Genomic DNA, 133,365 nt, shown 5'->3' on the forward strand with positions numbered 1-133,365 from the left:
GTCTATATAATACTTTACGCATTGACCACGTCTATAATACCTGCAATTGTGTAACCCCCCCATCCCCCCTCTTTCTAAAAACAGGTCATGAGATATGCTGGGCTCACCCTCCATGGATCCCAAGAATAGTTCAGTTTAAAAGGAGTTTGAAAGCTCCAATCCAGCTCGAACTCAACCTCACATGACTCCAGTTCCCATCACCAACTTGACTCCAGTCCCTTGTTGTTCAGTCCTGCTGTTTCCACCCAGGGGTTTAGTTGTGACAGTGGCTTTCAATAAGAATCCAGTTGGCCTTCCCTCTCTTGTACCCCTCATTAACGTTGTCCCCCATGTCAGAGCCCTGGGCTGCAGAGGGGAAGGCTCTCATGGTGTCTCTGCTGTACGGAGAGCCAGGTCTGATCCCAGCCATGAGGAGCCCACAGGCGGGGAGCCCTATTTAAAATTCCGCTCTGCAACGTGTCGGCTTTCCAATCCACCGGGATTGCATTATTAAACTTACACAAGCTCATTTCCATACAAAGCAGGATATCAGCGGCAGAGTCATGCATATTTATCGCTGTGTGCCTGGCTTACGCACGAATACACTCGCACAATAACCCACACGCAGGCATAACTTAGTCGTGGTACATAAGTGAGGGAGAAAACCGAGGTGCATTCCTAATGGTTTGAGCATGAGAGGTCCTGAGTGAGGATGGTCAGTGAAATCTACATGTCAATCACCTGACAAACCGACACATAAATAGGCAGTTTCTCACACACAAACAGGGGAGATGAGATGAGTTACACTTTGAGATCTGACGAGAAGTGTTTTACTGATAATCTACATGCACAGTCATGCACACACGGTCCAGCCAAGCCTCCACTTGTCCATTTTGACTGTTCCCTGCTAGTAGCTAGTTTCCTTAATGTCCCGACTCCCTACTTCCATTTCCCTGCTTGTGTCTCCCCCCATTCCTGCTGCCCCACTGTTCTTCTCCTCCACTAGATTCTGAGCACCGTTTTTTCCTCTCCTCCTCCTCCTCTCCCGCTTTTCTTCCTTGCCCTCCTTCAGGTGATGTCCGTCCCTCCTCCTCCTCCTCCTCCTCCTCCTCCTCCTCCTCCTCCTCCTCCTCCTCCTCCTCCTCCTCCTCCTCCTCCTCCTCCTCCTCCCCCTCTTTTCTTCCTTGCCCTCCTTCAGGTGATGTCCGTCCCTCCTCCTCCTCCTCCTCCTCCTCCTCCTCCTCCTCCTCCTCCTCCTCCTCCTCCTCCTCCTCCTCCTCCTCCCCCTCCCCCTCTTTTCTTCCTTGCCCTCCTTCAGGTGATGTCCGTCCCTCCTCCTCTTGTGAGATTGCTGCTGTGTCTTATGGCTTTTTATTCCTACGTGAGGGTAGATGTGTTCATGTAGGGATAGAAGCCACTAAACACACGGTGAGAGGTCAACGTGCAAACCAATAGAGCCAAAGCTTCCTTTTCCACACAGAGCAAATAGCCTGCGGTGACGTTACAGTGGAGTTTACTGTCTAACTCTAGGCCTACATGCAACCATTAACCTGTTGCGACGAGCAATCCCGTATCCGGGATCCTATTTATAGCCTCAAGCTCATTACCATAACGCAACATTAACTATTCATGAAAATCTCAAATGAAATGAAATAAATATATTAGCTCTCAAGCTTAGCCTTTTGTTAACAACACTGTCATCTCAGATTTTCAAAATATGCTTTTGAACCATAGCTAAACAAGCATTTGTGTAAGAGTATTGATAGCCTAGCATAGCATTCAGCCGAGCATTCAGCATGCAACATTTTCACAAAAACAAGAAAAGCATTCAAATAAAATCATTTAACTTTGAAGAACTTCAGATGTTTTCAATGAGGAGACTCTCAGTTAGATAGCAAATGTTCAGTTTTTCCAAAAATATTATTTGTGTAGGACAAATCGCTCCGTTTTGTTCATCACGTTTAGCTACAAAAAAACCTGAATCCAGGAGTGTAATTATCTCCGCAAGCTCATTAGCATAACGCAACGTTAACTATTCATGAAAATCGCAAATGAAATTAAATGAATATATTAGCTCTCAAGCTTAGCCTTTTGTTAACAACACTGTCATCTCAGATTTTCAAAATATGCTTTTGAACCATAGCTAAACAAGTATTTGTGTAAGAGTATTGATAGCCTAGCATAGCATTAAGCCTGGCATTCAGCATGCAACATTTTCACAAAAACAAGAAAAGCATTCAAATAAAATAATTTACATTTGAAGAACTTCAGATGTTTTCAATGAGGAGACTCTCAGTTAGATAGCAAATATTCTGTTTTTCCAAAAAGATTATTTGTGTAGGACAAATCGCTCTGTTTTGTTCATCACGTTTGGGTAAGAAAGAACCCGAAAATTAAGTCATTACAACGCAAACTTTTTTCCAAATTAACTCCATAATATCGACAGAAACATGGCAAACGTTGTTTAGAATCAATCCTCAAGGTGTTTTTCACATATCTATCGATGATAAATAATTAGTGGCAGTTTGTTTTCTCCTCTGAAAAAATGGAACGCGCATGGACCTGAAGATTACGCAATAATTTCGACGGAGAACACCTGGCGGACACCTGGTAAATGTAGTCTATTATGGTCAATCTTCCAATGATATTCCTACAAATACGTCACAATGCTGCAGACACCTTGGGGAAACGACAGAAAGTGCAGGCTCATTCCTGGCGCATTCACAGCCATATAAGGAGACATTGGAACACAGCGCCTTCAGAATCTGAGGCATTTCCTGTATGAAATTTAATCTTGGTTTCACCTGTAGCATTAGTTCTGGGGCACTCACAGATAATATCTTTGCAGTTTTGGAAACGTCAGAGTTTTTTCTTTCCAAAGCTGTCAATTACATGCATAGTCGAGCATCTTTTCGTGACAAAATATCTTGTTTAAAACGGGAACGTTTTTTATCCAAAAATTAAAAGAGCGCCCCCTATCTCGAAGAAGTTAAGTGACGTCAAAACAGAAATGCCAAAAACATAGGCCTAAACAAAGTAGCAAATCTCCAAGACCCACCAACGAAAGCCCAGTACTAAAGGCTGTAACAAAGCCAAAGAAAGTCCTAAGATATAGTCCAAAACCAGTCTGTAATTCACTGGTTATCAAACAATCTTGTTCAAGAAATCCTTAAGAAAATGGATCACATTTCTCTGCTGACAAATGGATGGAATACTTCAAGCTAAGGTAGGTCCACTACATCCATCTAAACTGAGGTGAGTTTCATCCAGGTTCCCAACCCCAAATAGGCTAAACATTAGAATCCTGAGATGAATCATTGTAAAGTGTGAAATGTTATTCTATGAGCTTTATAATGATGACAAATAAAACCTACTTCTAGCTGCCATCATGGCTGAAGTGTAATAATTCAACACCCTCACTAATGTCCATGAATGTTCACGCTATAAATCTACATCACAACACATGATAGGAGCATCAATTATTGACAGTGTTTTCTATAGACCTCCAAGCTTTCAGGGAGAATATGTTGGAATAGATTACTGCCAATGGATTTACTGCCTGAAGCTGCGTGTGCCTGTCTGTTTTCCTGAGTTGAGTTGATGCATTAATATGAAGTCTTTGTATGTATATACATGCATCTCTGTCTTTTAAGAACCTATCTTCTGGCAGACGTAGATGTTCCTGTAATAAATAATGCTCTTTTGTGTTTTGCCGTTCTTCATTTGTTTTCTTTCATATTTTCAATGGTGGGACTTGATGAATAAATTATGCATTCAGCCAACCTTCTGTACTGTTCTGTTTCTTTTGCTCATCTGCACTGTTATTTAAATGATACAAACACACACACCAAACACACAACACCTAGACAAACTTGGGATCTCAAATGAAATGCTGAAAGGCTGCTGCAGGGGTTGAAAAAGTCTAAATTCCTACTCATTTCGTATGTAAATATAAATTTAAAAAACACACCCAATCATGACCTTTGACCCCTAACACCTGTAAGAGCACTGTGTTGAATATTTTCATAAATTGTCAAAGGAAAATGTTGTACATTTGTGACAGTGTGTTGCCATAAAAAAGCAAGGCAATATTGATGGGTAAAAAGTTGACACTGGCTTGGCAAACAATGTTTCGGACATGATTGTCAGGGAAAGCCTGAGAGAGTTTGAGTGATTTCAGGGACAGGCGAACCGTGACAGCAGAGTGGAGCGGAGCAGTCTGGAGTGAGTGATTGAGTTAAAGTGGAAACTTGATAGAAGACCAGCATGTTTTTCTTCTTCACTGTGGTTGGGAGCAACCCACACACACACACACACACACACACACACACACACACACACACACACACACACACACACACACACACACACACACACACACACACACACACACACACACACACACACACACACACACACACCAGCCATTTGTCTGGGGGATCCAGTTTGTGGTTTCATGATGAAACTAGAGGAAATCGACAGCTGCCGGCACACCACACATTCTCTTTTCTATTTCTTTTCTCCTTTCCTCAACAATTCCTCCTTGTAGCCTTTTCCCCCGAGCGCCGCTTCCACTTTTTACCGCAATTAGCGGATTGCAATGTCCACTTGTTTGTCAGCACCGAAATAAAATGGTAATTGGAAATTCGGGAGTCTGTTTGGGGTGTTTGTAATTACACCTGAACTTCTGACAAATATTGATTCAGATGAGCCCAGTGAGTGAAACGCATGCTAAACTGCAGGGTGAGCCAAAGGTAGCCTAAACCATGACAGTCAAAGAAGGATTAAGCTGTATTTACACAGGCAGCCAAATTCTGATCTTTTTTTCACTAATTGGTCTTTGGACCAATCAGATCAGCTCTGAAAAAGATCTGAGGTGATTGGTCAAAAGACCAATTAGTGGTAAGAAATATCAGAATTGGGGTGCCTGAGTAAATGCAGCCAGAGTCATGTGTATATTTGTTTCCCCATTAATTCAGAAATTGATACTCAATGGTCATGTCTGAAATCTGTCTTGCCTACTTTTTACTGAAACGGCATACGGTATAGGCTGCTAATCGTAGTACACACTATTTTTGAATGTACTGTTTAGTAAAAATGATGCGGTAAGCAAAACATGTCAACATTCTAGGACTCACATATACTGAGAATGTGGCATCTAATGCACAGTTACATTTCCCGCCATTCGTTCATGCTGGTACAACCCGTCCTGCCAGCAGATTATCAGTTGTTGTCATACACACATGGGTCTGAAAAGACAATTCTCTTCCTCAATAGCATGCAGCCAATTCTACGAGATGAAAGGCCAAAATGAGTTTGGCATCGTTTAAACAATGACTGACAGGGGAATGCTGTTTGGATGACACCACACAGCCATTTTGGTACTCCTCCATTGTAAAAAAGATTTCTGAAGCTACAGAAATGCATTTATTAATGTCTACAGTCATTTTTGACAAGTATATTCTATTGCAGACACCTTAATGCATACTTTACAATTATATTTTGTGAATAAGACATACAAATGAGTAATATATCAAAACATATTCCTTAAAGTCGTTTTTAGAGTGTGCTAATGTTACTGTCCCAACAACAACAAGGTATTACATAAATACATGTAATTATGTCATTGAAACATTTCAGTTAAATACTATAGCGCCAAGTCTAGGACCAAAAGGCTCCTCAACAGCTTTTACCCCCAAGCCTTTAGACTGCTGAACAATTCATAAAAATCACCACCGGACAATTTACATTGACCCCCCCCCCTCTCTTTTACACTGCTGCTACTCGCTGTTTGTTTGTTACCTATGCATAGTCACTTCGCCCCCACCTACATGTACAGATTGCCTCAACTAGCCTGTACCCCACCACACTGACTCGGTACCGATGGCCCCTGTTATATAGCCTCGTTATTGTTATTCTTATTGTGTTACTTTTATTATTACTTTTTATTTTAGTCTACTTGGTAAATATTTTCTTCTTCTTGAACTGCACTGTTGGTTAAGGGCTTGTAGGTAAACATTTCACGGTAAAGTCTACACTTGTTGTATTCGGCGCATGTGACAAATGAAGTTTAATTTGATTTGATTTATAGCATTCCATTCCTATGGAGGACTGAGCCTTCTGAGGAGTACCACTATGGCAACCAGTGGCTTCAAAGCCTCTCATTGGTCAATACATAGAATCAGCAATCCAGGGCTTATACACACCATTTGATTTAAAGCATGCTCAAATGTTGAAATTGGCTACTACAGTATTTAGAACCCAAGTATACTGTAGGTATGGGTATTCGGACAAGGCCAGTATCTGTGTCCTCAATACCAGTAGTTTAATTAGTCATCTTTGACCTATAGTGAACCTTGCTGCTGAGTCTTATTGGCTAAATATGTCTTCGCAAGACATATCTCATAATAACGCTTCCTTATCCCAGGTCCTCAAACGAGTGTGTCAGCATTCTGGCAGTGATCACAGTGGTTATGACTTTTTAATGGTTTGTTAATGGTCTTTGCTGTGTTGCATCCCAGCTGCCCAAACAACATTAATTGCTTAAATTGCTGCTGCTGAGTCCAGTACCAAGCTAAACCTGTAATTACTGAGAATGTTAGAGTTTTGCTCAGTCAACAACTGGATAATGTTGGCTAGAAAATAATTCCATTCCTGATAGGAATGGCTATATTCTTTCCCCACAACCATCCAGACAGGGTTACATACTCATATATATGCTGCATTTCTATATGGTTATATTCCTATAGGGTTATATTCCTATAGGGTTATATTTCTATAGGGTTATATTCCTATAGGGTTATATTTCTATAGGGCTATATTTCTACAGGGTTATATTTCTACAGGGTTATATTCCTATAGGGTTATATTCCTATGGGCTTATATTTCTATAGGGTTATATTCCTATAGGGTTATATTTCTATAGGGTTATATTTCTACGGGGTTATATTTCTACAGGGTTATATTCCTATAGGGTTATATTCCTATAGGGTTATATTTCTATAGGGTTATATTCCTATGGGGTTATATTTCTACAGGGTTATATTTCTATAGGGTTATATTACTTTAGGTTTCAGTTACAACAAATAATCCCCCAATCTGCATTTTTCCCAGAACTTGAATTAATAGCATGTATGTATATCCTATTAATGGTCAGTGAAGTGAATGTTATTACTACAACTCAACATTGCCATAAGAGCTACACAGTTCCATTTGATGAACCCATTGTGTCTATGCACGATGAAATATGATTGTCTACCTGTCTGAATAACTTCAAATATCAATTCACAGCCAAGCCACAATTGATGCAATCCAGTTTGTTGTGGTCCATGTTTAAATAAAACAAGCCAATAGCCACTCCAAAAAAGTTTTCCTGCAAAGAAAATTGCATTCGCCACTGAACAGGTGCTTGAAGATAAATGGGACCTGATTGAATGTCCAGTTGAAGACAATTTGTCCCTCTGTGCCATACATATACAACCACCTACCTACAGCATGGACTAATGTCAACATAGATCCCCAACACTGTATATTAGGGTAGTGCATAAGCAAAGCAGCTCAGTGATCACACCTGAACCCAATACTAGGTAATGACTGGAATAGACACAGCGCCCCCTGCTGTTGGCTGATTCTGCAACACTTATTCACTTTACATGCCACTGTATACTCTTACACTCGCTATCTAGAACCTAAAATGGTTCTTTGGCTTTCCCCATAGGAAAACCCTTTGATTTACACTTTTCGGTTCCAGGTAGAACCTTTTTTGGTTGCATGATAAACCATTTCCACAGAGGGTACTGCATGGAACCCAAAGGGGTTTTACATCAAACCAAAAAGGTTTGGGAACAGCCGAAGAACCCCTTCAGAAAAACAAAATTCTAAGAGTGTAGAATAAACCTTTCTGAATCCATACATGATAAATACAATCAGATTGTTTTACCTAGAGTGTCAGCCATTCCAAAATGCCACAGGGCAAACTTAACCATTATGGAATTAAAGGAGCCATAATGAGACCCAAATTATGAGCTTATTCTTGTCCTATTTGGACTATTTATGATATACTCTCTGGTTTCTGCAATCGATCTGAAACAAAGTGTATTAATACAAAATGTACTCTCAAACTTTTCGTAATGCTCATGGCAGCGTATGAATGGGTTTGAGTTTCCTCTCACAGTGGGCAATTGATTGTGTCTGTGCCACAGCTGAAGTCTTCCCAATTAGAAGATGCAATTGCTACACTCGACAAGTGTTCCTCCCTACAGGTGTCATCTGATTTAGCATGGTAGAACAATGATCAACAGTGCTCACAACTGGGGTCTACTTCCATCCCCTCCTTGCACACGTTTGATTAAATTAATTAGTGTAACTGGTTCTCAAGCATTCAGCGTAACACAGAACCCCTATTTCTCCACCAAGAGATCCTGAAAAGTCAGAAGTGATTATATGTTGCAAATGGGTGGTTTGTAAATACAGAGAACCACTATCATACATAAAGAGTGGTATTAGTTAAATGGGAGTGGCTCACTGATTGGTATCATTATGGGAATGCCTGCAGGAGCACTGACTGGGTGTGCAGCCAAGGACACAGAGGAGGTCATTTGGAGAAAAAAAATCTACCACGGTAAATTTACCGCCTGTTCATGTAAAACAATAAAAAATAGTTGACAGAGACTATCTGGCGCTTCCTCGGAATACGAACAAGTTGAAGTTATATTCTCAAACATTTGTTCTATATTATCAGGCTGTTTTTTGTTACAAATGTTTTTTTGACAATGAGCCAGATGTTTCCTTGACACAAGAATGCAGTCATATGCCATGTTCACGTGTTGGTCGGAACTAGAAAACTCAGACATTTTTTACTTACTAAATGGTTGAACACGGACGTTTATATCTACAACCAGTTAGCAAGTCGGACATTTCTGAGTTTCCTATAGCTCCAACTAGCACGTGAACACGGCATTAGGCCTACTTATAAAATCATAATTTCCCCGTTACCTGGTTTCAAAGATGTTTTCTATATAATTGTATTGGTAATCAATAAGTACAGTATATTTCCTCCCTCATTCTCTTACTCTAAGCCTATACAAACTGCCTAACAAAAGTAGAGTGGAAGGCATCATCAAATGAAAGACACTAAAAATAAGCCTGTGTTATGTTCAGATCGCAACAGGCTTACAGAGCAACCAGCAAAACAGTACACACATACCAGTGTAAACACACACACACACCAGCCAGGCCACCCGTAAGTCAGTACTCAACGTCCATCCATGTCGGGAGATGCGGACACCGGCCACTAGGGGCAACAGTGAGCGCTGTTACCTTCAAGTAGGTTTTGGTTTTGCTAGGGCGTTGTGGACGGGGATGGTGGATGGGCGTAAGCATCTGCCTCTGATTCCAAAGGTTGCAAGTCCAAAGCATCTGCTTCTGATGCCAAAAGGTTGCATGTTCAAATCCAGCAATAGAAAGTTGTTTGAGATTTTTGTTTTAAGCCTTTCCCAAACTTTAACCCTAACCTTGATCATTTGAAGTTAATGACTAACCTTAAGATTTCGGAGTTAATGCCTAAACTTAATGTTAAACCATTTGAAATGTGACATTTGGAACAACTTCGAAATTGTATGTTTGAGGAACATGGATGAACGTCTAATTCTGACATGAGACTGTGAGAGCTAGTTGACACACACACACATTCACACACACACACACACACACACACACACACACACACACACACACACACACACACACACACACACACACACACACACACACACACACACACACACACACACACACACACACACACACACACACACACACACACACACACACTGTTGCCATCTCCATGATGCCAAGGATTAATTAACATAGCAGACTATCGGCCCATCTCTTGCCAGAGAAAGCTCCGTCCCTTGATGAAGTTGGCTGTGCCACCTGTCTCAAATATGCTCTTCACCACGTTCCTCCGCTTTTCATTCATTCCCCCATTCCTTACTCATTAACTTAGCAGCCACCCTTTATCCAGGTGGGTTCACCATCGCTTAGCGACAGGGTTAAACGTAAGATGTAAATCCACCTTGTTCATATGCTTTCATTCTTCCCAAGGACACTCGGTCACGTTAATGAGGGAAATGTCAAACGTTACCGTGTGCAATTACAGAAGAATGCCACGTTTGACTGTAACGGACAAATGTTCCATTGACTGATAATGATAAAGTCCTTTATTACAGTTTGACTTTTGGGCTCTCATTCTAAATGTCCTGACAAACATCTCAAGTGTGTCTTTAGAGGAAACTGTATTGTCATTAGCTTATAGCTTAGTTATTTTTACACCACTGTAAAGTGTCCATACAATCAGTGGCGATTTTAGCATGTACAGTCGTGGCCAAAAGTTTTGAGAATGACACAAATATTAATTTTCACAAAGTCTGCTGCCTCAGTTTGTATGATGGCAATTTGCATATACTCCAAAATGTTATGAAGACTGATCAGATGAATTGCAATTAATTGCAGAGTCCCTCTTTGCCATGCAAATGAACTGAATCCCCCAAAAAACATTTCCACTGCATTTCAGCCTTGCCACAAAAGGACCAGCTGAAAATGATGAAAATAAACCTAACGGAAAGCATTTGCATTTTTGCGCAGTCCAGGCAGTGCTGAGAGGGATAGTTTGGCCTGCTATTTGTTCTGGTTCTGGTTATTGCAGCAACATACAATACATGTTAATCCCATGTCAGTGATTATCTCATTAACACAGGTGTGAGTGTTGATGAGGACAAGGCTGGAGATCACTCTGTCATGCTGATTGAGTTTGAATAACAGACTGGAAGCTTCAAAAGGAGGGTGGTGCTTGGAATCATTGTTCTTCATCTGTTTACCATGGTTACCTGCAAGGAAACATGTGCCGTCATCATTGCTTTGCACAAAAAGGGCTTCACAGCCAAGGATATTGCTGCCAGTAAGATTCCACCTAAATCAACCATTTATCGGATCATCAAGAACTTCAAGGAGAGCGGTTCAATTGTTGTGAAGAAGGCTTCAGGGTGCCCAAGAAATTCCAGCAAGCTCCAGGACCGTCTCCTAAAGTTGATTCAGCTGCGGGATCGGGGCACCACCAGTACAGAGTTTGCTCAGGAATGGTAGCAGGCAGGTGCGAGTGCATCTCCACGCACAGTGAGATGAAGACTTTTGGAGGATGGCCTGGAGTCAAGAAGAGCAGCAAAGAAGCCACTTCTCTCCAGGAAAAACATCAGGGACAGACTGATATTCTGCAAAAGATACAGGGATTGGACTGTCAAGGACTGGGGTAAAGTTATTTTCTCTGATGAATCCCCATTCCGATTGTTTGGGGCATCCGGAAAAAAAGCTTGTCCGGAGAAGACAAGGTGAGCGCTACCATCAGTCCTGTGTCATTCCAACAGTAAAGCATCCTGAGACCATTCATGTGTGGGGTTGCTTCTCAGCCAAGGGAGTGGGCTCACTCACAATTTTGTCTAAGAACACAGCCATGAATAAAGAATGGTACCAACACATCCTCCGGTACCAACACATCCTCCCAACCATCCAGGAACAGTTTGGTGACGAACAATGCCTTTTCCAGCATGATGGAGCACCTTGCCATAAGACCAAAGTGATAACTAAGAACTTGTGGTCAATCCTCAAGAAGCGGGTGGACAAACAGAACCCACACATTCTGACAAACTCCAAGCATTGATTATGCAAGAATGGGCTGCCATCAGTCAGGATGTGGCCCAGAAGATAATTGACAGCATGCCAGTGCGGATTGCAGAGGTCTTGTAAAAGAAGGGTCAACACTGCAAATATTGACTCTTTGCATCAACTTCATGTAATTGTCAATAAAAGCCTTTGACACTTATGAAATGCTTGTAATTATTCTTCAGTATTCCATAGTAATATCTGACAAAAATATCTAAAGACACTGAAGCAGCAAACTTTGTAGAAATTAATATTTGTGTAATTCTCAAAACTTTTGGCCACGACTGTACATCTTGGTGGTGCAAACTCCCCCAAAGTTTTGCCAGCAAAGCCATTACACAATAAAACACTAAACAATACATTAATTGCACTTTAGCCGTGATAAACGGTGCCCACAAACTGTTAGGGCCTACATAAATCTGTCCCAACAGCAGAGTCCCAACACCTTACCACTGCTTCACCTGGCTATCGGCAGAGCCTTGTCTGGCAGTGAAACAGTTCATTCAGCCTCATTTACTGCCTTAAAAAAACAAAGCTGATATGGCTGACTTGCTCAAACAAATGTGGTTTCTACTGACAATTGAGATGTACAAACTATGGCATAAGAGGACGACAAGCGGAGAAGAGGCTGTTGCGTCAGAACAGTAGGCAAAATGATGAGAGGAAAAGGGACCAAATGATTAGGGTGAGGCACATGGGCTACTAACAGCTTAATACACAACATAGACTTAGTATTACTTTCTTAGCTACAATATACATATCTCCCTGGCAGATTAAATAATTTATTGCAGCAGCATACAATACATTTTTTGGACCTTGTTATGCTGTGCTCACTTGAACAAGAAGGTGTGGCAGTGGTTCTTTGTGGACAAATTTTGCCATCAAACTTTGTTATCAAAGTCTGGCATTCTCTGGATGTATGGTCAAGACAAAGATCAATCATGATGACGTCAGTGATCTTCAGGTCGGAGCTCTAGAGTTCCCGAGTTCCCGAGTTCCCGAGTTCCCGAGTTCCCGAGTTCCCGACTTGCAATTCTGATTTGGATGACCGTTCAAAACTTATTTTCCCAGTCGGAGCTTGTTTTTTTCAAGAGTTCCCAGTTGTCATGAACGCACTAGAGTCTGAGATGTCCCAGGTCTGAGTTTCTTGTTGTTTTGAGCGTGGCTGAAGTCATGCTGGATTGACCGCATGGCCAATGCTGAATGTTTATCCTTTTAAGCTTGGAAAAGAGACCCTTAAACCCAGACTTGGACCACAAACACTCCACTGAATAGCAGGCTAGTGATTGCTTTGCAATGCTTGTAGTTCCTTCCAAATTACTTATTGTTGAATTAGCGGTTTCGAACTTGTTGAGTAATGTTTATGTCCAATTGCCGATGAGCACGTTTTATCTATAATTTCTCTTCATTATTTCACTTCATAAGAAAAGGATTGAAAATGATTTGTCAGTTGATTGTCGACTTGATTCCTGATGATGACTACCAGCTTGCTAGCTGAGATTTTGAAACTATGATGTCAGTCCAATTAAAGATACTGTAGATATAACGTGATTTGACATCATTTTAGCTGTGGCCAATGACCTTGAGCCTTCTTTGATGGGCACTTCTAATGTAACTCTATGGCAGCACCCAAGGGGCTTGCATTTTCAAGCTCTACCCGTAGTTTTAGCGGTGAAGTCGCATCTCGATTAAGGGACAGAACACTGAGCCAATCACGGCGCAACTAGAGAACATTGCCAACCCCTATGTTCCGTATTTTCCGCTGGCTGCCCCACAACTACAGAAAGCACTGAGCAAGGCTGAAACACCTGGATTTTGGAGCTGCCTTGTTTGTATGCAGTTTTATTAACTCCATGAATGTTGTTGTTTTTTTACGTTGTTTGCAAACTGATACATGATATGTATTAATGCCAAAATAACATGCAAGACAGGTGCCCCATCTGCACTGAATGACGGGTCGCCACTGCATACAATATAATTCAAATTCAAATTGGCTTAGTAACAGAAGGCATCTCAGAGCTTCAGCCTGATCTGATCTGGCTGCAGAGTGTATTATCCTGCCCTGATCAGTCTGGAGCTGCTGCTAATCTAACCTCAGAGATATGGAGCGGAGCGGAGGCTCCCTATCAGTGCCTGAGTCGTTGAACCTGGTTAAATATAGAAGTGGACGAGATGGGCATCGATTTGACGGCCCAGACTGACAGCACTGAACGCAGCAGGCTTCACAGAGCCGTCGAGGGAATTTGCCAGACGAAGGTGATGAGATGAGATGGAAAGATCACGGCTACAAAGCTGCACAGCTACGCGCTCCAAGCTCCCTCCACCCCAGCACAGCGACGGTCTCCCCCAAAGTAATTACTGCACACACTCCCACTCTCCAACTCTGAGAATGCAATAGGATTTTGGATGGCTGAGCAGCAGCCTGCTTCATCGCACTACTCTCCCCCCCTGTGCACACACACACACACACACACACACACACACACACACACACACACACACACACACACACACACACACACACACACACACACACACACACACACACACACACACACACACACACACACACACACACACACACACACACACACACACTACACACACTACACACACTACACACAGTCTCAGTCATCCGTATGTCTCTTTCCCCCCTCCAGCTACACACCCCCTCCCGTTTACAGACAAATACCTGTGTAGTAACACTGTAATTAGGATCTCTATCCATCTTGTGTGATTAAAAAAACTCAACTCAATTGCTATACAATTACAAAAATATGTTAATATGTTAAAAGGCCTGAATTCATTGTTGTTACTAGTGTCACCAAAAATGATATATTCTGATATGAGGATATAATTTTCTGTCTCCTACTGTACGTTTTAGCTCTGGTTTCTTTCAGCGGGAAGTCAGAAATGTTTCTGAATCTGCCTGTAGCACAATAAATGCTTCCCTTGCATCCTAATATACCTCCTCCCCCTACAACCGCCATGGTCAGCCACAGAAGGTCTCACTCTTTGATTGGCTTGAAATGTCCTCAATGTTCAAGAGGGCACTAGGGCAGAGCGGCTGTTTGCAATCTACAGTGGCAGACAAGGGAATCAATTACCTATTTTCATCACGGTGACCTGGGTGAGATAAACTGCACCTTATCGTTTTACCTGAGATCGATTGAGGCCAAGTGCAAAGGCCCAACTTTGCTGGCTTCCTGACATGTAGAAAGACAGAAAGTGTTTTAATCTAGACAGCCCTGTCAGTAATTCAATAGCCATTTGTGCAACCAGGAGACTGGTCTCCTGTTTAAGTCTATGGTGACTCATTTGAAGTCATAAGGTCCTATTCAAACATACTTGGGGTTCTGGGTTCTAAAATATTACCGCAAGGCCCTCATTACAACATGACGTCATGCTGTCGTTCAGGGACCATATTGGTATTGCCCCTGGACTATGAACAAAAGTGTCCAAAAATAACTAATGCCCTGTTAAATAAAAGATCAAATTAATGAACAACTAGATTGGTGTATATTGAATGGTGGCCTTGCTTTGTCTGAATCATTTCTGACTCATTTCACTACTGGTATGTTGAATCAAATCAAATCCAATTTTATTTATCACATGCGTTGAATACAACAGGTGTAAACCTTACCATGAAATGCTTACTTACAAGCCCTTAATCAAATATTTACTAAATAAATGAGAGTAAAAAATAAAATACAAAAAAGTAACAATAAAGTATAACAAATGATAATACTTTAATTCAGACTTTGATCTTTTCTCTATTGAAAATTCACTCAATGTCAATGTGGCTGCAAATCCACTACCAGTTTCACAATTGTGAAATGTATTTCATCAGAATCCTGTACTTTTAATTCAAATATTTTTTAGGAGGGACTTTCTACCTTTTTCAGTCAAATGTCACACTTCTAACTATGGAGAACCACATGACCATTTCATAATACGAGGACAAAATAGAACAGGTTTTTAAACTAATTTAATGAGCCATTTGAGGCCTTGAGACATTTTGCCTAATGAGGCATTCAGTTCGTCTCTCGCTCTTCCTGCCCCGGTGGTCTGTCCACCCCTGGTTAAATTGTCTGAGTATCAAGACAGATCTCTTACTTTTGTCTCACAGCTCAATTATTACCCCAATCAATTGTGATGGGGGCATGAGTTAGACACACAGGTTGACGGTAGGTCAGCAAACTGACAACACCGCTTGAATACTGATCTATGAAACACATAGACCAATCTAACATAACTCATGAATCAGAAATAGCTGGTAATACCAAGACATTCATAGTAAACCACTGGACACACAATGTGTGACTACAGCTCCTTTCATGGACAAGCCAACGTGACGAGCCAACAGTGGTAGATGCTCTGTTCCATCTCTTAACAGGTTCTCTTTCAAAAGTGACTGTTCAAAGTGATTATCCTATTAACCTGTGTGAGTTCTGTACTGTAATATGTAACAATGTAATTACTCGTAGCAATGTTCTTGGAAGTAAGCATTTCACTCTAAGGTCTATAGCTGTTATATTCGGCGCATGTGACAAATAACATTTGATTTGATTTTAGCTATATGAATGTATGTGCTTCTGAGTGGCACAGCTGTCTAAGGCACTCCATCTCAGTGCTAGAGGTGTCAATACAGACCCTGGTTTGATTCCAAGCTGTAACACAACTGGCCGTGATTGGGAGTCCCATCGCACAAATTGGCCCAGTGTCGTCCGGGTTAAGGTTTGGCCGTGGTAGGCCATAATTTTAAATACAAATGTGATTTTATCTGACTTGCCGAGTTTTTTTTATGTATTAATAAAATAAAAAATGTCCATCCCTAGTCGTCTTGCCCCAGACCATATCATCCGCTCTATACCAAGGTATTTGTCTCTCTCTGGTGGTGATTACAGGTAAAAGTAAGCCTTGTTAGAGCACTAAAGGAACCTCAGAAATATACTATGTGTGCATCAAATAGACCAGTGCTTCTCAAACCTCTCCTTGGGGACCAACAGCCGTTCCATGTATTTGATCTATCCCAGAGCCAGCACACCTGATTCAACTTTTCAACGAATCATCAAGCCCTTGACTGGTTGAATCAGGTGTGCTAGTTCAGAACTACAAAATAAATTGTGAGGGGGTCCCCGAGGAGAGGTTTAAGAAGCACTGAAATAGACAACAGAAGTACAAATGGCCGAACATGATAACACAAATGAAAGTAACAACCTGAACGGACACACATTAATCACAACCCAACACACACAAAAAAAGCCTATACAACTTCTACTATGATTGTTGATCAAATCAAATCACTGCAAATAGTCTGGGTAGCTATCTGACTAGACGCTCAGGAGTCTTATGACTTGGGGTAGAAGCTGTTTAGAAGCCTCTTGGACCTAGACATGGCGCTCCAGTACCGTTTGCCATGCGGTAGCTGAGAGAACAGTCTATAGCTTGGGTGGCTGGAGTCTTTGACAATTTTTAGGGCATTCCTCTGACATCGCCTGGTATAGAGGTCCTGGAAGCAGGAAGCTTGGTCCAAGTGATGTACTGGGCCGTACGCACTACCCTCTGTAGTGCATTGGTTGCATTGCAACCAGTCAGGATTCTCTCGATGGTGCAGATGTAGACCTTTTTGAGGATCTGTGGACCCATGACAAATCTTTTCAGTCTCCTTGGGGGAAATTGGTTTTGTCGTGCTCTCTTCACGACTGTCTTTGTGTGCTTGGACCACGTTAGTTTGTTGGTGATGTGGACACCAAGGAACTTGAAGCTTTCAACCTGCTCCAAGGCAGCCCAGTCGATGAGAATGAGGTCGTGCTCGGTCCTCTTTTTCCTGTAGTCCACAATCATCTCCTTTGTCTTGATTGCGTTGAGGGAGAGGTTGTTGTCCTGGCACCACATGGCCAGGTCTCTGACCTCCTCCCTATAGGCAGTCTCGTCGTTATCGGTGATCAGGGCTACCACTGTTGTGTCATCAGCAAATTTAATGATGGTGTTGGAGTCATGCCTGGCTGTGCAGTCATGAGTGAACGGGGAGTACAGGAGGGGACTGAGCATGCACCCCTGAATTGCCCCTGTGTTGAGGATCAGCATGGCGGATGTGTTGTTATCTACCCTTACCACCTGGGGGCGGCCCGTCAGGAAATCCAGGATCCAGTTGCAGAGGGAGGTGTTTAGTCCCAGGGTCCTTAGCTTATTGATGAGCTTTGAGGGCACTATGGTGTTGAACGCTGAGCTGTAGTCAATGAATAGCATTCTCACATAGGTGTTCGTTTTACCTTAGTGGTCCTTTTCACCTTAGTGTTCTTGGGCACAGGGACTATGGTGGTCTGCCGTAAACACGTTGGTATTACAGACGCAGACAGAGAGAGGTTGAAAATGTCAGTGAAGACACTTGCCAATTGCTCAGCGCATGCTCGCAATACACATCCTGGTAATCTGTCTGGCCCTGCGGCCTTGTGAATATCGACCTGTTTAAAGGTCTTACTCACATTGGCTGCGGAGAGCGTGATCACACAGTCTTCCGCAATAGCTGGTGCTCTCGTGCATGTTTCAGTGTTATTTGCTTCGAAGCGAGCATAGAAGGCACTTTCTGAAGGCACTTTGTGGGCTATACTCGGCCTTGTCTCAGGATGGTAAGTTGGTGGTTGAAGATTTCCCTCTAGTGGTGTGGGGGCTGTGCTTTGGCAAAGTGGGTGGGGTTATATCCTTCCTGTTTGGCCCTGTCCGGGGGTGTCCTCGGATGGGGCCACAGTGTCTCCTGACCCCTCCTGTCTCAGCCTCCAGTATTTATGCTGCAGTAGTTTATGTGTCGGGGGGCTAGGGTCAGTTTGTTTATCTGGAGTACTTCTCCTGTCCTATTCAGGTGTCCTGTGTGAATCTAAGTGTGCGTTCTCTAATTCTCTCCTTCTCTCTTTCTTTCTCTCTCTCGGAGGACCTGAGCCCTAGGACCATGCCCCAGGACTACCTGACATGATGACTCCTTGCTGTCCCCAGTCCACCTGGCCATGCTGCTGCTCCAGTTTCAACTGGCCTGGGCCCTAGGACCATGTCCCAGGACTACCTGACATGAGGACTCCTTCCTGTCCCCAGTCCACCTGGCCATGCTCCTGCTCCAGTTTCAACTGTTCTGCCTTACTATTATTCAACCATGCTGGTCATTTATGAACATTTGAACATCTTGGCCACGTTCTGTTATAATCTCCACCCGGCACAGCCAGAAGAGGACTGGCCACCCCACATATGCTCTCTCTAATTCTCTCTTTCTTTCTCTCTCTCGGAGGACCTGAGCCCTAGGACCGTGCCCCAGGACTACCTGACATGATGGCTCCTTGCTGTCCCCAGTCCACCTGACTGTGCTGCTGCTCCAGTTTCAACTGTTCTGCCTTATTATTATTTGACCATGCTGGTCATTTATGAACATTTGAACATCTTGGTCATGTTCTGTTATAATCTCTACCCGGCACAGCCAGAAGAGGACTGGCCACCCCACATAGCCCGGTTCCTCTCTAGGTTTCTTCCTAGGTTTTGGCCTTTCTAGGGAGTTTTTCCTAGCCACCGTGCTTTTACACCTGCATTGTTTGCTGTTTGGGGTTTTAGGCTGGGTTTCTGTACAGCACTTTGAGATATCAGCTGATGTACGAAGGGCTATATAAATAAATTTGATTTGATTTGACTGTATTATCTTATTATAAAATAATTGTTTAAGGAAAACCATGACCACTGATCTGACCTATGACCCCTAAAATGCCAATACTGCACTCTGCCTATGTATGACTTCCAACAACTATATGGGTAATGCAAAAGCAAAGGGCACAAATGTGTTTATCCAACTTTCTTGGCTGTCTCATGGTGTGTAAAAGGGTGTCATGATCGGGATAGCCTGAACTCAAGGCCCATTAGATTATCAAGGCAAATCACAGTAACTTCAGTGAAAACACTAGTAACTTCATTTACTGCTATTTGCCTTGATTTTTACTTGGATTTTGTAGTTAAAGCAAATTTGACACAAGATACGCCGATACTACAAAGACTGATTTCAGTCTTAACTCAATTTTGACCAAATTACCAAGTTACTGCTGTTTTCAATAGCAATGTTTTTTTGTCCATTGTGTATTTCCGTTGGCGGAATATTTAAATAAAGCCTTGAATAAAAGAAAAAGGATACCTAGAATTAAATTGTAAAAATATTTAGCTTCTATATGTGGTAAATGGCACGTGTGTACCTGTATATAGATTGTGTATAGTCTTGTCTCATTTACATTTACATTTACATTTAAGTCATTTAGCAGACGCTCTTATCCAGAGCGACTTACAATAGTAAGTCTCCCATATCAATCTTCTCTTTGTGCCAGACCTGGTTCAAATGCCTTCTGGTTCTTTTTTTCTGTATTTATTTATCTGTCTATGTTATGTATGTATGTACAGTACCAGTCAAAAGTTTGGACACACCTACTCATTCAAGGGTTTTTCTTCATTTTTACTATTTTCTACATTGTAGAATAGTGAAGATATCAAAACTCTGAAATAACACATATGGAATCATATAGTAATCAAAAAAGGGTTAAACAAATCAAAATATATTTTTTATTTTAGATTCTTCAAAGTAGCCACCCTTTACCTTGATGACAGCTTTGCACACTCTTGGAATTCTCTCAACCAGCTTCACCTGAAATGCTTTTCCAACAGTCTTGACGGAGTTCCCACATATTCTGAGCACTTTTTGGCTGTTCTTCCTTCACTCTGTAGTCCAACTCATCCCAAACAATCTCAATTGGGTTGAGGTCAGGTGATTGTGGAGGCCAGGTCATCTGATGCAGCACTCCATCACTCAATTTCTTGGTCAAATAGCCCAAAAGCCTGGAAGTGTGTTGGGTAATTGTCCTGTTGAAAAACAAATGATAGTCCCACTAAGCAAATGATAGTCCCACTCAATTTCTCAGTCAAATAGCCCAAAAGCCTGGAAGTGTGTTGGGTAATTGTCCTGTTGAAAAACAAATGATAGTCCCACTAAGCACAAACCTGATGGGATGGTGTATCGCTGCAGAATGCAGTGGTATCCATGCTGGTTAAGTGTGCCTTGAATTCTAAATAAATCACAAATTGTCACCAGAAAAGCACCCCCACACCTTCACACCTCCTCCTCCATGCATCACGGGGGGAACCACAAATGTGGAGATAATCCATTCACCTACTCTGCATCTCACAACGACATGGTGGTTGGAACCAATCATCTCAAATTTGGACTCATCAGACCAAGGACAGATTTCCTCCGCTCTAATGTCCATTGCTCGTGTTTCTTGGCCCAAGCAAGTCTCTTCTTATTATTGGTGTCCTTTAGTAGTGGTTTCTTTGCAGAAATTTGACCATGAAGGCCTGATTCACCTATTATCCTCTGAACAGTTGGATGTTTGAGATGTGTCTGTTACTTGAACTCTGTGAAGCATTTATTTGGGCTGCAATTTCTGAGGCTGGTAACTCTGATCTTCTGCAGCAGAGGTAACTCTGGTTCTTCGTTTCCTGTGGCGTTCCTCATGAGAGACAGTTTCATCATAGCGCTTAATGGTTTCTGCAACTGCACTTGAAGAAACTTTCAAAGTAAAGAAGAACCCTGGAATGAGTAGGTGTGTATCCAGTATTTTTTTTAAACAATAGACTGTATGCAGAGTAGTTGAACATTGATTGCGGTTCCGTTGGCATGCATTGGGTCGAATCCCAGAGCCAAATAGAGTACCAGTCAAATTCCACAAATTAACTTTTAACAAAGCACACCTGTTAATTGAAATGCCTTCCAGGTGACTAGCTCACGAAGCTGGTTGAGTGTGCAAAGCTGTCATCAAGGCAAAGGCTGGCTACTTTGAAAAGCTCAAATATAAAATTTATTTAGATTTGTTTAACACTTCTTTGGTTACTACATGATTCCATATGTGTTATTCCATAGTTTTGATGTATTCACAATTATTCTACAATGAGTAGGTGTGTCCAAACTTTTAACTGGTACAGTAGGTGAAAAATCTGTCGATATGCGAGACACTTAAAACCTCTCTAGGGTAGGTGAGATGCTAACGTCCCACCAGGCCAACATCCGGTGAAACTGCAGAGCGCTAACATTCTAAATACACCATTTGTTATAGTAAACATTCTTGTAAATACATGTATCTTACATCATGTAAAAGATGAACGTCTTATTAATCCAGCCGCTGTGTCAGATTTGAAAAAAGCTTTACTGCGAAAGCAAACCATGTGATTTTCTGAGGACAGCTCCCCGCACACACAAGTATCACTAGCATTTTCCAACCAAGCATTAGCGTCACAAAAGTCAGAAATAACAACAAAATAAATCGCTGACCTTTGAAGATCTGCCTTTGGTGGCAATGCCAAGTGTCCTAACTACACAGTGAATGTTAGTTTTGTTTGATAACATCCATTTTTATAGCCTAACACGAAACATTTGTAAACCGCTTGCATTGTGATTTCCGTCTCATTCAACTTTGGACACACACACTAAACAAACGTTTATCCAGTCATTGTTGGTTTCATTGAATACTCTGGTTGTTACAAACACAACCGTACTTGATGGTTCTTTTCCCGAGACGTATTGACTGAAACAAACCGATCAATGACCTCATTGCGCACCAATGGTAGGACCGGTCTATAGTTGATTGACTGTATTTTGGCCCAATGACCACTGGTCATCTTGAAATCTAGCTTGGAAGATAGCCAATGAGCTGAGGTTAACGGCAATATGTAATGGTAATACGTTTGAAGACCAGCATTTGTCGTACACTCTGGCGTAAAGAGGTTCATTCGCCATTGCAAATCCTACTTGACGGAGCCACGAGTGTTACGCATAGCAGTACATAGTCAATAGCATTTTCAGCAAGTTTATATATTTAAATTATGGCAAATAAATCAGGAAAAGTTCAAACAAAGTCTAGGTATACCGATTTAACCAAAATTATAGAGAAAGCGAGACCGAGTTGCTTCAGCACCTTCTGTCCCCTCTACCTCTGTTCCTTCTGCTCCAACCAGTGGTGTTCACCTGCCCAGATTCATCTCTGCAGGCATGAATGTGCCTCAGGGCAAAAAGGGTACAGTAGGGAGATGTGCCCTTTGTCACAGGAAAGGCCCCATTACCTGCACCACCTGTTCAGCAAGCCTCTGCTTTACAGCCATGGCTGGTGCCATGGCTATGGGCCTTGGCACCAGCAGCACAATATTGTGTAGAGGACTGAGTGTCTTCACAATATTGTAAATAGAAAATGTGTAAATAGTTACCATTGTTATTTGTTTATGTTTAATTATTACGATTATTTTTTAAATATGTTTTTATATATTTATTTTTCTTGGGGGGGGGGGGTGTTAGAATAGCATTTATGTATTTTGTATATAGTTCTTTCCTTCAAAATGTACCAGTGTACCAATTCGGACACTTGGGTACATTTGGGTACATTTGTGTGGGATGCCTGGGTGACTTCATGCTCAATGTCATGTAGCTCACTCATTTTTTAAGTTATCTGTCTAAAACTTTGCTCAGCTATTGTTGCTATCCTATGTTCTTCATTCAAATCATCCCCAGCATCCTATCTGTATGTTTGGCTGTTCTTGTTCATTTGAAAGATGATGCAGCAACAATAAAAATAAAAAAACGTATGTTTATTTCCTTGTATTTTCTTCTACCAGATCTATTGTGTTATATTCTCCTACATTCCATTCACATTTCCACAACATACAGACTGTTTCCTTTCCAATGATACCAAGAAAATGCATATCCTTGATTCTGGGCCTGAGCTACAGGCAGTTAGATTAGGGTATGTCTTTAGGCGGAAATTGAGAAGATGGGGGGGGGGTGTACCCCAAAGAGGTTTTAACCTAATTGCTCCTGTAAGTTGCTCTGGATAAGGTGTCTGCTAAATGACTACAATGTAGAAAATCATTTGCAAAATAACTATGAATTAACTGACTTATTTTTAAATAATTTTCAACATATAACATTAAGGTGTGGGAAATGTACTGTATTAAAAGGAACAATAGCAGGCTGCTGGAAGTGGTGTTGCAGGGCCAGTAGGAAGCACTCTTTCCTCTGGTCTAAAAAATATCCCACTTCCCTGTGTAGGGTGCCGTCTTTCGGATGGGACGTTAAACAGGTGTCCTCACTCTCTGAGGTCATTAAAGATTCCATGGCACTTATTGTAAGAGTAGGGGTGTTAACCCCGGTGTCCTGGCTAAATTCCCAATCTGGCCCTCAAACCATCACAGTCACCTAAGAATCCCCAGTTTACAATTGGCTCATTCATCCCTGTAACTATTCCCCATGTCATTGCTGTAAATGAGAATGTGTTCTCAGTCAACTTACCTGGTAAAATAATAGATAAATAAAATGACATTTTGCTCCAGTAGCTGGCATATTAAGACTGGTCTCATACACTAGATGTAACATAGTAAATGTAAATTAAGCAACTACGAAAGGAGGGTAGTTGGTCGGGGTGGATGGGTTCGAATCTCATCATGTACCGTTTAGCACTTAGCAAATGCTTACTACTTTATAGCTACTTTGCAACTATGTACTTAGCATGTTAGCTAACCCACTTTGCATTTCATAACATACTGTACATTTTGCAAATGTGTAACTTATTGTACGAATTGCAATTTGTAACATGTCATTCGAATTGTAATTCGTAACATATCATATGAAATGGATGATGGACATTCACAAATTAATATATTCCATAAGTAAACGTAACGTAAGTGTACACTGGTGGCACCTGCTGGTCAAAAGAATTTAGAACAGCCAAATTATTATAGATGACGTCCCACACGCTGTAGCACGTGTGCAGAGTAGCCTTTTTGTCTTCTACCAAAACCATTACCAAAACAATCAGGTGGTTGTTAGACGACACAAAGCTTTGGACATCATTGATCACTTGCTTCTGATAAAGAGATACAGGCATCGCCACACTGCTTTGAAGTGCACTGACAAGCGACTTTGAAACATGCCGGTATCAAACATAACATCACTACATTGCAGTACTCAAACTGTGGTGATTACCAACTGAGAAAAACTTTTATGAGTTGATTTTACTTCTGTCTCAGTGTTTGTCTGGGCAGTGTCATAACGTCATTCTCAGAGCTGGAAGTTTTTTTGCCTTAAACAGGTTTTAACAGGATTCCTAAGACCTTTTCTGAGATGCTTTGTGAATATGGGCCCTGGTCTCGACTCCACTCCGCATTGGTGAAGCTCATCATAAAGTTTAGTCCGCTTGGTTTGTGAAGGCATTCAATGTATTCCAAGTTATATGATCCTGTAAAAATGGTAAATGAAATTATACAATGATACAATTTCCAAACAAAACAGTAGGATTATATTAACACAATACACATATACTGAACAAAAATATAAATGCAACAATTTTTGACAAAACTTGAGACACGTGTGGTATTGTGTTGTGTGTCAAAACTGCACTTTTTAAAGTGGCCTTTTATTGTATCCAGCACAAGATGCACCTGTGTAATGATCATGCTGTTTAATCAGTTTCTTGATATGCCAGACCTGTCAGGTGGATGGATTATCTGGGCAAGGGAGAAATGCTCGCTAACAGGAATGTAAACAAATTTGTGCACAACGTTTGAGATAAATAAGCTTTTTAAACTCGTGAAACATGGGACCAACACTTCACATGTTAAGTTTATATTTCTGTTCAGTGTAGTTCAAAACTATGTGTTTGCTTGGTGTCAATCAATGACTGACTGCAACACAATAAACAAAATAGAAGTGTTTTCTAAACATATTTATTTTCCCAAAATAATAGTCTCTTTACATTTCATACACAACTTAAACGCATTTTATTTTCTATCGAAATGGTTCTAACAATTATATTTACATGAAAGAGTTCTCTGCTTTCAGGACGCTCAGAAAACGTGCAACAGAAATGCACTTGGCATTTTTACCTTGAACATTTGAAACCACAGGGGGGCGATGCGCTCACACTCACAGAGGAAAGTTGAACAACCTCCGGCTCAATTGAAACACTGTGAAGGATTTCGAAAGTGAAAATGTCTAAGTGCTTTACAACTCGTATCACCTCTGGTCTGATAGTAGCCTACTTCAATAGACGATCAGGATGCTCTGCTCACAAGGACCTTGGGACTCTGGCGGCACAGGTGAGACGAACAGCATCTATAGACCTGTTGCCTTATAGGATGGACCTACACAGATGAAATATTTGCTAGACAGAATAATACTTGTTACCAGATTAATATTTGACTCAATCATTTAAAACAATCTTACGTGTTTTCTTTTAAATACTTGAAGGGAATTTGAAAATAAAAATGAAGTCCGGATTTATTCAGATGCTGAGGAAGAGGAAAGAGGTGAGTTTCTCTCTATTTCTTATATGTGTTTTTATGGTTTCTGCTGAGGGTCATTCGTTCTTCCTATCCTAGGAAGGTTATTCCCTGCAAGAGTTTAAATTAAATTACAAATAAATCATTTAAGTTGTATTTATTTATGGGAATTCCATTTCCCTTGCTTCCTGAATTAAAGTATGTAGAACCCAATTCTCAAATAGATTTAGGACCAACCATGCTATCCACGTATGAGGCCCTTATCCTGACAGCTACCTGTTTCTCTCTCCCAGCTCATTCCTCTGATCAGCATTGTGGTATTGGCTGCTGGAGGAGCCACCTCTACCTCACTCTACTTCCTATTTACAAAGAAGGATGTCATGTGAGATTTGATGTATTTTATCATGTATTTGCTGTACATTGTTATGGCTTCCTGGACCCAAATAAACCTAGTACTTTACTAAAGCATTTTTTGTATTTTTAGTATAGGGTAAGATTTAATCTTGGTCTGGGGAATCTGCATTTTATCTTATTTGCATGTGCATTATATTTCCTTGTGTGGCTATTTCCTTGTGTTTCTAGTAATGGGTACGATTAGAAACTTGAAGAACTAACCTGGTATGATCTAGCTTTAACTTTAGCCCCATGCTGATTTCATTAAGTGAATTTGTTTATCAGTCTCTAACAAGCCTGCCCCTTTAACTTTATATTTCCATAAAGACAAACCCAGGCGTAGCAGACAGAGATATATTCAGTTTGAATAATTTCTCTAACTTTCTTTCAGTTTAAATAAAAGCACAAACCCTGAACCCTGGGAGAGACTGGACCCATCTAAACCACAGAAGGTGATTGATAACATTATAAACACTTTTTATGTCTGTCTATTTCTAACCTATCTGTTAGTATTGACATTTTCTTGCTATTTTTGGCTTAATTAGTGAGCTGTGTATGCTTTACATTATAAACACTCTTCATATGCCTAGTTATTTCTGATAGAGGACCACTCTAAGTTGATATTGGTATGGGTATTGAGACCACTCTGTGGTTAACGTTATGGGTATAGGTTGTGTGCCAATGCATTGGTTCCTCCTCTATTCTGCTGAGTCACACAACAGAGCAACATAGCCAAGTAGGACTATAACTTACCATAAAGGGCTGGGCACCCATCGGGGGGCGGGACATCTCCCATTTCTACTGTCATCTAAAAGTAATTTCAACTGTTATCTAAACGTCTGTATTCACAGTTGATTCTTTGCATGGGGACCTATTGATAAAGGAGGCAGATACAGTAGTGATGAGTTGATGCCCTGTGGGATTGATTGACTGTGGATGTAGTGTGAAGCAGCAGGGTTGGTGTCAATTCCATTTCAATTTTGTCAATTCAGGAAGTTGACTGCAACTGTAATTGTAATCAAGCAAATGAGGAAAACTGGAACTTAAACTTTACTTTACTTTGTCAATTGACTAAATGTAAATGGCATTGACCCCAACGCTGGTGAGTATTTGTAGTAACCTATGACCGATAGTGTTATTGTTGTTATTGTGTAAATGGGTGTGGTTTTCTCCCAACTGCAGCTGGTCACTATCAACCAGAAATGGAGGCCCATTAAAGAGCTGGAGCTGGTGAAGAGTATGACCAAGTGATCTCTCTATCTTTCTATTTCTCTCCATTCTCTCCCATTCCTCCCCCCTCCATTCTGAATGAGAGCTGCCTCCTTGCCCTTCCTGCACCCCTTCCCAGTCTAGCAGAATCATTTCTGCCGAGACTAGATTCTCTGATACTTAGTGTGCGGAAACGCTTCTGCTATACTGGTGGGGTATAACTGCTCAATACTGTCCCCAGGACTGAGGATGTCCACAGCTGTAGTGTTACTTACATCACCAGGCTGTAAAGAGTAAAATATTTTGTCTTCACTGTAAACCAGCTGTCTGTCTGTCCCAGTGATGTTACTGCACTGTACTGTACTATAGCTGACACTAAATGTGACCACAGCTGTTTGTTTGTGAAACAAACTGTATGTGTGTGTGAAATAATAATTATTGCAATAAAAATGTATCATTGCTCGTGTTATTAATGAGGAGTTAAGTATGTCCATTCTGGTGGTTATTTTCAAAAGCTTGTGTTCCCAATTATCATCAAGGTAACTTTATCACAGCTCTGTCTGGCTTCTCTCTGTCTCTGTCCCCAGAAGTGTGTCTGATGGAGACATTAACCTGTGTAACAAAAGCCCTTGTGCCAAACTGTCCATAAGGTGACATCATAATTCTGTCTGGCTTCTGTCTGTGTCCCAAAATGTCAGTCTAGAATTAGTATTCAGAGAACATTATCGCCCATGCATTGTCTTGACTGATGGAACAGTCCTAATGCACCAGACTGGGCTGCTTGGAGCCAATCCCTCTCTTAACATAATTACTGATTACAGTAATCAGGCAGAGGGAGAGCAGGATGGGGATAGAGTTACCCTCAAGACACTGTGTGTGTCTGTTGTGTCTGTGTGCAGAGACAGTCCTCTTGCGGATTGGTGGAGCAATAACACCTACATGTCCCTCTCATAAAGCGTTATTATTATACCACCACTTACTACATGTATACACTGAGTGTACAAAACATTAGGAACACCTGCTCTTTCCATGACATAGAATGACCAGGGGAATCCAGGTGAATGACCCCTTATTGATTAACTGTTAAATCCATTTCAATCAGTGTAGATGGAGGAGACAAGTTAAAGAAGGATTTTTTATGCCTTGAGACAATTGAGACATGGATTGTGTATGTATGTGTGCCATATAGAGGGTGAATTCGCAAAATATTTAAGCGCATTTGAACAGCTTATAGTAGTAGGTGCCAGGCGCACCGGTTTGGGTGTGTCAAGAACTGCAACGCTGTTGGGTTTTTCATGCTCAACAGTTTCCTGTGTGTATCAAGAATGGTCCACCACCTAAAGGACTTCCAGCCAACTCTACAGAGCAACAGGTGGGCTACAGTTAGTCAACTGACAGTCCAGTACAATATTTGTACCCAAGGACCTATTAAAGAATGCACAACTAGTCATACATGAGTGGGAAGCATTGGAGTCAACATGGGCCAGTATCCCTGTGGAACGCTTTTGACACCTTGTAGAGTTAATGTTTTGTACACTCAGTGCATGTGTGGGGTACAGAGATGAGGTAGTCATTCAAAAATAATGTTAGACACTATTATCGCACACAGAGTGAGTCCATGCAACTTTTTATGTGACTTGTTAAGCACATTTTTACTCCTGAAATTATTTAGGCTTACCATAACAAAGAGGTTAGTAGTTATTGTAGTAGTTATTAATAGTTATTGACTCAAGACATGTCAGGTTTTCAATTTTAATTAAATTGTAAACATTTCAAGAAACAATTCCACTTTGACATTATGGGGTATTGTGTGTAGGCCCATGACACAAAATCTCAATTTAATCTATTTAAATTCAGGCTGTAACACAACAAAATGTGGAAAACCTCAAGGGTTTGAATGCTTTCTGAAGGCACTGTAGCTGCCATTACCACAGATGAGCATCTGTCATTTAACCACTGGGTGAGCCTGGACAGGTAGACTCCCTGTGAGAAAAAGTCTGAACTCTTGTTACCTCGCTACCCATATATCAACAGATATTTCTCTATAACCATATCAATTTGAGATCTCAAGTTAAAAAGACTGTCCATATTACCTTGAGGTAATCAATGATCTGATATGACTGGATGGGTGAAAGCTTTACAATAGAACCCTTGCTTACACCCATTCGATTGTGTGAGATCTGCAGATGACTTACCTAGAGGAAAGAGGAATGAAATTAAAGGTGCACATGTAAAGGGTTTGAATTGGGTCTGTGTGTGTACGTGACAACAGTCTCACATACCCACATCCTGCCCCTCACACCCCTGTCTTGTGATCAGGAAGTCTAGCTCATTGTGACTTAGGCGTCCGCTCCACTCCATAACCAGGGCGGAACTCTCAGAACACGGACTGTGTTTCCTCTTGGTTATTGGGATAGGCAGGGTTTGTATCCGTTCTAAACTGATCACCCAGGCCAAGAGCAGAGTGCAGTACTAAAGTTTTATGGTGCTCCAGAACAAAATGTCAGGTGGAAGTTGTAAATCTCTCGTCTGAGGGAAATGTAAACAAGAAGATTGCCTAACTAACCACGAACAGACTTGCTCCGTTGCCTAGAAACCAGACTAGTCACAGTGTGGTGGTTATTAGTATAGAAGGAAAACAGGCTAGTCAAGTGTAGTGGTTTTCAGCATGAGTGTTTGCTTCACTTCTTCCTAACTGTGACACCTAGGCTAAAGTCTGGACAGAACACACCATACTGCTGACAACTACTCCATCTAGTGGTGGTAGTGTAATACAACAGCACAAACAGTATTTTACCACTCAAGTCTTCCATAGAAGCAGAAGAGACCACAGACAGCACTCTTGTCCTATAATATATCAGTCAATGTCAAAACCCGGATGTATGACCTCTGTCCTTACCAAATTATAACTAATCATGTTAATCTGACTTACGTCTCTCTGCTTCTTCTCACAGGGCACACACTGGTTGAATCAACGTTGTTTCCACGTCATTTCAATAAAATCACGTTGAACAAACATGGAATTGATGTTGATTTGAAATCTGTGCCCAGTGGGGGTCCTTGTATCTAATAACGTATCAACTTTTTAGGTGAGTTTTCAAAATACTATATTTATTATTTCAGAATGTACTAACATGTTCTTCATTCACATGTTTCCAGCTAACATATTGTTATGCAGGTGAAGGAGGACCCGAACGCGACTTAACAGAAACAGAGTTTATTAATGCTCAAAACCGAATAACTGAAATCCTCTAGATAGTAGAGGGGAAAACAACTGGAGAAGCGGCCACAGACTGCACTCGGGTAGGCGCAGATCGTAGTCAACTGAGACACCTGCTCACACGCAGCGTCTGAAGAAGGCACAAAACACGACAGGACAGGGTGATACACAATCACGGCAAAAACACGACAGGACAGGGCGAAACGCAATTACAGCATGGAATACAAAACAAGGAACCGACGGAACAGGAACGGATTACAAAGGAATAAATAGGGAATCTAATCAGGGGAAAGGATCGGGAACAGGTGTGGGAAGACTAAATGATGATTAGGGGAATAGGAACAGCTGGGAGCAGGAACGGAACGACAGAGAGAAGAGAGAGCGAGAGAGTGAGAGAGGGAGGGGGAGAGAGAGGGATAGGAGGGAAAGAACCAAATAAGACCAGCAGAGGGAAACGAATAGCATGGGGAGCACAGGGACAAGACATGATAATAAATGACAAACATGACAGTACCCCCACTCACCGAGCGCCTCCTGGCGCTCTCGAGGAGGAACACTGGCAGCAACGGAGGAAATCATAGATCAAACGGTCCAGCACGTCCCGAGAAAGAACCCAACTCCTCTCCTCAGGACCGTAACGAAAAACGATAAAAAGGGAAACTAGGGTACTACTCTAAAAAAAAATGAGAACTAGGGACAGACTGAGACACAGCAAGGGCAGGGACAAGAACAGGAGAGATGCGATGGCAGGGAACAGACTGAGACCCAGCAAGACCAGGAGCAGAAGCAGAAAAAAATTACCAGACTTCTTCTGCGCGCAGTCTGAACACGCAGCCACGAAACGGCGCGTGTCACGCTCCTGAGTCGGCCACCAAAAGCGCTGGCGAATAGACGCAAGAGTGCCTCGAACACCGGGATGACCAGCTAACTTGGCAGAGTGAGCCCACTGAAGAACAGCCAGACAGTGGAAACAGGAACGAAAAGGAGGTTACTAGGACAAGCGCGCGGCGACGCAGTGTGCGTGAGTGCTTGCTTAACCTGTCTTTCAATTCCCCAGACTGTCAACCCGACAACACGCCCATAAGGAAGAATCCCCTCGAGATCAGTAGAAGCCACAGAAGAACTAAACAGACGGGATAAGGCATCAGGCTTGGTGTTCTTGCTACCCGGACGGTAAGAAATCACAAACTCGAAACGAGCGAAAAACAACGCCCAACGAGCTTGACGGGCATTAAGTCGTTTGGCAGAACGGATGTACTCAAGGTTCTTATGGTCTGTCCAAACGACAAAGGAACGGTCGCCCCCTCCAACCACTGTCGCCATTCGCCTAGGGCTAAGCGGGAGCAGTTCACGGTTACCCACATCATAGTTGCGCTCAGATGGCGACAGGCGATGAGAAAAATAAGCGCAAGGATGAACCTTATCGTCAGACTGGAAGCGCTGGGATAGAATGGCTCCCACGCCTACCTCTGAAGCGTCAACCTCGACAATGAATTGTCTAGTGACGTCAGGAGTAACGAGGATAGGAGCGGACGTAAAACGTTCTTTTAGAAGATCAAAAGCTCCCTGGGCGGAACCGGACCACTTAAAACACGTCTTGACAGAAGTAAGAGCTGTGAGAGGGGCAGCAACTTGACCGAAATTACGAATGAAACGCCGATAGAAATTAGCGAAACCTAAAAAGCGCTGCAACTCGACACGTGACCTTGGAACGGGCCAATCACTGACAGCTTGGACCTTAGCGGAATCCATCTGAATGCCTTCAGCGGAAATAACGGAACCGAGAAAAGTAACGGAGGAGACATGAAAAGAGCACTTCTCAGCCTTTACATAGAGACAATTCTCTAAAAGGCGCTGTAGAACACGTCGAACGTGCTGAACATGAATCTCGAGTGACGGAGAAAAAATCAGGATATTCAAGATAGACAAAAACGAAAATGTTCAGCATGTCTCTCAGAACATCATTAACTAATGCCTGAAAAACAGCTGGCGCATTGGCGAGACCGAACGGCAGAACCCGGTACTCAAAATGCCCTAACGGAGTATTAAACGCCGTTTTCCACTCGTCCCCCTCTCTGATGCGCACGAGATGGTAAGCGTTACGAAGGTCCAACTTAGTAAAGCACCTGGCTCCCTGCAGAATCTCGAAGGCTGATGACATAAGGGGAAGCGGATAACGATTCTTAACCGTTATGTCATTCAGCCCTCGATAATCCACGCAGGGGCGCAGAGTACCGTCCTTCTTCTTAACAAAAAGAACCCCGCCCCGGCCGGAGAGGAAGAAGGCACTATGGTACCGGCGTCAAGAGACACAGACAAATAATCCTCGAGAGCCTTACGTTCGGGAGCCGACAGAGAGTATAGTCTACCTCGAGGAGGAGTGGTCCCTGGAAGGAGATCAATACTACAATCATACGACCGGTGAGGAGGAAGGGAGTTGGCTCGGGACCGACTGAAGACCGTGCGCAGATCATGATATTCCTCCGGCACTCCTGTCAAATCGCCAGGTTCCTCCTGAGAAGTAGGGAGAGAAGAAACGGGAGGGATGGCAGACATTAAACACTTCACATGACAAGAAACGTTCCAGGATAGGATAGAATTACTAGACCAATTAATAGAAGGATTATGACATACTAGCCAGGGATGACCCAAAACAACAGGTGTAAACGGTGAACGGAAAATCAAAAAAGAAATAGTCTCACTGTGGTTACCAGATACTGTGAGAGTTAAAGGTAGTGTCTCAAATTTGATACTGGGAAGATGACTACCATCTAAGGCAAACATGGGCGTAGGCTTGTCTAATGGTCTGAAAGGAATGTTATGTTTCCGAACCCATGCTTCGTCCATGAAACAACCCTCAGCCCCAGAGTCAATCAAGGCACTGCATGTAGCACCCGAACCGGTCCAGCGTAGATGGACCGACATAGTAGTACAAGATCTAGATGAAGGGACCTGAGTAGTAGCGCTCACCAGTAGCCCTCCGCTTACTGATGGGCTCTGGCCTCTTACTGGACATGAAATAACAAAATGTCCAGCAACTCCGCAATAGAGGCACAGGCGGTTGGTGATCCTCTGTTCCCTCTCCTTATTCGAGATGCGAATCCCTCCCAGCTGCATGGGCTCAGTCTCAAAGCCAGAGGAGGGAGATGGTTGCGATGCGGAGCAGGGAAACACCGTTGATGCGAGCTCTCTTCCACGAGCCCGGTGACGAAGATCTACCCGTCGTTCTATGCGGATGGCGAGAGCAATCAAAGAGTCCACATCTGAAGGAACCTCCCGGGAAAGAATCTCATCCTTAACCGCTGCGTGGAGTCCCTCCAGAAAACGAGCGAGCAGCGCCGGCTCGTTCCACTCACTAGAGGCAGCAAGAGTGCGAAACTCAATGGAATAATCCGTTATGGACCGTTCACCTTGGCATAAGGAAGCCAGGGCCCTAGAAGCCTCCTCACCAAAAACTGAACGGTCAAAAACCCGAATCATCTCCTCTTTAAAGTTCTGGAATCTGTTAGAGCAATCAGCCCTTGCCTCCCAGATAGCTGTGCCCCATTCTCGAGCCCGGCCAGTAAGGAGTGAAATGACGTAAGCAACCCGAGCTCTCTCTCTAGAGTATGTGTGGGGTTGGAGAGAGAACACAATCTCACACTGCGTGAGAAAGGAGCGGCACTCAGTGGGCTGCCCGGAGTAGCAAGGTGGGTTATTAACCCTGGGTTCTGGAGGCTCGGCAGGCCAGGGAGTAACAGGTGGCACGAGACGTAGACTCTGGAACTGTCCAGAGAGGTCGGAAACCTGAGCGGCCAGGTTCTCCACGGCATGGCGAGCAGCAGACAATTCCTGCTCGTGTCTGCCGAGCATGGCTCCTTGGATCTTGACGGCAGTGTAAACAGCGTCTGAAGTCGCTGGGTCCATTCTTTGGTCGGTTCCTTCTGTTATGCAGGTGAAGGAGGACCCAAACGCGACTTAACAGAAACAGAGTTTATTAATGCTCAAAACCGAATAACTGAAATCCTCTAGATAGTAGAGGGGAAAACAACTGGAGAAGCGGCCACAGACTGCAGGTCGCTCGGGTAGGCGCAGGCCGTAGTCAACTGAGACACCTGCTCACACGCAGCGTCTGAAGAAGGCACAAAACACGACAGGACAGGGTGATACACAATCACGGCAAAAAACACGACAGGACAGGGCGAAACGCAATTACAGCATGGAATACAAAACAAGGAACCGACGGAACAGGAACGGATTACAAAGGAATAAATAGGGAATCTAATCAGGGGAAAGGATCGGGAACAGGTGTGGGAAGACTAAATGATGATTAGGGGAATAGGAACAGCTGGGAGCAGGAACGGAACGACAGAGAGAAGAGAGAGCGAGAGAGTGAGAGAGGGAGGGGGAGAGAGAGGGATAGGAGGGAAAGAACCAAATAAGACCAGCAGAGGGAAACGAATAGCATGGGGAGCACAGGGACAAGACATGATAATAAATGACAAACATGACACATATCTTCCAGGTGAGACAGTGACTGACAATTATGCTGCATTGTTTAGTAAAAGAAAGCATGAGTGACTGACACAAAGACAGATCTCACTCTCTCTGTCTCAGTCTAGTGATAATTTAACTCAAGATTGATAACCAAGGCTCATTCACAGACAAACTAACAGCTGATCATGTGATCAATGACTGGCCGGTACTGCATCCTGAGGTTATGAAGGGAATGGGGAGCCTGGTGGAAGGAGCTATAGGAGGACGGACTCATTTTAATGACTGGATGGAATTAATGGAGCTGAGTCTAACATGTGCTGTCCATATACTGTACACTTCCATTTATCCATTCCAGCCATTACAATGAGCCTGTCCTCCTGTAGCTCCTCCCACCAACCTCCTCTGGAAGGAGGAGGTACCACTTAGAATGCATTCTAAGTACCACTTAGAATGCAATCCCAATAAATAGTCTGCATCCACATTGTTTTATTCTAGGCGGTGGACTCTCTGCAGTTTGTGCAAGTGTGTGTAGCCCTATTCCTGTGAGTCAGGACCTGCTCAATGCAGCTGGTCAGGCTGTAGGTATGGAGCAACAGGTGTCGGGCCTAGGCCTGCACTGGCAATAGAGGGCACTAGAATCACAATACACACATAGAGAGCGTTAGGACATTGTCTGTTTCTCAATTAATCTTTCCTCGATTCCTCACATCCTCTCTCCTCTCTTGATGCCTCCTTGGCCTTTTCTCAATTGGATTTCCTCGATTCCTCACGTCCACTCCCTCCTTCCTCTCCTTGCCTCCTTTTGAAGAAGTCTACAGGTAATCGAGGAGGCGAGGAGAGGAAACTTGGAAACAGATTGCTTGCATAAAATTAGACTCCTTCTCCACTAGCAAATTACGAATTATATGTACATAATTGCTTGCATGCTTTTCTCCTCTGAGAAAACAAGATACAATAAAAGAAAATGACATCAACACATACACTGAGTCTACAAAACATTATGAATTTGTTCTGTTATTTCCATGAAAGACTGACCAGGTGAATCCAGGTGAAAGCTATGATCCCTTATTGATGTCCCCTGTTAAATCCACTTAAGTCAGAGTAGAAGAAGGGGAGAAGACAGATTAAAGAAGGATTTTTAAGCCTTGAAAAAATTAAGACAGGCATTGTGTGTGTGCCATTCAGAGGGTGAAGAGGCAAGATAAAATATTTAAGTGCCTTTGAATGGGTATGGTCGTAGGTGCCATGCACACTGGTTTGAGTGTAATGAACTGTAATGCTACTGGGTTTTTCCATGCTCAACAGTTTCCTGTGTGTTTCAAAAATGGTCCATCACCCAAAGGACATCCAGCCAACTTGATACAACTGTGGGAAGTGTTGGAGTCAACATGGGCCAGTATCCCTGTGGAACGCTTTCGACACCTAGTGGAGTACCATGCCTCGAAGATTTTATGTTTTGTACACTCAGTGTATAATGGTCATGGAATTAGTATAATGCATTTTAATTTACAAAAAACGTAGCCCAAAAAATGTCTGCTCACTACACAGGTAAAGTAGTGCATGAGAGCGCTTTCGAATACACAGAACATGATACTTTCAAGATGGTGACACGTTAGAAATGTTACAAAATGAACAGTGTTTTATAGGCAAACTGAGCATGGTAATGATTGCGTCTTAGCATGAATGTAAAAAAGCACTATTGCTAACACATACAATTGCGAGCTCTCATCATTCAGAAATACCAATAGACCTATTCCACTCCAAGATCATTCTGCTGAATGACAATACAAGAGGCACAAGTGTCTATGTGCAAAAGCGTGTTCATAACCTATGGCACACAGCATTTACTTGCTGCAGATAGCCTTGGAGATCTGTTTAGTGGGAGTCATGCTACAGATAACCTTGGAGATCTGTTTAGTGGGAGTCATGCTACAGATAGCCTTGGAGATCTGTTTAGTGGGAGTCATGCTACAGATAACCTTGGAGATCTGTTTAGTGGGAGTCATGCTACAGATAGCCTTGGAGATCTGTTTAGTGGGAGTCATGCTACAGATAACCTTAGAGATCTGTTTAGTGGGAGTCATGCTACAGATAACCTTGGAGATCTGTTTAGTGGGAGTCATGCTGCAGATAGCCTTGGAGATCTGTTTAGTGGGAATCTGTCATGCTATAGATAGCCTTGGAGATCTGTTTAGTGGGAATCTGTCATGCTACAGATAGCCTTGGAGATCTGTTTAGTGGGAATCTGTCATGCTACAGATAACCTTGGATATCTGTTTAGTGGGAATCTGTCATGCTACAGATAACCTTGGAGATCTGTTTAGTGGGAATCTGTCATGCTACAGATAACCTTGGAGATCTGTTTAGTGGGAATCTGTCGTGCTACAGATAGCCTTGGAGATCTGTTTAGTGGGAATCTGTCATGCTACAGATAGCCTTGGAGATCTGTTTAGTGGGAATCTGTCATGCTACAGATAACCTTGGAGATCTGTTTAGTGGGAATCTGTCATGCTACAGATAACCTTGGAGATCTGTTTAGTGGGAATCTGTCATGCTACAGATAACCTTGGCGATCTGTTTAGTGGGAATCTGTCATGCTACAGATAGCCTTGGAGATCTGTTTAGTGGGAATCTGTCATGCTACAGATAGCCTTGGAGATCTGTTTAGTGGGAATCTGTCATGCTACAGATAGCCTTGGAGATCTGTTTAGTGGGAATCTGTCATGCTACAGATAGCCTTGGAGATCTGTTTAGTGGGAATCTGTCATGCTACAGATAGCCTTGGAGATCTGTTTAGTGGGAATCTGTCATGCTACAGATAGCCTTGGAGATCTGTTTAGTGGGAATCTGTCATGCTACAGATAGCCTTGGAGATCTGTTTAGTGGGAATCTGTCATGCTACAGATAGCCTTGGAGATCTGTTTAGTGGGAATCTGTCATGCTACAGATAACATTGGAGATATGTTTAGTGGGAATCTGTCATGCTACAGATAACATTGGAGATCTGTTTAGTGGGAATCTGTCATGCTACAGATAGCCTTGGATATCTGTTTAGTGGGAATCTGTCATGCTACAGATAGCCTTGGGGATCTGTTTAGTGGGAGTCATGCTACAGATAGCCTTGGAGATCTGTTTAGTGGGAGTCATGCTACAGATAGCCTTGGAGATCTGTTTAGTGGGAATCTGTCATGCTACAGATAGCCTTGGAGATCTGTTTAGTGGGAGTCATGCTACAGATAGCCTTGGAGATCTGTTTAGTGGGAATCTGTCGTGCTACAGATAGCCTTGGAGATCTGTTTAGTGGGAGTCATGCTACAGATAGCCTTGGAGATCTGTTTAGTGGGAATCTGTCATGCTACAGAAAGCCTTGGAGATCTGTTTAGTGGGAATCTGTCATGCTACAGATAGCCTTGGAGATCTGTTTAGTGGGAATCTATCATGCTACAGATAGCCTTGGAGATCTGTTTAGTGGGAATCTGTCATGCTACAGATAGCCTTGGAGATCTGTTTAGTGGGAATCTGTCATGCTACAGATAGCCTTGGAGATCTGTTTAGTGGGAATCTGTCATGCTACAGATAGCCTTGGAGATCTGTTTAGTGGGAATCTGTCATGCTACAGATAGCCTTGGAGATCTGTTTAGTGGGAATCTGTCATGCTACAGATAGCCTTGGAGATCTGTTTAGTGGGAATCTGTCATGCTACAGATAGCCTTGGAGATCTGTTTAGTGGGAATCTGTCATGCTACAGATAGCCTTGGAGATCTGTTTAGTGGGAATCTGTCATGCTACAGATAGCCTTGGAGATCTGTTTAGTGGGAATCTGTCATGCTACAGATAGCCTTGGAGATCTGTTTAGTGGGAATCTGTCATGCTACAGATAGCCTTGGAGATCTGTTTAGTGGGAATCTGTCATGCTACAGATAACCTTGTAGATCTGTTTAGTGGGAATCTGTCATTCTACAGATAACCTTGGAGATCTGTTTAGTGGGAATCTGTCATGCTACAGATAACCTTGGAGATCTGTTTAGTGGGAATCTGTCATGCTACAGATAACCTTGGCGATCTGTTTAGTGGGAATCTGTCATGCTACAGATAGCCTTGGAGATCTGTTTAGTGGGAATCTGTCATGCTACAGATAGCCTTGGAGATCTGTTTAGTGGGAATCTGTCATGCTACAGATAACCTTGGATATCTGTTTAGTTGGAATCTGTCATGCTACAGATAACCTTGGAGATCTGTTTAGTGGGAATCTGTCATGCTACAGATAACCTTGGAGATCTGTTTAGTGGGAATCTGTCATGCTACAGATAGCCTTGGAGATCTGTTTAGTGGGAATCTGTCATGCTACAGATAACATTGGAGATATGTTTAGTGGGAATCTGTCATGCTACAGATAGCCTTGGCGATCTGTTTAGTGGGAATCTGTCATGCTACAGATAGCCTTGGAGATCTGTTTAGTGGGAATCTGTCATGCTACAGATAGCCTTGGAGATCTGTTTAGTGGGAATCTGTCATGCTACAGATAGCCTTGGAGATCTGTTTAGTGGGAATCTGTCATGCTACAGATAGCCTTGGAGATCTGTTTAGTGGGAATCTGTCATGCTACAGATAGCCTTGGAGATCTGTTTAGTGGGAATCTGTCATGCTACAGATAGCCTTGGAGATCTGTTTAGTGGGAATCTGTCATGCTACAGATAACATTGGAGATATGTTTAGTGGGAATCTGTCATGCTACAGATAGCCTTGGATATCTGTTTAGTGGGAATCTGTCATGCTACAGATAACATTGGAGATCTGTTTAGTGGGAATCTGTCATGCTACAGATAGCCTTGGATATCTGTTTAGTGGGAATCTGTCATGCTACAGATAGCCTTGGGGATCTGTTTAGTGGGAGTCATGCTACAGATAGCCTTGGAGATCTGTTTAGTGGGAGTCATGCTACAGATAGCCTTGGAGATCTGTTTAGTGGGAGTCATGCTACAGATAGCCTTGGAGATCTGTTTAGTGGGAATCATGCTACAGATAGCCTTGGAGATCTGTTTAGTGGGAATCTGTCGTGCTACAGATAGCCTTGGAGATATGTTTAGTGGGAATCTGTCATGCTACAGATAGCCTTGGAGATCTGTTTAGTGGGAATCTGTCATGCTACAGATAGCCTTGGAGATCTGTTTAGTGGGAATCTGTCATGCTACAGATAGCCTTGGAGATCTGTTTAGTGGGAATCTGTCATGCTACAGATAGCCTTGGAGATCTGTTTAGTGGGAATCATGCACCATGGCCTATTTATGCATCTACTCACCGGCATAACCCCACCCCCTGCTGCCAGAGAGAGAGTTTGAGGAAGCAAGCCTCCGAGTCAGCACTTCGCACAGCCTTAGTGGAACATGCCCTCATATTGCAGACACGTGAACCCATATAGAAAGGCAACGATGAGTCCACCTCTCTGTCTCTTCTTAGGTAACACATAGGTTCCTGCTTGATGTGTGTGGGCTACTCCATCCTAACGAATGGCTTTCATAAGTGTTGTGTTGATGTGGCTAATAAGATTCAGATTCAATTCAAGCACAATAACTACAACTAAGTTTCTTGTCAAAGTTTCCAACACAACAACTTGTACTACGCATGTTCTGCAGCTTGACATGGTCACATGTCTTTTGTACTGTTTGGCTGAGCTAGCCAAAGAAGCTGTGACTGCTTAGTTTTCCAGCTTCAAGGATGATGGCTTCTGGGCCTCTTTCTGTATCTAGACTATACTCTTTGGCTGTAAGGAGGCACTGTAGGCTACGTGGTGAGTGAAATGAAGACGTGCAGCTGTGTAGTGAGGCCTAACACAAAAGACACTGCTGTTGTCATGCAGCTGCTTGGTGTGAAGCGACTGACATTGATAATTTCTCACCTTGACACAAACACACATACACACACATTTAGTGTCAGGTTGCCTTTTACTGAAGCTGTACCATGGGAAGAGCCAGGTTTCCAGATAAAAGTGTCTGACATATGTCCCTTTTCGACATAAGAGGAACCCATAGTCTTGTTTCATTCATATCAAATGACTATGATAATGTTGTAGCTCATCAGAAAATATGAATTGTGTTTCACAGAAATTAGAGGTAAACTTATCCCACTCTTTATGGGTCTGATGGTGTGACAGTGCAGCTGCTAGTGACCCCAAACAGTCTTTTCAAAATGTACTTTGAAGAGAGATAACTGTTTCGTGTTGAATAATAACATTGAATGTAATTGTGTGAAATACACTCTTAGAAAAAAGGGTTCTAAAAGGGTTCTTTGGCTGTCCCCATAGAGGAACCCTTTTTGGTTCCAGGTAGAACCATTTTTGGTTCTAAGAGCGTAGATACTGATATGTGAAGTACTGACTGAATTCAGCATAAGAGAAGCAAAGCATGTGGAAGCATAATCTGCCAAACATTAAAGGATGGTTTTCCAGCCAAAGATTTAGACTACTAGTCCTGAATTTAAAAAATATTTTACTTGGAGATTCTCCATTGAGCATGCTTTAAGTCCAGGACTAGGCTTAATCTGGGTGAGAGAGACCATCCCTCAAACCTTAAAGGCCCAATACAGCAGGATATGTTACCTGAAAACTAGCTGTTATTGGGAGAGAGGTTTGGAACTTTGTTTGGTATTGGTCTATTAACTTTACCACCTGGAGGAAAGCCAAAACTCCACCCATGCAAAACCTGCTGAAATTTCAGGCGGACTTTTCAAACAGCTCTTACACTAAAAGGGCATTATCATAATTTTCACAATCTCACAGTATTATTTCAACCTTATAGTGTAGAAATAGCATATAAACACAGGAAAATCAGGTTTTTGACTGCACTGGCCCTTTAAAACAGCCCAGCTCTAACTTTTCTATATTTTTCACCCTTTTACATTGAAATATGTGAAGGTAAAGCGAGGGATACTTGCAGAAGTTCCCTGCAATGGCGAAACCCTAACTTCAAGTCCCCAGGTCCTTCGTCTTATGTTTGTGAATGTAGAACACGGCATTGAGGATATCGGCCTATGAGTAATGACCTGACGGATCTGGGCTATTTCCCCTGGGCCACAGGGCCTTCCTCCACCGTGCTGTGCTTTGCTGAGGAGCTTTTCCACCCAAAGTTGATAAACACGCACACAAAAAATTATTAAACATGCTCCACATTTTTTCCTGTTTTAAGATGTTGCAATGCAAACTGTGTCCTATAAATTTGTTTTTTTATGCCCAAGCTGAAAATCTATTTTAGATACCTCAATGTTTGTTTTAGACATCGATTTAGCTGAGATTCCACTTCACAGCATCTGAGCAAACATATAATGCACATAATTTTCATCCTCTGCACTGAAAAGTTTAGCCTAGTTTTTAAAGGACTCTCAGTGCAAGTGGCCAACAATTTTTTTAAACAAACTTGCAGGAGTCAACATTGTGTTTTTAAGCTGTACAGGGTGGCAGAAGCTGCTATATCATATCATTCATGTAGTCATTCTGTACTACATGAAACTGAATGGTGGAGCAGAAACATGGAAACAACATTTGTCTTCTTGACCCAAAAGACCTTGACCTTAGCCTAGATGCCATAAGTAGATTTGCTCATTAACCTCTTATTACAAAGGAAATTCACATGGACATTTTAGGATATGGATTGGTTGTGGATCATATTAAACTCACAAGCATTTCACTACACCCGCAAAAACATATGGTAAACATGTGTATGTGACCAATACAATTTGATTTGGTTTGATCACGACAGGTGTGTTGTAGATATTCTGTTGAACACCAAAGATCAGTTCCTGGTGATCCAGGATTACACCATTCCACAGGTCGATAAACACTGGTATTCCTCATTGGTAGAATCATCTGAGAATTTGATTGCATAAGTGTTTTGGAACAGTTGCATAATAAACAGCTCCCTCCAATGTGAAATCCTGACTAAAATATTGAGACTCAGAGGTTATAGCACAATCTGACAGTGCTGAAAGATGCTGTGGACCAGCTCTGCACCTAGGTGTTTATCTGTGTTAATGATAAAAGCCATCTGTACTCACTGTACCATGCAAACCATCCACAATTTAGAGTTGATGTGTGATGCATTAATCTACTTATATTTGACTGCTGATTCATTCATACATTTTTATGTAGACATTTTGTGCAGGATAATCCCCTCTTTAAGAGAGTCCGTAATTGCATGTAACCACAGATCTGCAACAAGAATAATTTGGTGAGTGCTTATAATTATTTGTCCTATTTTTGTGCATTTCCCAACTCCACCTGAGACACCCTCGGAGTGATATCACGGGTTACGCTATCCCTATCCCAACCGTATCATTTCGGGTGAAAACTCAAACACTGGCATTAGAACTAGTGAAATTAAAATAGGCTACTTAATGCCACCATATTGTTTTATAATAGCATTATACACACAATGTGCTATATGCTACATAATTTGTTATTTGATGTCAGTCAAATGTAGGCTACTTTTCAATAAAAGGTTGTGTGCTTAATCAGAAAATGTCTCCAAGGTTCAAATATATTTAATGGGCTTAGGCTACAGAAATATGCTACACTCATGGTTAACTTATAAAGATGCATCTTTTGTAAGTCTCTAGCTGTAGGAACACGTCCATCTATTGATCTGCAGCCTATGATCACTCAGGAGAGTGTGGCAGGGTGCCACCTGGATGACGTGCATGAAAACCAGCCTGTCCCAAACTCCTCGCCCACTGCTAAATCCATATACCTTATTCTCCAAGCTTTCTGGAAGGACGAAGTCAGGGTGGACGATACCAGACTGGCAAACTAAATTATACATAATAAAACGTTATATGTCCTGAGTAGTTGTAGGCTAGGTTCTGTATTTATTTATAGTCATTCAAAAATTACCTACACGTGTGCTCGAGACATGTAGGCTTGCTCGAGACATGTAGGCTGGCTAACATATCCCAGGCTTTGAATTGAACTTGCTGGTGATGATGCTCGTGGATCATGACTGTTCTGGGACTGATGTTCGGTTGGTTCGTCAGCTCAACAAGGGTATGAGGATTCAACCAGGGATGTGCAACGGGGGGACCGAGCAGCAACGGGGATGTAAAACTGGAGACGTCAATGAACATATTGTTTGTCTGCAATCTCAGGATGAAACGGGACGGGTGTGTCCTGGAAGCCCAGCACTGGCGACAGACACGCGGCTATCCTCCTGTTCCACAGCAGGTAAAGTCCAATGACAGCATTGTATATTTTTTTCTGTAAGGTTTTCAAAGTAGGCGACAATAGATGAATGAAAACAAACGAATACCCCTTTACACAGGAGCGCTTATATCTGATTCTGTAGATAAGTGTTGGTGCATGGGTGGTGATACAATGTAGCAAAATGTACAGTGTACTACAATTTACACTAACATTCCACACTAACTTTAAATTAACAATTTAAGAGTAGCCATAAGCAAGCACACAGAGGCTTAATATAAATCATGTATAGTCCTGATGAAGCCTAAATGTGATTGTTTTTCTATAGGCCAACTCTTAGAGTTAATAAAACGTTAACATTTTCATTTCCCTTGATGACCCAGATTTAATTGGTTATTTCTCAGCTCATCAGCCATAGGTTTCAGGGTTAATGTTTTATTTGACTGGGTGACCCTCATAATTGTAGCCAGCAAAACTGCTCCCTATTCGCATTCATGCATGATGGAGTCATTGACATGCATGCACACCAGTATTCCAATGTGACACCAATTGTGGAAATACAAGATGTGAGTCTTTTTAAACCTTTTGCATCATGTTATCTGAAGTAGGCCTAAGTCATTTTTTGTAAATGTTGGCACCTTTTCTCCTCAATATAATTAGTAACGTTTCCAAAATGTTAATGCCTTTTTGGCTAATGAATGACCATTGTATCTTTTGTGCAGTCTGACTCAACATATGTCTTGTAGTGGACGTGGAGACAGTATTGCAATTTAGGACCTATCTAGTGTGCCTTTACTTTAAATACACATTGGATAGTTAGGCAAAAATGTTTTCAGTCCATTTTCAGTGGCAACAACAAACATCCTCCTGAATTAAAGGAATCATGTATCTCTGAGTACAGTATTGATTACATTGCATCATTTTCCCCAACCCAGACACAAAAGTCCATCCAAAAACAGACGTTATTTATTTAGTACGTTTCAGCAGCCTCTGGCAAGATTTGGCTAATCAAACCAATGGGGGCGTTTTTGTCTTCTGTTCTAAAACAAAAAAATGTTCTCCAAGAAAGTCCAAAGCAGTAAATCGACTACTGTGTGTGACCTTGCATGGGATAAATCCAGGTTATCTGGGGAAAATAAGGATGTTCTTGAAGGTTGAGTGTGATGTGAGAGTGGCTCTGATCAAGGGCAACCAATGATGATGTTGTCTTTCCAGACCGTGAACCAAGCAGTGGCAGTTACAACGTCTCCACTGGAACGGGAACCTTTTACAGCTGCGTCAGTCAGATCACCATCGGTAATTGTACTTTACAGAATGTCTTACTCTATATCCCAAAGAGACCGCAAGGGGAGGCCATATTTGGTTTGGCAGGAAAAAGTCACGCTGAAGCTTTCAGAAATGTTTGGAAAATAGACCCTGTGTGAAAACGCTGACCACACCAAGAAATCAGACTTTAAAAAAATATATGTCTATCCTTTCAGGTAGAAGTAGACAAGATCCAATATCATGTATCTTTCACACCTGCACATTATCAATTCCTCAGGTGCTGTATGTGGAGTTCTTGACAAATGAAATTGATATAGAGTAGCCTAGATAAAAAGCTAATGTTTAATGGATGCATGGATGAGTTTTTTGACCAGGCACAAGTCATCCACAGATTGATCATTCTAAATGTAGCACACATGCTTTACCTTGAGCCACCTCTAGTCTTCAGAATATGACAAATCAATAGCCTTTCTCAATAAGCTGCCTTCAGAGGAGTCCTTCTGTAGCTCAGTTGGTAGAGCATGGCACTTGTAACGCCAGGGTAGTGGGTTCGATTCCCGGGACCACCCATACGTAGAATGTATGCACACATGACTGTAAGTCGCTTTGGATAAAAGCGTCTGCTAAATGGCATATATTATTATTATATATTATCAATATACCCCCTGGATGAGCGTGATTTAAAATCTTTCTCTATTGTTTGGCCAGGATAGGGTACTCTGCATAACTATGGGTCCCCTAAAGTGCTAATTGACAATCAGTTCCCCCTTAATTCAAATTTATTGGTTCGTTGTAGTCTTTACTCTAGTAAGGGCTGTTGATTATTGGAAATGAATATGCGTATTATAGCCATGGACAATTCCTGGATTTACAAGCAAATGGTGTTCTAAAGTGATGAGTTACATCTAATCAAATTTATTGAATTGATTTATTGATGCAGAATATTTGCTGCCTGGTCAAACATACTGACTGTTGCACTCACCATTGTTTGAATTCACTTATTGACCAGGCCAGCTGATCACAGCCCATGATGAATCTATTTTACTGTAAACAAATTGACAAGACTTTCAGCCTGCTTATTGGGAAGGACTTTCAACAAGCACTTGCACAAATGACTGACGATTGGCTGAGAGAAATTGATAATAAAAAGATTGTGGAACCTGTTTTGTTAGACTTCAGTGCTGCGTTTGACATTATCTATCATAGCCTGCTGCCGGAAAAACGTATGTGTTATGGCTTTACACCCCCTGCTATATTGTGGATAAAGAGTTACCTGTCTAACAGATGCTTCCTCTCCAACATAATTCTCAGGGCAGCTGTCTAGGCACCTTCTTTTTCAATCTTTGCTACTGATATGCCACTGGCTTTGAGTAAAGCCAGTGTGTATGTATGCGGATGACTCAGCACTATACACGTCAGCTACTACAGCGAGTGAAATCACTGCAACACTTAACATAGAGCTGCAATTAGTTTCAGAATGGGTGACAAGGAATAAGTTAGTCCTAAATATTTCAAAAACTAAAAGCATTGTATTTGGGACAAATCATTCACTAAACCCTAAACCTCAACTAAATCTTGTAATAAACCATGTGGAAATTGATCAAGTTGAGGTGACTAAACTGATTGGAGTAACTCTGGATTGTAAACTGTCATGGTCAAAACATGTAGATACAACAGTAGCTAAGATGGGGAGAAGTCTGTCCATAATAAAGCGCTGCTCTGCCTTTTTAACAACACTATCAACAAGGTAGGTCCTACAGGCCCTAATTATGTCGCTCTTGTACTACTGTTCAGTCGTGTGGTCAGTTGCCACAAAGAGGGACGTCAGAAAATTACAATTGGCTCAGAACAGGGCCCTTAAATGTACACCATCAATGTTTTGTTACCCTTCCCCAGATCTGTGCCTCAACACAATCCTGTCTGGGAGCTCTATGGATAATTCCTTTGACCTCATAACTTGCTTTTTGCTCTGACATGCACTGTCAACTGTGGGATCTTATATAGACAGGTGTGGGCCTTTCCAAATGATGTCCAATCAATTGAATTGACCACAGGTGGACTCCAATCAAGTTGTAGAAACATCTCAAGGATGATCAATGGAAACATGATGCACCTGAGCACAATTTTGACTCTCATAGCAAAGGGTCTGAGTATTTCTGCTATTTTTTTGTGTGTATATATATATATATATATATATATATATATATATATATATATATATATATATATATATACATTTAAGTTGTTAGTACTTTTTACCCCTTTTTCTCCCCAATTTCATGATATCCAATTGGTAGTTACAGTCTTGTCCCATCGCTGCTACTCCAGTACGGACTCAGGAGAGGCATATTGGGCTACAATATGTAGATTGATGAGGAAAACATTAAATTGAATCAATTTCAGAATAACAAAGTGTATAAAAAGGGAAGGGGTCTGAATACTTTCCGTATGCACTGTAACTGATGATTTAAAAAACAGATAATAATACACCTTATGGAACAGCAGGGATGGTGAAGAGACACACACACACGCCTACACATTATAATACACCCACTCTACACACACATGGATTCTGTATTGTAGATTTGTGGTAGTAGAGTAGAGTAGAGCCTGAGCTAACATACTTAATGTGTTGTGAAAAGTGTTATGAAATGTAATGTCATGTATATGTTGCCTTAATGCAATTTATTTTTTAACTTTGAGATGTGTGTATTGTTGTGAATTGTTAGATACTACTGCACTGTTGGAGCTAGGAACACTACACCCGCAATAACATCTGCTAAATATGTGTATGAGGCCAATAAAATTTGATTTGATTTATTGCTGCTGGACTCCAGAAAGAGTAGCTGCTGCCTAGTGGGGATCCTTAATAAATACAAAATAATACAAATCTAGCCCAAATCTAGGCACCTGCATTGTAGTGTACCTTGGTCCCTCTAAGAGGCAGGAAGTGCTGGCGGTGGTGATCTGGGCCTGACATTCCTCAGAGAGCTAGGCAGGGCATTTATTTTTATGATGACTGCGACAGAGATGTTGCTTAGAACACACTGTATCATTCAAACAGCTCATTGCATGGATGGTTTTAGAGGGCACCCTGAAGCACACACGGGTGTGGAGTACCTTGTATGCTATAGCATTTCAAGTAGAATACAGTTGCAATGGAGGTTGAGATTTCCCAGGGATCCACTACATTTGCAATGATAGGAATAAAGATTTATGTTAATGAATAAATAGTAGTAATATAGTTGCATTACATTACATTACATTACATTACATTACATTTAAGTCATTTAGCAGACGCTCTTATCCACCCGAAGAGGCAATACATTTTTTTCATTTTAGTGCTTGCTTCAGTGTAATGTATAGCCTAATAAAAAATGCAATGAATTATGCATTACTGCCTACTGATGCTTTACACAGCATTACTAAGAAGGCTACTAGCTCTTCAGTATGGGCCATTCTACTGTCAATGTTTGTCTATGGAGATTGCCAGCAACGGTTGTGGCTGAAATAGCCAAATCCACTCATTTGAAGTGTATCTTATAATGCGCTGGGGTTGTGTTTCCAGAAAAGCTAAAGAAGGCTCTCTTTGCTCTTTGGTTTGATGCCTGTTGAGCGTGGGCAGAGACATTTGAGTTCATACAATGCCTTTAGGATTGTTGGGTTTGTTGGCAACTTTCATGTGGCATGCTTCAAAAGGAAAGTCAAATGCATAAAGTAAACTCTGTTAAATCAATTCAAGTTAAATGTACACTATGCAGCATGCTATCAATGTTACCATATTTTTCTTATTTAATTCTACAGAATTGACAGACTTCCTCAAAGGTGCTTGCAGGTGGAAATGTTTCACAACATACCTTTTTAATAAAGATTTAGTTGCCAACCGTCAAAACATTCTTTTTGTCATAAGTAGCCTCCTCATACTTAGTTATGATACTTCCCAAGATGTATGTGGAAGTAGACCACTGACAAACGAGAAACGAAGATGGACTCATCAAACAAGGGAAAGGACAGTCATGGAGCAACATCAACCACTAGAGAGCAGCATTGTTATGGACATAGCACCCACATTTTTTATTTTGAACTGGGAGAGCGAAATATGTCAGCATTTTGCTAAATTGGTTCAACTAGGGAAGCGGAACCCTGAATTTCTGAGATATGGGAAATGTAATCATAAGTGGAAACTCAATCCTCCAGAGAGCAACAACCTTAGTTTCATTATGAAACAGGAAATTATTTGAATAATATCACTAATTTCCCTTTTCAAGGAATGGGATTTTTCTGCAATGTCTGCCTTTCTGGGATCTATTCAATATCAAGGATTTTCAAAGAACCCTGACATTGCTGTAAGACAAATAGACTAAGTATGCAAGTTGCAAGGACAAGTGTTCACATTCACATGCTTTCCAGGGTTATGTGTTATAGGAAGGGAGTCCATGTTTTGAGAAACTCTTTCTGAGATATTAATATTCCCTACAGGGTTTGATCTCGGGGGCCAAGTGGCCATTGGTATCTCTCATTGGAACAGTCCATTCCCTCCCAGAGGTCACCCCCTGTGTGACAGTCCTGATGGGGTTCGCTCCGAGGCCTCCGCTGCCGCAGCCCCGCAACTCCCTGAGTACCAAGAGCCAGTGTCCTGTCCTGCCTCCCTGTCAATCAACCCTATATCATCCCACTGCAGCGCCAGCCAGGAGACCATCAGCGATAGCAGCACAAGTAAGGTTTCACTTTTCAACTTTGAACCCTGACTTCATTCTAATCTCAGCTCTGTGGTTTGGTCACAAAAAATCCCGTCTAGAAACGGCTTATCCTGCCCAAGCTCAGAACCTTTGGCTTGACTGTAATCAGTGTAGATGACAGTAGTGAGAGCCATTAGGAGATGTATACTGAAGAAAAATATAAATGCAACAATTTCAATGATTTTATTGAGGTATTAATTTGAAATAAATTAATTAGGCCCTAATCTATGGATTTCACATGACTGGGCAGGGGTGCAGCCATGGTTGGGCCTGGGAGAGCATAGGCCCACCCACTTGGGAGCGAGGTCCAGCCAATAAGAATTTGTTTTTTCCCCACAAAAGGGCTATATTACAGACAGAAATACTCTTCAGTTTCATCAGCTGTCCAGGTGGCTGGTCTGATGATCCCACAGGTGAAGAAGCCGGATGTGGAGGTCCTGGGCTGGTGTGGTTACACGTGGTCTGCGGTTGAGAGGGCAGTTGGACGTACTGCCATATTCTCAGCAATGTTGGAGGTGGTTCATGGTAGAGAACTGAACAGCTCTGGTGCACATTCCTGCTGTCAGCATGCCAATTGCACGCTCCCTCAAACCTTGACACATCTGTGGCATTCTGTTGTGAGACAAAACTGCACATTTTAGAGTGGCCTTTTATTGTCCCAGCACAAGGTGCACCTGTGTAATGATCATGCTGTTTAATCAGCTGCTTGATATGCCACACCTGTCACATGGATTAATTATCTTGGCAAAGGAGAAATGTTCACTAATAGGGATGTAAACAAATTTGTGCACAACATTTGAGAGAAATAATATTTTTGTGTGTATGGAAAATTCCGGGGATCTTTTATTTCAGCTCATGACATTTACATTTACATTTAAGTCATTTAGCAGACGCTCTTATCCAGAGCGACTTACAAATTGGTGCATTCACCTTATGACATCCAGTGGAACAGTCACTTTACAATAGTGCATCTAAATGATGGTGTGGGGTGTTGGTGGTCCGTGAGTGGCTTTTGACAATTTCTCTGGATTCCTCATGTCTAACTCATTGTTAGGAAAAAGTTTGGTCCAAATTGAATGTTGGGCATGCTTTATCTTGGCCAGGTCGCAGTTGCAAATGAGAATAATATAATAATAATAATAATAATATAGAACCTGTTCTCAACTAGCCTACCTGGTTAAATAAAAGTGAAATTTAAAAAAAAATGTATTGAATATTATATGAATCCTATACATTTAAAATGGCCAATTTGGGTGCAATCAACTAGCTTAATATATCAACAAAATAATGTTGCAGGAATGCTAATCTTATGTTTCTAACAACAGAAACTATTTCAGAACAATCTGAGATGGTGGGTGTAAAACCAACCGCTGACCTTTTGAAATAATATGTGGATGCTTTCCACCTTATTGGTTGACTGTGAATCCAATATTTGAAATACCATACTGTACATCACAAAACCTAACCAAACACATGCACACACAGTGTATTTCTGGTTAGCACCAGTGGTGGAAAAAGTACCCAATTTTGTGATACTTAAGTAAAAGTATAGATACCTTAATAGGAAGTTACTCAAGTATAGGTTAGTCACCCAGTAAAATACTACTTGAGTAAAAGTCAAAGTATTTAGTTCTAAAAATACTTAACTTCTTATGGCTGCAGGGGCAGTATTGAGTAGCTTGGATGAAAGGTGCCCAGAGTAAACTGCCTGCTCATCATTCCCAGTTGCGAATATATGCACATTGTTATTTGTATTGGATGGAAAACACTCTGAAGTTTCTAAAACTGTTTGAATTATATCTGTGAGTATAACAGAACTCATAGGGCAGGCAAAAACCTGAGAATAAATCCAAACAGTAAGTGGGAAATCTGAGGTTGGTCGATTTTCAACCCAGCCCCTATTGAATAAACAGTGGGATATTGGTTATGTTGCACTTCCTAAGGCTTCCACTAGATGTCAACCGTCTTTAGAAACTTGTTTGAGGATTCTACTGTGAGGTGGGACCGAATGAGAGAGGAATGAGTCAGAGGTCTGCCAGCAGTCACGCGCTGGTCACATGCATTTCACATGAGGTAGCTGCGTTCCTTTGCTTTTCTGAAGACAAATAAATTCTCCGGTTGGAATATTATTGAAGTTTTATGTTAAAAACATCCTAAAGATTGATTCCATACATCTATTGACATGTTTTACGAACAGTAATGGAACTTTTTGACATTTCGTCTGCAACTAGGGAACGCGCTTCATGACTTTGGATTTGTTTACCAAACGTGCTAACAAAAGTAGCTCTTTGGACAAATTGATGGACATTATATTATTATTATTATAATATTATCGAACAAATCAAACATTTAATGTGGAACTGGGATTCCTGGGAGTGCATTCTGATGAAGATAATCAAAGGTAAGTGAATATTTATAATGTTATTTCTGATTTATGTTGACTCCAATATGGCAGATATCTCTATTTGTTTTCTGAGCGCCGTTCTCAGATTATTGCATGGTTTGCTTTTTCCGTAAAGCTTTTTTGAAATCTGACACAGCGGTTGCATTAAGGAGAAGTGTATCTATATTTCCATGTCTAACAATTATATTTTCATCAACATTTATAATAAGTATTTCTGTAAAATGATGTGGCTCTATGCAATATCACCAGATGTTTTTGGAACTAGTTGAACATAACGCGCCAATGTATACTGAGATTTTTTGATATGCACTTTATCGAACAAAACATACATGTATTGTGTAACACGAAGTCCTAAGAGTGTAATCCAATGAAGATCATCAAAGGTTAGTGATTAATTGTATCTCTATTTGTGCTTTTTGTGACTCCTCTCTTTGGCTGGAAAATGGCTGTGTTTTTCTGTGGCTTGGCTCTGACCTAACATAATCGTTTGTGCTGCTTTCTCTGTAAAGCCTATTTGAAATCGGACACTTTGGTGGTATTAACAGCAAGATTACCTTTAAAATGGTATAAGATACATGAATGTTTGAGGAATTTTAATTATGAGATTTCTGTTGTTTGAATTTGGCGCTCTGCACTTTCACTGGCTGTTGTCATATCAATCCCGTTGACAGGATTGCAGCCCTATGAAGTCTTTATATCACAAGTAAATGTAATTGCTAAAATATGCTTAAGTATCAAAAGTAAAAGTATAAATCTCTTCAAATTCCTTATATTAAGCAAACCAGACAGCACCATTTTGTTTTACAAATGTACAGATAGCCCGGGGCACCCTCCAACACTCAGACATTACTTACAAATGATGCACTTTGTGTTTATTGAGTCTGCCAAATCAGAGGCAGTAGGGATGACCACATGTTCTCTTGATAAGTGTGTGAAATTGACAATTTTCCTGTCCTGCTAAGCATTCAAAATGTTACAAGTACTTTGGGTATCAGGGAAAATGTATGGAGTAAAAAGTACATTATTTTCATTAGGAATGTAGTGAAGTGAAAGTAGAAGTTGACAAAAAATAAATAGTAAATTGCAGATACCCCAAAAAAGTCTTAAGTAGAACTTTTAAGTATTTTTAATTAAGTACTTTACACCACTGGTTAGCAGACTGTGTTCCAGTTGGATCCTGTCTGAAAACAAATAGTTAAAATAGTGTTACTAACATGGTAAAGCGTACAACAGACTTTTGAAAACACACTTTTGGAAAGCAGCCAGCTATTATATATGTAGGGTTTGTTTCATTTGCAGTAGCGTGACACTCGCTCTGAGTGTTGCATGCAAGTAGGGTAACTAATGGTAGAAATTTCTAAGGGATTGCTCCTTTAAAATATACACACTACACAACAATTATGTATTTTGTGTGTGTGTGTGTGCGTGCGTGTGTGTGTGAGGTGCTGGCTTTAAAAAAACACATTAACACCCAGAGCAGCAGCAACTGTCATTCCTTTGGTCAACAACCACACTGATAGAGACAGCCCTGCTCCGATTGGCTACCCTCAAAGCTCCTCTCCCACGGATTGGCTGATGGGGATAACTGATTAAGAATACTGATTGTCTGCAGCACTCTTGCTCTCTCCCTCGCTCTTTCCCTCCCTCTGCATAAACATTCTGCTTGTATTTTTCCCTGAGAGAGGATCTAAACTGGTCTGCATCTGTTTCTTCCTGAGCTGTGCCTCGTGCCGGCTGGACAGAGGTTTATATAATCTGAGGGATGTTTTGGGGATGAGCAGAGTGTTTGTGTCTGTATGTGAGGGAGCTCAGAAGCTAGAGCAGAGCACCGTGGTGCTCGGGAGTGGAGGTAAACATGGGGAATGCAGCTGATTGCCTCTGCAGAAGGTCCTTTTCCATTTCCCCCTGCGGGAAGTAGGGGAGCCAAGTTTAGCTAGTGTAGCGCTTGCGGAGCCTCCACTGGGTCGCCCCCGAGCTGTGTCGTCCTCTCCTCCTGTTATCCTTTGAGAGGTTGAAGCTCTCTCCCTCTCCACCTCGCATGGTGAGTGCTGCAGGCAACTTGTTTTAGACCCACAGCAGTGTCCCCCTCCCCTCTGTAGTGGTTTTGCTGCAGTAATCTCTCTCTCTCTCTGTCGCTCTCGCCCCCCCCCTCTGTTTCGATCTCTCTCTTTCTCTGTCCCTCACTCATATGCTATGACCCACATGTAATCTACTTTTACTGTCTATCAACTCTGTTCTCTTTTCACACTGTTGTGTTCCTGAACCGTACAGTCATTTGACCTTCACACGTGCATACAGACACACACTCTCTCACTCTTTCTCTCCTTAGCTCCCGTTCCCCCCTTCTCTCTCTTTCGCCCTCTCTCTCTCCCGTATCGCCCTCCCTCCCACACAGTTTCACTCCGAGGGTTGTAAATGAGCTGTGTGTCCTAGGTGTAACACTCCTCCATTATGCATGGTTCAGGGAAGGAGATGTGGGTCAGAGCTCTGTTGCCCATCTGGCAGGCGTGAAACAGCCATTGTGTTGCCCCGGGGCCTGACGGAGCTGGAGGTCTGTTGTCCCCTAACTGTGCTGGTGTAGTGGTCCAGAACCCTCCTCTGTCTTCCTGATACCTGGTCCCGAGGGCAACTCCTCCCCCCTTTTTATTTTCCTCTCACCCAACCAGCTAGCCTACTGTGAGCTGTCATGCGAAGGCAAGGTTATGTCATATGAACTGAGGAGGCGCTAGCGATCTCATTGGAGAATACATTTTCGCACTGACAATCATCAGTGGTTGTGATTCAGGGTTACAAATCAACTAGCAATACTGTTATACTGTAGCATTTTTCATTCATTCAAAAGTAATTTTCGCTGCATAACTACCAGTTCATGCACTTTATTGCAAAACATCTTAATATTCAACAAAAGTTTTATTGTACCCAATAACTATTTCCGCTAACTAGCTATTTGAAAGGCAACTGAAACTACGTTGCTTCTAACTTTGACTATTGATTTGAACCCTACTTCTGATTTTAAATATTCTCATGTCGCCTAGATTGTTGGTTAATCGGTGTGTCTGACTGGGTATCATGCAATATTTGCTGTTGTCTGTCCTGTTCAACAGTTTTATATTGCTTGTAGATTCCATGATGAATATATTGTGTAGGTGGTCTAGTTTTTGACGAGTTCACCATTTCCAGACATTCAGATCCAAAAATGGGCGTCCATCCCAAAATATCTCGGTGCTCTGTCTGTTTTCCTCTGCTGCCAAGGCTGAGGTGACCTCACCAGTAGCTTATGTTACAAATGAGTGGCGATTCCATATGAAACCAGGACAAAGAAATACCATGATTTTGGGGGGATTTTCACAATTGTATTCATTTAATTATTTGGGGGGGGGCATTGTTGACATATTTGACATTTGTATCAAAGTGTAATTGAGAAATAATTAATAAGAGTTGGCATATTTATTACATGTTGTCCTGGTTTCGTATGGAATCACTCAAATGCAGGTGTGACAGAGAGTGTTATAATGCTACAGATCTAATGAGTGCTGACTGTTTAAGCCATAGAATTACATACAGAATCCATGTGAAAGAAATATTCTGAATCAATACTAACAATCTCTTTTTCATCATGTAAAAGGTGACATTTATGTGAATGAGGGAAAAATTATTTGACTCTTGACAGAATTATTATTTTGTAGGAAACACTATTGTTGTGAATTGTTAGATATTACTGCAGAGTTGGAGCCAGGAACACAAGCATTTCGCTACACCCACAATAACACCTGCTAAATATGTGTATGTGACCAATACAATTTGCTGTGAATTGTGAGCCAGGCTAAATCATGTTAGCTAAAAAGTGGCAATTTTAGCATGTAAATCTCTGTGGGGCAAACAAACAAAATGTGGGATGCATGCCAGCAAAGCCACTACACTACACAACACAACACTAAACAATACATTAATTGCACTGTAACGGTGACAAACGGTGCCCACAAACTGTTAGGGTTAAAGCTGTCCCAACACCTTACCACTGCTACACCTGGCTGTCAGCAGAGCCTTGTCTGGCAGCGAAGAAAGTTAACTCAGCCTCATTTACTGCAATTTCAAAAAACATAGCTGAAATGGATGACTTGTTAAACAAATGTGGTTGCTACTGACAATTGAGATGTACAAACTATGGCATACGAGGACGACAAGCGGATAAGAGGCAATCCATAATTTCGATTAAGACATTAAATGAGCGAGCGACGACGGACGTAGGCAAAATAACTATTTGTTCAGCACTTTTGAAATGTACAGCGACAGAATTCAGAACATGGGCCGTTCTTACAGCGTTCTCCCAGGACAACAAGTCAGAACCGTAGAATAAATAAAGGGGGCACATAAACAGACAATGAAAGCTCATACAATATTCAATTATTACATTTCTCTAAAAACAGGTTATAGGCTACCTGTGCACCACCAAGTTAGAACAGTAGGCAAAATTAAGAGGTGAAAATAAACCAAATTATTAGGGTGAGGCACATTGAACGCCGTTTGGGTCGTTGTGTGTCAAAAAATATACACGTCATATAACACTATTTGACGCAATAAATAAGCTTTTAATTTGACACGTCAAATAACACAATTCTATTACAGAATGTTGTGTGTCCTGAATTTGCATGTGCAATCCAAGCGCCACCACTACTATCAGTAGCACTGTCAAAACTGTACAAAAAAAGTTAGCAAGTAACCACACACCTGCCACAAATGATGTGTTTTACAATGCCACGTTGGTGAAAATTAACCAAGTGATTAGGGTGAGGCACATGGGCTACTAACAGCTTACTACACAACATACACTTAGTATTACATTCCTAGCTACAGTATACATATCGCCCTGGCATATTACATCATTTTTGCAGCAGCATACAAAACATTTTTGGACTCACCTTGTGAAGGTGGCGCGGAGGTCCTTTGTGGCAAATTTTGTCATCAAACTTTGTCATCAAAGTCTGGCATTCTCTGGATTTATGGTGGGAACTCTGAAAAAAACACAGCCACTCCATTGAATACCAGGCTAGGGGTTGCTTTGCAATGTTGCAGTCATCCACTGATTTCTTACAAACCACTCATTGTTGAATTTGCGATTTCCAACTGGTTGTGTAATCTTTATGTCCAATGGCCGATGAGCACTGATACGTTTTATCTATAATTTCTCTTCATTATTTCTCTTCATATGACGAGGATTAAAAATAATTTGCCAGTAGATTGTTGACTTGATTCATGGGGATGACTTGCTAGCCAATACTTTGAAAGTAGGATGTTGACATGATCAGTCCAATCAAAGCTACTGTACATATAACGTGATTTGACATACTTTTATCTGTGGGCAATGATCTTGAGACTTGTAATATAACTCTATGGCAGGACCCAAAGGGCTGAAATTTTGGATGTCTACTCTTACTAAGGACTTAAACTTGGCGATGACGTATTGTCCCCATGAGTGATTGAACACTGAGCCAATCACGGCGAAATGCTCCTATTTTCTGCTGGCTCGCCCCACCAACACAGAAAGCACTGAGCTGGGCTGAAACACCTGCATTTTGGAGCTGCCTCACTCAAGAAAACAAAAAGAGACCATGCTTGTCGCCACTGTAGCGAAATCATGTTAGCTACATGGTGCAGCTTTACTCACAGATTAGCAAATAAAGTCACCTAAGAATCACTGTAGTCCCATGTTACATTTCCTGAGTATAATTTAATTTGCTGTCTGCTTTGCTGTCTGCTGTCTGCTAACTCCATTGCATCTTGGTAATGTTCCCCATCCCTGGAGGAATAAAACCTATTTTTCCCTCCATGACTCGATCACTAACTTAATAACACCCATAATAACGTGCCAATAACTTAATAACTTGTCAAGTAAGACTGCTTCCTGTTCATGTGCAGAGGCCATGAGCCACTGTTGGTGCTATCTGGGATCCTTGGAACTTCCCTGCACTTACTCTAACCGTTTAAAATTTCAACTTCAATTGGGTATCGTCAGAGTTGGGAAATCCCAAGGATCCCATTTAGACTTTTCCCATGAGCCACTCTTATTTGTCCTGTAATTAGCTGCTGATGTGATGCAGCACACCTGAATGTGATGAACTTCTTATTTTCAATCAGAAGTTTCTGATACTACTATTCAGTTAAAAGGAGAATTATGTGTTTTGTGATTGTGCAATGGTTCTTTGTGGAAAACTACTTAAACCAACTTGCTTAGCCTGAACATCCTCCTGAGATAGCTAGCATAGCAACATGCTGGCACCAACTTGGCCTCCACTGTTATGGCATGGATTACCACATGACAATTGGCATTTTGTGTGTGTACCTTCAGTCAGGATTTGGGCCGATATGCTCATTGACTCTGCTCTGTGATTGTCTGACTCCGTGTAAATCAGTTTGGGTTTTGTGCATTCAGTGTCTCTAAACATGTTGTGTGTGCATGTGTGTGTGTGTGTGGCTCACTTGGTAGAGCTTGGTGCTTGCAATGCCAGGGTTGTGGGTTTGATTCCCAGGGGGGACCAGTATTGGAAAAGTATGAAAATATATGCTCTAACTACTGTATGTTTTTCTGGATAAGAGCATCTACTAAATGACTAAAATGTGTGTGTGCTGCTGCCCAGTGGTCACTCAGAGGCAACAAAAACACTGTTGTTAATTATTGATTGGCTTTAGGTTTCTCTATGGACACCTAGGCTTCTATGCTTATATCATATCTTATCATCCAACATAAATCAGCCAAATGGTCTATTAGTAGGCCAATCATCTTGTCATGTTCAATATGTATAATTTTCCAGGGTCTAATCTACTGACTAGTTCATTTAATCATGTAAAGTATATCTTAAATGTAAAGTGGTTTTCTCAATGTTGTGATTTATGCTTAATCTTGAATTTAGAGGGTACTGTGGTAGGCGTGGTAACAGCACGATATAGACCTTGTGTTTGGAAGTAGCAGGTCATTTGGATTTTGATTGGCACAGATGGAATTTTAAAGTGTGCAAATGATATGCTTTGATGTGTGAATTCATACCGGCAGAGCTGCGTTAGACAACTCTTTCAAATGTGATGGAATCATTCGATTTCTATAGTGCCCTGGCTTTTATCACTCACATCTCTTTTGGGGCTGCAGTAACCTCTACTCGCGCTATAAAATACCCCTAGCAGTTGATGGCTGAGTGAAACGTTTATTACAACTGAAGTCACTGAGGGAACCCGCCCATCGATTTCATCCGGGAGGAAAGAGTTTGTGGTGGTTTTATTACCTGCTGTTATTTCAATACCTCAGCTACTGCGGGAAGGGCGTGAGCGTTGAGCGTTCTCCCTCGCACTCCTTCTCAGTGTGTCTGGGGCTCAGCAGAAATTCTGCTGAGTCGCGGAGCTGTCACAAAGGGAAATTCAGCGTTCAGACCAGCGACGACCTTCCCCAGAGCCCAGGCTCGTCAGATGGAAGAGTGGGTCGCAGACCTCTTCAGAGGGGTTAATGTTAGCCTACTCACTAGGCCATGTTAGATAATGGCTCCTCAGCGGGCGCACAGGATCACTTCAGGGAACACAATTTATTTGTATCAACAACAAAAATTCGCAAAAAATATACCTCAGTGTTGTATTGTTTATTTTATACAGTATGTTTTGCTCATCTTTATTAAGGGTGTCAATAATCTCAGACACGATAGCCATAGATATATCTCTACATCTTATTTGTGGCCACTGTAAAGCTTACTCATGATTTGCATGTCTGTATAATAGTGATTGGGGGGGGGGTGTATTATTTTGGGACAATATTATATCAATATTTGACACAAAGTATATTTTTAAATATTGCTACTATAGGTAGCGTTAGCTAGCGCTATCGGCTGTGGCGCCAAAACTCAGGTATTTACATCCTATATCTTCTCCGTCTTCTTTTTAAATAGTAAGCCAACATGGTTTTAGCACTTTTATTTCCCTGACTGATCAAAACTAGTTTTGTCATGGCTGGCGCTCGTCTCTCTGCAGCAGACATATGGTGAGTAATATGTTTGAAACATCGAATCACAATCAAATCACAGTATCGAATCGCATATAGAATCACCATACATGTAGAATCGTGAGATTCGCCATACATTATCATGTCGGAACCTAAGTATGGAGATGATAACATCGTATCGTGAACTCCCTGGCATTTCCCAGCCCTACTATACATTCACCATCTCCCATTTCCTAACCAACAGAGGTTGTCTTTTGAAGGTTTGATAAGGTCTCAAACGTTACAACGTAAATGTTCCAGCTCCCTTACTGTTAGTTTTATTTTATTTGAAAGAACCTTTATTTAACTATGTGGGTTTTATTTTACTTTATTTACTGAGCTCTGATAATAATACCTTTCACCCTCTTTTCTGTCATCTCTGTTTTTCACTAAATGTGGGGCCTCAGACTTTACTGATGGTTGATTATATGATTCATTCAATCCCTCTCCTCTCTGTCTCTCACTGTCTTTCTCCGATTGTCTCTGTCTCTCACTGTCTCGCTCTCACGGTCTCTTTTTCTCTCTCACTCGGTCTTTCTCTCTCTCTCTCTATCTATCTCCCAGGTGTGAGTATCTCTCTACATGGGGCTGAGCTCCAGTGGCAGAGCCCCCACAGACGCAGAGTTCTGCGGGCCCCGGCCCCTGGGGTTGAGGCTGCGGATTTCTCCTTCCCCCCCAACAGGTCACCAGTCAGAATGGAGGTGTCCTTGGCTGGGGCTCCGGATTCCCCCAGCACACAGGACAACGTGCCACCCCACGGTAAGCCATTTGGCACCTCCTTAGTTAAAGGGGTACCTCAACCAAATAGCATTACCATAATGTAACTGTTGTGCAGCATCTTTTTAAAGAGCAACTTTGAGACAAAAAAACTTTTGTGAAGTTGAATTCTGAGTGGTAGTCATGCACTTCAGTAAATGTTTTTGTTAGATTAAGTGAGTTAGGAAGTAATCTAGTTGTTCACAGAATCAACAACATATTGAGGGTTTGATAAGTGACACTGGGTTTTCTGCTGATGTTCTATCCAGTTTTGAAGGATGTGAAGTTGTTAATGGAGAGTTTGGAGGGGCTGAGCACTCCGTCCAAAGATTGCGACTCAACCCTGCTTGACCCCGGGACCAGTAGCATCCTGGACGACAACACCAGGACTGACCCGGAACCAGAGGTGAGAGGTCAATTACAGGTGTGTCCATAAACCACGTATGGTCATTGTGGGTTGGAGCTGGCTGCTGTCAGTGTTATTCTTATCCTCCTTGGGGGATCTGTAAAGACATTTAGTCTTCTTAGGGTGAGCTCATTGGTTTCTTACAATGGTAGTGTGATATATAACCCTTGGAAGGGCATATTTAGATACTATGCTTATCAGCAAAGCACTTTAGCTCAACCACCTCTGTAAATGTTAAGCAGTGCTAATGGTAAAATATATGAAAGTCACTTTGGGTCAAAACAACCTTATAGTGGTTACTCCCTCCCTCTGTTTCTCTCCCCAGGTAGGGAGAAGTAGGTCCAGTGGCTTGTGCTTCAGCGATGGCAAGTGCCACATCGACTACATCCTGGTTTACAGGAAGTCTGGTCCACAGTCGGAAAAGAGGGAAATATTTGAGCGCAACATCCGGGCCGAGGGCTTGCAGATGGAGAAGGAGGCGAGTACTACTGAGTATTACAGTATATTATAGTATTACAGTAACACTATATTATAGTGTGACAGTATTATAGTAGTCACTGAAGCGCTGCCTGTCACTCATAAACCAATACAAATGTGCCGATGGCAAGTTTCACCCTCAATCCTGTTTAGAAGGAGCAGGGAAGCAATTGTGCTGAGAGTGTGTGCGTGTGTGTGTGTGTGCATGTGTCTGAGTGGCTGACGCCTAGTGTGCTGACGCAGTAACATCAAGGTCATCATGTGGAGCATTCAAAGAGACTGCCTCTTCTTCTCTCTTTTAACATCATCATTTGCTTCTCTCCTGCATGGAGATGCTTTGTTATTTTTAGGTCCTGCGAGGGTAGCTTTTTCTTTTACCTACTGTATAGTCAGACTGCTTATGATGACAGCAAGATGCAAGGTAGAATTCTTCTGGAAATTATCAGAGTATGCAGTACTGACTATATAACTGTGCTACTGGGATTTTGAAGAAATCAAACTCACATAGTTTGGTATCTTTTAAAGATCCTAGTAAAAACTATTTTGCGGCCATGACAGCGAATGTCTGTTAACTGTTCTGAGATCAGTCACAGGAAATTGATGTCACAGGAAATGAGAGAGAAAAGAAAATCAATATTTCAACTGTCCCTTTCCTCTTTATGCCCAATTATGAAGTCCATAAACCTCTCTACTGAAGCTGGATACATGTGTGGCAACATGATTTAGAATAGAAACATTTTTATTTAAAACATTAGATTATATATTATTCAAATGTTTTTATGTGCTAAGAAACTCTTCTAAGAAATATTATCAACAGGATATAATACTTCTAATGCTGTGTCTTTTCCCCTTAAACAGTTGTCTGTGTGCAACAGTGATGTGATCTTCCTGAAGCTGCATGCTCCCTGGGAGGTGCTGTGTCGCTACGCAGAGCTTATGAACATTCGGATGCCGTTCAGGTGGGGAGACGAACACACAGCCTCTGTAGTTGCCTCTCTCTCTCTCTCTCTCTCTCTCTCTCTCTCTCTCTCTCTCTCTCTCTCACTCACTCACTCACTCACTCACTCACTCACTCACTCACTCACTCACTCACTCACTCACTCACTGACTCACTGACTCACTGACTCTCTCTCGATCTGTCTCTCTTTCTCTCACTGACTCTCTCTCGATCTGTCTCTCTTTCTCTCACTGACTCTCTCTCTCTCTCTCTCTCACTCACTCACTCACTCACTCACTCACTCACTCACTCACTCACTCACTCACTCACTCACTCACTCACTCACTCACTCACTCACTGACTCACTGACTCTCTCTCGATCTGTCTCTCTTTCTCTCACTGACTCTCTCTCGATCTGTCTCTCTTTCTCTCACTCTCTCTCTCTCTCTCTCTCTCTCTCTCTCTCTCTCTCTCTCTCTCTCTCTCTGCACTTTTATTAGGTAGAATGGTGAGGCCTCTAGAGGGGTCAGATTCTAACACGAGCACCGGTACATGTGTTCCCGAGGCATAAGTGACCTAGACTGCTAGACCGCCCAGGCCACTGCAATGCATTAATGCACTGAGATTTTTTTATAGTTTAATAGTTGATATAATGTTGTGGGGGTTTTCAGGAGGAAAATCTATTACATGCATCGACGGTACAAGTTCATGAGTAGGTGAGTGCTAATTGATTTATTGATTCAATTTTGGGGCACAACACTAATGTTAATGTTCTCTGGCTGTGTGTGATGTGTGATTTTTGGAGGTCTTTCTGTCACCATCCAGGATGGAGAAGAGAATCAACAGATTTCGAGGATGGCTGCCTCGCAAACCCATGAAGTTTGACAACAACACCCTCCCTGACCTGGAGGAGAATGAAAGCTTTACCGCCCCCTTCAGTCGCTCCAGAATACATCAGTGAGTGTGTGTGTGTGTGTGTGTGTGTGTGTGTGTGTGTGTGTGTGTGTGTGTGTGTGTGTGTGTGTGTGTGTGTGTGTGTGGTGTGTCCACCACCAGTCTGGTATATGTTTTTTCCTTACTAACACAAAAGGTGAAGATGAATCAATGTCTTCCATCTTTAAACCACAATTCTTAGTTTTAGGGTACCACATTTTTGCAATGTAAACAAATGAACTAAGTTTCCTTGTGGGTGAGGTCTAATTTTAGGGCCCTTTATGGGGGGCTCACAAGCACGCGTCGAGGCAAATGATATAGAATGCACTGAAATGACATCAGGCCAAAATGGTGTGTTTTTCAAAAGCTCAATAAATGGAACGATCTAGAAGAAATATGATCTAGGATCCTTTTCTGTATCTATATTATGTTCCAGTTTCACCATTCACAACAAAGACACGTTCTTCAACAACGCCACCAGGAGTCGCATCGTCCATCATATCTTGCAAAGGGTCAAATATGAGGAGGGCAAAGACAAAATGGGTGAGATTGTCATCATCATCATCTAACACAGTTTCAAATGGCCTCTGGTTAATACATTTACATTGTAGTCATTTAGCAGATGATCTTATCCAGAGAGACTTGCAGGAGCAATTAGGGTTAAGTGCCTTGCTCAAGGGTACATTGACAGATTTTTCACCAAGTCGGCTCAGGGATTTGAATCAGCAACCTTTCAGTTACTGGCCCAACACTCCTAACCGCTAGGCTTCCTGGCACCTCTCCAAGTAGTACAAGTCCACTGCTAGATGTGTTCCACGTTTGAGATACAGCATGTCTCTGGTGAGTTATTGACGGTGTCTTCATGTTCTTGTTTATGCTCCAGGGCTGAATCGTCTTTTGAGCAATAGTTCATACGAAGCAGCTTTTCCCCTTCATGAGGTAATGCACTGACACTTCACACATGGGCTTGGAAGAGAAATATCACGTGTAGGGTCTTCATTTGAGCCAGTTCGCTACAGCAGGAAAATGATCCTGCGGCAACCGGGAATGTGAATTATGTGGTTTATAATTGACATTTTTGTAGGGGTTGATACATTTTTCGTTAGGTATTTCAACGTGGAAATGACAAACTTTAGAAGCATTTTAAAAACTCAAATACACTACAAGTTTGCATTTCCTGTCAGCAACAAAGAGTGATCAAATTAAGATCCTACATCTGTAGTTATGGTGGTACATTACGTGTGTGTGTGTGTGTGTGTTAACAGGGGAGCTACAGAAGTAAGAACTCCATCCGGACGCATGGGGCAGAGAACCACAGACACTTGCTGTATGAATGCTGGGCCTCGTGGGGTGTGTGGTACAAGTACCAGCCACTGGACCTCATAAGGTACAACACTGTGTTAACACTCCTGCTCTATAAGGACATCACGGGTCTAATACAATGTATTATCTGCACCTTGCAGGTTGTCCCTAGATCCTGCAAGCAATAAAAGTTCACCAGCCACATGTATTAAAGCCACACAAATTAATCAATGGAGTGAATTTACTTGATCATTAAAAACGTATGAAGCCACATCATTGCAGTGGTGGTACATAATGACCTGTTTGTTGATGTTTGTCTCCTGGCGGTGTTGTCAGGCGGTACTTCGGGGAGAAAATTGGTCTCTATTTTGCCTGGCTGGGTTGGTACACTGGGATGCTGTTCCCTGCGGCGCTGGTTGGGCTAATGGTCTTCCTCTACGGCTGGTTCACCCTAGACCACTGCCAGGTCAGGTAATGTGAGCTCACCTAATACTCATTGGTCTTCTTTAATTAGGTTTTCCCTCATTGTTTTATCTTAGTATTTTATACATATTTTATCCTTCACTGTTTGGTCTTGTGTTCTTCCACTAGCGAACGCATGCTTTACACTGGTGTAAATTTGGCCTTAGTCTGGTAGAAGTCTATTACCAATGCTATCAATGCCTTAGTCGTGTGGCAGCACTGACACAGGCTGATAAATGCATTAAGAATTGATGAGTGTATGGGACCAGGCTAAAGGTTGTCTGTGATTCTCCAGTAAAGAAATCTGCCAGGCCACTGACATCATCATGTGCCCCATATGTGACGAGTACTGCCCCTACCTGAGACTCTCAGACAGCTGCATCTATGCCAAGGTGACTTCCGTACTACCATGTTAAACGTTTGCCCCAGACTGAGCACTGCTGGCAAACATCAGGGCAGTTGTGGCTAATTCTGATCCTGGAGAGCCACTGTGTGATTCAAATGATTAACTAACGATGGTCATAAATTTAGACCACAATTATTTTGCGTTAGAGCTGGGATGAAACAAAAGCCTGCATACACTGCAGCTCTCCAGGAACAGTGATTTTTGTCATACTTTTTAGAAAAATATTGCATTTTTTGACAAACATTTACTCCAGAGCTGTGCCACAGTAACATAAGTACAACACATTTAGCAAGGTAACCTTTTTACTTGACATTTTTTGTCATTTAGCAGACGCTCCTATCCAGAGCGACTTGTAGTAGTGAATGCATACATTTTCATACTGGTGCCTCATGGGAATCGAACCCACTACCCTGGCGTTTCAAACGTCATGCTCTACCAACTGAGCTTATACGGGACCACTTTGGGAGCTTGCTCTGGAAAATGTCTAACGAACAGCCCTCCTTTGTAATCTTTATATACAAATGTGACTACTGTATGTTTGTACTGAATTCATGTTTTCAGAAATCATTTCTCTAAGCAATTGCTATTGATGTGTTTCTTGGCTTTAGGTCACCCATCTTTTTGACAATGGTGCAACAGTTTTCTTTGCTGTATTCATGGCTGTGTGGGGTGAGTTTTTATCATTTAGTATAAATATTATAGGTTCAATTTAAAACAAATCTTATTTTATTGTAAAATAAAGTTTAAGAATTAACTCACTTAACAGTTTAATGGGTCAGGATTCCATGCACACTATATTGAAGTTACATTATTTACAGTGAAGTGTTACAGGGTCCTCCTCAGCATTGCACAAGATCCCAGGGAAAGGGTGTATAGGGAGAGTTAATGCAGGGCCCGGCCTCCTCATCGACATAGCAGCAGGGTCTAGGCAGGGAGGATTCAGCCACTTCTACGTCATAACGACAGTAAGCCGGTGGTTTCACACTCTTCAAGTCCTCTGGAAGTTTAATGATGGAGGAAGGGACTGAAACATATGGAAGACAGGTGTTATTAACATTGCCTCCTGTTTAGTCAAATGAAAGGTCACATTTCAACCTGCTTAACTTTTGTTTTCAGAATGTAGTGCGATCGAAAGTGCTCAGTGGTTTTGATAAAACAAATACGAAAGTTTTTGTCAAACTACATATTTGCCATGGTCAGTTCATGGATCACTGCACTGTGTCAAGGCAACATCCCTGGAATAGACCTACCTGTTGTGAGGAGCTTCCCCGTAGAGGGCAGGTTTTTAAGAGCCTGCTTTAGCCTCGTTTCAAAACTCCAGCACTTCAGCAGGCAGAACACAGCTAGGTAGAACTGCAGGCCAAAGGCCAACAGAAGCGCCAGCCAAATGAAGACCTGGGCGGCTGTGTGAGAAGACAGGTGGGGGAAAAGAGTTGGGGAGAGAAAGAGTGAGTGAGATAAAGGAAGAGAGCAAATCTGGTAGACTGACATGGAGGAAGGGATGATCAAATGTCTACAGTTTATCCAAAATGTCCCTGGGGAAATGGACCTGGATTAGACCAAGCACCTCTGGACAAGCGCTCCTAATGGCCGGGCCAAGCCCTCTGGACAAACGCTTCTAATGGCCAGGGCCAAGCCCTCTGGACAAGCGCTCCTAATGGCCAGGGCCAAGCCCTCTGGACAAGCGCTCCTAATGGCCAGGGCCGAGCCCTCTGGACAAGCGCTCCTAATGGCAGGGCCAAGCCCTCTGGACAAGCGCTCCTAATGGCAGGGCTAAGCACCTCTGGACAAGCGCTCCTAATGGTCAGGGCCAAGCCCTCTGGACAAGCGCTCCTAATGGCCAGGGCCAAGCCCTCTGGACAAGCGCTCCTAATGGCCAGGGCCGAGCCCTTTGGACAAGCGCTCCTAATGGCAGGGCCAAGCCCTTTGGACAAGCGCTCCTGATGGCCAGGGCCAAGCCCTTTGGACAAGCGCTCCTAATGGAAGGGACAAGCCCTTTGGACAAGCGCTCCTAATGGCCAGGGCCAAGCCCTCTGGACTAGCACTCCTAATGGCCAGGGCCAAGCCCTCTGGACAAGCACTCCTAATGGCCAGGGCCACGCCCTCTGGACAAGCGCTCCTAATGGCCAGGGCCAAGACCTCTGGACAAGCGCTCCTAATGGCCAGGGCCAAGCCCTCTGGACAAGCGCTCCTAATGGCAGGGCCAAGCCCTCTGGACAAGCGCTCCTAATGGCCAGGGCCAAGCCCTCTGGACAAGCGCTCATAATGGCAGGGCCAAGCCCTTTGGACAAGCGCTCCTAATGGCAGGGCCAAGCCCTTTGGACAAGCGCTCCTAATGGCAGGGCCAAGCCCTTTGGACAAGCGCTCCTGATGGCCAGGGCCAAGCCCTTTGGACAAGCGCTCCTAATGGCAGGGCCAAGCCCTTTGGACAAGCGCTCCTAATGGCAGGGCCAAGCCCTTTGGACAAGCGCTCCTAATGGCCAGGGCCAAGCCCTCTGGACAAGCGCTCCTAATGGCCAGGGCCAAGCCCTCTGGACTAGCGCTCCTAATGGCCAGGGCCAAGCCCTCTGGACAAGCGCTCCTAATGGCCAGGGCCAAGCCCTCTGGACAAGCGCTCCTAATGGCCAGGGCCAAGCCCTCTGGACAAGCGCTCCTAATGGCCAGGGCCAAGCCCTTTGCAACATATAGCAAAGTAACCATACAGAAGTTGTAGACTGTAACCAGTGTGGTGGAAAAAGGCAGTCCGATCTCAATATAAAAAGCTTTATTACGAGCATGCATGCAAGGGGAAACCAATTTGACTCGCTATTTGTTCTCCACAGACATTTTATACAGACCAAGGATGGGTGGGGTGTTTCACATGCCCTTCAAATGAGTCCGGTACTTCTACTTATCACCACAGATAGTAGACCTTGAGAAAGACCAATCATATCAAGGACATATCCACTCCCCCATACATCCTTGGATAACAAGAACCATGGAATATTGACATGAAATTAGAACAGGGCCGTTTAGAAACAGTTCTAAAACAGACTGGTTATATTACATATCAGGGAACAGAACAACCTTAAAGACAAGACGAAGAACAGGATGACCTGTGTCTAACAGGTCATATAAGATTACAAATCTAATTTCCTCTTCCACACCAGTCCTCCTCCATCTGTATTCCAGAAATGTACACAATTGAACAATAGGCATGAACTATGGCTTTAATACACTGTAGATACCGGACTGTAAACTGCCCAAACACTAATAAATATTACCAGTCCTCTCTATTTTCCAGATAGTTCAAATGAGAAATACAAGTTGTGTAATATATCTTCTATTCTTCTCAGAGAGCTTGGTAACTTCCAAATCTTAGGCGGTGAGCGCTGCCAGACTGTGACTCATTAAAATAGCTGGAGTTCTTAGTTTTTCAATTATTGATTGCACGGCAAATTCAGACATTGTCTTCAGGGCTAATGGAAACCACTCTAATAAATGTCCCTGTCGTTCATCTTTTATGGTGAGCAATTTATGGTATAGAGGGATTTAACTTCAACATACATTGGATCGGGTATTCATTAAACACTACATATAATACTGTACTGTAAGTCAACTATTTCGTTTCAGTTTAACCAAGAAGAATGAATTAACCAACACACACAATGGATCAATAGTCCAAGTTGCATTCTAGGCCATTTTCACGTGTAAATATAGCACTTGATTTATATGAGTGTGTCACCACAACGAATGTGATTCACTCACCTGCCATTGGCTTAGGTTCTGTGTCCCAGACCCAGACGTCTGGCTGGGAAAGGTCCAGAGAGAAGCTGTCATTCTGGGGATGGCCCATCGATCACCTCCTTTACACAGGACCAGGGCCTATCTAGACAAGACGGAGACATTAGCATGTAGTGTTAACCACAGATTGCTTTAGATAACATTTTGGACTTGACAGAGGCTGTCATAATTCTTTCATAGGAGTTTGTGACAGTAGGGTATGCATGTTTCTTCAGTGTAGGTTAGTACCTATGGTTACTGATTGCATACTTCTTCATAAGTCATGATTTTGTCATACTGTTTAAAATGGTCACGTGTTGATCAGTGGTCGTTTGTGATGGCTTTACGTAGGCTTCATGTGGTCATTTGTGATGGCTTTAAGTAGGCTTCATGTGGTCGTTGGTGATGGCTTTACGTAGGCTTCATGTGGTCGTTGGTGATTGCTTTACGTAGGCTTCATGTGGTCGTTGGTGATGGCTTTATGTAGGCTTCATGTGGTCGTTGGTGATGGCTTTACGTAGGCTTCATGTGGTCGTTGGTGATGGCTTTACGTAGGCTTCATGTGGTCGTTGGTGATGGCTTTACGTAGGCTTCATGTGGTCGTTGGTGATGGCTTTACGTAGGCTTCATGTGTACTTCAAGCTGGACTCCAGCAGTGAAACTGCCACATCCGTTTGCGATATTACAACAACAAAGACGTTACTTCAAACAACTAATTGTTTTTCCCTCGGACATCATTGCACACGCCAGAGAACTGCAGAGTATGTACTACGATGTACTTTACCACGATGCTGGATGCTCATTTCCTCAAAACAATAACAAATGCGGGTGGGGTGTCCAGTGATGCTGTTTCACCCATCACGGATCACTTCCCTAATGTGTTATCTAACTTGTTATCTAATGTGTTAGCGAGGCTCATGGTATAGGTTCATGTGGTCAAATGCAGGCCATTGTTACACTAAATCTCCACAATTCATCATTCTCTTGAGTGCAATGTCTACTAAAAATATTTGTTTTATCTAACCCTGCCTTTAATCAGTCACAAATTGCCAATGTTATCTCCTTGCTACAAAGGTACAGTACTTCAAAGGTCAAATTTATTGCGTGAACTGTGCTTCACTCAAATGCATACAACAAAGTAGATCAGCTGAAAACGTTAAACAGTTGTTGCTAGAGCAAATTACGGAAAATCTACAAGTGATAAACAACCTAACTGCATTCAGTGCTCATTCAACTGGTAGATTCTAAGAATTTTCTGTAGTGCAATTACATTCACGTTTACATTTTAGTATTTTATCTGACACTATCCAGACACACCTATAATCATGTAGGTGCATACCAGTGGAACCACAGCTATAAAATTATGACAATAAAGCAAAACATTTCAAATACATTTGGAATTAATCGAGGCTATATAACTGCATAGGTCCTAAGATACTTGATACTGCATAGTTCCCCAACTGGTGGCCTGTGGACCGAATTTGGCCCGCGGGTGGATTTATTTGGCCCCCAAAGTTCTGAGCAAAACTATGTTGGGGGGGATTTTGTTGGACAGAAAAGACTGTTAAAAAAAAGAACAGTTAATCAGCTAGAAGTTTTATTTACATTTAAGGAATCTGTTCCCAAGTATTCCCACGCATAATAGAGAGACACGACTTGATCATATACTAATGCAAGCAAGGTTTTCAATTATTATGTTTTAGTCAAACATCTGTTTGGACCGTCTTTTTGCAGTCTACAATTTATTTCTAATTATGTTCTGATCCCCTGACGATCCGCTCAAGGCTGAATCTCGTTGAGGATTCCTGCAATACAGTATCGTTGGACTGCCAGTAAACAAGTATACAACTCAACCTACCTGGGTTTGTCTGGAGAGCAGGAGATCTTGCTGCAGGGCCTTGCTGTTGTCCAACACTGACTATTTCTTGGCATTCACCTACAGTAGAATTCCCATTGAAATCGCTTCATTAACATTCCTCTGAAGTGAGCTCCCCTGCTGCTATCTCTGCAGAAACATGTGCCTTTCCACCAAAAGAGACCGCTAGTCACTGGCCGGCCTCATGCAACTGTCTGGAACTACTAAAACATGTGCCTTTCCATTTAGAGCTACTAGTTAAACTGATCTTAGTCCAGCCTCTGCTCTGATTGTCAAGTGACACACTGGTAAACAGATTTGGATGGGTTACCCATTGCCAAGGACTTTGTTCAGGAGAACCTACCCTCTCTCTTCAGTGCTTTAAAGGCAGCAGAGGCTTGTTGGTGAAATTACCTATTGCACAGTGTCTGTCCTGAATAGCTAAAATAGTGAATTATTTTAGACAACTGTAACAGTATGAATCCTGGCATCCAACAACTGTGCTGCAAAATAATTGTATTATCTGTGTAATGAATACTCAGGGAGAAAAAGGTGTAGATTTACTCGCAGAGTGCGGCAGGTGTTTATTTCACCTTTGCAGAAGGCAGGAATCATGGTCACACACAGGTAAAGGCAAACAGGCAGGTAAATCCAAACTAGGACTGAAGGCTATAACTGGTTCTCACAAACGAGCTAGGAAAAGGCTTAGTAGAGTCAAAACAAACAATACCTCACAAAGCCACAAACAGAATGAACTGAACTAAATAAGGAGCTGAGGAGACCAGGTGAGAAACTAACACAGGTGAAATCAATGAACAAAAATGAAAGACAGGGCTATGTTCAAGAACACAACAAAACAGAACACAAGGTTGACTAAGAAAATAAATACAGAACCTTACAATCTGAATGTGGAGAACTACTTGAAGTGATAATTGAATCATTTTGAGTCATGCAAAACAACCTTCCTTCAACTAAGAAAGCGATAGTTGAATTTAAATGGTTCCTGTTTTTGGCAGCAATGCAAGAGATGGTTGAATTTAAATTATTCTGTTTTTAACACATTGCCAACATTATTTTATAGCTTGAATAAAAGTGTACATATTTGTCCCACATTCGATATGACACATACTCACCAAGCCATAACAACCCTCAAACACTAACCTAGTTGTGTATTTTAGCAACCGTGTTTCTCGAGTTCTGGAAGAGGCGGCGAGCGGTCCTTGCATATGACTGGGACCTAATTGACTGGGAGGAAGAGGAGGTAAATATACTTTCATTATGATCAGCATCATCAAATTAGAAATAATCTCCCAGGCATAACATGTGTTTTGTGTTGCAAGAAGATCTTTTCAGATTTAAAAAAATATATATATTTCTTAAAATATTTTAACAATCATGCCATGAAGGTCCGAGGGACATTCCACTTTGCCATATTACAAAAGGAAGCATTGCCTTGAGATTCCCATTCGGGTTATGACCCATTCGGGGTATGATTCCCATTTGGGTTATGATATGCCATGTCTAAATATTCTCTATGCTATCGCATATCTGCACGATCAATCAACAACACTCACGTTGGGGACAGACAGCCCGTCTCAGTATGGAGCACAGAACTTTGTATTTTTGTATTTCTTTTTAATGTTGAGGTACATTGATATATTTTTTTTATAAACACCCCCTTTCTAAAATGTGGGTTTTAATTGAATAACAATAATATATACATTCTGCCCACTTATTTTCCTTCCAAATGTGTTTGCCATTTTTGTACATATCTACATTTTACCCAAGCGAGGAGATACGCTAATACACACGTCGCACAACATTACGGGAAATATTATGAAAGGTGTTTATATAGGTGTAAGTCTACTAATTCATGTAAAATAGGCCTTACTACATTAAAAAATCATCTAATTCACTTGCCTATAATTGTAGCTTTGTAGGCCGCATGTCCTGCATCAGCATAACAGCTTCTCTCCCAGCGTCATGTTTTGAGCGATGTCCATATAATACAGTGACACAGTCCACACTCCAAAAATTAGACACTTTAGAACGACACTTCCAGTTTTGGTGGGAAATACCGGGTTACCCGGGAGAAAAGTGGTTGTATTCTCGGGAAGGAACATTTGTAAAATACCAGGAATATACTCAACCTTGGTTATGGACACTTTGCTGTGTTCTTGAAATACCCACAGTTGTGTGTTCTACAGCTGTTTCAAGAAAGCCAAGGAGACGTGTCATGATCATGTTCCTATAACATTTTGCAGACGTTTGCAGAACATTCTGGGAGCGTTTGTGGCTCAGCCAGCTTTCTGTGTGCTGCAGGAGGAAATCCGTCCCCAGTTTGAGGCCAAATATTCAAAAAAGGAGAGGATGAACCCCATATCTGGAAAACCTGAGCCGTACCAGGCCTTTACAGACAAGTACAGCCGACTCATCGTCTCAGCTTCTGGAATCTTCTTTATGGTAAGTCCCTGGAGTAGGTATAGTGAATATTTCAAAATAAATTCATTTGAGTAGGGACAGATTCATTAAAATGGTTTGCATGTTGCCTCATGATTGCTGCTTGTCAAACCAGTTTCCCACTGGTTTTTGTTTGAATTTATTAAAATCTTCAGTGAGTGGCCCATGCAGGAATCAAACCCATAACTGTGATATTGCAAGAAAGCCAATTCAAGCCAGTGAGCTATCAATCAGATTTGCCTTGTTGCTATCAGTGTGTCTGACCAGAATGTTTTATTGACCTACTCAGATCCTGGTGGTGATCGCTGCCGTCTTCGGCATCGTGATTTACCGCGTGATCACAGTCAGCACTTTTGCCGCCTTCGGCTGGGCTCTCATCAGGAATAACTCTCAGGTGGCCACCACCGGCACAGCCGTGTGCATCAACTTCTGCATCATCATGCTCCTCAACGTGGTAAGGGCTTTGTTGAGAAATGCATTTAGGATTATGAGATAAAAAAAGTGACAAATATAGGGTTGAAGTCGGAAGTTTACATACACCTTAGCCAAATACATTTTAAACTCAGTTTTTCAAAAATTCATGACATTTAATCCTAGTAAAAACTTCCCTGTCTTAGGTCAGTTAGGATCACCACTTCATTTTAAGAGTGTGAAATATCAGAATAATAGTAGAGAGTGATTTATTTCAGCTTTTATTTCTTTCATCACATTCCCAGTGGATCAGAAGTTTACATACACTCAATTAGTATTTGGTAGCATTGCCTTTAAATTATTCAACTTTGGTCAAACGTTTCAGGTAGCCTTCCACAAGCATCCCACAATAAGTTGGGTGAATTTTGGCCCATTCCTCCTGACAGAGCAGTTTAACTGAGTCAGGTTTGTAGGCCTCCTTGCTCGCACACTCTTTCAGTTCTGCCCACAAATTTTCTATGGGATTGAGGTCAAGGCTTTGTGATGGCCACTCCAATACCTTGACTTTGTTGTCCTTAATTAAGCCATTTTGCCACAACTTTGGAAGTATGCTTGGGGTCATTGTCCATTTGGAAGACCCATTTGCGACCAAGCTTTAACTTCCTGACTGATGTCTTAAGAAGTTGCTTCAATATATCCACATAATTGTCCTGCCTCATGAAACCATCTATTTTGTGAAGTGCACCAGTCCCTCCTGCAGTAATACACCCCCACAATGATGTTGCCACCCCCGTGCTTCACGGTTGGGATGGTTTTCTTCGGCTTGCAAGCCTCCCCCTTGTTCCTCGAAACATAAGAATGGTCATTATGGCCGAGCAGTTCCATTTTTGTTTTATCAGACCAGAGGACATTTCTCCAAAAAGTATGATCTTTGTCCCCATGTGCAGTTTCAAACCGTAGTCTGGCTTTTTATGGCGGTTTTGGAGCAGTTGCTTCTTCCTTGCTGAGAGGCCTTTCAGGTTATGTCGATATAGGACTCGTTTTACTGTGGATATAGATACTTTTGTACCTGTTTCCTCCAGCATCTTCACAAGGTCCTTTGCTGTTGTTCTGGGATTGATTTGCACTTTTCGCACCAAAGTATGTTCATCTCTAGGAGACAGAACACGTCTCCTTCCTGAGCGGTATGACGGCTGCGTGGTCCCATGGTGTTTATACTTGCGTACTATTGTTTGTACAGATGAACGTGGTACCTTTGGAAATTGCTCTCAAGGATGAACCAGACTTGTGGAGGTCTACAATTGTTTTTCTGACGTCATGGCTGATTCCTTTTGATTTTCCCATGATGTCAAGCAAAGAGGCACTGAGTGTGAAGGTAGGTCTTGAAAGACATCCCCAGGTACACCTCCAATTGACTCAAATGATGTAAATTAGCCTATCATAAGCTTTAAAGCCATGGCATCATTTTCTGGAATTTTCCAAGCTGTTTAAAGACACAGTCTGTAAGGGCGTTCGTCTGTTGAAGGAAGAGAGTCGGACCGAAATGCAGCGTGTTTGTTACTCATGATCTTTAATGAATGAAAACGGAACGATACATGAAATAACTCAATACAAAAACAACAAACGGAACGTGAAAACTAATTACAGCCTATCTGGTGAACACTACACAGAGACTGGAACAATCACCCACGAAATACAAAGCGAAACTCAGGCTACCTAAATACGGTTCCCAATCAGAGACAACGAGAATCACCTGACTCTGATTGAGAATCGCCTCAGGCAGCCAAGCCTATACAACACCCCTAATCAGCCGCGATCCCAAATACTACAAACCCCAATATAAAAAACAACATATAAACCCATGTCACACCCTGGCCTACCCAAACATATAACAAAAACACAAAATACAATGACCAAGGTGTGACACAGTCAACTTAGTGTATGTAAACTTCTGACCCACTGGATTTGTGATAGTGAATTATAAGTTAAATAATCTGTCTGTAAACAATTGTTGGAAAAATTACTTGTATCATGCACACAGTAGATGTCCTAACCGACATGCCAAAACTATAGTTTGTTAACAAGAAATGTGTGGAGTGGGTGAAAAACAAGTTTAAATGACTCCAACCTAAGTGTATGTAAACTTCCGACTTCGAATGTATAAATATACACACACACTGAGTGTACACAACATTAGAAACACCTGCTCCACCCAAAGGACATCCAGCCACCAGCAGGCCAGCGGTTAAAAACGGGTCATTGATGAAAGGGGACAAAGAATTGTGCAGAGCAACAGATGGGCTACAGTTAGTCAACTGGCAGTCCAGTACAACATTGGTGCCCAAAAACCCATAAAAGAATGCACAACTCGTCGTACCTTGACACGAATGGGGTATGGCAGCCGACAACCTTACAGAGTTCCACTTCTTTCATTAATAACAAGATTCTGTGGTTGCAGTGGGCTAAGCAACGACGACACTGGAGAATTGGAAAAACATTGCCTGGTCTGATGAATCCTGGTTCCTGCTGTTTCACACTGATGTGTAACAACATTGCAGGCTGGTGGTGGTGGTGCGATGATGTGGGGTGTGTTTTCATGGCACACATTAGGCCCCTTGATAAAAGTGGAGCAACATTTGAATGCCAAAGGATATCTGAACATCATTACCAATCAGGTGCATCCCTTCATGGCAGCAGTGTATCTGTCTGCGAATAGATTTTTTTTCTGCAGGATAATGCCCCATGACACAAGGCTAGGATTGTCCAGAAATGGTTCCACGAACATGAATGAATTCAGCTTACTGCAGTGGCCTGCCCAGTCACCAGATCTCAATCCAATTGAGCATCTGTGGGATGAGATGGAACAAGCTATTTGGAGTAGAGATCCACTACCAACAATTCATGGGGGAATCATTGGAGTCAACATGAGCCAGCATTCCTGTGGAATGCTTTTGACACCTTGTCCATGACCCAATGAATTGAGGCTGTTCTGATGGCATAGGGGGGTGCAACTCAAAATTAGGAAGGTGTTCTTAATGTTTTGTACACTCAGTGTATATTAATGTCTTATCAGTGGTGAAACCCTAATGTCATGTGGCGCTTTTTGGTATAGTTAAATACAGTTGCGCTCAAAATGTTGATAAAAATGAATCCTAACGCCCTTCAACGCTTCAATGCCACGGCGTATCGCGTTTTAGGTACAACAGCATGAGAATCAAGGAAAACAAACCCTATTAACTGGTAACCTTGTTTTTTTCAGTTGTATGAAAAAGTTGCCCTTCTGCTCACCAATTTAGGTAAGCTACAACTGTTCCTCCATCAGTCCTCATGCTGTAACATGCCATCCTCAGAGGTAATTACAGTCAATATAATGCAGGGGCTGTAGTTTTATACACATCCTCTCTCTTTCTGTCGCCTCTCTTTATTCTTCTTTTTCTTATTCTCTATTTTCTCTCTTTCTGTTTCTCTGTCTCTCCCTCTGGCTCTGTATCCACAGAGCAGCCGAGGACTGAGTCCGAGTGGGAGAACAGCTTCACCCTGAAGATGTTCCTGTTTCAGTTTGTCAATCTCAACAGCTCTACCTTCTACATAGCTTTTTTCCTGGGCAGGTGAGGAAACGTCTCTACTTCATGGTTTAAATCATAATACCCGGCTATATTTCACACTATATTTCATAGAGATTAGTTAGTAAAATGATGTGACCACCTTTGTCAGGTTCACTGGCCGGCCAGGAGCCTATATCCGCCTCATTAACCGCTGGAAACTGGAAGAGGTGAGTGAACTTTCATGAGGCTTTTCAAATGTGTGGAACATTTCTAGTGAAAAGTACTCTCGTGGACAGATGCACGTAACATGTAGCATCTGTCGACCGACTGTGGGATGCCACAACGAATTAGGATCTTTGTTCCAGTACGTAGATTTTTCATCGCTGATCACATCACAATTTCGCAGGTGCGAATCTAGGAAGTGGAGGGGACATTTTGTCCCGTAGACTTGCCAGAAACTGTCTGAGAGTTTCAGTTTAGAGGGGTGGAGACTTCAGTAGTCTCTTAAGTATATTTCCTAACATGTCTCTGCCCAGAACTGAATTGAGTTTATGCAGCAAATACTCAACATTTTAGTTCTGGGTGTCCCAGATTAAGTGGAACGTAGCTTAGAACACTGTATTCTCACTCTAACCTCTGTTATGAACCAGAAAACTAGGGTTACTGGATAGTTAGTTGAAGAGTTATGATTGAATAAAGTGTCGGCACTGTATCCCCTTTCTGTGTAGTGCCATCCCAGTGGTTGTTTGATAGATCTCTGCATGCAGATGGGTATCATCATGGTGCTCAAGCAGACTTGGAACAACTTCATGGAGCTGGGCTACCCGTGAGTATGGCCTGGCTTAGCCAATTAGACGCAACTAGTGCCTAGTGTGTCATATCCACCAGTCACCCCCCGTGACTCTTTATAATTGGTTGTTTGTCAGGCTGATCCAGAACTGGTGGACACGGCGAAGGCTGAGGCAGGAGCATGGCCCCAACGCCAAGGCCAGCTTCCCACAGTGGGAGAGGGACTACAACCTGCAGCCCATGAATGCTTACGGACTGTTTGACGAATACCTGGAGATGAGTATGTGCCCTTTGACCCTGAGGCCACGTTTAAAGCAACTGTTCAATGGAAATCTCACTTTTAAAACTTAATATTCTGTTAACTCATATCCTAATAATGTTGTTGACTCATCCTATACTTGTATTTGTGGCCAAAGCATACATTGGAGAAAAAGATTTTAAAAAACACCTCAAATAGACTGTTTAAAAAATGCTTGCTATTTCCACATAGAGGATGATGTCATCCTCCTGAGAAGGAGGAGCTGGCGAATAAGTGGTTTATTCATATAAAACTTTTTTTTTTACCAGTGTACACCCACACCTTTCTGTTGTTGGGCTACACCGTTCCAATACAGAAAAGCTGCCTTTTAACATACTTCATTTTCATTTTTGGGAAGGAAAAATATTTATCTCGTATTGTAATTAATTATAAGTTATATTCCATAGAAATCTGGAACACTGGACAGTTACTATAAACAGCAAATAATTTCTATCTCACTATAAATCAATTGACCAATCAGAAGAAATCAGTGTGGCTCGTGCCATATAGACCTGTGTGAGACCTATAGACCTGCTCTGTGAGACACTGAGTGACATCAGCAACCAAGTCAAGCCACTGTCTCATCATTACAGAGTCATCATCTGAGAATCATCTTGTTACAGTTAATACACAAGTCATCATCTTGTATACAGTTAATACACAAGTCATCATCATCTTGTATACAGTTAATACACAAGTCATCATCTTGTATACAGTTAATACACAAGTCATCATCTTGTATACAGTTAATACACAAGTCATCATCTTGTATACAGTTAATACACAAGTCATCATCTTGTATACAGTTAATACACAAGTCATCATCTTGTATACAGTTAATACATAAATGCAGAAAACATAGCTAACTCCTCTGTGTAAGATGGGTGTAAAAATGTGTTGGTGTTGTCATCGATAGATCCCCTTTCTGTTTGTCCCATTCCCATCAGTGGTGCTTATACTGTTCTGTTTGTTATGTTCACACGCTTTGACTAGAAATGGCTCAATTGTAGACACTTTGGAATGATTTGGACATGAAATACTAAACATGCCAATATTGGGGATATTGAGTGACATTGGTTTTTGGACAAAAATACTACAATGTTAGCATTTGGAAATTGTGGCCACTGGCCAGGTATATAAAACCAAAGGATGGATTGATGTCTAACCTTTTCTCTAGACTTCTTACAGCGTAAGGAATACAATGTGTAAATTGGCTGAACCATTTCCTTAAACAATTTGGGTAACACTTTACATGGGGTTCTTATTACTGTGTAATTATTCCTGCGAGTACAGTGTAATTATTCCTGTGAGTACAGTGTAATTATTCCTGCGAGTACAGTGTAATTATTCCTACAAGTACAGTGTAATTATTCCTGTGAGTACAGTGTAATTATTCCTGTGAGTACAGTGTAATTATTCCTGCGAGTACGGTGTAATTATTCCTGTGAGTACGGTGTAATTATTCCTGTGAGTACGGTGTAATTATTCCTGTGAGTACGGTGTAATTATTCCTGCGAGTGCGGTGTAATTATTCCTGCGAGTGCGGTGTAATTATTCCTGTGAGTACGGTGTAATTATTCCTGTGAGTACGGTGTAATTATTCCTGTGAGTACGGTGTAATTATTCCTGTGAGTACAGTGTTACAGTGTTACAAGTATTTGAATTACTCATTGTTACACTCCAACTTACAGCAGCACAACTAACCCTAGCAGCACCTAGACGTAACCGTTAGTTACGCTAACAGTAAGTACAGTGTAGCAATGACTAATTACAATTATTTTTGCACTGCTTACAAAAGTAATTAAACAGTAATAAGAGTAGTGTAATGTAATTTGTTAATAAGTTGAGAGAACCTATTGGTCAGATGTGGGACACCAACTCCGTTGTCATTTTTCCCTGATTGCCTGATTGCTTGCAGTGAACATGAAAGGTACTGTAGAACAAAATGTTGTTTACTAGTTAGGTCATGAATGCATGTGCCAAATATCTTTATTGCGCTCCTTGCCATCATATTCTGCGTTGCCAGGCAAACTGCACATGGAGAGGAGAAAGGCCATGAATATTAGCTTAGGATCTAATTACTTCTATAGAAAAGAATATTTTCACTGGGCAAAACAGTGTCCTATGAGGGGCTGCGGGTGGTTCTGCAGTGGGCAAAGTACTGGTGTTAGTGGCAACTTTTTCTCCAGGCTGCCAAGACAATAACACACCTGACAACAGTCTATTGATGACTATAGATCACCTCAGAGGGGGTTGATTAACCTAGATAGTTTCTGGGTGGTGGAAATGACCTTTCTGTCTGAGAGATTCCAGACTGAAATACAGCCTACTTGAATAAGTGGCCAGTTCATAGATGAAACGTCACAGGGCCCGGCCCACATAAGGCTGAAAACACCTGTCATAAGAATACAGAAATTCTAACCATTTATACCGGTATTACAAATGACTCTAATTTAATTTACCAAGTAAAGATTGGTGTAAGAATGAGTGGTTATGAGGGGTATGATGTCATTATTGAAAAGTTACCTCATAGTTAACTGAAGTATAATGCTATGCAATTCTCCATGTGAAATATCCATATCAATCTGTAAGCGCTTCACCTTTACAGGAATGACATCCCCTAAAATGGCATGCAGCCTCTGCCAACTTCACTAACTAGGAGAGATCATTATTGAAACGCCAATTTCAATATTTCACTATTTTATAATCCTCTAATACAGTCTAATATTTAAGAACTGTTGAATAAAAAACGGAACTTGTTTGGACAGTAAGGACTCTAAACTGCTGTTGTTACATTCCAGAATAAGTGGATCTACATGACTGATTTATCCTCTTTGCCCCCATGGGGAGCTGGAGGTCGAAGGTCAACCATAAACTAGCATTCATACTGTGTTTTGCTCATGTAAACCATTATATACATGCCATGTACTATATATAACATGTTTACATTTATTTACCAGCAATGTGAATCATTAATGTCTACATAGATTTTCCGCATGCATATTGAAGGAAAAGTTTGCCCCAAAACTATCTTTTGGTATTTGTTTAATTAGTCCATTGTTGACATAGTCCCAAAATGTTTTGCTTGTCAGTACTCAAGTTTTCAAGATACGTAACTTTCAAAATACAGAAATCATCACTGTATGATGCATTTTGCATTAAATGATGCTGCGTTTTGCATCATACAGGGATGATTTCTGTGTTTTGAAAGTTACATATCTTGAAAACTTGAGTGCTGACAAGCAAAACCATTTGGAACAATGTCAACAATGGACTAATTTAATAAATTCCAAAAGATAGTTTTTGGGGTGGAGTTGTCCTTTAAGTATGATTATGTGAGGTACATAAAGCAGGCACATGCCATGTATGTCATAAGGTGAATGCACCAATTTGTAAGTCGCTCTGGATAAGAGCGTCTGCTAAATGACTTAAATGTAATGTAAATGTAATGTATTAATCACACAATGGTTACTTGAAGCATTTCTCCTACATGTGTTTGGTGTAGACAGATTTATGTATGACAATGCCAGATAACCGTGATATTTATGACAATGACAGATCAGTGCAACGCTTAGGCTAGGATTCCGTGGTTTCACACAGCATGCAGCTATGTCCACATGCATGTGTCACTGTTTATTTTAACCCATCATGCTGCATAGATCCATTATGTGGTGTCTCTGTAGGCTTTTTGAATGCTACTTTATAATTACGCTCGATGTACTACCATCTGTGACTTCCTTGGCGAGGCTCTTCACGAAGCACAAAATATAATGGCTAACTTTGTCCTGTGCAATGCCCACACGCACTGACATACAGTAACAATTGTGACATTGAATGGTATAACCTCAAATCATATTGCCCTTTCTGAGTGAATATGGCTTTGGGGTGGCCATCTGTACAAAATGTAATGGGGTTTTTGAATGGGGTTTTGAATAGGACTACTGGCGCTTTACTCCCTGTGTCTGTGTGTTTCAGTCTTACAGTTTGGCTTCACCACCATATTTGTGGCAGCTTTCCCCCTGGCCCCGCTCTTGGCCCTCCTCAACAACATCATTGAGATCCGCCTGGATGCCTACAAGTTTGTCACCCAGTGGCGGAGACCCCTGCCCTCTCAAGCCAAAGACATAGGTTAGGCTCAACTTCCGGTCTGACAATCACCTACTGTAGGGCCATTTTCAAAGGAACGCAAAACATGCCATATAGACGTAATTGTTTTACGCCAACAATCGTGCCTCAGCTATTTTCACTCAATGGAACCCTATTTCATTAGTTTCAGCACAGACAGACCATTTTAGCCGACCAGTCTGTTATGCTTTATACTTTTGGAATCATTTTCATACCCCTTTATAAGTATTCTTTGAAGAAGTCCTGACAGGCTGCTTGCTGGTGAACTGTAATAAATCATTTGCATCGGAGCAAGAACATCATTTTATTTTCTCTCCAGGGATCTGGTACGGCATCCTGGAGGGCATCGGTATCTTGTCCGTCATCACCAACGCCTTTGTCATCGCCGTCACCTCCGACTTCATCCCACGCCTTGTCTACGCATACAAGTACGGCCCGTGTGCCGGGCAGGGCCGGGCCGGGGAGAGGTGAGCGAGCCTGACCACAGTGACCACACAGGCAAAGTGTCTACTTTTGACATTATTATGGCTAGTAATAGAGGGCAGCGGCATTGTCCTGCATCACAATGTCAAAGCACTGACATTTGATTATTTCCTGTTTATTGTTTCCAGGTGCATGATGGGATATGTAAACGCCAGTCTATCGATGTTCAGAGTGTCTGATTTTGAGAACACTTCGGTGCCCAGGACAGATGGATCGGATATGTTTGGAGAAGCAGTGAAGTACTGCAGGTAGGTTTGGTGACCAAAGAGAGTCTTGGTATGGTTGTGCTTGTTTGAACACAACAGTTATAGCCTTTGACCTTTCGACCCTATGTTTGATCCCCCAGGTACCGTGACTACAGAGAGCCCCCGGACTCGCCCGGTGAACCATACTCCTACACGCTGCAGTTCTGGCATGTCCTGGCCGCACGGCTGGCCTTCATCATAGTCTTCGAGGTTAGTTTGTACAATTCATTCCATTCAACAAAACCGTAACACAATATTCAGCCGAGATGTTTCTGTAATTACTGTACCTTTGGTGTTGTGTTCTTTTGCAGCACATGGTTTTCACCATCAAGAACCTGATCGCCTACCTGATCCCAGACCTGCCCAAGGACCTGCGTGACCGCATGCGGCGGGAGAAGTACCTGATCCAGGAGATGATGTACGAGGCCGAGCTAGAGAGACTGCAGAAGGAGAAGAACGAGAAGAAGAAGAATTACAGGGCCCATCATAACGCATTGCCCTGAATGCACAAACAGGTGATAAATATCTACACTGCACTGAAGGGACCAGCACAGAATACAGACAGACAATCTATAACAGTTTGCAGGCTGCAGAGTGTGGCGCATAGGAATTACATTTATATCTAGGAAGGATACCTCGCCTGCATGACCAATGTGTTGCACCACTCATCTGGGTGAAGCACAGTTGTCATTTTATGCTCAACACACATCAGCTATCGAAGTAAAATTTGCCAATTGAAGCACGGGACGACAAGGGACCAAGGCAAGGCAGTGAAATAAGTAATGTCCCTTTTGTTCCTGTTGTCTAGAGGTTCCACTACTGTTGTGATTATCTACTGACACTCTCTCTATGACTCCACAGGTCATACTGGTGTCCATTTTTGCTCGGTGGTGTTGGGAGTGGGAATGACAGAGAACTGGCTGCATGCACGCCAGGGACTGTCCTGCCTGTCTGCGTCTCCCACTGGACCAGGTGAGCGCCCCCAAGAGGACCGTCAGCATGCTCCTCACCATGGTGTTCAAACGTACTGTAGGTCATTCTGAATCCGAGAGGCCAGTGGGTGAGGGGGAAAAAGAGGACATACATTGGAACATTTGACAATGGGTTTACTACTTTTTTCCAGATTGCTCCTTCTACTTTGGACTCACAACTGTACATTTCTTCAAAACCTGAATGTAGATTTCAAAGAAACACAAAAACAATCTTTTGCAGTTCTATTGTCACAACTTTAAAAAATATTCTGTCATCCGTGCGGTTGAATGACAAACCCTGTTTACAATCCTAGCCTTTTTATTTTGAGGACAAAACTCATGAGAAATCATGATCAATTGCTTTCACAAGGTTGTGAACCTTCAGCCATGACCTCTGCTTACATTGTGTGCTGCAATAAGATGTTATTTTGAAACGATGTTCCATCAGATCTGTGTTAGTGGACACAGACTGCTCAAACATCCAATGCCTTCCTTTACAATGGATACTAATAACAAGACTAATAAAATATAATATTTATTACAAACCGGTTTTGTAATTGTCCCATGTGCACTTTGATGTCATTTTAAAACCATCTCAACATGTTTCCATCTGACAGAATGTGCCACTATGAGAATCTCCATGGAGGTTAGCACATCCTTAGCGGGTAGGTCAGGTTGTCAGAACACAGTATGCATCACTAACACTGATGTCTCCTCCAGCTCGTTTAGAGGCTGCCCACCAAGTAACTGTAACTGCAGCCACTGTCTGCCTCTAGTGTCTAGTGTGGTAACACCTGATTCCCCTCTGCAGTTCCCTACTTGGCCACCAAGGGGCGCCAATACACCTATTTTCTGATGCAGCCACAGGCCTCAAAACAATGAGAGAGAGAAGGGAGGTCAGGTGTCCAAAGATAAACACAGTCATGTTCTGAAACTTTGAAGCTGAGAAGTATCTTCATTTATGTTTATTTTAGGGGAAATACAATGATGACGGTGACATTGTAGAGTGTTTTTGTGCTCCTGGTGGAATTCTTGTTTGGTTTACACCATTATTGGTATAAAATATCTGTCAAATACTTCAAGCTTGGCAGCTTTCTCCTGTACATTTATATAATATTAATACACATTTTGCCAAGGGCAACAGTTGGTTCCCCAAGCACCGCCTCAATATTGACCACTTTCTTTCATATCCATAGGAATTGTCAGATTTCTGGCGCTACAATTATTATTATTATTATTATTTATTTATTTCACCTTTATTTAACCAGGTAGGCTAGTTGAGAACAAGTTCTAATTTGCAACTGCGACCTGGCCAAGATAAAGCGTAGCAATTCGACACATACAACAACACAGAGTTGCACATGGAATAAACAAATACAACAGCCTATCAAGGTGAACAAGCTTGTTATCCCTTCCTGTGATAGGTAACACTTACATTGAGGATAAGATGTAATTTACTTGAGGATAAGATGTAATTTATTCATGATTGAGGTTCAGGGGTCTAATAAGACAAAACAAGAAGATGGCTGAAGTGGCCAGTCAAGGTCGTATTGGCACACAGAGCACACTGAAAGGGCTTTTTCAGCAGCAGCCACAGGGCTGGATTCAAGCAGAAATTGCATGTTCCTGTTTGAGCACAAAATACACGATAAATGTTGGGGGGAAATGTCTTGGCTGAATGTCATTGAGGAGAGACAGCATTTTGGTTGGAAGTTGATTGTCTTGATAACAGAATCACAACCATCTTGCAACTCTCTTGACCCTGGAAGCCTGAGAAAAGGGCTTTGTAATGCCACTGGGAAGTTCCAAACCATTCTGTATGTTATATGAAAACCACTTTTACAGTATGTTGTCTATGGTCATATTGTGTGAGCATTATAAAGCCATTCTGAGGTTACATAGAGTATCCCTTCTTAGTCTAACGGTCTGACCTTGACTGGAACTGATACATGTGGAGCTGGAAGCTGTTGGAAATCACATCAGCATTTGAGTCATTGAGATGTAGCTTCCTTAATAATACATGGATGTACTAATCATCTAATAACCACCGTTTCCAGAAGGATGTCTTTCTACATTGTTTTTAGCTTTATAACTTTTCCATATTCCAGTTTCTATATTCAAAATGCTTAATCCTCCTGACCCTTGCAAAATGCTTGTAATCTGCAGTGCAGATGTAAAAACAAAATGCTTGTACATGATGCACATCACTGCAAATTGGAGGCTGCAAGTTCTATGTAGTCCAGTGCCATGTCCTTCAGGTTGGTTACTGTGGTGTGGTGGAGGAGTTAGCGCAGGGTGCACATCCACACGTAAACTTTCCATTATGATGATTAAAAACAGGAGAGGGGAAACAATGTCTCATAATGTTATACCCAGACTTATTGGTGTTCAATAACATTTAATAGGAGTTCTCAAATATAGACTTTCAGATTTTAATTGAAGAGACCCCTGCATTGTGTGGTTCCTTGAATTTTGCTTGCCTCATGATCAACCATGCCTGATACCTGAAAACCCATGTCAGCTCCTAGAGCTAATTCGAAGGCTTTAGCTTGGTGGGCTACCACAGGCAACTTAGGTTTGATACTGGTCCATATATATGTGACAAATAAAATGTGATTTGATTTGGTCAAATTTGTAAACCCCTTGATCAAGGCTCACAGGTAAAAACTATTTTGTCAGGATCCAGAACTTCAATGTGAGGGTGAAAAAGCTCAAGCACACCTGAATCACAGTGATGGTCCCTCAGGCATTTCCCAACCCCAGTGAGAACTTTGCCAGAATAATGATTAGGCCCTTTGAGCAACAGAAAGCACAAACACACAACTGATGTGTGTTGGTTTCTAACATGGTCTTGTATTTTTATCATATGTCATAAATGATTTCAGCACTCCCGTGGCGACAGTGCCATGGTGCACGTCCTTGAATGTCAGGGCCCCAGCTGTCGGCCCTAACGTTGCTGATAAAGAGCCCTCCTCGCAGGCTGTTTGCACAAACAGATTAGATATATGACTGTCTTCCTCTGTCCCTGCTACAGGGAGAGAAAGAACCACTCACTGGTTGCCTGGAGCGACACGGCAGCCTGTTCCATCTCACACACACACACACACACTTAAGTGCGTCTACAACCCTTGTAACAGCGGATAGATAATAATGTAGTCTAATAACACGGTTGATGATGTGGAAAGCTACTCTCATCCTGTCCAAACCGTGACCTGCTGCGTGCATCCAATACGTTGAAAGGGACCATTTTTAAGGGTAAATCTGTCGGCGCTTGTCCCTGTGAAAGTGGCAATTAGGTCAATAGTGCACCACTTTTCACCTTCCCCACACAAGAAACTGGGTCAAAGGTACCACATTCTATTTATTGACTTGTCCATGGAATCCATTTCTGTTTATATTAAATGTTATGGCACCAGTCCTGTTCTAGGAAATAGTGTCACAACAAGAGTCTTATTCCCCTCACTTTTATAGGTCCACCGACCGTACAAATTCATTCATTCTGAAAGAACACATGGTACTGTTAAAAATTGATGCAAAAAACAAATTATGAAATTAGTTCCATATTTAATAAATCAACAATAATATAGTGTGTGCTGTGTCTCTCTCAGTCAAACATTTTGAAATGCTGCTTAATAGTTTCATAGCCAATCATGTCTGACCTTTCTTGCACATGTAACTGAATGTCATTTAGACATTAGGATCAAATGTCAAACGTGAAAGCTTTCAGAGGAGGCATGTAAGAAATCTAAGTGAATAAATATAAAATGATAGATCTGGCTAAATTTGCTAATGCAGACTCATCATAACTCTAATGTATTTGTCTACAACAGTTTCTCAATCCCCTGCTAAACTAACCTGTTCATTTACTTGTTTACTTTCCGAACGTACATCTCCTTCTTGCTGAATGTTTTTTTTAAACTATTATTTGTACCTTTATTTGAACAGGGAAGATGTGCCCTGTATAATACAATATAAATATACACATTATACACACACATTAAAATACGAAAAAAAACAGTCATGGGAAGCACCAATAAAACATCACAAATCAACCAGAAGAACAGCTACGTTCCTCCACAAATAAGTCCTGTGCATTGTACATATGTCACAGTCTCTCCTCTCACTGTCACCCCATAGGTCGTAAACAAAGTTAGGTGGGAACTTTGAATGGTGGGCTAAAGTTACACCTCTAATGTCATTGCCTTGGTGACCCCTGACCTGCAGGGGATGAGGGGATGTATGAAATACCAATAACCCAGTAGCACATCCCCTTACAGCCGTAACCTGCAGAAGAGACTACTTACCAGACCCAATGTATTACGAACACTAACACACACAAATGCACACGCACAGAAGTGCACACACACAGGCACTTAGCCCAGCATCTACCTTAGGGGTTTGTACACGTGCGGTCAGGTGTTTATCATAATCTGCCAGTATTTCTGTGTTTTCAAAATCTTCCATATGTTTCACTATGATAATTCACCCATGTAAAGTTGTTTTTTGTATTTTATTTAACTAGGCAAGTCAGTTAAGAACAAATTGTTATTTACAATGACAGCCCGGCCAAACTAACGACGCGGGGCCAATTGTGCGCTAACCTATGGGACTCCCAATCACAGCCGGTTGTGAAACAGCCTGGAAACAAACCATGGTCTGTAGTGACGCCTCTAGCACTGAGATGCAGTGCCTTAGACCACTGCGCCACTCGGGAGCCCAAAGGTGCAGTATGCAGCGTTATATGGAAAAAGATGACAGTGTTGTAATTCATAACAGTAACCGCGTTTCCAATCAATGCTGGACTGCTGTTTGACAAATACAAATATTCTCGCTCTTATCCATACTAATCTCATGTATTGCAGACTAACATACCCGCAGATCCTACCCGCACTGAATCTGACAGCTGTTGTCACGTTCGGCATAACGAGGAGACCAAGGCGCAGCGTGATAATACATTCTTATTTTATTACACGAAGAACACTAAACAAACACAACAACAACAGTGAAGCTAATAAGACACGAGTGCTGACAGGCAACTACACATAGACAATAACCCACAAAACCAAAATGGAAAATGGCAACCGAAATAGGATCCCCAATCAGAGACAACAATAAACAACCAATTCAGGCCACCATAGACCTACATTACCTAGACATACAAAAAAATATAGATATATACAAAAACCCTAGACAGGACAAAAAACACACATACCCACCCTCGTCACACCCTGACCTGACCAAAATATTACATAAAACGTAGATAAATAAGGACAGCTGTTGGCTAGAGCGCACGTGCCAAGACCAGAGTAGGCTCATTGTTCATTTAACGCAACACCTTTTGTGACAAAACTATTGGTAAAGTTGAAAATGTGATGGAATACATTGGACACTAGATTGTTATTTGGTACATGAAAACCTAAGAGAAAAAGTACATTTTCCGTGCACTTCATCACACACTGATTTTTATCCAAAAACAATTCAGTTTGGTGGGAAATGTATTGGATGGAAACCTAGCTCCTTACTAACTTTAATCACTCTGTACCAGGAATGAGCAGCAGGTGCAATCAATCGGGCTTGATTGATGTTTTTGGTTTCTTTGGCATGGATGATAAAAAGTGTTACACAGGAAGAAGAAGGAGAGCAGGGTGGGAAAGATGGTGGGCAGTTTGATTTAGGGAAGGAGTATTTGGCCACTTTGATGTAGGGACGGAGTATTTGGTCAAGTGTTTAAAGAGGGACAACTTGGGAGACCATATGCATCGGAAGGGTTAGCAGCATAAGCCAAATACATTTTTATTCACCACATCCTTTGTAAACTAACAGGGAAATGCTTACTTACAGGCCCCTCCCAACAATGAAGAGAGAAAGAAAATTTGAGAAATAATTGTAAAGTAAAACACTTAATAATATATTTATTATGCACAGGTGAGTAACAATAACTTGGGCTATATACACAGGGCACCAGTACCAAGTGGATGTACAGGGTTATCATCGAGACGCCCCTCGGTGTGACCAGACTGTAAATGCAGGAGGTGTCTGGGGTAAATCATCCCATTTCTGTCATTCAATCCTCGATGTGTCGTGGTGGTTGGACATTTTGCAGAGCTCTCGAGACCATCCCCTTTGACGATGATTTCCATGACAACCGTCCCTAAGGCAGAGTGTGTCTGTCATGGTGTCCGGGATGGGAAGCTCATAATTACAAGTGCATAGTGATTATAGAGCAAGTCTGGATTACCCTGTAGGCCTCCCATTCAATTCCCATATGGCTAATGGAATTGACTTCACTTTGGGTGCGGGAATTAAATGGACTCAAGCTGTCTGTAGTTTTATCAGGTACTATTGTCACTGCTTCCTAAAGCATCACTTGTGACACTACAACGGTGTCCGGTGCGCCGGTGCACATGCAATGGGTGTCCTGACTAAACTTGTCTTTATCCAAAATGGAGGCCTGCTTTCAAAATATTTGTCTCCCAGTTTACCTATATAGTAGGACCTGTTTTGCTATTGATCTAAATGAATATCTGATCTGATTGCCCGGCAAGCTAGCAACTATTTGGATGTAGGCTGCATTCAAGTTTACAGCGGGCAAGGAGTTCACCCATAACTCTTTGTAACATTGTCCAAAACCTCTGAAAAGTTAAGACAATCATTATGGAAAGCAATGAAAGCTACGAAGTTAATTGGCATTTAAAGGCTATGTGATGGATTAAAAGCTATATGATATAACTTCACATAGGGAGATTTTGTCTTGGCTGTTACGGTAAAAATCAACCTACAGTCAGTGGTGTAGTGGAGGGTATACGCAGGTATAGCCCATATACCCACTTATTTTTCAGTGGGCATTACGTATACTCACTTTTGAATCCCCACGATGCATATCAAAGTAGGACTAGTGTAGTGGAGGTACAGTGTACGCTGTATAAATTAATAAGGCTGATGGGACATACCATTTTATCTTAAAATGTTGATAAACTATTATTTCATTACATTTTAAGCGCACCAATGTGCACACGGAGTTTAACCTAATGCAGCAGGCGTAAAAGAAATGCCTGAAACTAGATCCCCTAGATCAGGGGTGTCAAAGTCAAATGGACGGAGGGCCAAATAAAAAATTTAGCTACAAGCCGAGGGCCGGACTGTTCGAATGTTCATTTAAATTTTTTAAAATGACGCATATAGTCTAGTGAACCTAATTGAACCTACTGAAAACCTAACAAATATATTCCAATATGATCAGATAAATAAAGCAATATTTTCTTATGGCTCTGTCAGTAATCTTTAATTTTCAACAGACACAAAAGACAAATTTCCTTTATATAAAAATCCCCATAACATGAACATTAAATGAAAGAAACCGGTATTCAAGGCACCATCAGTAGCCTATATTTTCTATTTTAGCAAAAGTGGGCTAAATTTACTTCAAAGAAAAAAACAATAATAGCAATTTTCTATCATCCACTCAACTGAAATATTTTAAAAATATAATTGGATTGAAATACAATAAAATAAAGTGCAAAAATCAATTAATCAAAAACAACACTTTGTTTAAGGAGAAGTAACATGCAGTGAAAACAAATATTAAACTTTAACTTTTAAACTTGAACTAAATATGTGATTGCACAGTAATGTTCACTTGTTTGAGGTTGAGGGTGATACTTGGTGGTGTCCCATCTTTTCCACAAGTTCATCAATGTTCGGGGTAAGGCTCTGAGCTGAGGAAATCCTCAGAATTGAGTGGAGGTGTTCAGCAGTAAGTCGACTTCTGTGTGATGTTTTGTTCAAGTTCATCAAAGAAAACAGTTGTTCACACAGGTATGTGCTGCCAAACATAGACAACGTTTGAGCAGCCTGGATGCGCAGCTGGGGCATTGTGTCGGGGAGGAAACGGGCGAACTCCGCAGCACCCACTGCCGCATATTTTGCCCTCAGTGCATCATTACATTGGAGGTCAATCAACTCCATTTGGAGGTTTGGTGGTGAGCTTTCCACGTCAACAGCAAATGGGTTACCGAGCAGTTCCAACCTGCTTTTGTGCTTCAAAGTCAGCAAATCGGCGTCGAAAGTCAGCGGCAAGCATACCTATTTTATCAGCCAACTGTGCGCTCGGGAACGCACTGGTAGAGAGCTTCTCTTTCATGGTCTGGCAGCTGGGAAAGTGGCTCAAATTTTCTTTCCGCATCTGCGTCTCCCACAGAGTCAGTTTGGTTTTAAATGCCTTCACTGTACTGTACATATCAGAGATGACACGATCCCGACCCTGCAGCTGCAAGTTCATTGCATTCAGATGACTCGTAATGTCACACAGAAAAGCCATTTCACACAGAAACATTTCGTCTCGGAGTTGTGTTGTGTCTTTCCCTTTGCTGTCCAAGAACAGACAAATCTCCTCACGAAGCTCGAAACATCTTTGAAGCACCTTTCACTGGCTTAGCCATCGCACCTCTGTGTGATAAGGCAAATCACCATGCTCCGTTTCTAACTCCGTTAGAAATGCCTTGAACTGGCGGTGATTCAAACCTTTGGCTCTGATAAAGTTAACTGTGCGCGTGATGATGCTCATTACATGCTCCATTTTCAAGGCTTTACCGCACAACGCTTCCTGGTGTATGATACAATGATAAGCTGTCAGCTCACCTGTCGCGTTTTCCTCTTGCATCTTTTCCCGTATCTTTGCCACCAGTCCGCTCCTGTGTCCACACATCGCAGGTGCTCCGTCGGTTGTCAAACCCACGAGTTTTTCCCAAGGCAGCTCCATCTCATTTACACATCTTGACACCTCTTCATACAAATCATGCCCCGTAGTTGTGCCATGCATAGGACGTAAAGCCAAAAACTCCTCTGTCACGCTTAGGCTGGAGTCCACTCCGCGGATGAAAATTGACAACTGGGCAATGTCAGAAATGTCGGTGCTCTCATCCACAGCCAAGGAATATGCAATGAAATCTTTTCCCTTTTTCACAAGCTGCTCTTTTAGATTGATGGACAACTGGTCTACTCTCTCGGCAATGGTGTTTCTGCTCAGACTCACATTTAAAAAGAGTTGCCTTTTTCTGGGCAAACTTCGTCACAAACTTTAATCATGCAGTTTTTGATGAAATCCCCCTCCGTAAATGGCCGGGCTGATTTAGCGATCTCTTCTGCCAAAATAAAACTGGCCTTGACAGCAGCCTGGCCTTGTGATTTGGCTTTTTTGAACAGAGCCTGTCGAGATTTGAGGCCTCGTTTTAATTCCTCTGCCTTTTGTAGCCTTTGTTCCATGTCCATATTCTTGTTTTTGTCCGCGTGTTTCGTTTCATAATGTCGTCTCAGATTATACTCTTTCAGTACCGCCACACTTTCTCCACACAGAAGACACACAGGTTTTCCAGCTACCTCCGTGAACAAATACTCCGACTCCCACCTTGTTTGAAACCCCCGGTTCTCAGTGTCCACCTTCCGTTTTGCCATTTTTGATGGGTATCTGAAAGTTAATTTTACTGTGATGCTGACAACTGCTGTGCCAATAAATATTGAAATGAAGCAGCCTACTGCTCGGTGCGTCACCGTTGCATTGTGGGAAATGTAGTGTTGGTGCGTGTAAAAGATCTGCGGGCCGGTTCTAATAACAAATCAAGATCATCCCAGGGGCCGTAAAAAACCTTCTCGCGGGCCGGATGTGGCCCGCGGGCCTTGACTCTGACATATGTGCCCTAGATACTGGTCTTGACGAGAAGAAAAAAATCTGTTGGGAGAGGTTCTCTTCTGCACTGTTCAACCAATCCAGTTCATGCGGAGGAGGAGTTAAGCTGGAGCGTCACCTTGTTAACATTCAAAAGTCGCATCCCAGGCTCTATTTCCCACAAAACTGAACATCTGGTTGTTGGGGAGTCCGCAGAGGCTACATGGGGGTAGGCCTACTCGCAAATGTTCCAAAATGCAATTTGCGGGAAAACATTGTTCTGAAATGCCCACCGCACATGTGAGCAGTTTCATGGACAAAGATCTAAATATCGGTAAGACATTTTAAAAGAGAGGAGATCTATAGATGCACCATCATGGGTTGCTAATATGACTAGGATTATGCCTTTGGTGGCAAGACAATGAAAGAAAGTTTAAAGAAAACCAATAGAACAGGAGTATGCATATGAGGAAGTCTTTATAAAGTAAATGCTACCAATTGATGGGACTAACCACCTTCTGGTATATGGAAAGGCTTTCCCAAAACCTTCTCAATTAAATGTTAACCAGCTACAAAGTAGCCTACCTGACTGAATGATATCATGAGTATTTGCATCAATCCAGTGGCCATTTTTTTTTTTTACTCCATCTCATGTGCTATAGAAGCACCGCTAACCAAACAACAGTGCTATGTGCTTGCACACTTGAATAAAAGGGTAACTACAATCGAAAACAATTTCTTTGATTTTTCTCAGACCTCAAAGGTGGACTCCTGATGTGGTTTAAGCATTGTTGTTGTGGACTTAGAAGAGGAGGTTCAAACTTATTCCAAGGAGGGCCAAGTGTCTGCAGGTTTTAGTTTTTTTCCTTTCAATTAAGACCTAGACAACCAGGTGAGGGAAGTTCCTTACTATTATAATTAGTGACCTTAATTCATCAATCAAGTACAAGGGTGGAGCGAAAAACCCACATACACTCAGCCCTACATGGAATGAGTTTGACAAATGTGACTTAGAACCTCCAATTATTTTTTATTTTTTTAATAATTTTAGGTCATTCAGAGTATATGTCACTGTTTCTCATAGAAGTTTTCACACAGGGCGCCTTTCCGTTGCCGGGTGGGCCATTTGGATTTGATTTTTTTCCACAGTTAGAGTATATCTACTTCTCCAGGAACCACTACACCACTGCACAGAATGTCATATTTAGGGAGGGAATCTGTGTAGGATGGGTTGTATCATTCAACCTAATCAGATATTTTATATTCATATGCTAAAAGCTGTTAGGTGGGTGAGAAGTGTTTCATGTTGGTTATGCTGATCAAACCCTTCAAAGTTAGATTTATACCATGCACTGAATTTGTTAATATAATGTTATTCCTCATAGGATATGTGGGTAATACTACCCCGTGGGAGGCATATAACATCAATATAACACCACCAGGCATTGGTCATGTCAGTGGGACCTTTTCGAAGCACACAGTCACAGGAAATGAGGCACATGAGTCAGGGGTATGGGCTGAATTTAAAGCTCCATGGTCTTTAGATTGTCCCAGAAGACTTGAAACGTTGCCAGATTAGCCTAATAACTGCTGTTCAATAGACATGGCATACAGTATGTCCTTTGTTGTGACAGTAAGAGTACCTCATATTCAGTTATGAAATATATAGTAGACAAAAGTAGACAGGTGTTGATTATTTGGTATTAATATATACTGTAGGCCTGTAATTATCTTCTTATACTCTCTCCACTGGCTTCCAGTTGAAGCTCGCATCCGCTACAAGACCATGGTGCTTGCCTACGGAGCTGTGAGGGGAACGGCACCTCAGTACCTCCAGGCTCTGATCAGGCCCTACACCCAAATAAGGGCACTGCGTTCATCCACCTCTGGCCTGCTCGTCTCCCTACCACTGAGGAAGTACAGTTCCCGCTCAGCCCAGTCAAAACTGTTCGCTGCTCTGGCTCCCCAATGGTGGAACAAACTCCCTCACGACGCCAGGACAGCGGAGTCAATCACCACCTTCCGGAGACACCTGAAACCCCACCTCTTTAAGGAATACTTAGGATAGGATAAAGTAATCCTTCTCACCCCCCCCCCCCTTAAAATATTTAGATGCACTATTGTAAAGTGGCTGTTCCACTGGATGTCATAAGGTGAATGCACCAATTTGTAAGTCGCTCTGGATAAGAGCGTCTGCTAAATGACTTAAATGTAAATGTAAATGTAATACAATCAATCTATTGTTCCATTTTCAGGTGCCAAATACAGTTCAATGCACCAGTTTGTTACAGTGGATGTCTGTTGAAATTCTTCTCCACTAAAGACTGTGGTAGAAGACATGGTGATTCCCATAAGCATGTTACTCTCTATTCCGATTGAAATAGGCCACTGTCTTCGTATGACTTGAAGGGAAAGGGGGATGCCTAGTCAGTTGTACAACTGAATGCATTCAACTGAAATGTGTCTTCCGCATTTAGCCCAACCTCTGAATCAGAGAGGTGCGGGGAGCTGCCTTAATCGACATCCACATCATCGTCGCCCAGGAACGCTGGGTTAACTGCCTTGCTCAGGGGTAGAACGAGGGGCAAACTGCAGTTACTGCATCCATTTTTGGACTCATAAATGAATTATATATACACATTCTTGAAGAATATAACTTAATGCCTCATGAGCTCAGTTCAACTGTGACACCCCATCTGAACCCAAAATATAAGCTGGTTTTACTACAATGATCAAAAACATTGTAAATGTATTGCCTCAACACTGCATAGTCTCAAAACATAGTTAAAACATGGTATTAATGGTTAAAACAACACCTTTGATGTAACGTATGGTCAGTCGTCTGTCTATGAATTTGAATAGTTTAAATTTCTCCAGGCTCAACCCTTGGCTTTTTACCAAAACAGAGGCAGGGTTGACGCTTTGTTATTGTTTCAACAGAAGATTGGCCCTATAAGTGGGGCGGCAGGTAGCCTAGCGGTTAAGAGAGTTTGGCAAGTAATCAAAAGGTTGCTAAATCGAATCCCTGAGCTGACAAGGTAAAAACTGTCGTTCTGCCCCTGAACAAGGTAGTTAACCCACTGTTCCCAGGCTGTCATTGTAAATAAGAATTTGTTCTTAACTGACTTGCCTCGTTAAACAAAGGTTTAAAAAGTGGAGACTTGAGAGATATGGGATAGGCCACCTAATTGTGTCAACACAGGATCCTTTCAATGAACAACATGCAATAACATGTTTGGCCAAAGAAACATCCCACTGGGCAAAAACTGGTTGAGTGGAATACTGATTGGGTTTTCCAAAAGTCATCAACATAAGGGTATATCGGGGTGTTTTCGCCCAACTTTTAACCTAAATCCAATGACATGGTGAATTTGTTGTTGTTGTTGAATTCACTTTAGTTGACAACTCAACCAAATATAAATCAAACTAGATGTTGAACTGACGTCTGTGCCCAGTGGGATGTAGCCTACATAATTAAAGAAAAAACCTTCGATTGCACTTACTGATTATGGATTTGATCAATATCCGTGATTTCTCTTTGCTTTCATAGCCTACATTTCTTGATTAGACTTGTATATTACAAATTACATTTGATTAGCCTTTAGCAACAAAAATTGTAAATATGGTAGTAGTAGCCCCCTATAATTACAGACAGAAATACTCCTCAGCACCCATCCCCTCCCCTCAGACAATCCTACAGGTGAAGAAGCTGGATGTGTAAGTGGCGTGGTTACACGTGGTCTGCAGTTGTGAGGCCGGTTGGATGTACTGCCAAATTCTCTAAAATGATGGTGGCGTCTTATGGTAGAGAAATGAACATCCAATTCTCTGGCAACAGCTCTGTTGGACATTCCTACAGTCAGCATGCCAATTGCATGCTCCCTCAACTTGAGACATCTGTGGCATTGTGTTGTGTGAAAAAAAACATTTTAGTGGACTTTTACTGTCACCAGCACAAGGTGCACCTGTTTAATGATCATGCTGTTTAATCAGCTTCTTGATATGCCACACCTGTCAGGTGGATGGATTATCTTGGCAAATGAGAAAGGCTCACTTTCAGGGATGTAAACAAATTGGTGCACAAAATTTGAAAGAAATAAGCTTTTTGTACATTATGGAACATGTTTGGGATCTTTTATTTCAGCTCATGAAAAATGTAACCAACACTTGGCGTTTATATGTTTATAAATTTCAGCCAATAACGCTAATGCCAATATTATAATGCAATTGTTGCAGCCTGATTATCAATAATAGGTCCATCTATCAGCTGACAGTATCCATTGTTTTATTTGTAAATGAAACATGTTTATTTGCTAATTCTGTGTTTACACACGTTGTATATATATATAAAATCAATTCAGGGTTGTAGACCAACTGATGCTGCGCAATAACGTAACCTACCCAGACACACCGTGGCATCCAAGCAACGGTTTCATTTGTCGGGGACGCGAGGAAACAAGTCGCCTTAATGGTTTAATAGCCTTAGCCTACTATCGATGTGCCATATTTATTTTGTGAGCAACCGCAAGCCCTGCTTTCATTTGGACGCTTTTGGAGTCTGCTTAGAGATGACAATACACTAGAAAGTGTATTTTATTGTATGAAGTATTGGTTCCATTTTTTTCTTATAACGGAATATAGCCTAGGCATCTTGTATGAGATGAAAACAGTTTCAGAGAGCGAAATACGTTCATTGGTTTTGGTCACAATACGAAGAAACGATGTCGCATTATTGTGAGGCTCTTCATCGTTTGGAAATGTAAGTGGTTATGTTAAACTTTCTATCGCTTGGACCTTTCCTTTTCTGCAGCTCTCTGGGAGTCTTTTCTATGAGATTCAATCTATTCCTTTATAGCCTCATTTTCAGCTGGTAAAAAAAACAGTTTCACTAGTACAAACTACATGATGGTTCGAGCTAATTCCACTGTAAATTGCCTTCTAAACGAGCATAAACCAGATGGTTATCAAATGTAATAGCTAATCCCTCATGAGTTTAGTTCTACTGTATAACCCCATCAGAACCCAAAATGTAAGCATATTTTACTCCAATGTTTGTAAACAATGTAAACAAACACTGTAAAGCCTCAAAATGTGGTTAAAACTATAATTCTGATATAAGGGATCATCAGTCCTGCCATCCACAGCTCTGTCTATGATTTGAGAGTGGTTACATTTCTCCATCTCCATCCCTCAGTTTTTTACCAAAACAGAGGTGGGATGGCCACTTTTTATTGTTTTAATTAAGGACTCTAGCATTAAGGTTATTTTGCAGAGAAAACAAGTTAATCACTGTCATATGACATTATCGGATGCTAATACCCATCTTGCCCTCTCTGTGTGTCTCTCGCTCTCGCAGCTCTTTTTGAATGGGACGCTTAAGAGTGGCTCATAAGATGTTTGCAACTTCTTCACCAACAAGCTGAGACTCAGCCATCAAACAGTAGAATGTGTCCAGTTGTGCCACAACCACTGTGTGTGTCTATTGACGGGCACTTACATGGCTTTAGGGTTACCTTGGCATTCCTTCTGTCCATGTGTCTGTCCCGTATGACGTTCACGGCCGCCTGCCCACCACCCTGCCTGTGTGCCAGCGACATCGTCTACTGCAGTGGTCTCAATCTGTCAACCATTCCCCCTAACCTCCCTGGCTATGTCACCCGATTGGACCTCAGTCACAATGTCCTATCTGCTCTGCTTTTGGATTGGCCAGACCGGTGTCTGGACAGGCTGACCACGCTGGTCCTCAGTCAAAACGCCATTACCCATCTGGCACCGGACACCTTCGCCCCCACCCCTCACCTTCGCCACCTGGACCTCTCGTCCAATGGGCTGTCTCGGCTCAACGCATCTGCCTTCCATGGGCTCGGGGAACTTGAAGTGCTGCTTCTGTTTGGAAACCGTATCAGTCAGACCATGGCGGGAGCCTTCCAGGGGCTGAGCAGCCTGGAAAGGCTGTATCTGGGCGGGAACAGACTGACTGCCTTCCCCCTGGAGCTCTACCAGCGAGATGGGGCTCTGCCATGTCTGCGTTTCCTGGATTTGTCGATGAACATGGTGAGGCAGGTGCCCGTGCAGAGCCTACTCTCTCTGGCCACCTGGCAGCAGGGTGGAATCTATTTGCATGGGAACCCGTTGGTGTGTGACTGTGCCCTGCGTGCCATGCTGGAGTACTGGGAGAGGAGGCAGTACCGTACCCTACTAGACTTCAGGGAGGATTATCCATGCAGCCTGGGTCAGGAGGAGTGGCTGAATTGTTCTGCTAGCCCTCATGGTGGGTTCCATGGAACTGTAGAAGTGTCTTACCAGGTAGAGCCTGGCGATTGGCTCATGGTGCCGTGCCCTGGCGTTTCTCTCCCCCTCCGGGAAGGGTTGATGGTGTTCTGGGTGACCCCGGGAGATGGATCCCCGGCACTGGGCGTAACAGACGGTCAGAGCAGCCGCCTCACGGTCCTCACCAACGGTACCCTGGAGATCCGAGGGGCTCTCCGGGAGGATTCAGGGACTTACTCATGCGTGGCAGTCCGCGGTCGACACCGGAGCTCCAACGAGACTTTGGAGGTCACCGTCTCTGTAGGTAACCCCAGCGGACTGGCCAAGAGCGGGGAGGAACGTAGCAGCGGCGGGGAGCATTTTAACACGGCATTTACCACGCTGGCATCCTGTGTGGTCAGCATCGTCCTGGTGCTCCTCTACCTGTACCTCACTCCCTGCCGTTGCCATGGTGGAAAGGCCGGGGGCGTTGGTGGGTGCGGCGGGAGAGCCATGCTCCTCTGTGCAGACCCCAGAGAGGCGGAGCTCGCAGACAGAAGGGTCACCGGTGGAAAGAGGGTGGCCTTCCTCGAAACAGGGGACGAGCACCCCCACAAATGCAGCGCCAAGCACCCAGTAATGGATGCTGCAGCCATAGAGGGCATTTTGAAGAACGGAAGCAGGGCCTTGGAGCAGGTCCTCGAAGAACACGTTGCGTAGCATTCAGGGTGTGTCCTTCAAGCTCCACCAGGCTTTCACTGGACTAGACTACACCATGCAAAATGGACTGTTTGTAACATGGTTCTCAAAATGCCAAATATTGAAACCTCGCATTGAGAATCCATACATGAAAGAAGTTTTAACACCTGTTATTTCACAACAGTGATCAGACTGCTTTTTAATGTTATACCTACTGTGTGGATAGATATGGAAACAGTAGTTGGTTTCTTTATGTCAAAGTTTTATATATATGAACTTGCAGATAAAGAAATAGTTCAAAACAAAATCCATTCTGTGAAACACCTGTGTGAAATGCTTTATGTAGGCATTCATGGATCTATGATGTTATTTCAGGATACACATGGTATACACTGTCCATCCAAATAATTACTTGCAGGTTCCTAGTCTGTCATAAGGTGCCATGCGCTATTATGAATGATCATAACAGGGCGAACACTGACTGTACATGTATTCTTAATGTATTATATGCAGGTTGAATGGATGCATTCAGACAAAGATGCCAAAGTCAACCCTGATCAGTGTCTGGGGACTAGCCAGCTCTAGCCCCAAGCCTCCCATGACCTATATACTATTGTTGTTCTCGGTTATTTTTGCAGGTGTGACTGTGAATAGAGTTTTTCAAGGTAAGGAAGGGGACATATTTACTCTAGGGGACATATTTAACTACAGTAGGTTCCCATTCCCACCCCCACTGACAGTTCTCTAGGGGACATATTTAACTACAGTAGGTTCCCACCCTCACTGACAGTTCTCCAGGGGACATATTTAACTACAGTAGGTTCCCACCCTCACTGACAGTTCTCTAGGGGACATATTTAACTACAGTAGGTTCCCACTCCCACCCTCACTGACAGTTCTCTAGGGGACATATTTAACTACAGTAGGTTCCCACCCTCACTGACAGTTCTCTAGGGGACATATTTAACTACAGTAGGTTCCCACTCCCACCCTCACTGACAGTTCTCTAGGGGACATATTTAACTACAGTAGGTTCCCACTCCCACCCCCACTGACAGTTCTCTAGGGGACATATTTAACTACAGTAGGTTACCACTCCCACCCCCACTGACAGTTCTCTAGGGGACATATTTAACTACAGTAGGTTCCCACTCCCACCCTCACTGACAGTTCTCTAGGGGACATATTTAACTACAGTAGGTTCCCACTCCCACTGACAGTTCTCTAGGGGACATATTTAACTACAGTAGGTTCCCACCCTCACTGACAGTTCTCTAGGGGACATATTTAACTACAGTAGGTTCCCACTCCCACCCTCACTGACAGTTCTCTAGGGGACATATTTAACTACAGTAGGTTCCCACCCCCACTGACAGTTCTCTAGGGGACATATTTAACTACAGTAGGTTCCCACTCCCACCCTCACTGACAGTTCTCTTGGGGACATATTTAACTACAGTAGGTTCCCACTCCCACCCTCACTGACAGTTCTCTAGGGGACATATTTAACTACAGTAGGTTCCCACTCCCACCCTCACTGACAGTTCTCTAGGGGACATATTTAACTACAGTAGGTTCCCACCCCCACTGACAGTACTAGGGGACATATTTAACTAAAGTAGGTTCCCACCCTCACTGACAGTTCTCTAGGGGACATATTTAACTACAGTAGGTTCCCACTCCCATCCCCACTGACAGTTCTCTAGGGGACATATTTAACTACAGTAGGTTCCCACCCCCACTGACAGTTCTAGGGGACATATTTAACTACAGTAGGTTCCCACCCTCACTGACAGTTCTCTAGGGGACATATTGAACTACAGTAGGTTCCCACCCCCACCCCCACAGACAGTTCTCTAGGGGACATATTTAACTACAGTAGGTTCCCACTCCCACCCTCACTGACAGTTCTCTAGGGGACATATTTAACTACAGTAGGTTCCCACTCCCACCCTCACTGACAGTTTTCTAGGGGACATATTTAACTACAGTAGGTTCCCACCCTCACTGACAGTTCTCTAGGGGACATAGTTAACTACAGTAGGTTCCCACTCCCACCCTCACTGACAGTTCTCTAGGGGACATATTTAACTACAGTAGGTTCCCACCCCCACTGACAGTTCTCTAGGGGACATATTTAACTACAGTAGGTTCCCACTCCCACCCTCACTGACAGTTCTCTAGGGGACATATTTAACTACAGTAGGTTCCCACCCTCACTGACAGTTCTTTAGGGGACATATTTAACTACAGTAGGTTCCCACCCCCACTGACAGTTCTCTAGGGGACATATTTAACTACAGTAGGTTCCCACTCCCACCCTCACTGACAGTTCTCTAGGGGACATATTTAACTACAGTAGGTTCCCACTCCCACCCTCACTGACAGTTCTCTTGGGGACATATTTAACTACAGTAGGTTCCCACTCCCACCCCCACTGACAGTTCTCTAGGGGACATATTTAACTACAGTAGGTTCCCACCCCCACTGACAGTTCTAGAGGACATATTTAACTACAGTAGGTTCCCACCCCCACTGACAGTTCTCTAGGGGACATATTTAACTACAGTAGGTTCCCACTCCCACCAACGACAAGGTAACTGGCATCCAGATGTGACTTAGCACGTCAAATTGAATGGTCACTGTACCAAACCTACATGTTTATAGACAAAGACCAGAGTTCCATGTTTTTATGGTTGTTGTTTTTTTTACAAACTGTGTTGTGAGTATTACGTGATCACAGTATAATGTAATACCACAGCTAAATGTGACTTGTACAGGCATGTAGTATCAGGATGGAACCTAGTGATTTGAAGTATCTGAAGAAGGAATCTGATGGACTCAAATCTGTGACCGTTTTTAAGGCTATGTTGTCTAGTGCAGAGAACTCTAACTCAATTGTGTAATCAGGTCCTCATAAAAGTTGTATGTATGGGACATACATGTTTGACCTGAACACCTAGCCCCCATCCCTTCTGTGTTAACAGATCTGAAGGAGCCGTATAAACGTAAGCAATAATGGTGATGGCACCATCTAGCCTTTTCAATGGGCTTTGGGGAGCTTCTGCCATATTGTTTACACCTATCCGGTTTCATGGGATCTGTAAACAACGAGGGACTTGGAGCTGCTTTCAGTCTACTCATTGTATTTCATTTGGTATAATGGAACGTAAAACTACAATTTCCCAAGACTCAGTCCTCCCCTTTAGTCATGTCCTGGGTATTTTGTCACCTCCAGCTAGTAGCTACAGTATCTGATCCCTAGTTTTGTTAAATACATACACAGGTTACAACACGTACATGCGTGTTAAATTGGCATGTTGACAGGTGATTGTAAGTGTTAATATGTAATAACTAAGTAATACATGTAACTGTTGAAACCAACTTTTCCCTCAGTCAGTCCAATGTTAAGGTTCTCAACATTAGCAGTGTCACAGCACATTAATTTAATTTTTTACCTTTATTTAACTAGGCAAGTCAGTTAAGAACAAATTCTTATTTTCAATGACGGCCTAGGAACAGTGGGTTAACTGCCTGTTCAAGGGCAGAACGACAGATTTGTACATTGTCAGCTCGGGGGTTGAACTTGCAACCTTCCCAGTTACTAGCTTTGTAACCATAAGTAAGTGAACAGAAAATGTAAAACTGGCGCATTGAGTCAATGACACTTCATGTGCTTGGGGTAAATGTCCTTGATAGAAAACAGAAATATTCAGTATGAATGGCCTCCCGTGTGGCTCAGCAGCCTAAGGCACTGCATCGCAGTGCTAGAGGCGTCACTACAGGCTGTAATCAGGAGTCCCATAGGGTGGCACGCAATTGGCCCAGCGTCATCCAGGTTAGACCAGGGTTTTATTTTTTAATTTAGATTTTATTTAACCTTTATTTAAGTAGGCAAGCCAGTTAAGAAACAAATGCTTATTTACAATGACAGCCTACCCCGGGCAAACCCTAACCCGGACGAGGCTGGGCCAATTGTGCACCGCCCTATAGGACTCCCAATCACGGCCGGTTGTGATACAGCCTGGAATCAAACCATGGTCTGTAGTGACGCCTCCAGCACTGAGTTGCAGATCGCCATTCGGGAGCCATCATTGTAAATGTACGAATTTGCTCTTAATTAACTGACTTGCCTAGTTAAGTAAAGGTTAAATAAAAAATAATTGAATCATTTAAATAGTTGTTGGAAGCCTATTTGATGCAATCTTCCTTGGAAAACACTGATGTCATCTAAATATATTAGGGGTGCATTTCTGAGAATTACAAGTGATGCAATTTCCATTCACATAAACTGAAAATAACTTCATAGTGCTGTTTCTGCATAAAGCTTACTTGAGTCTTAGTGGATCTGGAGCCCAAATGCATCAGGATCCTTATAACAGAGAAGGTAGTTATTCCAGAATACCTACATTTCATTTCAAGGCAATTAAATGTTTTATCATTCAAAATATCCAGGGGCGCAACTTTCACTGGGGACAGGAGGGGGTGGACATGTTTCCCCCACATTCTGAAATGTCATTTTTGTCCCCCCTCCAATTTTATCATTGAAATGTGATACAAAACGAGGCAACGGTGTGCTTTAGGAAGATACGGACGCCTGCGAGCGGTCGGGTAGGCTGTTTGGAGTGTTTGTCCGACTGGATAAAAAAAGTATGTCCCCCCACTTCTAAAACCAAAGTTGCGCCCCTGAAAATAGCTACCATTAAATTTCCATTCTATTAAAGCACTACAATAGAGTGAATTGAAAACACTTCCATATATCCAGTGCATTCCATATCATTCCATACCTACCTGAGCTCCCCTTGACAGAACTGGGTTTTTTTTATGTTTACTACATGAAAGTTTGTCCTTTACATCAATTCAACGTCTATTCCACATTGGTTCAACCAAATTTCATAGAAATTATGTGGAAACAACATTGAAACAACGTTGATTTAACCAGTTTATGCCCTGTGGGTGGTTTGCTCTCTCCCTCTCTGTTTTGTTCATACTGGGAAGGTTTTACACTCCTGTGTAACTCTGTCATGTCACACTATTTAGTGTACTATTCAATCCCAATTTGAGATATGCAAATATGAAATTACATATTTCCTGTTGATATCAATGAATTATTAACGCTTGAGTAATGAGTGCATCATATCTCAATGATTCTACCTTCTGTATGTGTAGAGTAGGCATATTTTATCTGTAGCACGAAAAAATGAGCAGTACTGTTTTGCAGTGGTGTAAAGTTCTACTTTAGTAGTTTTGGGGGGTATCTGTACTTTACTATTTATATTTTTGACTACTTTCACTTTTTACTTAATACATTTTCCCTGAAACCCAAACATACTTGTTACATTTTGAATGTTTAGCAGAACAGGAAAATGGTCCAATTCACGCACTTATCAAGAGAACATACCTGGTCATCCTTCTGCCTCTGGCAGACTCACTAAACACACATGCTTTGTTTGTCAATTATATCTGAGTGTTGAAGTGTGCCCCTGGCTATCAGTAAGTACATAAAAATAAATGGTGCAGTCTGGTTTGCTTAATATAATGATTTTGACATTATTAATACTTTTACTTATGATACTTAAGTATATTTTAGCAATTATATTTGCTTTTGATACTTAAGTATAGTTTAAAACCAAATACTTTTAGACTTTTACTCAAGTAGTATTGTACTGGGTGACTTTCACTTTTACGTGAGTCATTTCTATTAAGGTATCTTGACTTTTACTCAGGTATGACAATTGGGTACTTTATCCACCACTGCTGTTTTGACTGGTATTTACCTGGTATTTGATAGGAAATAATGTGGTAACATTGGGTATTTTCTGGTACTTTAAACCTATTGGTGGCATCCGTAGAGAAGTGGCGCCCTCGTGCTTTGACTGAGGGTGCCACATGTTCTGACAGAGATGTACCGTTAGGCTTATTCCTTACAACATATAAATGCTACAAGCACGCTGAACAGTAGACTACAAACGACAACAACATTAGGGTTTGAGTTACTGCTATTATTGGGTAGTAATGAATAGCAATTGGGTAATGGCAATATTATACCATATGTACTGTAAATATATTTGTATACAAACTTTATGAAAGTGCTCATACAAAATTGAAGAGTATTCTATTTCAAGTCCATTCAGTCCAGGCCAGAAGGTAAAATCAAATAGATTTCCGGACAAGTTATAATTCCTAATTTAAATGGATGAGATGGTAATGGTTTGTCATCCTACCACCTTTCTTCAGGACCAGGGTGAAAGCCCTATTTGATCACAATTGGTATTTTGATGTTTACTGTGTGCACTTAAACCACATTATGTGCAGAAAGAGAATGTGTTTTAAAAAAAAAGAAATCATCAGTTTTATTTCAACATCAAAACACTTTTATTGATTTGATACTAAATGACCATTATCATAACACAAGATAGGCAGCGCAGCAGCTTCATTAGAATTAGGGCCCTCTGTGTAACGGTTGTGAGTAGCCACTGGATGGAACTAGTAAACTTCCTAGACCTACTATCACACTCTGCACATTGTAGAAATCAGGGGTTTGCTACAGTAGATGTCAGTGTTTTTATGTGCAGTTCAAGCGCAGACTGTGACGGTGACATAGTGCCCATACGTCAGTGATCATTTAATATTCATTGATTTTGTTTATTCATTAGGCATATAAATCATTAGGATGACAAATGTGTTGAGTTGGAGAACATGAACGTTCTTAGAAAATGGCTCACATTGTGTCAACGCATGAATTTTTTTCCCCTACGTGATTTTCATGCCATTTTGACCTTTCTTAACAGGTTCCCTGTCTCTCTCAGAAGGTCGTTTGCTTAGCAAGGCCTAAGAAGCCATGTTCTTCTTCTCCAGAAGTAGCTTTCTAATTCTCACAACCTAAATGTCAAGCATATTTTCCACGGTCTTGTTTTGTACTCTGCGCCTGTGTACCTGGTTGGATGTGTGTACACTACTTTGAATGGGAGCAAGCTTTTATACTCTGTACTGTACAATCAAGAATGAATGACAAGCTGTCTGACCTGCAACTTCACTCACCTGTGACATGCATGCTTCCAGTAAATGGTCCAGCCTAGCACCGTTAATCAGGTTAAAAAAAGGTTATTTGAGTCACCATTCCAAATATTAATGTAGCCGACTGTAAGCCAGAGACATAAACAAGCATTTACAAGAAGTCAGATGCCTTACCAATTCAGTGCTACATTAGTAACACTATTACAGATTGCAATTTTGTGACCAAGAAGAGGTTGTACCTACTGAGATGCAAGCCAGTTGTAGCATCACAAGACATAGTCTGTAACTATGATAATCTTTGTTCATGGTTGCTAATGATTGCCATCAAAGGACCCAAATCGTTCACCATGACCGAAGGAAAATAGCCGTTAATTTCTCAAATTTGTGATCGCAAACTGTACCGCCAAACACCAAATCAGCACACATCCAAAGTCCTGCTACTTGGAACATGTTCTCTCATTTTTTTAGTTTCTGGTTTCTCCATGTAATTCCATGCGATGTAACTTTTTACCCATGTTGTCTGTTGCTATCTACATGACAAACACAGCTGGACAAAGTTGTTAAAGGAAACATAAAAGATGTCCATAACACTAGTATACTCATACAATGTTTTCACAGTCTGAGTATTGAGACAGATACACAATGAGTCCATTCTGTCTACCAACTCTGTGGCATTGTGGTTAGTGTAAGCCCTGAGGTTGACATTTTATCAGACACTCTTATCCAGAGCAACTTGCAGGAGCAATTAGGGTTAAGTGCATTGCTCAAGGGCACATCGCAGAGATTTTTCACTTAGTCAGGACTTGAACCAGCAGCCTTTCAGTTACTGGCCTAACACTCTTAACCGCTAGGCTACCTGCTGCCCTGGAACATAATTAAGGACGATTGGGAGTTTGATCCCCGGCCGTGTTATACTAAAGACTGTAAAAGTGGGACCTGCTTGGCACTAAGCATTAAGGAGATAGATTGAGGGTAAGGCCCTGCAATAGCCTAGCGTTCCTTCCAGGGGTGTACTTCTACATCAAGATGCCTCACACTAGAGAAACAGGAGATAGGCTCCTGCCTCTATTAGCCGTTCTGGCTCACACAAGCCAAGGTTTGTGCAAGGCTACATACTTAAGTACCATTTGCGGTATGGATCTTTGCAAGGGGAGAAGATCCACCATTCTAGCAAAGAACTATAGGCAAATTCAAAGTATTTGATAGTTTGCATTCCAGGTAGAACATATTGCTGGGGTCCTTGAATTAGACTCTGATGTTAAATAGCTTGAAAGTTTGTATGAACGTTCGCTACCAGAGACAGTTTGTAAAGTAGAATTGAATGTAATTGCTAAGATTCTGGCTTTGCTTTTTTATTTTATTATTATTAAACCCAGACATGTTGGTGGCTTGCTTTTTGAACAAAAGGCGCAGGGGCTTGGGGAATGGCTCCTGTTGTGATCTGCTTGGGGGTCACGGGGTCAAGTCCAAAAATATAATGTTGACGGGAAGCTAATGGACATGGAGGGTACAGGTGGTCGCCCATCCTTACAATGAGCTGAACACAGATGCAGCTAAAAGCATGTAATCTACAGTCCATGGCTCCACTCAGTCCAACACACAGAAAACAATAACAACCTCACACTGAGTCGCTTCCCTTGCCCCCTCCCCTCACTTGGAGGAGTGGGATGAAAGAGCAGAATACAGCTCTCAAAAAGAGCATGATGGTGCTGTGACGCTAGACAGGCGTCCGTTTTTTCAACTGCTTCATGGAAGTATAGGGCTACGTTCACCCAGTGCCAACCCACTACAACCACCACTGAAGCCTCCCAATCTCCAGTGCTGTTTGTTAAATTAGCGCAATTGAATTTATGAAAACAACAGGCGCATGATGCTCATTACACAAAGTCCTTGTTTGTGCGAGCACCTCACGAGGGGCAGCCTTGAATTGCTCAGTGACACAGCATAAAAACTCCCAGAACGAAATACCTCTTATCTCACTGAGGAACTCTCTCCAAATCTGCCCACAATATCCACTTTGGGCACGTCTGTCGTGCGGAAATTCAGGAAACTAGACCCTATCCCTAACAAGTTAAAGTAACACGCCATTGGTCAGTTCAATCAGGTGTGCTAGTTCATGAAGTAGTGACTATTTTGCTGCAGATCAAGAAGGGTGCACATGCATCAAATCCTCCCCTCTACACTGGTGGTACATAATAACACACTTGTAACAGTCGCATGATTGTGTCAGTAGCATTTCTGTGAGACACTCACATGCCAGTAAGTAGTGTGAAGCCGATAGGCCAGTAAGTAGTATGAAGCCGGTAGGCCAGTAAGTAGTGTGAAGCGGGTAGGCCAGTAGATTGTGTGAAGCCGATAGGCCAGTAAGTAGTATGAAGCCGGTAGGCCAGTAGGTTGTGTGAAGCCGATAGGCCAGTAGGTTGTGTGAAGCCGATAGGCCAGTAGGTTGTGTGAAGCCGATAGGCCAGTAAGTAGTATGAAGCCGGTAGGCCAGTAGGTTGTGTGAAGCCGATAGGCCAGTAGGTTGTGTGAAGCCGATAGGCCAGTAGGTTGTGTGAAGCCGATAGGCCAGTAGGTTGTGTGAAGCCGATAGGCCAGTAAGTAGTATGAAGCCGGTAGGCCAGTAGGTTGTGTGAAGCCGATAGGCCAGTAGGTTGTGTGAAGCCAGTAGACATTAATCTCATTTTGGGGATTGTCACCTTCGCACTTGTTTTTGTAGTGGTTTGTCACATTTTGAATGGTGACCATTTGGTAGTGTGAGATCCCGTGAGATGAAGTGCTTAACAACATGACGGTGACAATGAAAAATTAACACTGGAGGGGGATTCATCCTCTCCTGTCTGGCCAGACAGAAGTTCAGAGTATATTTATTTATTTTTATTCATCCGTTATTTTACCAGGTAAGTTGACTGAGAACACATTCTCATTTTCAGCAACGACCTGGGGAATAGTTACAGGGGAGAGGAGGGGGATTATTGAGCCAATTGTAAACTGGGGAATATTAGGTGCCCGTGATGGTTTGAGGGCCAGATTGGGAATTTAGCCAGGACACCAGGGTTAACACCCCTACTCTTACGATAGGTGCCATGGGATCTTTAATGACCTCAGAGAGTCAGGACACCTGTTTAACGTCCCATCCGAAAGACGGCACCCTACACAGGGCAGTGTCCCCAATCACTGCCCTGGGGCATTGGGATATTTTTTAGACCAGAGGAAAGAGTGCCTCCTACTGGCCCTCCAACACCACTTCCAGCAGCATCTGGTCTCCAATCCAGGAACTGACCAGGCCCAACCCTGCTTAGCTTCAGAAGCAAGCCAGCAGTGGTATGCAGGGTGGTATATAGTATACCAAACATTAAGAGCACCTTACTAATATTGAGTTGCTCCTTCACCCTTCCCTCCCTTTTGCCCTCAGAACAATTAGTCAGGGCATGGACTCTACAAGGTGTCGAAAGCGTTCCACAGGGATGCTGGCACATGTTAACCAATGCTTCCCAGAGTTTGTCAAGTGGGCTGGATGTTCTTTGGGTGGTGGACCATTCTTGACACACACGGGAAACTGTTGAGGGTGAAAAACCCAGCAGCGTTGCAGTTCTTGACACAAACCAGTGCGCTTGGCACTTACATTTTGCCCATTCACCCTTTGAATGTCAGACACAATCCATGTCTCAATTGTCACAAGACTTAAAAATCCTTCTTTAACCTGTCTCTCCGCCTTCATCTCACTGATTGAAGTGGATTTAACAAGTGGCATCAATAAGGGATCATAGCTTTCACCTGGATTCATCTTGTCATTCTATGTCATGGAAAGACCAGGTGTCCTTAATGTTTTCTATACTCACTGTATGACCATGTGGGAAAGCCAATCGGCTGTCCTCAGATCCCATCACATGCTAGTAGTTTTGTCCGTCACGTCCATGAGGCATGTATTGACTGTGATCCAGCGGTGTAGTGAACTTCACCTCTGAGTGGTGATAATGTAGCATTCATAAAGCCTTTATGAGCATGACATAGAGGGTCATAATGCTCTACATAATATTAGACTCTTTAATATACGTTTATAAAGCCTCAAAACAAATGTAGCCTCTTATGGTATGATGAGACACCTGTTATATTTTTATTTTATATATTTTTTTATTTTTTTATTTCACCTTTATTTAACCAGGTAGGCTAGTTGAGAACAAGTTCTCATTTGCAACTGCGACCTGGCCAAGATAAAGCATAGCAGTGTGAACAGACAACACAGAGTTACACATGGAGTAAACAATAAGTCAATAACACAGTAGAAAAAAGAGAATATATATACATTGTGTGCAAAAGACATGAGGAGGTAGGCAAATAATAACAATTTTGCAGATTAACACTGGAGTGATAAATGATCAGATGGTCATGTACAGGTAGAGATATTGGTGTGCAAAAGAGCAGAAAGGTAAATAAATAAAAACAGTATGGGGATGAGGTAGGTAAAATTGGGTGGGCTATTTACCGATAGACTATGTACAGCTGCAGCAGTTATGTCCTTCATAACAACAAAAAGATAATAAGAAAGTGAGCCGGGTCTGGTTTCAGCAGACACGTCTACAGTTTCATGCGTCGGTTGGTTTCACTGTGGATCGGCATGTTACTGGCGGTCATGATGTGGAGGGTGGACTGGCACGTGTTGCTGCATGTTGTGGACAGTTCCGTTGGACACGTGTGTATTGTTGCAGTGCTCCTCCAATCTGACCTGACCATTTGTTTGCGTGTTTGGGTGCCTTGTGAATGAAGCACAACAGCAGGAGATGAGCTGGGCTCTCATCATGGCTATGTGAACGTCAACAGAGGGATGTGACCCCCTAACCCCTTCCCCATTAGAGAACAGGGGCCAGGAAAATAACCGTCTGAAAAATAGATTACATAATGGGTTTTACATAACGACCTCAACAATTAAAGCGAGGGTAGAGGAGCGGAAGAATTTGGAAATTATGCAGTTGACCTTGGCATTGAGTGCCCAGACTGGTCTTTGGGGCACAGCAGGGGCCTCCGAAGGGTTAGTCTCTAATGAGAATGGTACAGTGTGCCTAAATGCAGTCATAACAACAGCTATATATGCCTTATCTGATTGGATAATGGGGATTATGATTTTCACTCTCAACACAACTCTGTATTGACAGTTAGGCCTATTCCACCTGAATGGCCATTTTGTACCTAAAGGTACAAAGTGTTGTGAATAGTGACATGGTGAAAACTAGTCCAAGGGTCATTTGACAAACAACTATATTTATACGTTTCTATGGTGCCCTTATGTTGTGACAAGATTTGCCACTTCTGAAAAACAGTAAACACACCTGTGGTATTTTCAGAGTACATGACCCCAAACTAGTCATGACCTCCAGACTACTGACACTTACTGTTGCCCCCCCCGTCATGGTTAGACCGTAAACATACAAGACATCCCCAATGGACTCAGAAACAGCTAGAGGACAGATATGTATGTGACCTAATTCTGACCCAGAGACAACTACCTGTTTAATTTAATTTTCTATACACCACATTACAGACGTGGGATGTTTTAAAGTGTCATCCTGGCTCAATGTACGTAGAACAGATAGCATTTTTCCCTCCATGAAAGATAATTATTACCCAGAAATAAAGAAGAGGGAGGATATTGTTGGGGGTTCCGTTCATCCTATCTTCCGTTAGGGCAAAATATTCTGCTGATTGTCTACTGTCCAAGGAGAATTAGCTGAGGATGACTATTGGAGAAGTTTTCCACCCAGCAGATACTCTTAGCTCATCGTTTTGATGAGAAAATAAATGTACAAATACTGACCTGTAGCCTCACAGCTGAACTTATAGGGTTAGCTGAAGAGACTATTTGTTTACTTTTGTCCAGATGCTGACCTAAACCACAACCTGCTCTAACCATAGAGGGCATATCAACATACAACAAGCATTTATTCCAGCCTGTTGCCAAAAGAGTAAGACACAAAAATGACTGCTTTATACCTCTGGTAGGTTTTGTGTGCTTGATCTTACAAATGAACACGTTTCGAAACTTCCAGAACCATTAACATTTTTAATGATTAGGGTACAAAAACAATGGGCTGTGATACATACATTTTACGACAAACAATCACGAGACAATCCAGTTCAAGAAGTCAGAGGTCATTCTGGGGTCAGATTGTTATTTTATTTATTTCACCTTTATTTAACCAGGTAGGCAAGTTGAGAACAAGTTCTCATTTACAATTGCGACCTGGCCAAGATAAAGCAAAGCAGTTCGACAGACACAACGACACAGAGTTACACATGGAGTAAAACAAACATCCAGTCAATAATACAGTATAAACAAGTCTATATACGATGTGAGCAAATGAGGTGAGAAGGGAGGTAAAGGCAAAAAAGGCCATGGTGGCAAAGTAAATACAATATAGCAAGTAAAACACTGGAATTGTAGTTTTGCAATGGAAGAATGTGCAAAGTAGAAATAAAAATAATGGGGTGCAAAGGAGCAAAATAAATAAATAAATTAAATACAGTTGGGAAAGAGGTAGTTGTTTGGGCTAAATTATAGGTGGGCTATGTACAGGTGCAGTAATCTGTACGATGCTCTGACAGTTGGTGCTTAAAGCTAGTGAGGGAGATAAGTGTTTCCAGTTTCAGAGATTTTTGTAGTTCGTTCCAGTCATTGGCAGCAGAGAACTGGAAGGAGAGGCGGCCAAAGAAAGAATTGGTTTTGGGGGTGACTAGAGAGATATACCTGCTGGTGCTACAGGTGGGAGATGCTATGGTGACCAGCGAGCTGAGATAAGGGGGGACTTTACCTAGCAGGGTCTTGTAGATGACATGGAGCCAGTGGGTTTGGCGACGAGTATGAAGCGAGGGCCAGCCAACGAGAGCGTACAGGTCGCAATGGTGGGTAGTATATGGGGCTTTGGTGACAAAACGGATTGCACTGTGATAGACTGCATCCAATTTGTTGAGTAGGGTATTGGAGGCTATTTTGTAAATGACATCGCCAAAGTCGAGGATTGGTAGGATGGTCAGTTTTACAAGGGTATGTTTGGCAGCATGAGTGAAGGATGCTTTGTTGCGAAATAGGAAGCCAATTCTAGATTTAACTTTGGATTGGAGATGTTTGATATGGGTCTGGGAGGAGAGTTTACAGTCTAACCAGACACCTAAGTATTTGTAGTTGTCCACGTATTCTAAGTCAGAGCCGTCCAGAGTAGTGATGTTGGACAGGTGGGTAGGTGCAGGTAGCGATCGGTTGAAGAGCATGCATTTAGTTTTACTTGTATTTAAGAGCAATTGGAGGCCACGGAAGGAGAGTTGTATGGCATTGAAGCTTGCCTGGAGGGTTGTTAACACAGTGTCCAAAGAAGGGCCGGAAGTATACAGAATGGTGTCGTCTGCGTAGAGGTGGATCAGGGACTCACCAGCAGCAAGAGCGACCTCATTGATGTATACAGAGAAGAGAGTCGGTCCAAGAATTGAACCCTGTGGCACCCCCATAGAGACTGCCAGAGGTCCGGACAGCAGACCCTCCGATTTGACACACTGAACTCTATCAGAGAAGTCGTTGGTGAACCAGGCGAGGCAATCATTTGAGAAACCAAGGCTGTCGAGTCTGCCGATGAGGATGTGGTGGTTGACAGAGTCGAAAGCCTTGGCCCCATCAATGAATACGGCTGCACAGTAATGTTTCTTATCGATGGCGGTTAAGATATCGTTTAGGACCTTGAGCATGGCTGAGGTGCACCCATGACCAGCTCTGAAACCAGATTGCATAGCAGAGAAGGTATGGTGAGATTCAAAATGGTCGGTAATCTGTTTGTTGACTTTGCTTTCGAAGACCTTAGAAAGGCATTGTAGGATAGATATAGGTCTGTAGCAGTTTGGGTCAAGAGTGTCCCCCCCTTTGAAGAGGGGGATGACCGCAGCTGCTTTCCAATCTTTGGGAATCTCAGACGACACGAAAGAGAGGTTGAACAGGCTAGTAATAGGGGTGGCAACAATTTCGGCAGATAATTTTAGAAAGAAAGGGTCCAGATTGTCTAGCCCGGCTGATTTGTAGGGGTCCAGATTTTTCAGCTCTTTCAGATCAGCTGAATGGATTTGGGAGAAGGAGAAATTGGGAAGGCTTGGGTGAGTTGTTGTTGGGGGTGCAGTGCTGTTGACCGGGGTAGGAGTAGCCAGGTGGAAAGCATGGCCAGCCGTAGAAAAATGCTTATTGAAATTCTCAATTATGGTGGATTTATCAGTGGTGACAGTGTTTCCTATCTTCAGTGCAGTGGGCAGCTGGGAGGTGTTCTTATTCTCCATGGACTTTACAGTGTCCCAGAACTTTTTTGAGTTAGTGTTGCAGGAAGCAAATTTCTGCTTGAAAAAGCTAGCCTTGGCTTTTCTAACTGCCTGTGTATAACGGTTTCTAGCTTCCCTGAACAGCTGCATATCACGGGGGCTGTTCGATGCTAATGCAGAACGCCATAGGATGTTTTTGTGTTGGTTAAGGGCAGTCAGGTCTGGGGAGAACCAAGGGCTATATCTGTTCCTGGTTCTAAAATTCTTGAATGGGGCATGTTTATTTAAGATGGTTAGGAAGGCATTTAAAAAAAATATCCAGGCATCCTCTACTGACGGGATGAGATCAATATCCTTCCAGGATACCCCGGCCAGGTCGATTAGAAAGGCCTGCTCGCTGAAGTGTTTCAGGGAGCGTTTTACTGTGATGAGTGGAGGTCGTTTGACCGCTGACCCATTACGGATGCAGGCAATGAGGCAGTGATCGCTGAGATCTTGGTTGAAGAAAGCAGAGGTGTATTTAGAGGGGAAGTTGGTTAGGATGATATCTATGAGGGTGCCCGTGTTTAAGGCTTTGTGGGGGTACCTGGTAGGTTCATTGATAATTTGTGTGAGATTGAGGGCATCAAGTTTAGATTGTAGGATGGCTGGGGTGTTAAGCATGTTCCAGTTTAGGTCGCCTAGCAGCACGAGCTCTGAAGATAGATGGGGGGCAATCAGTTCACATATGGTGTCCAGAGCACAGCTGGGGGCAGAGGGTGGTCTATAGCAGGCGGCAACGGTGAGAGACTTGTTTTAGAGAGGTGGATTTTTAAAAGTAGAAGTTCAAATTGTTTGGGTACAGACCTGGATAGTAGGACAGAACTCTGCAGGCTATCTTTGCAGTAGATTGCAACACCGCCCCCTTTGGCAGTTCTATCTTGTCTGAAAATGTTGTAATTTGGAATTAAGATTTCAGAATTTTTGGTGGTCTTTCTAAAACAGGATTCAGACACAGCTAGAACATCCAGGTTGGCAGAGTGTGCTAAAGCAATGAATAGAACAAACTTAGGGAGGAGGCTTCTAATGTTAACATGCATGAAACCAAGGCTATTACGGTTACAGAAGTCATCAAAAGAGAGCGCCTGGGGAATAGGAGTGGAGCTAGGCACTGCAGGGCCTGGATTCACCTCTGCATCACCAGAGGAACATAGGAGGAGAAGAATAAGGGTACGGCTAAAAGCAATAAGAATTGGTCGTCTAGAACGTCTGGAACAGAGAGTAAAAGGAGGTTTCTGGGAGCGATAAAATAGCATCAAGGTATAATGTACAGACAAAGGTATGGTAGGATGTGAATACAGTGGAGGTAAACCTAGGTATTGAGTGATGAAGAGAGAGATATTGTCTCTAGAAACATCATTGAAACCAGGAGATGTCATTGCATGTGAGGGTGGTGGAACTAATAAATTGGATAAGGTATAGTGAGCAGGACTAGAGGCTCTACAGTGAAATAAGCCAATAAACACTAACCAGAACAGCAATGGACAAGACATATTGACATTAAGGAGAGGCATCCTTAGTCGAGTGATCAAAAGGGTCCAGTGAGTGGAGTGGTTGGTTTGGGGGTCACGGCGATTTAGACAGCTAGCCAGGACATCGGTAGCAAGCTAGCATAGGATGGAGGTCTGTTGTTAGCCACCTCTTGCGTTCCGTCAGTAGATTAGTGGGGCTCCGTGTGGTAGAGGGGATTAGTCCAAATCACACAAAAAAAACAATAGATATAGTTATAGAGGCCCAAGAAGAAACATAATAATAATAAAAATAAATAAATTGTCCTATTGTCTATTCTGAGAGCAGCCGGTAAGACAGCTAACGGTTAGCAGGCCGCAGATGGGCCTTCAGGTAACGTCGCGACGGAGGAGCCAGCCGGATCTCCTTTGGGTAGATAACGTCGGCAGTCCAGTTGTGAGAGCCCGGTGGGGCTCCGCGTAGGCTGTAAAATGGGTCCGGATAGGTGACTGCAGCCCAGGAGTGATTGACGGAGCTCAGGAGTGATTGACGGAGCTGGCTAGCTCCGGAGTAATTGATGTTTGCTCCGGAATCGACGAGAGCAGATAGACACACGGATAGCTGCTAGCTAGCTGTGAGATCCGGGAATGAATGTCCAGAGAGCAGTTGAAATCCAAGGACATGGAGAGAAAAATTGGTCCGGTATGTTCCGTTCCGAGCCGCGCTGCGCCGTACAAAACTGGCGATAGATTTTCGAGCTAAAGGATAGCTGATGACCACAAACCGTGGTTAGCTGAATACTAACGATTTGCCAGTAAAGAAGCTAACTAGCTTCTGAACTAGCTTCTGATTAGCTTCTGGCTAGCTCCTGGCTAGTTTCTGGCTAGCTTCTTGGAGTTTCTGGCTAGCTTCTGGCTAGCTTCTTGGAGGATTGCAGATTTGAGGTAAATAATACTTATTTATAAATATAAATTGGTGAGGCGGGTTGCAGGAGACTGTTTTGAAGATGAGTTGATGGAAAATAAAAATAAAATGTATGTGAAAAAAAGTTGTAAATATATATATATATATACAGGACACGACAAGACGAGGACAAAAGACGTCTGAACTGCTATGCCATCTCGGGCCATAATGATGATGATGTACATAGATGATGTACACAACAGTACACCAGAATAAGCAGAAAGTCATCTGTTAGTCAGTCACAACTGTGTTGAAGACAGATGTGACACATACAACTTGGAAGGATAATACACAACACTTAAAAGACTGAGAGGACATGGCTAAATGGTAAACCTAATGGTGGCTAAATGGTAACCCTAATGTTGGCTAAATGTTAACCGTAATAGTGGCTAAATGCCCGAATGGAGACTAAATGGTAACCCTAATGGAGACTAAATGGTAACCCTAATGGTGACTAAATGGTAACCCTAATGTTGACTAAATGGTAACCCTAATGGTGACTAAATGGTAACCCTAATGGTGGCTAAATGACCGAATGGAGACTAAATGGTAACACAAATGGTAGATAAATGGTAACTCGAATGGTGGCTAAATGGTAACTCTAATGGTGGCTAAATGGTAACCCTAATAGTGGCTAAATGTTAACCGTAATAGTGGCTAAATGCCCGAATGGAGACTAAATGGTAACCCTAATGGAGACTAAATGGTAACCCTAATGGTGACTAAATGGTAACCCTAATGTTGACTAAATGGTAACCCTAATGGTGACTAAATGGTAACCCTAATGGTAGATAAATGGTAACTCGAATGGTGGCTAAATGGTAACTCTAATGGTGGCTAAATGGTAACCCTAATAGTGGCTAAATGCCCTAATGTAGCTAAATGGTAACCCTAATGGTGACTAAATGGTAACCCTAATGGTGACTAAATGGTAACCCTAATGTTGACTAAATGGTAACCCTAATGGTGACTAAATGGTAACCCTAATGGTAGATAAATGGTAACTCGAATGGTGGCTAAATGGTAACTCTAATGGTGGCTAAATGGTAACCCTAATAGTGGCTAAATGCCCTAATGTAGCTAAATGGTAACCCTAATGGTGGCTAAATGCCCTAATGTAGCTAAATGGTAACCCTAATGGTGACTAAATGGTAACCCTAATGGTGGCTAAATGGTAACCCTAATGGTGACTAAATGGTAATCCTAATGGTGACTAAATGGTAACCCTAATGGTGGCTAAATTGTAACCCTAATGGTGGCTAAATGGTAACCCTAATGGTGGCTAAATGGTAACCCTAATGGTGGCTAAATGCCCTAATAGGGCCTAAATGGCAATCCTAATGGTGGCAAATGGTAACCCTAATGGTGGCTAAATGCCCTAATGGTGTCAATTTCTTCCATGTTGGATAAAATGCTGTACACACTTCTGAAAGTGTAATGCAGAAACCCCTTAGGCAACTTTTGAATTCCAGTCAGAGCAACCAACTGTGCAATTAGAGATGGATTGGGTAGATGTCATAAGACTGACAGGAATCATAGTGCTATGTGTTATTATTATGTTTACCTATTTGAAATAATTTTTCTTACCGGTAATCAATTTCCGATGGAAATCGACAATTCTATAATTATTCAGATAAAATGTATAAGTAAATACAACTTCCAATGGTTTATGGAATAGCTCTTTAGTAGTTTACATAGTTAAAAATGTGAATTAATTTACAAATTGAAAACAGGAGACTGGAATTTAATAATTGGTCTGATGTCAAGCCAGAGTCCCCAAAATAAAAATATGGTCACAGAGAGGGACTGAACTGAGGCACCTATTACTGTATAATTTAATTTATGACCAAGACTGTGGAGCCATTGCTATACCATTGATCAAAACCTGGTGTGCATGAGTGAGCTTACATGCATGGATGAAGAATACAAATATTACCCAGACATAATGACAAGAAGTACACCCAAATCTGAGTTGAGGAGACAGTAACCATTGTTCTGATCAAGAGTCTAATCGTAATTTAGGCAAGTACTTTGCAAAAGACGTTTGCTGAAGTACGACATGATGTAATGGAAATGATACCACTCAGATGTGTCGATGTTCGTGTAATTAGGGATCTTCTAACCATTCATAACAATGGCTTTTTGTCAGTGCCCCTGTTATGCATGTTTGGATTTAAAGGGGCCATCGTAAGTGACAATGCCTGTGAACAAATTGCTCTGCTGAGCCCTGTCTTAAACACTGATCCCAGAGCTGTGACTGAGTGGCCCCTACCCACCTGAGTAAACAGCTAGGAACAGGGACAGGGAGCCATAGGGGGCCTTCTATTTTTCAGTTGGTTGGGGAACTTCCTCTGTGTCTGTCTGTGAGATGAACTGAGTACACAGATGTTCTCTCATGCAAAAAATAGACACATTTTCACATTCACTCTTGAGTACTGTTTGTCCCTCGAATAATTCAAGTCCAGGTCATGTTGAGAGCCAATAAAATACAGTTGTTTATTATTCTACAAGAACAGCTGGTGTCTGCTGTTCGAAAACGCTTGGTCTTCCTATATTTGACTCAACACATCCATCTGAAGCCTGACTTTACATAATGTATGTTCATTTTCCATCCTGATTATTGACCATATTGAATGCAGCCTAATGTATTCTACACAACAGAGTTGTAGGCTTGACTCAAAGTAGAAAAAATATGACATGACACTCCACCCAGACTTACCAAGTGTTTCATGACTTAAGACTCCAATTTTTATGACTGAGAAAATTACGGCAAACCTTACACTAAGACCGAAAGGGACTTGAGTAAGACTAAATGTCATGCTGGTGAAAGAGGACCCAAAAGCGACTTGGCGAAAACAGAGTCTTTAATCCAGTAAAGTAAATACAATCAAAAAAACACAACTTTCACTCGAAATGACGAGGACAAACTGGAGACTCGATCTTGAACAGCAGGTGAACAGCAGGTTGCCTCGGGAAGGCACTTGAACCAGACAGACTCAGACACCTGCTCACCACGCAGCATCTGAGGAAAACACGACACGACAGGGCGATACACAAACACAGCACGGTGAATTCTAGACAAGGAACCGACAGGGCAGAAACGAATAACAAGGAGAGAAATAGGGACTCTAATCAGGGAAAAGGATCGGGAACAGGTGTGGGAAGACTAAATGATTGATTAGGGGAATAGGAACAGCTGGGAGCAGGAACGGAACGATAGAGAGAAGAGAGAGCGGGAGAGTGAGAGAGGGAGGGGGAGAGAGAGGGATAGAAAGAGGGAAAGAACCTAATAAGACCAGCAGAGGGAAACGAATAGAAGGAAGCACAGGGACAAGACAAGATAATAAATGACAAAACATGACACTAAACTGACGACTGAACAGATGAGTTATACCATTTCAACACTTTTTTGATACAAATACCCTTCCCACTTTCACTATGTTCACAGGACGACTTCTTGAGACTTGACGCTCTTAACTTGGAACCTTCTTGACACTTAAAGGTCAATACTAACTGTGATTAACTACAGCAGAGGTATTGGGTTAGCATACGGTGAGTATTCTACCAAGTTCAGTTTTACACAAACTTCTACAACCTCAGGCAATCTCAGAGAGAGAACTTGTCTGAGCCTGAAGTGTAAGACACTCTGTATTTATGCTCCATAGAAAATAGACTCGATACGGAGGTACACACAACAGGGATGTAAGTCTGCTTGCATGCGTTGCTGCTGCACTAACATGCAGCTTACAGAACTGATGCAGCAGGCAACACTGACATCTGTGGAGTTGTACCAGTTGCGTCTCACAGCTGTCCAAAAAACATGGCTGATTTGATGTTACTCCGAACTTGAAATAATTGGGACTTGGTCCCATATCTACTGTAACTTGACTGTGTCAGATCATGAAAATACATTGAAAATCTGGATATGTATACTTGGACTTTTTGTCAGTTGCTACTGGCTAAACCCTATTTGGCTCAGTGACCCCATTTCCCGTCTGCTTTCTATTTGACTGACATGTATTGGGGTTGAGGAAAAATCACTCTACTGAAATGGACACCATACCTACCCACTATTTAAAGCTGCAATATGTAACTTTTTGGGTGACCCAAACAAATTCACATAGAAAGTTACAGATCTGTCATTCTCATTGTAAGCAAGTGGTAGATCTGTTCTGTGTGCAGTATTTCTATGCTTCTCATTCTAAAGTTTAGTTTTTGTGTCTTTTACTTTTGGTTTTGTACACCATCTAAAACAGCTGAAAATACAATCTTTTTGGTTATTGAAAAGATATTTCACAGCGGTTTAGATGGTACAACGATTCTCTACACTAGGGTTATTCAACTCTTACCCTACGAGGTCCGGAGCCTGCTGGTTTTCTGTTCTACTTGATAATTCATTGCACCCACCTGGTGTCCCAGATCTAAATCAGTCCCTTATTAAAGGGGAACAATTAAAAAATGAAGTGGAACTGGCTTCGAGGTTCAGAGTTGAGTTTGAAGGCTCTATACTTTCTTGTTTGTTTTGTCACAAACTGAAATTAGCAACCAGTAAATGGCAAAAAATTTCTGCATATTGCACCTTTAAAACTCAGGGGGCTGAATACATTTGGCTTGGCCCCTAAGATCCTAAGAAACTTTTACAGATGCACAATTGAGAGCATCCTGTCGGGATGTATCATCGCTTGGTATGGCAACTGCACCGCCCGCAACCGCAGGGCTCTCCAGAGGGTGGTACGGTCTGCCCAACGCATCCCTGGGGACACACTTCCTGCTCTCGAGGACACCTACAGCACCCGATGTCACAGGAAGGCCCTAAGGATAATCAAGGACATCAACCACCTGAGCCATGGCATGTTCACCTCACTGTCAACCAGAAGGCGAGGTCAGTACATGTGCATCAATGCTGGGACAGAGAGACTGTAAAACAGCTTCTATCTCAAGGGCATCAGACTGTTTAATAGCCATCACTAGCCGGCTACCACCTTAGAGGCTGCTGCCCTATATACATAGACTTGGAATCACTGGCCACTTTAATAATGGAACACTAGTCATTTTAATAATGTTTACATACTGCTTTATCATCTCATATGTATATACTGTATTATAAACTGAGTGGTTTGAACCCTGAATGCTGATTGTCTGACAGCAGTGGTATATCAGACCGTATAACACAGGTATGACAAAACATTAGTTTTCCTGCTCCAATTACATTGGTAACCAGTTTATGTTTCAATGGAGTGACTCCCATTTGGCTAACAGTTCAAAACATGCAGTATTTGTTGCATAAACTCTCTTGGTATTAATAGATCTATACCTGCAAGCTAAAGATGCACCCATATCTGATCAATACATGCTATGTTGAAAACCATTCAGCTTTCACAGAAAAAAGACCAGGATAAGCTTTTATTTTATTTTACTATAAATTGGTTGCTTTATCCCCAAGAGCAAATTAGGGATTTGTTGGTATAAAAAGGTGATATAATCTTTCCATAATACAGATGGTTTCCTATTGTTTATCTGGCAAAATGTCTGGCTATAAGTAGATTAAACAATGTAGCAACAAAATGGCATTCTCGAAAAATGGCATTCTCCAAAAATGCTAGCCAGGAGATTTTGTACGTTGCTAAATAACAAGCTAACGAATTTAAAAACATGTTGGAGGAAATGATAACGTCCCAGGGAAGTCAAAAATAAGCTCAAATGTAAAAAGAGAGAACTATCACTTTAAGGTGTTGTTAGAACTCACTAAATCATACATCTTTACAATAGTCAAAATTACCATTCTACTACAACAGGTTGCACTAATGCTGGGGGGTAGCCTAGTGGTTAAGAGGTTGGGCCAGTACCAAAATGTTGCTGGTTTAAATCCCCGAGCTGACAAGGTGAAATCTGTCAATGTGCCCTTGAGCAAGGCACTTAACCCTAATTGCTCCTGTAAGTCTCTCTGAATAAGAGTGTCTACTAAAATGTAAAAAATGGTCACACTGCACAGATCGTTGTGCCTTTATAGACCATACCAGTTTTTATTCCAAGTCTTTACTAAGTCTCCCCCCCACCTAAAGGTTTTTGAACACCTGCTAAAATAGTATTTAAATCCAATTCACCATTATTACTGTAAGGGAAATTCAATGGCAATTTCCAATACATCATGAGAAACAATTATTGAGAGGTTTTTGGGGGGTGGCATAGGGAGTGGGGAGGGTCTCGTTTTGAAAGCTTTGTTTTGAGTAGGAGAATTGAGTATGGGAAGGTGGTGTGAGCATTATACTAGTATGAGGTTACTCTGGGGACTGTGACCCCAGTCACACCTGTCACTCCTGGCCCCTGTACCCCCCCCCCCCCAAACCCCTATCTATGTCCCCACCCCAAATCTAAAGCCAGTCTATTTCAGCTAACTGGGTCAGCCACCTCTGCAAGCCATGTTTCCCACCTCTGTGAAATACCCAACGCCTCAGCCACTCTGACTCAGGAACCTGAGGAGTGTGTGCACAATGTGTGCCCGTGATTTTACCATCAGGTACCTTTACTCAATCCCACATAGAAGTCATCATTCTGCTATATCATCCTCGCCTTTTAAACAGGCTGTTTCTTGTAATATCATACCCATCCCAAATGCTGATTATACCTCCTTTATCATAAAGCAGAACTTGTAAAACCATGGTGAATTAATGATGTAGCACACTGTTACTGGCAATACATATTTAACTAGTATGTTTATCAGAAATGCTTGGTATCACGGTTAAATATACAAAAGGGAAAATACTTATTTCAAAGGGAATAGCGGCACCCATGCCGTGTCTGCTCTGGCGTCACCTGACTCCTATCCTCAAATGCTTCCCTAGATCAGACCTACATGTCTTTATTGCAAACTTCATTACAGTGTAGGAGTCTTTAATCACTGTCAGCTGGTAGGCACTGACCCTCCTCCTGTGAGTGCTTTAGTAGGTATCACTCTCTAAACCAGAGCGTGACAACTGATCTCAGATAATGCACGACAGAAGCCAGCCTCTCCATGGACTTCAGTGAAATTGTTTAGAAATAATTTAGCCATTAATAATAGCAGATCCAGAATCAGAGTCCTGATAGGGAAACATTAGTGTAACATACTCACCATCTGCTGATGTACTGTAGTGTGGCAGGTAGCCTAGTGGTTAGAGTGTTGGGCCAGTAACTGAAAGGTTGCTGAATCAAATCCCAGAGCTGACAAGGTAAATGTCTGTTGTTCTGCCCCTGAGCAAGAAAAATTTATCAACCCCTACAAAAATGTCAATTTTTTTATAATCCGCATAATAATCAACATTTCCTGTTGCTGCAGGATTATTTTCCTGCAGCATGGTAATTTTCCTGCAGCAATTGATGTTGACAATTGATGTCTATGTGATATACCAACATGAAGTTTGCGACCAAAACATCATACGGTACGGTACATATGGGTTATGTAGTTGTCACTTAGATCAGGTGTTCCCAAGCTTTTTCATTCAGGGCCCCCTTCCAGCATTGGGGAACATTCCGCGTCCCCCCCTACATCTGTACTGTATGTTGACAATTGATGTCTATGTGATATACCCCCCCCCTTGCCTATTTTTATGGGAATAAGCACTGAATCTTGCAGCTGTTAAGCTTCTTTCCTGCAATTTTATACATTTTGCCATGTCTAATGTGTATTCATGTGGTGTTTGAGTGACAAAAGAATTACAACTATATCTATAGCTAAAATAAAGGTTAAATGAAATAAAAGTCATACAAACAAGAATGGATAAAATATGTAATTGAATGTCATATAAAACAAGGTCTCTAGAAGCCATGCTTTTCAACCCAGAACACAAAGGATAATGCCAGAATAGCATCTCATCCTCACAAGTAAAATCAGAAACTGACTGACCTGACTAGTGACTAGTCACATTCAAGTATGTTTTTAATCTGAGCAGCATTTGTTGTTTTTAGAGAGACTGTATGGTCAGACAGAGTAATCATGAGACTTTGCTCCAAAATCATGGGGAATATGTTTTTGCCAGTAATCACATAAATAGACTTGTCAAAGTCCTGCCATTGATCAAGATGACATGAACCACTTTATAATGTATGGCCGTCACAGTCAAAATAGTGCACATAGTGGACTAAAACTTGAACCCTGAACCTTAAAAAAATGGTGTGCAAGGTAATAATGTTGCTGCTACCCGAGTGACTACTCTTGGCTAATGTCTGTCCCGAAGCAAGCACCAATTAGTCTGGAGCTAGCCCATGTTAGGCCCATTCTACCAGCTAGCTGAAGAGGCCCATCAGCCACTCCTGGGCTACAATACCCGGACCTCTTTTACTGAAGGTACGGGGCACGGAACCCCGCCGACCCTTCACGACTGGATTACGACGTAATCTGCTCGAGGAGGTACTCAACTGGCCCCTACATCGCGACGTCCCCTGAATGCCCATCTGCTAGCCTGCTAACCGCGGCCCGCTAGCTGCTAGCCACGGCCCGCGAGCTGTCTAGAGCATATTGGACTGGTAGCTGAATAGATCCATCAGCCAATTTCTTGGGCCACTATATCTATTTGGCCAATTGGACTTGGACCCCTCTGTAACTCGGAACCCTACTAATCTATCACGACTGGTCTATCGACGTCACCACAGGCGGAGGGTAAAACAGACTTTCCTCCACCGAGACATCCCTCGAAGACCCTTCTGCTAGCTTGCTAGCCCCGGCCTGCTAGCTGTCTGAATCGCCATGTCTCCAGCCAGCCCAACCACTCACTGGACCCCTGTGATCACCCGGCAATGCATGCCTCTCCCTAATATCAATATGCCCTGTCCATTAATTTCCTGGTTAGTGATTATTGTCATATTTCACTGTAGAGCCTCTAGCCTTGCTCGATATGCCTTAACCAACCATTTAGTTCCACCTCACACATACGCGGTGACATCACCTGGTTTAAACGTCTCTAGAGACAATATCTCTCTCATCATTACTCAATGCCTAGGTTTACATCCAATGTACTCACATCCTACCATACCTTTGTCTGTACATTATACCTTGAATCTATTCTATCGCGCCTAGAAATCTGCTCCGTTTACTCTTTGTTCTGATCCTACTCCTCCTATGTTCCTCTGGTGATGTAGAGGTTAATCTAGGACCTGCAGTGCCTAGCTCCACTCCTACTCCCTAGGTGCTCTCTTTTGTTGACTTCTGTAAACGTAAAAGCCTTGGTTTCATTCATGTTAACATTAGAAGCCTCCTCCCTATGTTTGTTTTATTCACTGCTTTAGCACACTCTGCCAACCCAGATGTCCTAGCCATGTCTGAATCCTGGCTTAGGAAGACCAACAAAAACCCTGAAATTTCCATTCCTAACTATAACATCTTCTGACAAGATAGAACTGCCAAAGGGGGCGGTGTTGCAATCTACTGCAGAGATAGCCTGCAGAGTTCTGTCTTACTATCCAGGTCTGTACCCAAACAATTTGAGCTTCTACTTTTAAAAATCCACCTTTCCAGAAACAAGTCTGTCACCGTTGCCGCTTGCTCTAGATCACCCTCTGCCCCCAGCTGTGCCCTGGACACCATATTTGAATTGATTGCCCCCATCTGTCTTCAGAGCTCGTGCTGCTAGGTGACCTAAACTGGGACATGCTTAACACCCAGAAAATCCTACAATCTAAGCTTGATACCCTCAATCTCACACAAATTATCAATGAACCCACCAGGTACAACCCCAAATCTGTAAATACGGGCACCCTCCTAGATATCATCTTAACCAACTTGCCCTTAAGATACACCTCTGCTGTTTTCAACCAAGATCTCAGCGATCATTGCCTGCATCTGTAATGCGTCTGCGGTCAAATGACCACCCCTCATCACTGTCAAACGCTCCCTAAAACACTTCAGCGAGCAGGCCTTTCTAATCGACCTGGCCCATGTATCCTGGAAGGATATTCACCTCATCCCATCAGTAGAGGATGCCTGGGTATTCTTTAAAAGTGCCTTCCTTAAATAAGCATGTCACGTTCAAAAAATGTAGAACCAAGAACAGATATAGCCCTTGGTTCTCTCCAAACATCTTGTGGCGTTTTGCATTAGCATCGAATAGCCCCTGTGATATGCAACTTTTCAGGGAAGTTAGGAACCAATATACACAGGCAGTTAGGATAGCTAAAGCTAGCTTTTTCAACCAGAAATGTGCATGCTGTAGCACAAACTCAAAAAAGTTCTGGGACACTGTAAAGAACATGGAGAATAAGAGCACCTCTTCCCAGCTGCCCACTGCACTGAGGCTAGGAAACTGTCACCCCCAATAAATCCACTATAATTGAGAATTTCAATAAGCATTTTTCAACGGCTGGCCATGCTTTCCACCTGGCTACCCCTAACCCGGTCAACAGCCCTCCACTTCCCACAGCAACTTGCCCAAGCCTCCCCATTTCTCCTTCACCCAAATCCAGATAGCGGATGTTCTGAAAGAGCTGCAAAATCTGGACCACTACAAATCAGCCAGGCTAGACAATCTGGACCCTCTCTTTCTAAAATGATCTGCCAAATTTGTTGCAACCCCTATCACTAGCCTGTTCAACCTCTCTTTCGTATCATCTGAGATTCCCAAAGATTGGAAAGCTGCCGCGGTCACCCCCCTCTTCAAAGGGGGAGACACTCTAGACCCAAACTGCTATAGACCTGTATCTATCCTACCCTGTCTTTCTAAGGTCTTTGAAAGCCAAGTTAACAAACAGATTACTGACCTTTTCGAAACACACCATACCGTCTCCCGCTATGCAATCTGGTTTCAGGGCTGGTCATGGGTGCACCTCAGCCACGCTCAAGGTCTTAAACGATATCATAACCGCCATCGATAAGAGAACTTACTGTGCAGCCGTATTCATCGACCTGGCCAAGGCTTTCGACTCTGTCAATCACTACATTCTTATCGGCAGACTCAACAGCCTTGGTTTCTCAAATGATTGCCTCGCCTGGTTCACCAACTACTTCTCAGACAGAGTTCAGTGTGTCAAATCGAAGGGCCTGTTGTCCGGACCTCTGCAGTCTCTATGGAGGTGCCACAGGGTTCAATTCTCGAGCCGACTCTCTTCTCTGTATACATCAATGATGTCGCTCTTGCTGCTGGTGATTCTCTGATCCACCTCTACGCAGACAACACCATTATGCATACCTATGGCCCTTCTTTGGACACTGTGTTAACTAACCTCCAGACGAGCTTCAATGCCATTACAACCCTCCTTCAACTGCTCTTAAATGCAAGTAAAATTAAATGCATGCTCTCCGCACCTAGAATCGGCTTCCTATTTCGCAACAAAGCGTCCTTCACTCATGCTACCAAACATACCCTCGTAAAACTGACCATCCTACCGATCCTCGACTTCGGCGATGTCATTTACAAAATATCCTCCAACAATCTACTCAACAAATTGGATGCAGTCTATCACAGTACCATCCATTCTGTCACCAAAGCCCCATATACTACCTAGCACTGCGACCTGTACTCGCTCATTGGCTGGCCCTCGCTTCATACTCGTCGCCAAACCCACTGGCTCCAGGTCATCTACAAGTCTCTGCTAGGTAAAGCCCCACCTTATCTCAGCTCACTGGTCACCATAGCAGCACCCACCCGTAGCAGGCACTCCAGCAGGTATATCTCACTGGTCACCACCAAAGCCAATTCGTCCTTTGGCTGCCTTTCCTTCCAGTTCTCTGCTGCCAATGACTGGAACAAACTGCATAAATCACTGAAGCTGGAGACACATCTCCCTCACTACGTAGGTTTTAGCACCAGTTGTCAGAGCAGCTCACAAATCACTGCACCTCTACATAGCCCATCTGTAAATAGCCCATCCAACTACCTCATCCCCATACTGTATTTTGGTATTTATCTTGATCCTTTGCACCCCAGTATCTCTACTTGCACATTCATATATGCATATATATATATATATAAATATATATATATAAATATATATATATTCTGCACATCTACCATTCCAGTGTTTAATTGCTATATTGTAATTACTTCACCACCATGGCCTATTTATTGCCTTACCTCCCTTATCCTACCTCATTTTCACATACTGTATATAGACTTTTTCTACTGTATTATTGACTGTATGTTTGTTTATTCCATGTGTAACTCTGTGTTGTTGTATGTGACGAACTGCTTTTGCTTTATCTTGGCCAGGTCGCAGTTGCAAATGAGAATTTGTTCTCAACTAGCCTACCTGGTTAAATAAAGGTGAAATAAAAAAATAAATGTCATATTGACTATTTCAATAGCTAGGCCTTGTTTAATCAGCCATTATTCAGGGAAAGTCCAGAAGAGGACTATTTTGCACTTGAAAAAATATATATAGTGCAAAACGAAAATAATTCTACATACTCATTTATTATTAGTATGACTGCTTTCTCGCTGAACAGGAAGTTGTTTTTAACTTATCAGGAAACCAAGTGGGTTGAATATGTCCCTTTTGATTGGTTTGTGGAGTTATTGATGAAACCTTGTCATGCAAAAGTTTTAAATCTGTTGTTAATTGCAGGAAAATAATTTGTGTCAATATCATCTTCAGTGCATGAATTAAGATTTTCTCATTTTTTGGTAATGTATTATATAGTTTTTAGTTTGCTTAGCAGGCTTGCTCTATCGGTTCGTTGCTGACACAGCTTTGAGAATGTATTATATAGTTTTTAGTTTGCTTAGCAGGCTTGCTCTATCGGTTCGTTGCTGACACAGCTTTGAGAATGTATTATATAGTTTTTAGTTTGCTTAGCAGGCTTGCTCTATCGGTTCGTTGCTGACACAGCTTTGAGAATGTATTATATAGTTTTTAGTTTGCTTAGCAGGCTTGCTCTATCGGTTCGTTGCTGACACAGCTTTTTGAGAATGTATTATATAGTTTTTAGTTTGCTTAGCAGGCTTGCTCTATCGGTTCGTTGCTGACACAGCTTTGAGAATGTTAAAGCTGATTTTATGAGCTGCTGAGACAAGCAAAGTATAGCCAGTTGAGCTGGTTATTTTATGTATCCAATTTATACAGCTCACTCAGTTCTTTGATTACATTGGCTCCATTGACGTCCTCCTTTTTTTATATAACCTTTATTTTAAACTCGGCAAGTCAGTTATTAACAACAAATTCTTATTTGCAATTACGGCCTACCAAAATGCAAAAGACCAACATAATTAAGCTACTTGTCCTATATCAATATTTTACCTGAAATGATGGTGACTGACGAGGTGGCAATTGTTTTTAATGCATTATTATGATACCTGGGTTATGAAAATGTAATCTATAATAAACTCAGTCTTCATTTTTAGCATAGCTTGCCCTACAGTGATAAACTGCAAAACACTTTCCCTAATGTTCTAGGATTTAGTTCTAGGATTACGAAGACAAGACATCTTTAGAAAAACACTGTTGGTTGTTGCAATGTTCAATTATTTCATA

At 42.2% G+C, this 133,365-nt stretch overlaps 3 protein-coding genes across 5 annotated transcripts; all 3 read left to right on the forward strand.

Annotated features, from left to right (window-relative positions):
- The first annotated feature begins 25,750 nt into the window (after nucleotides 1-25,750).
- lg14h15orf48 (linkage group 14 C15orf48 homolog) lies at nucleotides 25,751-28,103 on the forward strand. Its single transcript, XM_046299462.1, has 5 exons — nucleotides 25,751-25,851; nucleotides 26,003-26,061; nucleotides 26,328-26,416; nucleotides 26,819-26,879; nucleotides 27,610-28,103. Exons 1-5 carry the CDS (start codon nucleotides 25,812-25,814, stop codon nucleotides 27,676-27,678), a joined length of 318 nt encoding a protein of 105 aa, XP_046155418.1. The 5' UTR covers nucleotides 25,751-25,811; the 3' UTR covers nucleotides 27,679-28,103.
- A 16,049-nt stretch (nucleotides 28,104-44,152) lies between these two features.
- On the forward strand, nucleotides 44,153-86,099 carry LOC123994412 (anoctamin-4-like). Of its 3 annotated transcripts, XM_046296945.1 has the most exons (30): nucleotides 44,294-44,363; nucleotides 44,465-44,540; nucleotides 45,732-45,812; nucleotides 50,262-50,498; nucleotides 61,507-61,701; nucleotides 61,968-62,104; nucleotides 62,430-62,582; nucleotides 63,440-63,540; nucleotides 64,190-64,234; nucleotides 64,344-64,475; nucleotides 64,888-64,994; nucleotides 65,335-65,390; nucleotides 65,717-65,838; nucleotides 66,090-66,224; nucleotides 66,511-66,607; nucleotides 67,230-67,290; nucleotides 73,417-73,499; nucleotides 74,561-74,701; nucleotides 74,988-75,152; nucleotides 78,369-78,405; nucleotides 78,606-78,717; nucleotides 78,824-78,881; nucleotides 79,383-79,480; nucleotides 79,581-79,723; nucleotides 83,717-83,869; nucleotides 84,186-84,333; nucleotides 84,478-84,597; nucleotides 84,696-84,804; nucleotides 84,906-85,109; nucleotides 85,456-86,099. In XM_046296945.1, the coding sequence occupies exons 1-29, from the start codon at nucleotides 44,316-44,318 to the stop codon at nucleotides 85,095-85,097; spliced, it is 3,342 nt and encodes a 1,113-aa protein (XP_046152901.1). In that variant the 5' UTR covers nucleotides 44,294-44,315; the 3' UTR covers nucleotides 85,098-85,109; nucleotides 85,456-86,099. The 3 variants fall into 3 exon arrangements, with proteins under 3 accessions (XP_046152900.1, XP_046152901.1, XP_046152902.1); XM_046296944.1 differs by having other exon boundaries at nucleotides 44,153-44,540; XM_046296946.1 differs by lacking the exons at nucleotides 44,294-44,363; nucleotides 44,465-44,540; nucleotides 45,732-45,812; nucleotides 50,262-50,498 and adding an exon at nucleotides 54,606-54,966.
- A 13,584-nt stretch (nucleotides 86,100-99,683) lies between these two features.
- On the forward strand, nucleotides 99,684-106,015 carry LOC123995797 (amphoterin-induced protein 2-like). Its single transcript, XM_046299473.1, has 2 exons — nucleotides 99,684-99,985; nucleotides 100,583-106,015. Exon 2 carries the CDS (start codon nucleotides 100,672-100,674, stop codon nucleotides 102,193-102,195), a length of 1,524 nt encoding a protein of 507 aa, XP_046155429.1. The 5' UTR covers nucleotides 99,684-99,985; nucleotides 100,583-100,671; the 3' UTR covers nucleotides 102,196-106,015.
- The last annotated feature ends 27,350 nt before the right edge of the window (nucleotides 106,016-133,365 follow it).

The sequence above is a fragment of the Oncorhynchus gorbuscha genome, linkage group LG14 (assembly GCF_021184085.1).
Source record: "Oncorhynchus gorbuscha isolate QuinsamMale2020 ecotype Even-year linkage group LG14, OgorEven_v1.0, whole genome shotgun sequence".
Taxonomy (NCBI): domain Eukaryota; kingdom Metazoa; phylum Chordata; class Actinopteri; order Salmoniformes; family Salmonidae; genus Oncorhynchus; species Oncorhynchus gorbuscha.

Coding starts and splice junctions, on each gene's coding strand:
- LOC123995797 (XM_046299473.1), top strand. CDS start 100,672: ATGTGTCCAGTTGTGCCACAACCACTGTGTGTGTCTATTGACGGGCAC.
- lg14h15orf48 (XM_046299462.1), top strand. CDS start 25,812: ATGCTCTGCTCACAAGGACCTTGGGACTCTGGCGGCACAG. Junction 26,062..26,327: donor TGCTGAGGAAGAGGAAAGAG/GTGAGTTTCTCT, acceptor TCTCTCTCCCAG/CTCATTCCTCTGATCAGCAT. Junction 26,880..27,609: donor ACCCATCTAAACCACAGAAG/GTGATTGATAAC, acceptor TCCCAACTGCAG/CTGGTCACTATCAACCAGAA.
- LOC123994412 (XM_046296944.1), top strand. CDS start 44,300: ATGATGCTCGTGGATCATGACTGTTCTGGGACTGATGTTCGGTTGGTT. Junction 64,476..64,887: donor AGTCGCTCCAGAATACATCA/GTGAGTGTGTGT, acceptor ATTATGTTCCAG/TTTCACCATTCACAACAAAG. Junction 84,598..84,695: donor GAAGCAGTGAAGTACTGCAG/GTAGGTTTGGTG, acceptor TTGATCCCCCAG/GTACCGTGACTACAGAGAGC.